We start from the raw sequence: 142,368 nt of genomic DNA on the forward strand, positions 1-142,368 counted from the left end.
AATTTGATTTAAATAATCCAATCTTTGACGTATTTATTTATAATAATCCAACCTTTTGATTATTCTATAATAATCCAAGCTTTGGGGGGTGTTCTATTTTATTAGGCCAAACAGGTCACCTAGCCTAAAACAGCAGGTCACCTGCCACATGTTGTGTTTTTATTTGTCCAAAAAAAATAAATTTAAAAAAAAAACTTAAATTAAAATAAAATAATTCCTTTTTTCCCATTCTTCTTCTTCCCTTCACCCCTCCATGAATTCAGACCTTGCTCCCATTTCCGGTGAGCTCCCCTCCCCACCCCTACTGCCCTTTCCGGCTGCCCCTTCCCTGCCAACCTCCCTTTACCACTTCCCCTTCCTCATTCCTTTCCCAAACACCTCCAAACCACTTTCCTTTCCCCTCCCCTTCTCGAATTCCGGCCACCCTTTCAAAAGGCTTATCTCAGCCACCCCATCCACGCGTATCTCACCCTCGAAACGCTGCGCACCCTCCCTTGACACCAAGAAACCTCGCCCTTTCCCTTTTCCCCCCCTTCTCGATTGTCAATTTTTAGGTTTTGTGTGATTTTTGCTCTTCTGGGTTGAGACAAGAAGTTGCAGAAATCTGAAGCCAAGATTGATTTTTATTTTTTATTTATGTTTATTATTTGTAATTGGGGTTGTTTATTTCAATTTGAAAGCCCAATTTGCTAGCTTGATTTGAAATACCAAGGAGTGACCTTGGTTCGTTGGTTTTTTGAAAAATTGAATCTTGAGAAAAATGACTTGAAGGTTGGTTATTATGGGAGAGAAGAAATTTGGGTTATATTGGGAATTTTTATAGAAGTAATCAATTAATGGCTATACTTTAAAGAAAGAAATCCATGAACACTTGCATTGGGGTGAGGGGAAGAGATGTGCGGATCGGGTGCGGGTGGTCGGAGAAGATGAAGGGGAAGGTCGGTGGCTGTGATTTGGGTTTTTTTTTTTAAATTTTTTTTTGGTTAAAAAATTGGAAGAAAAAAAAAATTACCTAAAGAACAGGTAGAAGGTCATTTTGGCCTAATAAAATAAGACACCCCCTAAAGCTTGGATTATTGTGGAATAATCAAAAGGTTGGATTATTAAAAATAAATACGTCAAAGGTTGGATTATTTAAATCAAACTAGCCTTCTGGCCCGTGCAATGCACGGTTTATTTATAGGTATAATATATAAATAATTATTTTTTAATACATTTATATTGTCAAATGAATAGTTTATAAAGGAGAAGAAGAAGTAAAAATTGAATGCAATTGTAATTGAAATTAATCTGGAGGAAAGTGAACCAAATAACATTCAATAATTTATACATGTATTGAATTAAAGTTTTTTTTTTCATATGAAAAAAGGGATTAAAAAAAGAAAGATTAAATGAAGTGACATGTGGCATTGTAGAGAAAAAAAATGAAATGTACATGTGGCATTATAGGGATGATGGTTTTTGTTTTTAAATACTAAGTATAGATTTTCCAATTGTAAAAGCAAACATTCTTATTAATTACATACCTCATCTTTGTTGACATATACAGATATACTGGTTTCAAAATTTACTCAACTATAGCACATAAATTCACTAGTCTTATACTAGTAGTATATACGAGAGATATGTAATCTGAGTTCTGACATATCTAATCAGGACCTAAAGTTCTAAACTGCAACATAGATGAATGTTTAAGAAGCATGGAATATTATATATTAGATAAAAATAGCAAAAGTCTAAGCTTAGCAAATGACCAAAACCAGACTCACATCTGACACAGTTATTATAGAATGTAGTAGTAGTATTACTTTTCTTTTCTTTTTGTTAGACTGTTAGAGCAACAGAATTAGATTGGAGCCAGAATTTGCAACAGTTAAAATTGGCAAGTAACCAATGCCCAGATGGTTGACCAATAAGAGAGCAATGGAAGCATTTATTTCAAAAGGAACTTGTGCATCTAGCAGTGTTCAAGCAAATAACGCACAGTTGTAAAAGTCAGCTGATCTTTCGAAAGGTGTCAGCTAAAAATAATTGCAGAAGTGGAAAACATGAGCCATGGTGCAACATTTGTTCTGGTGCAAAAAATGGAGCCAAATGGTGTCTGGACATTACAATGATTGGTGTTACTTGATAAAACAAGGTTTAAAGAATTCAGGACAATGAAGAGAGAAAGAGCGCTTAATGGAGCCCAAATTGCAGTCAGGAAGTCAGATAGCTCCACCATTGTAGACCCTATACGTAGAAATATACATCAATATTAAAATCTAAAGAACTACAACTACATTCGCAACTAGAGCTCCTTCATACTCATTGGTTCATTGCTAGTAATAGCCTAATAAAATTTAATTCTTCTTCCAACAGCAGGGAGTCCTCAAGCCACAGTCCTATTTCCTAGCTCCAAAAGGTCTTTCCTTAAGTTACATGATCTAGTGCCTACTTAACAATCAGCGGATGGGCTGTACTTTCAATTCTTTTCAACATTGGTGAAAAGGTTGGATTAAAAAACTGGAATATTTTTTTTTTGGTGATCACAAGGGGCAAGCCCCAAAAAGGAGGAGAAAGCTACAAACTAGAAAAGAAAAAACAAGCAAAACAGAAAAATAAAAGCAGCTACACTACAAGCTAAAGCAAGCCAGCTTAAGCTTTATTCTTAGGCACTTGTCTAGGCAATGCCATTCCCCCTAAGTCCTCCACATACAGAGAGGAATTATGATAGAGAGGAATTTGTATTTATATGGACACGTGAGACCGCTTGCAATTGAAGTATAGGGAGTTAAAAATAATTCAGCTTTGCCATGGCTACATGCTTAAGATGAATTAGTTCAATACGGTCCATATACAGAAGGTCTGTTACACATCACGCTTTGACAGGATACTTGGAACTTAAGTGACCTAACAAAGTGAACTTCATTATTTTGCTAATACGCATTGGGTAAACTAAATTACATTACTTGTTCTTGGTCAGGTCAAGTCACCTTGGCTAATACATCAGAAGAAGGCTATAAAGAGTTCACTTTCTAATCTCTGTAAGAGTATTAGGTAAAGACTTTGCAATCACATGCAACCACATACAGCAACTTCAGCAGATAAATGATGAGAACCACCAGGCTTACTTCAACGAATCACAATTATGAATAAAAAGTTCCACCAGAACTAAACAATAACACTCTTTCAAATATTAAAGACGAGAGTAATAACAAACCTCCCCATTTCTCCAAATCAAGAATCCATGCGCAATATTCTTCATTAGTTTTCCCAAGAAAAGCTTCAGAGTATTTCATTGGATCGCTAGACACAGTAGCAGCTATAACCTTCCAAAAATAACAACAGATAATTATTTTTTCTATTTAGTGAAGAGAATAAGAAAGAAAGAAAAAAACAGACTATATATACAAGAAGCCAAGAATACAACATAAACAAAATCCTATAAACAGCTAGCTAATAATTGCAATAGAAAGGCTAGATGATTAAACGAAGAAGAGCCATATAACATTATAAATTAATGGAGCCCGAATTCAGGACAAAGAAGAGAGAAAGAGCGCTAAATGGAGCCCGAATTGCAGTCACGAAGTCAGATAGCTCCACCATTTTAGACCCTATACGTAGAATTATATATTAATATTAAAATCAAAAGAACCACAGCTACATTCTCAACTAGAGCTCCTTCATAGTCATTCCTAGTAATAGCCTCATAAAATTTAGTTCTTCTTCCAGCAGCAGGGAGTCCACAAGCCAGTCCTATACTCCTATTTCCTAGCTCCAAAAGGTATTTCCTTAAGTTAGATGATCTAATGCCTACTTAACAATCAGCAGATGGGTTGTACTTTCAATTCTTTTCAAACATCGTGAAAAGGTTGGATTAAGAAACCGGAATATGATAGAGAAGAATTTGTATCTATATGGACATGTGAGACTACTTCAATTTTAGTACAGTGAGTTAAAAATGATTCAGTTTTGCCATGGCTATGTGCTTTAGATTAATTAGTTCAATAAGGCCCATATACAGCAGGTCTGTTACACATCATGCTTTGACAGGACACATTGAACTTAATTGACCTAATAAAGTGAACGTCATTATTATATTCCAGTATTGAGTAAACTAAATTACATTACTTGTTCTTGGTCAGGTCAAGCCACCATGCCTAATACATCAGAAGAAGGCTATTAAGAGTTCACTTACTAATTTCTATTAGAGTATTAAGTTAATACTTTGGAATCACATGCATGCGACCACATACAGCAACTTCAGCAGATAAAGGATGAGAACCACTTGGCTTACTTCAACGAGTCACAATTATAAATATAAAAGTTCCACCAGAACTAAAAAATATCACTCTTTCAAATTTTTAAGATGAATAAAAGGAGTTATAACAAACCTCCCCATTTCTCTGAATCAAGAATCCATGCGCAATATTCTTCATTAGTTTTCCCAAGAAAAGCTTCAGAGTATTTCACAGGATCGCTAGACACAGTAGCAGCTATAACCTTACAAAAATAACCACAGATAATTATTTTTCCTGTTTAGTTAAAGAGAATATGAAAGAAAGAAACAAACTATCTATACAAGAAGTCAAGAATTCAACAGATTTTTTTTTTATATAACATCCAAGTATCCAATAATAAATAGTTATCTCACATGTTCTGTTTGATGGGAAGTGATTTACTTTACAGAGATCAATTTCAAAACTAACAAATAGATTCTTTAGCAAGAACATATTGTCCCAAATGCAGCGATCACATTGTGCAAATAACAAAGGAGTACGTGAGGAAAAAAGCCAGATATTCCCAGAATTCGATTGTTATCATTTTAACAAAGGCAGCCAAATCTTTTATACTGTGCATAATATAATTTATTTGTTAGAAGTCCACAAACAATTTAGCCTCAACTCATATTTTCTTCCCTCATATGGATGTGACATACTACCACATAGGCACATACAACTTCAACAATCAATAGAAACAGAAAGGTTAGATGATGAAACGAAGAAGAATCATATAAAATGCAGATACACACCATTTATATATTTCATCATTCTAATCAATCTAACAACTTATAGAAATTAGCTAGACACTTAGCCCTTGAAAAATTCTACTGGTATTAAAACCGATCAAGAGTCTCACCTGTCTTAATTCAGGAGCCTTTTTACTATCATGATCCATGACATATCTGCAAAAATATGAGTAGTGTGAAATCTGTAAACACTCCGAGCAGTATGCCAAGACAATAAAGCTGTCCATGGATCGAAACTTACCCAACAGACATCTGTTATCAGACCAATGATACCTTCCATATTACAGAACCAATATTAAACAAAACACTATTTACACATCACACATCAGAGTTCATACGAATGTAAAGTAAAGGCATAGGATAAACAAGAACAAAGGATTACAAGGCAATATCGAAATCAGACGAATATACTTCAAGAGAATTGAACATGGCAGCATACTGTAATTCAATGCCAGGCATGTAAACTAAAGAAACCAATACTGTAGCAAGTTTGAAATTTGCACCGATTTGTTGGGAAACGTTTCGTATAGAAGAAAGTTATCTGGGTTTCTAAATTTAATTTAAGAAATCGCCATTTTTAAGTTGTAGGCTGTCTGATTGGATCCCACTATTCTACCATTTGAGGAAAGGTTGACGAAGGAAGAAAAGAATATTTTCTTTTACTTAAATTTTCATATCCAAATGCACAGAAATTATTTTGCAAAAAAGTTGGTGTGCCTAATCCAAGATAAATAAAAAAGAAATGGGTTCATGTGTATAATAAATTACCGAATTACGGAGTAAGAAATAAATTATTAATGTTAAATAAAATTACTTTCATGTTTTAACCTTAATTTTTTTATAAAAAAATGGTCACCAAATATATTATATCAAAAGTTTTTATAATGGATATAGGATTGCCTCCCATGTAAATGTGTAAAAAAAAAAAAAAAAAAAAGAAAAGAAAAAATAAGAAAGGAAATCAATAGTTTTTAAAAAGAATTTCGAGAAAAATGAATTTTAAAAAAAATAATCATTTTAACAAGTTTGACATAAATAAATAAATAATAAATCAACCAATGAAAATTAAGTATAGCAATAGTCATTTTAAGGATGACTACGGTTTATTGTAAAAACATCCGCAAACAAGTGATAGAATATTTATATCATACTGGTTTTAACTCATTGCAAGCTGAATGAAAGATTACAAAGGCCATAAGATTATTAAGATATATCTTGTTCTCCTCCTCTATCCCCTCGAATGGTGGATTATTGTGTTGCTTGAGCTGAAGCTGTTTGTTATATTCTGATCATGGTTGATGTTGCTTGCACTTATACGGAGTATTAGTTAGGGCCTATGACTCATTCGATGACAGATTCATAGCTTTGTAGTGGACTAATTTGAGAATAGGAATCGGTTTTCCAGACATTATCAAAATCAATCTACAATAGATACTTTGTTGTGTCGTTCCAATGCTACTACTAGATTGTTCAAAATCAGCAAATGCATAAACAGACCGCTAATTCTGGTTGCAGATACCAACCATCATATGCTGATTAGGTACCAATCCATGCTACTTTCATTGCTCAATGAACATGTTACCTCAAGCACCGGTGCGATACATACACACCAGGTTAGTGAACATGAACCCAGGACTCCAGGAGCACATAATAATCTGCCACTTACCAAGAATATACATAAAAGCCAAGGTGTAGTCTTCTAAAGGAGGCTGAATCGGTTTAACTTGTTTCAAAATCTGGTGGGGAAACCCGAAACCCCAAGGCCTAAGGAACAGATAGGTTCCAACAAATTATTGATCACAGATTTAGCCAACTTATCAACAGATTCTTTATTGAACTCCCTAAAATAAGAAATGGGATGGAAACATGAATCCAATAGCACCCTCACTGTAATATTCAATATGCTCAAGGGTCAAATTTCGACATAAAGTCTTAACAATGTCTACAGAATCATACAATGAGTAGAGAGCATAAATCATGTACATCCAGCAGCAAGTCAAAGAAAACTAAAGCAAACATACTCCGTAGTAGGAATAGGATGCTCAAAGACGAAATTGCTGCACAGCCATGATAGCTTTATTGATCTTCATAAAGAAATCAAAGTCAGACATAACCTATAGTGCAGCAATGCACTCAATCTCAATCCTGGCATCCAAAGGCAATGCTGCAACCTGGTAAGTAGATCGAGCTGGAGGTACAGATGAAAAATCTGCAAGAACAAAATAAAATTACAATCCATAAAAATTTAAAACTCCTTTTTGAATTGTATACCACGAGTAATAAAATTCTGCAATGAACAATAGGTTAAGGGATACAAATTCACTCACACTTAGCATATATCTCATTCACTTTCTTGAAGTCTTTCAAGTCTGCCAACCTAAGATTTAGATGAAACAAATCAGTAAAGCTCAGATTACATGGCTTCTTAGAATTTCAAGAAGGAAATTTGAGAAGCAAATGCACTTACATGATGGTTGTTTTGACTACAGAAGAGTAGCTTGCCCCACTAGCTTTCAAAATTTCACCCATGTTTTTGAGAACCTGAAATGTAAGATGACTTGAATTATTAACACCTCTATCACTTTAGGGCCCAAAATATGAGATTTTTTTTAAAAGAACTAAGTGAAATAAAAGTTGAAAGTCTAGATATGCCAAACTCACGAACCATATACTGCCCCTACCTCGATACTGTGCTGGAAGCAAGAACACTAGAGGTCTACAATAATTGTAGAATGCCTAAAAGTTCATTCAAAATGATAATCTAAATGCATGTTTGGCAATAATTGGCAATTTGCAAATAGCTCACTTGCATACATCAAACTACAGTTAGTAAAAGGAACATGTTTATCTTCATGGCAAATGAAAGCCGACCAACTTATTCACATCAAAAGCAGTATTTTTGAACCAGCAGTTTGCTACAGTTTTAGGCATTTCATTGAGCACAGAAAAACAAAATTTGGGTTTACAATGCAGACAAGTGACAAGCATTTGATAAATTGATACTACTCAGCCACTGAAGCCAATTTAATATGGGCACTTTGACAGTTTGACTCATTGAGCATCATATTTGTCTTAGCTAATATTGATTAATAGGAATAAGCAAATGACCCGTTCTAGAGCATTGAGATATGCCTTTACTTTGGCATATATTATCAGCACAAGATAGTTTAAAGAACTTTTCTTTGGCAAACAGTACCCCACCTCCCAGTCTCCCATCCTAACCAAAAGAATGCTGCACAAGTAGAGTAGTTAGCAGCGAAAAAGGAGATGCATTAACAAGCTCGTCAAGGCAAAACTTCTTTTATTAAATGTATATAAATATATAATTACACTCATAAATCCGTCATTCCGTCCATCTACTATCCAGTGATTGAGTCATCACTGGTCCTTCACAATTACAAGACTTTTAGATACCCAGCATACTTGTACAAAAGAATGATTTCCTGATAGTAGAGCTATAACAAATCTTTAAGTTACCGTGTCAGTTTGCAAAAAATTTCATTACCTGCTCAGTTTGTTCCTCCACATTTTCTGATACAAACTTTCCCGTCTGCATTCAAACATGTATTGTTTACATTAGTAAGCAAGAACAATTTCAAGAACACAAACTGACAAAATTAGCTTGAAATAATCAGATTTGAAACTCAAACCTCAGGCACAAGACCCAGAACACCAGATACAAAGAGCATGTTGTTTGCTTTAATGGCTTGAGAATATGGTCCCAATGCCGCAGGAGCCTTGTCTGTTTGAACAACTTCCTTTAAACCTACATACGCGGAAATGATAACACACTCATAAATTATCACTAGTTAAGAAAATGTGATCACAAATTCACAATTCATATAAACGCGTATTTAGAAAGTCTAAAGCCAACTCCTCCTTGAGCCTACTCGATAAGAGGAAGCCATCATCCACTCAATTTCTATTTCTTGTTTATTAGATAATAAAGGTCAGTTCCATTTCCCCTTATTCTCTAACCACCCAATGTAATATGAGCCTCAACTAGTCAAAAACTTGGATTAATTGCAAAGGCGTTCAATATCCATCATATTGAAAGAAATTCAATTTTCAATATTGAGTCTTTTCTATCTAATAGCATGATAGAAATTAATGGCCTAAGTGGACAAATGTTTCAAGGTTCAAATTTTTTGATACATTATGCATAGTTGAAGTTGCAAACTGCCTCAAAAATGAATTAATCAAGTAATTCGACATTTACGGCCCGAGCTCTCCACATGCTCATTGCTCAAAACTACAACCAATTTCAAACAGAAAATACTTTCCCAACATTAAAACAATGTCTTCCTCTTGAATTAAGTATTACTCACCCTTTTCCAAATACAAATTAACAAAACAATATCACCAATTCAACCCCAAAAACATCAAATTTCAATACCACATTTTAATCCAAATTCAATTCAACATTCGAACAAGCATAAAAATAACACCAAACCCAGAAACCAATAAAAATACAAGTAACTAATATAAAGGAGGAGGAGAGGGAATACTGGCATCAGTAGAAACAGCACGACAAGCAAAGGGTTTAGAGCGAGAGGTAGAAGAAGAGCGCCATAAATTGGAGCCGACGAAAGAAACGCAGCCTAATCCGGCGGCTAATTGGCCTTTAACGCGAAGTGCTCCGGCGTCAATCGCCGGCAATTGGAAGGTTCTAGCTGCGCACCACGCCATTGTTATACAAGTCTCTTTCTCTCTCCTCTAAATTTCTGGGTGAAGTTGTTAAAGTGACTGTACACTGTACAATCTTTCTTTTCTTTCATTGTTTTATTTGGTTGCTTATTTTTGGGCTGGTTGGTTTTATGATGTTGGTCCATTGATTATGTTATGTATATGGACCTACTAGGCTACTACACCTTCAACTTTTTATGCATACTTTGATATGGTGTAGGAAATTGGTCTTAGCCCAAGTACATATTCATGAGATGTGTACATTTTTTTAATGGAATTTTGTACAAATTGAATTACGGAGTGCATATATGATTTATACGTACGGAAAAATATTGTCATATATTGTAGGATGTTGTTAAATTTGTGTTTTATTTTCGAAATATTAAACATTATGAGTATAATCTTTACAGAAAGAACTAGATAATTCTTTCGTCTCTAAATAAAAGTCTCATTTGTCTTTTACTGATGTGTGTTTAAAAGATGATTAAAATAATAATAGTAATACTTTGTTAGTGAATAATTTAATTTGGGCGGGACCTAACTTGTACCTAATTAGTCAAAATGGTAGAAAATGTTGTATCATAAGATCTAGTAAATGTTGGAATAAAGGAAGAAAATGGAATGTTAACCTTAACACATCTACCCGACCGAGTGCAATAGTAAGTGAATTATGAGCTAGAAGTTATCCCGATCAGGCGAGCTCCGCCCAACCGAACGCGATTGTACCATTTCCAACAATTTTTCGTCACTCGATCGGGCGCGTATATGTGCCTGGTGACTGTTGGAGCTCTATGTCTTTCTCTTCCTCTTCTGTTTCGTAACCTCCTCTTAACTCCCAATTAATGGGATGTTTTAAGAGGTTGTAACTCACCTTAATTTCTAGTTAAGGCTTTGTTTCTTTGGATTCTTCGACTCTTGGCTTTCCCATCTTCCATTATATATTTCTTGGTTGATAAAATCAGCATACGAGTATATGATTCCAACTTCTCACCCAAAAATGCATTTGTGTGAGAATAGTGTGTGAACCTTAAAAAACGTGCCGGCGAATATATCTGAGCATGCATCACGATTATGCTAGTCAATAATTTGTATCACGTCATATCGTCTTCCTTTGATAATTCTTTGTTCAATTCTTCTTTGTAGTCTTGAAACACTTCCTATTTTACAACAATAAACATTATTATTGCAAAAAATATATACTTAGTACGTATGTGGTCTTTTACATTGTTACTACCGTACTACCCCTCCAAACTTATTGTTGTTATAGCTATTAAATGTATGAAATCAATTAAATTATAGTCACTGTCACAGTAGCTGGTAACATTATACTTGCTAAAAAGTCAAAATATATAACAAAAATGTGGAAACCATTATTATTTGTACGCCATAAATGAATGGTCCTTAGATATAGCATTAGACCCCACGACCAACAAATAAAACGAATAAGTGAAAGCGATTATATATAAAGCAATGCTTTGATCTACTAACTTATTATTATTATTTGAATGTTACGTCGATTACGCATTAAACATCTACAATATTACAATAAGTATCAATTTCATCATGTCAATTTTACTTTATTTGGATCCATTTCTTGGCCGGTGAGCAACTATAGACTTGTACAATGTACTATCCATCTCTTTGTTTGGCCGTTTTTAGTATAGTTTTTTCGATCAGTTTTTAAATTTTTTTAACTTACGTGACTTAAATTTAGCCATTTTAGTATACTTGTATTTAGTAGAGCATATGAACCGATCCTGGGTTTCCATCATAAATTTAAGTTTTTCGACGAGCTGGTCTGGTCCTCTACAATGCTTGGTCCCTGCAGGCGCCGGTACAAAGTACCGTACCTACCATTCAAAACGACATCAGTTTGTAAATAAAACGCGAAGGTATTTTGCTACTTTGATTAATAAAAAGGCGGAAAGAACATATACTATGAAACAAAAGAACATGAGTGTTTAAAGAACATAGCTCTAGTTTATAAAGAACGCGAAAAATAAAGAGGTAAAAAGTAAAAAGTAAATTATTTTTTTATAGTATAATACTTTCTCTAGAATATTGACAAAACAGTAGTTTCTCTCTCTAGAAATATTTTTCTCTCTCTAAATTTTCTCTCTTAAAAAGCTGAAAAAAAAACCCAAAAAAACTCAAAAAAAAACTTCAACTTCAAAACCCTAAGCATTTTTTGAAGAAATTTGTACTTCTAAATCCAAAATTCTTGAATATGGTGGACAAAAATTGCATGTAAGTATAATTTTCGCAATGCCTAAGTGTTTAATTAGGAATTTGATTGGGTTCTTTTTTTTGCAATTCATACGGAAATTGTTTGTTACACTTTGTTACTTTTTTTGTTGTTTGATTTTCGATTTTTTTTTGGCAATTCGTTTGATTTTTTTGTGATTTTGGGTTCATTTGTTTGTGCTACAGTGATAAACAAGTTGAAGATGGAGATATTGAAGGCAATCAACCCATTAAAATATATAAGAAGAATGAAAAAAAGAAAAAAAGTGATAAAGTTGCAAAGATTGTTGAAAAAGCTATTGTGGACCCATTAATTTCACTAGAAATTGAAAAAGAAAGCATTCTTGAAGAGGAAAACACAAAGTAAGTACGGAGTACATTATATTATATGTATATAATTTAAACCATTTTTGTTCTTTTCTTATCTTGGATCTGTTGTGAATGTCAATATTTATTTGAATAATGGTTGAAGTTAGGTGTATAATAATGGTTGAAGTATAAAGTATTGATGTTCTTTGTATATAAAACTCATGTTCATTATATATATTCGCATGATGTTCCTTTTAAATGGGTAGAATGTACTTTATTCTTATTGCTTGATTTTATGAATATAATACTTGTGTATTTGTTAAATTTATATAATGTTCTTTGCATATAATACTCATGTTCTTTGCATGTAATACTCATGTTCTTTAATGAAACATTCCTCATTTGTTATGTGAGAAAGAAAGATAGTTAGGAGGTTGCTTAGATTAAAAAGTCAACTGTCATATATTAATTATTGTCTTGCTATTTTTTGTTCTGTGTTGCTATTTTATGGCATGGTTAGCACCTTTAGTGGTGAGCTAGTGGGGAGTGGGGACCTTTTTTGTTCATTCTATGTACATTGAAATATGATGTGGACAGAAAAATGCTATTAATAAAGTCTAAACTTTGATGGGGACCTTATAGAATTTGTTTGAATGCTAAAGCAACTAAGCAAGTATTTTGTGGAAAAGAGTATTGTACCTGCTTCTAGAGTAATAGAGTATATGGGGGTTTACTAGTATTTTAAGCTAGTCAATATACTATGAGTAATTAAGTTTTTAATAGACTCCAATCTGTATTAGGGACAATTGCTAATATAAAATGTTAATGGGAATTCAATAGAGTTAAAAGGGAAAGAGGAATAGAAGGAGGATACTAGGAGTCTAGAGTTCGTTAAAATAAAGTAAAGGTAACAAACTGTTGCTACCTTAGCTAAACCAGTTACCAAGATAAAGTGGTCATGATGCATATCATGCTAAATGCTCGTGTTCGTTGCTTCAAAAGCTATTTAACACTACTATTTGAAACTTATTGCAACCTTTACACATTATACGTTATTTGACAAAGATGACAATCTGATTTTTTTTAATTTTTTTAGCCTTTTAATATTGGATATTATGATATATATATGTGTGTCTCTTCAGATTTGGAGAAGAATCACATGGACTTGAACAATCAAAAGATGAACCTCGCATAACACAGTTAATTGATCAACAAGAAGGTGAACATCCCTCGGTAGGTGAAGCTGGAAAAAATGTGACCAAGCCAGAGGAGTCGAATGCAATTACTATACTTATGAGGGAGCCGAAAATAGAAAAAAATCACAGCCAACACAAGGAGGTGACGATGCTTCCAAGAAGATAAGACCTTATGGCTTTAAGCAAATAGCATCAAAAAAAGGGTGAGAACCAAATATGTTGTAATTATTTTTATTGTTGTATCATTATTGTTATACTAATATTCATGATATATTAATAACATATTTACATATTTGCATGCACAATTAGATCAAAAAAAGGAGGAAATAAAAAAGGCAAGGCTCCTGTAGAGGTTGATGATGATGAGAAAGAAGCTGAAGAAAAATTATTTGAGACAACTCTTGTGGAAGCTCATGAATCTGAGAAAGTTCTTATGGATGCTCATGAAAAGGCTAAAGAAAAAAATAAGAAAAAAATTGTTCTAAAAAAGAGGAGGGCTCCAATGGGTGAACCGTACTTTGAGGTAAGGGAACCACCTGAAAAAGGTGTTCCTCAATCTATTTCACAAGCAATTAATGAATCATCAATAGTTGTGGTACCACCAAAGCCGGTTGCTATTGTGAAGCAATCAAAGGCGAAGAGAGCAAGAAGGGAAATAGTTGCTGCAAATGATGATGAAGTAAAACAAGATGAAGATGAGGAAGAGGAATATGAGCAAGGTGAAGATGGAGATACCAATCAAAGAAATTTGCAGACTAGGCAAACTGTACAGCCGTTGATGATATTGACCAGAAGTTTGCAAGAGCAAGAGAAGCAAGATAAATTGCAAGCCATCAAGGATATGGGTTTTGGTGGATTCCTAGATCTTGATTTTCCAAAAGGCAAGCCAAATTTCTGTGCTATGTTAGTTTAGGAGTTTGAAGAGAATGAGATGTACATTAAGTGTGATAGGAATCGATCTCTTGATATAACGCTTATGGATGTACATTTGGTATATGGGATTCCATATGGAGGAGAAGATATTGTGGAAGCTAAGCTTGATGATCCCATGTTCAAGGAGGTATTTGAAGGTTTTAAGAGGTACCATGGGGGTAGAATCCCTACATTGGGCGCAATATGCAATCAATTATCCAAAGTTGAAACTCCTCTTACTGATGATTGGAAGAGAAGTTTCCTAGTTCTGGCTGTAAATTGTTGCATCAAACACATAACCAACCCACAACCTTATTTCAGGTATTAGTTGTTACTTTATAATGGATGTTCATTTATTTTCTACTCAATGTACTTTTTTTTTCTACTGAATGTTCTTTACATTTCTCATTACAATGCTTTTAAAAAATGAATTTTCACTTATTTTATAATGAATGTTCTTTACTCATTTTAATGTTCTTTTTAGTTATTCAAAATGTTTTTTTTTACTATAAACTGTATGTTCATTAATAAATTATATTATGTTATTTCGTGAATATGATCGTCACTTCAAATAACTAATATTATATGCATTAATTGTTTAGGTTTTTGAACATTGCTATTGACACAAGTAAAATAGCCCATTTTAATTGGTGTAAATACACCATTGAAAGCTTGATTGAGGCTACAACTTACTGGAAAGGTGATGCCAAAAGATATTTATTTCCTGGCCCACTTCCTTTTTCTCATGGTAAAAATACTATTTATTATGCTTTTTTGTAAGCTAAATGTAATTTTTTTTTTAAAAAAAAAAAATTTACTATGTTGATGGAGTTGTGATTGAAAATCAGGTTTGTTACTTTGATCGATTGAAGAAAAAGTTAACCTTCGATGAGCCAAGAGATTTTCCACTCCTCAAGGTTTGGAAAGGAAAGAAGATCAGAGATAGAATTAAACTTGAGTTGAAGTCAGGTATTGGGCTTGGTATTATGTTGGATAGGATCAAGGTCCCATGGACAGTGGAAAATCAGAATTTGCTTCTTAAAGAACCTAAACAACAAGAACCCAGTCCAAAAGAGCAGCATCAGGAAGAAGGTTTCAATCAACAACATGAGACAAAAGAACAACATCAGGAACATGACAAAACAAATCTGAATTCCCCTACTAACATGCAGGTACTATGAAGGAAATAATTTGTTATTTGGATTTATTATATTTATTTATTTACGTCAAAATTACCGTACTAAAGATAATAATCATTATGGTATAATAATATGTTCTTTATTAAACATTATAATTTATGCTTTCTTGTAATGTCATATTATTATTATTGTATCTGTAGGAATATAATCAATTGTTGCGTGAGGCAACAGAAAGAATTGCATTGGGGTTTGTTAACCTCTCTAATGTACTGAAGTTGGGTGAGAAATTCTACACTGCACCATTGGTTGAGAAAAATGCAATGTACAATGTGGCAGCCATGTGGTCAAAGTGTTCTGGGTATAGAATTCCCCAAGAAATTCAACCACAAACTCAATTTCAAAGAGGAGAAGGGAGCTCAATTCTAAGTCAAGACAATGACTTCTTTGGAGCAGACTGGTTTGGGAATATGATTGATGATGTTGTGATGAATGTCCTGAAAAGTAACGAAACTATTGAAGATAGACAACCAATCAATCCCCAAGACCAGGAACCAATCAATACCCAAGACCAGGAACCAATCAATCCCCAAGACCAGGACCAATTCTTAAGCACTGGGATTCAGTCCCCAAGTTTGACCCCACTCATTTTCAGCCAAGAGTTGCCTCCCACTACTTACGAGATGCCTACACTCCCATTTGATCTGACTCTAAAACTTAGTTTAGACAGTGAGTTTGAAGCTATGGACTATGATAAAATCTTCAAGGAGGCACAATTGGAAAATAATGCAGTTGATAGTGTGTTCACAAACACAAAAAATGATGTGGAAAAGATTGGGTAACCCATTGACCTCTTGTTTGTATTTGATATGTCTTGGTCTGTAATAAATATATGTGTAGTTATTAGTGTGATAAATAATGTTATAATCTTTGATAGTTTGTATTATTTTCTTTAGTATAATATGAAATGTTCTCTAGATTAATATATGATGTTCTTTATTTGATGCTAAATGTTCTTTATATAAATCAGGTGTTCTTTTATATTTATATGGATGATCTTGTCTGAATAATGTCATGTTCTCTGATGGTTTGTAGTATGTTCTTTAGTATAATACAAACTGTTCTCTAGACTAATATGTAATGTTCTTTATTAGATGCTAAATGTTCTTTATATAAGTAAGGTGTTATATTCTGTATAATGTCATGTTCTTTCATAATAACCAGTGAAGAAAATATTGATGATGATAAAAAAGAAGGTGGTGTTGAAAGTACAACAGATGTGAAAGATTTAGAGAGGTATGATCTGTTATAGTTTTTTTTTTTAATTTGATTTATATTTATTAGTGTTTATAAAATTATTGATTTAATATATTGTTTTAAAGTGAATCAAGACAATCAGAGTCAAGGAAGGAAAAAGTTCAAGGATGTTGAAGAAAAAAATAAAACAGGAGGAAATGGAAAAAAGAGGTATAATAGTTATAAATATATAATATATTCTATGTTCTTCAATTCATTAGATTATATTCTTTTTGTAAGTAGTATGTTCATTATATATTAATCATGTTTTTTTTATAGTGATGAATCCCCAAAAAATGTCAAGAAAAAAAGAAAATTGTCAATGATCTTCAAGTCTCCATTCTTGATCAAGTATGCCCATTTGTTGGAAGGTTCAGAAGAAGAAAAACAAATGATGTAGGAATTTGCGCTTGCACCTGAACTTCCTCTTGAGTAAGTTTAATTTACATATTCTTTTTAATAAACTTTAATTTTATTCAACTTTACGATCCCAAATTTATTAAATATTTTTTTTATAGTGATATAATATATGATGATGGGCAAGTCATGTTGAATCGCAAACAGTTCAAGACACTCTTGAACGATGTATATGTGTACTATGAATTTGTTGATGCTTGGTCAAATGTTATGAACTGGAGAAATGCTGAACTTAACGAGAGCAGAATATTTTTTCCCACTGAAGCATTTGTAAGTATTGTTTCTATTGGGGTAAAATTAGATCATAATTTTATCATTCTAATATATATATATATATATATATATATATATATATATATATATATATATATATATATATATGTTGGCAGAATTTTTTGTGCATGAATGATGGATATAAGGACAGTAGTCAAGATATAACTGATGAACATAGGCTAAATCAATTCATTGACATACTCAAATTTTACATGGAAGCATTAGAGATTGAAATGACAAATCAATTTCAATTGGTAAGCTTCATTTTCTTTTACTATCTCGGACATGTTCTTTAGTATTGTAATATATGAATGTTCTGTTGATTTTAATTAAATGGTCTTTAATTCTCAACGAAATCTTTTGTATATTATTTTGCAGATTTTCATTCCAGTGTATGAATCTGACCAATTCTATATATTTTGCATCAACATGAAGGGTAAATCTTTGGAAATTATCGACAATATTCCTCTTCAAGAAGGTGTGAATATTGAAGATAAATATAAGGATTACCCACAAAAAGTAGTAAGTAGTCTGTATATTATACAAAAGACTATGTTCTTTTTCAGAAGTTAAAATGTTCTTTTCCTAAAAACTTAATGTTCATTGATGAAATACCTAACAATTTATATTTTGCATGCAGTTAAATGCTTATGCAACTTTTCTTGAGACAAAGAAGTTGAAAAGTCATGGGAGGGTCCGAAAATTTTCTGTTGATTTGTTAAAATTGTCGTGGCAGACAACTACAAACAAGATCGATTGTGCTATATACACAATGAGGCATATGGAAACTTATTACGGAAAAAAGAGGTGGACTTGTGGGTTACAAGCCAATAACGTAAGTATTATAATGTGTTAATATTTACTTTTTTGGAATTGTGAACTTTTATGTATTATTCTAATTTTTTTTGCAGGAAAATCCTATGAAGAAGTTGAGGACTCAATATGCATATGACTTGATGATGCATGAAAAAAACAAGATGAAACCAGAGATATATTTTCTTGCTAAGAAACACAGCCATGGTTGATGGATTCATATTAGGTTTTCATATGATATTTATATCAAAAGAGCATGTTCTTTTGATTCATACACTATGTTCTTTTGTTTCATACTCTATGTTCATTGGATTCATACAGTATGTTATTTTGAGTCAAACAACATTATGTTTATATGATAACAGGAGGTTTAATAGTATATTTCTTTATATTAAGTGTATGATAATATTATAATGTTTTATAGAATGTTTTTTGAAATCACATAGAATTCTCTTTGATGTATAATACTATTTTAAGGTCAATTATAAAATGAATTATATAATTATTAAAGTCAGTGATAGGTAAATTTTAAAAAATAAAGATATAACAAACAAAAATTGTATATTGAATTACGTGAAAGACTAATGTCATTTATTACAAGATTTCAAGGTAATATACTTTGAAAAATAAAGGTATTGTTTGAAGGAATCAATGAATTATGAATACAATGGTTAACGAAATGTATTCTCCAAACCTGATTACGTTGAATATAAACCCTACAAAAAAAATTAAATAAAAAAAATAAGTAATGATCCAATGAAATTTAAATTTTAATATTAAATAATTAAATTTAGTAACAAAATTGTTACCTGTTATTATGTAAATGGTGTAACATGTACTTCAAAATATTCATCAGCTTCAAAATACTCAATTGAACCACCAAACAAAGAAGAATGAGCCAATGTATTTCCTTCAGGAGCTGTAAAGAGTCCTACACATGTAAGGAAGATTATTAGAAATCAATACTTTATAAATATCATAGATTGTAAATGAAAAGAACAAAAAAAAATACAAATATAAATGTAAGGAACATACTTTTTAAAAAACAAAATAAAAAATGAGTAAAAGAACATAAATGAACATTCATCTTCAACCTTATTAAAAATATAAAGAACATGTAAGGAACCTTATTAAAAATATAAAGAACATTATGAATAAAATTAAAGAACATCATTACAAATATAACTTACCTTTATTGTATCTTGTGCTTTCTTTTTCATTATAGACACACCCTTTGCATTTTTCTTCTTCCATGACTTAATCTTCTGCCCTTTTAGCTTGTTGCATATTTTTTCTTGTTTGCTCTTAAGTCGGATGTTCTTTTGTCCTTTCTTCCTCCTTCTAATGGGGTCTTTTACCATACATTCCTTCTCATTTTCAATGGGTTTTTCAGCAGATGTTGGTGAGTCTTGAACGACATTAGCTTGAATCACATCTTGTGGCTCTAATAGATTACCACTTTCCAAGCATTGGGCAGCAGCTTGAGCATCTGTGTTATCATCATTTTCTTTCCCGTGACCCTCTTCATTTCCATCTTTTCTCAACAATATTTCAATTCTACTAGCACACTCATTAATAGCTTCTTCAATTACATTACAAGTGCTTAAATCATGTTGTCCACGATCAATTAAACGAATGAAAGTCCTTACATATTGTAGTCTCCAAACACTTGAAGGTGTCACACCATCTTTTTCAACAACATGGTCATCCACCTTAGTGCACATATCTGCCTTAGTCCACCTTTTCAAGATATATCTTTTTGGTATGTAGGTCACATTGTTGAGATGAAGAACACGAAGGGTATGCTTGCAAAGTAACCCAACTTCACCAAATTACTTACAAGTACAATCAACCGTAACCTCTGACTCATCAAAATTTACCGTGTGTGCAATCAAGTCCCTTTTGGGATGTCCAACATGATACTCGTAAAGAGGAGGCTGCATTGCAATAACCCTAGCGGTGCATGGAACACCATTTACAAAGTTATCTTCAAATTGAAGATACATTTGAATGGTGTAAATTCTTCTAGCATGCTCCAATAGACCAACATCAGCCCAAACCAGATGACGGTTTCCCGTGATACTACCGTAATCATGGTCATTTTCTTTGCTCCTCCACTCTTCAACAACCTCAATGAAAGTCTTGTAAAAATCACATAAACCATGGGTGAAGTGAAGTCTACGTGAAACAGATTTATTTGTTGTTTCACTCCTTTGAGAAGAAAGAATTCCTCCACTAAAATAGTCTTTTGAATATGCAGGACACCACATCTCCCGAATGTTATGCAAGTTGTTGAGCCAGTTGTTATCATTGCACTTGTATTTGGTAAGCATGCTGCATATTAACAACAAAGAACATAATCATGAATGCAAATGAACATAATATTGGACCATAAAGAACAGACAATTTAAATAGGAAGTACATTGGTATAATTATAATCTTATATAGAAGAAAGAACATATAATGAAAAAAAATGTTTAAATTAATATATAAAGAACAGTGCAAATTAATCAAAGAGCACACTTAACCAATGAAGAGAAAATATGTTATTTAACAAAGAACATAAAAGTAGACAATAAAGAACATAATGGTGATGATTAATGATCATGAGTCTAACTAGAAAAGAACATATATTATTTTAGAGCAATTATAAATTGTGAGATATTAAAGGTTACCTGGACCAATAATGCTCAAACTCAACCATTGTATCAGTGTACTTCAAAACAATATCAAATAAATCATTGAAACCTTCCTTTGCTCTTAGTCCCTTGATGTTATTTTTAGCATTCTCTCCAATGTGCCAAGTACATAATCGATGACGACTATTAGGAAATACAATCCTAATGGCTTTAGCCATTGATTGAGCTTGGTCGGTCATTATAGTGATTGGATGTTTGTCACCCATTGATCTCAAAAAAGTGTTGAATAGCCACTCAAAAGACTCCCACTTTTCATTGATCACAAATCCAATACCAAACATGACATTCTTGTTATGGTGATTCATGCCAACAAAAGGACCACACATCATACCGTATTTATTTGTCCGATATGTAGTATCATGTACCAAAAGATCTCCAAATGCATCATAATCAACTTTCATCCTACTATCACGAAAGAAAAAGGACTGTAGATGACCTTTTTCATCAACATCAAAATCATAGTAAAAATCATACTCCTTTGACTTCCTTTCTTTAAAGTAAGAAATCAATTGTTTTGTGTCACAACCATCAAACTTCTTTTTCTTTTCCCCACTCAAAGCAACATAAAGATCTCTTTGAAGAAAACTAAGATTGGCTTCACCGCCATCTTGATCCCTTATAACACGATATGCATCAGCAATAGGTATACCATTTTCAGACAAACTAGTAACCATGGCAAGTTGATCACTACTAACCTGTATATAGTATATTTTAACACATGTTCATTATCGTTTCACGTAATGTACATTGAAACAAATCATAATGTTCTTTGTCATATATACATGTACATTAATTCTGAATTAGAAAAATGAGCAACAGAAAATCATATTCATTATCATTTTACACATTGTACATTGAAATAAAACCATAATGTTCTTTTCCATATATATATATGTACATTAATTCTGAATTATAAAAATGAGCAGAAGAAATGAATGTACATTGCAAAATTACAAAATGTTCATTTAATATATGAATTATGTTCATTAAAATAATATATAATGTTCACTAACCTTTCTGTGAGATCTTATCAAATGTCTCTTTGAAACGGGAACCCTACTGTGATTATGCTCCATTTCATGTTTCACCACGTAATATAAACCAGACTCCTTATCAACATCAAACTGGATGTATGCTTTGCAACCAGTACGAAAATCCCTTTTTTGGTACAAAACATCACTCTTTATTTTTTTGAAACCAGCATAAGAACATGTTAAAAATCGCTGCCTTACTGTCTTATCATTCCTTGTTTTTTTGTCTCCTTTACGTGTACCGAATCCATGCTTAAAAGCATATGAATTGTATAATTCACAAGCTTCTTCATCAGACTTCACTTATCTAAAAAGTAACTCTGAACTAGTAGATTCTGTGAAGCCTAAATATAAATGAATATTGTAGTTATATTAAATGTATATTATAATAAAGATAAATATAACTTTGATGTAATGCTCATTGTATAATATTATACAGAACATAAAGTTTAAATCAAATGTACATAATGTAATACAATAAAGAACATTGTAACTATTATAAACGGACAAAAAAGAAATTCAGTAAAAGTACATAATTGCAATTTAGAATGAACATCATCTTCAACCATTGTATAATTAATGAAAAAAAAAACCAGAGCAGAATGAACATAAATGCAATTTAGAATGAACATCATCTTCAACCTTTGTATAATTCAAAAAATAACAGAGCATAAACTAATGCAATAATTATTGATTAAAATTTAACATAAATACAATAACAAGGTCAGGATTCAATTCACTTATATATATATATTTAGCAATTAATTAATAATTTGCATAAAATTCAATAAAATTTCCAATTACATTCATCAAATTCAATAAAATTACAAAATCAATGAGAAAAATATATTTACCTTTTCCTTTGACTACAATATCATGAAATTCACCACCATCATCATTCTCATGATCATCATCACCGGCAAATCGACGATCGAAATTATGTTTAAATTCATGAGCAGCCATTTCTCTCTCCAAAAACTTGAAATTCTCTCTCTATCAATGAAGTTCTCTCCCTAGAATTGCAACACTTCCAAATGCCACTTCTTCCCGTCGCAACCGTCTTCAGCCACGAAGCGAGAGCAGCTGCCAAGGAAAAGTTTAGAGGCAATTTTCAGAGACTGTGTGATGTAATGAACATGCTGCAGGGTCAGGCCTTTCAGATCAATAGACATTTGTTACGAAGACACAAAGCAAACCTAGAAAGATTTTTTTCAGCACCCCTAGGATCTGAGGATACCCGAAAACCCAGACCTCAATAAAGGCCGGGTCCACGCATGTTGAAGATAGTTGTTATAAAATTGATAGAACTTCTGCAGAAGTAGGAATAATGGCACCCGAAATAATATTGTATTCTCTCTCTAGAAATTCATATCTAAATTGAAAATGTGATTTCTAATTTATGAACATCCTAATTCAATCAACATATATATGGAAAGACCCTCTTACGTAATTCACGTAAAACAGAGGTAAAAAAAAAGAAAGAAAGAAAGTAGCTGCCGTGATTTTCAAAGAGATGTACCAAGCAGCATACCACCTGCTGTATGGTAAAATTTTCAGGTCCTCTAATATGATATCTAGAGTCAGCGTAACACAAACAAAGGTCCTACGCTTCAATTATCAGCTTAACCTTTTGATTGAGTTGGTCTTCTAACAAATTTTTTTTCTTAGGAGTCAATGTTCATTAGATTTGACCATGAATTTTCATTGATATAACAATTGTATGTTTTTGCTATGCAAGTAATAAATATACTTCTATATACCATTTGATCAAACGAGTCAAATAATCAACTAGTCTATTTGGAATATGAAGTTTACGAGCTAAATTTGAAGAAGACAAATGGAGTTGGGGTATATGATGGAATAATGACATTAGTTTTCTTTAATTATTTGGATAAGGCATATACTTGTATTATTATTTATGTTATTTAATGAAAGAGAATGTCAACTAAACAAAATAATTCCGAGTGATCACAAAAGTGATATTCTTCCCAAATGTCAAATTGCCTGTTTTTTTTTCCCTTTCTCTTTAGTACAGTAAATTGTGAAATGGGCAGATAAAAGCCTTCCAATAAACTTGAAGAACATTTGGAAAAAATGATAGATTACTCCTTCATATTCCCTTTTTAAGTTTAGGTGATCATTATACATTGTATGCATATTTTGTAGTGGTAGATCATGATGAACAACACAAAGTGGTGGCACTACCATAATTTTAAGAGGAACGAGGGAAAAGTGGTCAAAAAGTAGTGAAGGCTAGAGCTACAAGACTAACACCTAACACGTTGCAAAAACGAATTTTAAATTTGTGTACTTCGTACAATTATTTTTTGTAACAAACAAAATCATATAGATAAACTTTTTAAATTATTAAGGCTTGAGAAAGCTCCAATTACAATAAACTTTTTTAATACTATGTTTTAGAGAAACTAGAGATGATATGTGTTTGATTTGATGATTGATATCCTTCGCAATTCTCGCTTGTTAATTTAAATGCAACAAAATCTTTTTGTAACTTCTATATATATACTTTATACAGTATATATATAAATAACCTGGGTACTTGGCCTACTCTTCAATCACTCCAAATGATTCACTCTATTATCATTATTAACACTGATCCGTAAAAAAATACAGTAATCAATTTAAAATTTTTAAACAAAGTTATAAATAAATTCATTATCATTACTGTCTTTAATCGACACAAAGCTATAGACAAAACGATAGAATTGAATAATATTGATTTTGATGTGCATTGCCCATTTGCTCCCTAGTGACTATACATATGCATATGCTTATTATTATGCACATAGTTAACCTTGGAAAAAGACAGACGTACCTCCCGGCGCTGCTTAGTAAGGTTGGTGCCCTAGCTAGCTAACTACTTAAGACGGTTTAGCACTTTCGGTGCATGCCATATTATAAGCTAAGGTGTTATGTAGACTTTAACAATTACGTAACAAGTTTGTATAAAAATATTGAATGCATAAATTTTGCCAAATTATGAGGAAATTTCACATGAATTGCTACGACGTGGACATGCTTAGAGGACTTAAATAGAATCTTATCTGTCAATTAGTTACAAAATCTTTGCCTTCACTTCCATTTTAAAATAATTTTGTAATAATTTAATATAATTTAATTTAATTATTTTTTTTTTTTTTGCCGTGAAAGGTGGTTGTCGTGACCTTAATATAAATACATTATTGTTCAGTAGAGTGGTCCTTGAATATTTTTGGGTTTATTCTTAGTTTGCACTTTGTAGGATAGTAGTGCTTATCACATTTTTGCTTACATAAGTAATTGATTTTGTATTCGGTGATAGGTTGTTAGCCACCCGACAATTCACAGCATTAATAATAAATTAATAATCCATATAAATAATATTGAAAAAATCAGATGAGACATAATAATAATTCTTGTATAAAATGTATTGTAATTGTCAAAAAATAATTAATATTCAAGCTACATATATGTTACATATTTTTAATATGATTAAATATCATATCACATCACATGTAAGTTAAAAACTTTTCTCATCTAATAATTATTGAGATTAGAAAGACAACGTAATGGTATAGATGGAATTCGATTTTATTTTTTAGGAATTAATTAGTGTTCAGTCTGTATGATCAACTAAATAACTACTCTAGTTGACACCTAATTTGATTTTTCTAGTCTTTTATTCTTTTTAAGTACTTTCTTGTTGATAGATATTAAGCATTTTGTTATTGGGATTTAATCATGTCATTGAAGACTAGAAAAAATCAACGTGTTTAGATATCATGTTGAGCGTCTATTAAATAGAATTTATTTTACATACATACGAAGTATACAGTTGGGAGCTTATAATTGATCAACTTATAGCTTGATGGACGTCTTATACTACGTAGTTGATAAAATGTTTAAACGAAGTCTTAGTCAATGATTAGATGAGCTGTTTTTGGCAGGATAGAGTCAATTTTGAAGATAACTTAAACTATATATAGTAATAATGATATTGCATTATTATTGTATTAATAAATTCCATATGGATCGCTCATAGCTAGGTACGTCATTTTAGTTGGGTTTAAGACTTTTGGCTAGCTATACATAGATCAGCGTTTTAGATAGAAAAAGAAGGTAAGGGAATTCTCTACTCCAGTAGTTAAAGTAGATAATGAGGCTCAAACATCTCCATACTACGTATTTGTTTGGAATTGACATCACTAAATTAAAACATAGAAAGTTTCGATTTGTTCTCCCTTAAAATGACACTTGTATTGTTAAAATGGAAAACTAGAAAAATAAAAAAGTTTAATTAGTTGAGATATTTCTCACTAAAACTAATTAATAAGTAGTTAATAAAATATCTAACAGGAAAACATAAGCATGCATGCTTATTGTACGTGTTTTCATTAAGACATTTGCTTAGCAAATCATGTTCGGTTATTTTAATTGAAATTATAAATAAGTTAGGTATTAATCAACTAATTAAACTCTAATTTTCAACGCAGTCATTTATCAAAGTTTGGAATCTTGGTGAATGGCAGGGGTCATAAATCATAAGTATACGTACGTATAAAGCCTTTGAGATAATTTTTTATGATTTAATACATATACTTTAATTACTACGGAATATTAGCTAGAATAAGAAAAGTAATTAGTTGGTATACAAAGTTGCATAAAGAGCTGCATCTAAATTGCAATGTGTTTTGTGGTGCTTAAATTTTAATTCTCTAGTACAATTCGTTCACCTTGATTTTACTTATTTAAAACATAAATAAATTTGGTTTAGAAAAAAAGATAATTTAAATTAGTGCAAATTTGATAAACGTAATCAGGAAAATAAGTTTAAATTATTGAAATTAGGAAAAAAATAAAAAATAAAAAAATAGGGCTTTTAATTTCAAAATCAAATTACAATTGAAAGAACACTAATGAATTTTCTTCAATCTACCTCACATTATGAGAGTAACGTCTTGAGTCTTGACATACAAACGTATGTATATTATTCCTTCACATCTATTATTTAAGATGGTAAAATTGTTTCATCGAACTCATCATCAACATAAGATAACAAACAAAAGCCAGATATAATTAAGGAGAGAGAGGAAGCCAAACGGATGCAAGTAACCCATCAAGATTGTTAGTGGATGGTTCCATACTTCCATTTCCCATACGTGTAAATTACGGATTAACTATTAACTGTAGTGATTACCTACCATTTTACCAATTATGTGTTATGTTAGGTGATTATTACCTACGTATTTAGCTATCTTTCAAATCATGCTAGTTTTTTGAATGAAATCTTTAAAGAAAACTATGGTTGTAAATTTCTTTGACAATGACTAAATAATTGACTAATGACTAGTGACTTAACTCACTAAACCTCATAATTTACAATCGACATGTATATACTACCTCCGTCAAATGTTATGTGTAACTTGGGGGTATTATTCGTGAGATATAAAATATTCCAAAGTTGCACGTAACATTTAACGGAGGTAGTATTTACCATATCCATATAAATATATAATACCGTTAGTGCTTCTAATCCGTTGCATTAATATATATATATATATATTTTGAAGGAAATCTGTTGCATTAATAAAGTCAAATAGTATTGGAGAAATAATGCAAATAGAGCGATTATAAAAAAAATATATAAATAAAAAAATTACTAGTTAATAAAATACTAGTAATAAAAAAAATGCAAATAAAGCAATGAATGTGACAAGATAACCGCGTATAAACACGACCATAAGTCCATGACTGAACTGATAACTGAGAAGTCAATAAACTAATCCATTTCTCACGTTTTCAGCCGGAACTTCTACTCACGTCCCACGTGGCTACGCGTACATTTGTCTCTTTTGCAATATACGAGATTACGAGTAATAGTATAGGTTTGTTGCGACACGTAAATATCCTGGTTAAGAAATAAGGGTGTAATTGTGTTTGATTATATTAATGCGAAATAAATTAAAGAAAAATAAGAAGAAGAAAAGCAATAGCCTTTTTAGCAATAAAGAAGATAAATAAAGAACACAAGCATTAATGTATTTCGGTCAATAATTAGACCTATATTCACGGTTAGGGTATTTGCGAGCTTATTTACTATAATAATAAAAAAAATAAAAAAAAAAGAGAGGGAGAGAGAAAAAAAAAATAAATACAAGTCCTAAATCTAATGACTTAAAAAGTATAAACTAATTGATCAACTAAGAGGTTCTTTTATAACCCAGGAAACCCTAACAAAACGATGCATTGTTCCCCGAATATACTCAAATAACCATCATAAAAAAGATATAACGCTACATTGCTCCCCAAGTATACCAAAATTCTGAAATTTCCGACTAGGCACAGACATGCCTCTTTTATTTAGGCACAGACGTGCCTCGTCGAGTACTTCGGCATCAGCAAAATTCCAGCGTCGCAATTTCTTCGTAAATTGGTCATGACTTTTTCGTTTCTTATCAGAATCGGGTATATGACCTATCGTTGAAAAGATCTAATCTTGAAACAAGCTATCACCTCCAACTTGAATTATCTCAAAATAACTTATAGTTTGAGAAATATCTACATTTAAAGTTAGTCCTATTAGTTTCCGAGTCACAATTTAACACACACCAATGCCAACATTTCAATTACTCATAGTTGATTAAAATCTTGAAAGTGGTATTTCAAATATCTCGATCTCTCGATCTATTTATATAATACTCGGTATTATGGTTGTTTTTCTATGTTGTTAATATTTGTGACTCGAGATTGAATTCTTTCTACTTATATATATTTGTTACGAAGTATGTATTTAGAGTGGGGCAAATGTATACTAAAGATTATATAGTGTCAGTACCACAACAAAATGTCGTGGAATTGGTATCTTGCAAAAATAAAAGTCCAATGACAAAACGACTAAACAATCTTATCTAAATAATTGCATACTCTTTATTTTTTTTTTTCAAAGGAATAATAATAATGGGCATTAATTAAAAATATATACGTAGAAGGGACATAATTAAGCGAATTGTAACATGAAATTTGGTGACGATTTGGACAGTGCGTGGTTGATAAACAGTACAAGAACTAGTTATTGTTTGTGTAATGGACGTGAAACATGATGATTAGATGTGGAAGAAATTTATTTAAATAATAATGTTGCTTCTAAAGTTTGTTTCTCTACTTTACTACTCCTATTGTTTTGACATCACTTCCAAGTAAAGATGGGCATGGGCCGTGCCGGCACGTGGGCGGCACGGGCCCAGCACGATTCCGACACGACACGATCGTCGGCACGGCACGGCGGCCCATCTATGGACTGTGGGCCGTGTCGTGAACAAAAATCTGGGAATCGGCACGAGCACGGCACGAGGCACGGTGGCCGGCCCGTGGGTCGGCACGCCGGCACGACACGTGGCACGGTCTGGCACGGTAGTGGTAATTTAATTTTTATTATATGTATTGTTGTTTTTTGTTAAATTAATAAAATTATTTATATAAACTTAAACATAATTAGATAAATAATTTTTATAACCTTAATTAAAATAAAGTTTGTTTAAAACAAAATATATTAAGATTATTAACATTAACATAAACATAAATTAATAACATTATTTATATAAAATTAAGTTGTACTAAAAAATATTTATATATCGTTTTTTTTTACGTTCATTTAAAAAAAAAAAAAAAAGTGGCACGATTTGGCCCGCGGCCCGGCACGGCACGGCCCGCCAGGCACCGCAGGACCTCTTTCTATCAATTGAATAAGACGTGGGCCGTGCCGTGCCGTGGGTTAGGGTGTGCCAAATTTAGGCACGGCACGCCCACCACCGCGGCACGGCCAGGCACGGCCAGGCACGGCACGGCCCGTTGCCCATGTTTACTTCCAAGTGTTTTTAAAATACTGTTTGATTACTTTGATTGGGAGGAAAACATTTACACTAAATCGATTTTCGCTTTATATGTATATACAAATACGAAGTACGGAGTATATGTTTAAGTTTGTGATAGAGTAGTAACTAGGTTTTTCAATGATGAATAATTCTCTCAAGGAAAACATTTCATATACTTGTATAAGATAATTTTCTTTTTCATAAAAGGTAAAAATTAAATTAATAGTAAGAGACAGAAAAAAAAAATATTTATTTGAAGTTTTAGTTTTCCACCTAACAAAATAAAAAATTGCATTATTAATTTCATGAAAACCAATACAATGATTTACTTGTGCATTTCACAATACGTATCAAAATATTACTAGTCTAGTAAGCATACATCACACATTCACACCAAATTACATAATTCGGTCTCTAATAAACACAAGTGTCAAAAGAATACTTCCACTTACACTCATATTAGCGGTATATATATAACCGCCCAAAACCCTAATGAGACCAACCGATCACAACCCTATCAATTTATTGATCTTTTAACTCAGTTTAGACAAACTCTCATATCGACTCGTTTAATAGGTTGTAATAAATTTAGGTTAGCGAAAGAGGCAATTGGTTGAACAAAGGCGTCAAGGTAAATACACGAGACAACAAGTATAATTCCGTAGACAAAATCGAAAATCAAACTCTTTAGGAGTATAAATTATACGCCAAAAATCCAAAATCAAATCAATTACTGTTATACAATTAGCCCGATTTGCCGGCCCGAATTTTTGCCATTTTCATACAGGTTACACATACAGCAGCAGGTACTTTCTTCCTTCCCTTTTCTCTCTCCTCATCTACCATTTTGACAGTTGCCTGAAACATTCAACTCTCCATTATTTCAACACATGATTCAGCTGACTATTTCTCCTTCAATCATCTCTCCACCCTTTTCATCACTTCTATTTCAATTAACATAATAACCCTTGATCTATTATTCCTTAATCCAAAAAAAAAAAAAAAAAAAACACTTTTTTCATAATTTAGAGTTGAAATTCTTAAAACCCTGTTCAAATCACAATCTGGGTATTGTTCATTTCCACCCTAATTGCTTTATTTAGTGCTGAATTTCATAATAAACCCTGTTCAAATCACCAATTGGGGTTCTGGGTATTGTTCACTTTTCCCAGATAGTTGAATTTAGTGCTGAAATTTGATCCAAATCTTCTGATTTTTTTGTTTTTTTAATTTTATAGGAAGATTGAAGGGAATTTGAAGAAATGGGTATTTGTGCAAGCAAAAACAAAGATCCAAGACCAGAGCAAAATGGGTATAGTAGAGGAGTAAATGAGCAAAATCAATCAAAAACATCATCAGCTGGGCAGCAAAATCAGCAGTATCCTCAGCAGCCGCCACCGGAGAGACCGGTTGCGCAACCGCCTGTTCGAGTTCCAAGCCCTGCTAAATCAACTGCAAGAACTGATTCAAACACAATTGTAGGAAAACCCTTTGAAGATGTGAAGATGCACTATACAATGGGGAAAGAATTGGGTAGAGGTCAATTTGGTGTTACCTATCTTTGTGTTGATAAACAAACAGGTCAACAATTAGCTTGTAAGTCAATCTCAAAGAAAAAACTTGTGACAAGAGCTGATAAAGAGGATATGAAAAGAGAGATTCAGATCATGCAACATTTGAGTGGTCAACCTAATATTGTTGAATTTAAGGGAGCTTATGAGGATAAGACATCTGTTAATCTTGTCATGGAATTGTGTGCTGGTGGAGAATTATTTGACAGGATCATTGCTAAAGGGCATTACAGTGAGAAAGCTGCTGCTACTATTTTGAGGCAGATTGTTAATGTTGTTCATGTTTGTCATTTCATGGGTGTGATGCATAGGGATTTGAAGCCTGAGAATTTCTTGCTTTCTAGTAAGGATGAAAATGCTGCTTTGAAAGCTACTGATTTTGGGCTTTCTGTGTTTATTGAAGAAGGTATACTGATTTAAGTGTTTGTCAGCTGTTTATCTGCTTAATTTTGCTTGTTTTCTTGATTGTTTTGGTTTGGGAAATAGTGATTAGATGGTTTTAATCTGAGCATATAGATCATGTTTTTATGCTAGGTTGTTGCAGGACATCAGAATTGTTAATCTGTCCTGTTTTGCGGATCCATTGACCTATGAATTGATGGTGGATTGTTGTGGTGAATTTCTGTGATGCTTGTTATGATCTTGCTTAGGAACTTGTTGGTTAGAGATGTGGAGTTGACTTTTTTAGTTGTTGATTAGAGATGTGGGGGTTGTCTTAACAATTTGTTGATTAGGGATTGCCCATATTCAATGTACTTAGGAGGCTGATCTTGATTGCATTCTGATGTAAGATTGCCCATACATTCTTTACTGTTGACTGTTGGCAATGTGAAAACTTGATCTGATTGTTTTACTCAGAGCTGGAAATCCCTTTTTTACTTTTCTCCTCTCAGGTAAAGTCTATCGAGATATAGTAGGTAGTGCTTACTACGTTGCTCCTGAGGTATTGCGTCGTAGGTATGGTAAGGAGATCGACATTTGGAGTGCTGGAGTTATGTTGTACATTTTACTCAGTGGTGTTCCACCCTTTTGGGCTGGTAAAATTTCTTTCTTGTATTTTTTTAGTTTATTACAAATGTTGTATCATTGATGCCTTTGTTAATTACTTCATCATAATTTTGTGTTATAGAAACGGAAAAAGGGATATTTGATGCTATTCTGCAAGGACATATTGATTTTGAATGTAAGCCATGGCCAACAATCTCTAATGGCGCCAAAGACCTAGTAAAGAAGATGTTGACATCAGATCCCAAAAAACGAATCACTGCTGCTCAAGTTCTTGGTATGCAATATTGGCTTACAGTTGCTTTAATATTTAATGATTAATGCTCCGTTGTTTACAACAAACTTTGCTGATGAGTAAATTGGGTTCTATCTTCTGTGCAATATTTTTCCATTTTCGCACAACCTGATACTGAAATCCAAATCTTCTTTGTATTGATGGGGCTCAGAAATCTTTGAATTGGCATTGCTTAGGGCAGTGGCAAGGAAAAATTTCATGTGCTTGCCCCCATAAGACCTTCAGCTGTTGGGTGGGCATCCATTGATGTATTTCTAGAGGTGGCAAGCATCCCTTGAGTTTTGATCGTCTACGGACTGCTGTGCCTTTGTTAACTGTGGTATTATTTAATTTGCATCTATGTCCTGAAACTCAAAGTTTAATGTCAACAATGCAGATCATCCATGGCTCAAGGATGGTGAGGCCTCAGACAAGCCTATTGATAGTGCTGTTCTCTCTAGGTTGAAGCAATTTAGAGTCATGAACAAGCTCAAGCAACTAGCGCTGAAGGTTTGTAAACCTCGTCTCTATTTATGTTTTTCCTTTCTTCTGACACAATAAGGTGTCTAAACTTGGAACATCATATGTGCTGTATGAATGTCAGAAATAACTTCAAAGGATTTAAATGTATTGGCTCTTTTTGTTGGGCATAGGTCATCGCTGAGAATCTTCCTGCAGAAGAAATCCAAGGGCTGAAACAGATGTTTGCAAACATGGACACTGATGGCAGTGGGACAATCACCTACGAAGAATTGAAAGAGGGATTGGCCCGTCTTGGATCAAAGCTTACTGAAACTGAAGTGAAGGCACTCATGGAAGCTGTAAGACATGAATTATATTTAATATAAGAAACAATGAGACTTTTACTATGGCATGCTCTTGTTCTCTGGCTGACTTCCATTTTCTTTTTAGGCTGATCAAGATGGAAGTGGATCAATTGATTACATCGAATTTATCACAGCCACAATGCATCGGTATAGGCTTGAGAGAGATGACCAACTTTACAAAGCATTCCAGTTTTTTGACAAAGATAATAGTGGGTGAGTAGCTCCTTTTTAACCTTTATCTACCCAAGTAACCAGACCCCTTTCCTGTTCTGCTTTAAGCTAATCTGTGGAGAATTTAAACTATAATGTCTATGTTCATCAGCTCCACCTGTCTCAGAGAAAACTAGAGGAATTTTAGGCCTAGAAAAAAGTCTTAAGAGGAAAAAATAATAAATATAAAAATTCCAGATTCTTGTAAGAAATATCAGATTTACAAAAGTACTTTGTGGGTTTTATACCTCTGCATGTGAAGATCATGAACATTATGTAGACTTGCGCTACCACATCAACTTCCACGTGTATACAAAAGTACTCTGCGTGTTTACCTCCTAGATGATTCATTTTCCCGCCAATAGTCACCATCTAAAATTAGACAAGAATATGTTCCGGAAAATAACATCTGTAATTTTAATTACTCACTTTGTGGGTGACGATTGTTTATCATCTCAGTTGCTTATACTTGTCATTTTGATCAAATGTCTCAGGTTCATCACCACAGATGAGCTAGAAGCAGCAATGAGGGAGTATGGGATTGCTGATGAGAACTGCATCAAAGATATATTGATGGAAGTCGACACTGACAATGTAAGATTTGCTCCATCCCTTGAGTTACCTGGACTTCCTAATCAATAAAATGCCTTTAATCATGCATTGTGTTAATTCTGTTTGCAGGATGGAAGAATAAACTTTGATGAGTTTGTTGCAATGATGAGAAGTGGTACTCAGAATCCAGCTGCTAAACTCTTTTGATGTACTCTTACTCTGTGTGATCGTTCCACCTATCTACTGCAAGGTGATGTTCGAGGGATACTGTTGGTTAGAAAGACAGGCTGGTTCCCCTAGATCAAACGACTAAGTCGGATGAGGCCCATCGTTTGTAACATGGTTGAGTTTTTTGTAAAAAGTTTGTGCATACACAATATCCCTTGGACTTGGGAGTTATGTTATTTTAAATTTGAGTTGGAAGATTTTTGGACATGTTTGAAGATTTCTGTAATGCGCTCGGAGAAACTAATGGCTCTCATCTGTGTTAATTTCTAGATGTTGGGCGACAAAACAACCTTAAAGAGAGTTATATATGTATTTTCTACAAAGCCTCTCAGAGGATCCATTTGTAAGCTATCTATTCAAGAAACCTTTTTTACCCAGAGTTCATAGTCCAGTTGCCACTCCAACAATAGTAGCGAGTATTTTGTACTTGATAAATCCAGTTGTGAAAATGTCGTTAATGTTGCTACGCAATATATGCTTGCCTCACATCCTGCCTACCCCGGTGCCCCCTCTGGTCACACGCTCTTGATAGTTAACAGCAAAACAGGCCATTAGCTAACGTTTGCTCAAACTACTGTCCTACCCTCCGTCATGGGATTGGGTCAACCTGCATCAACTTACTTCAGGAGAGCGACGTTCAACTCTCTTTAGTGATGGACAATTGAGTTTGAAAGATATTGGACTCCATCATAGTGTAGCCTTCAGTATAACTGTCTCACAGGTGCACTCAGGGAAGAACTTCATCTTCTTCTTCCTACAGAAATACTCTTCACAAGTAAATCAATCCCCTTCTCTACTACAATATTGATTCATGATTCATTGATTTTCGCAAGGGATAAAGTATAACCACGACCCAGATACTCGAGTCTTTTTTGCAATAGAATCAAAGTAGCTTGAGTTGCATTTCTTTCATCTAAAGGACTAGTCTGAATTAATAGGGTACATCCTAATCAACAAGGAGGATTCAAAGAACCCGGTAAATTATACGGAGTATGATCACGAAGAACACACAGTTTAAACCCAAGAAAACATCCAATTTTATCACAAAGAACACGCGTTTCAAACCCAAGAAAACATCCAATTTTATTTATCAGTACCAACTTCGAAAGCTGATTACATTCCACGCTACTTCGAATCAAATCAAATCAAACTGCAATAAAGGAAATCAAATCAAACCACAAACATCAAACTGCAATAAAAAACTTCGAAAAACGGAAATTGAACTTCTAGTTCATCAGCTGAATAGAACTCAAGGCTTAAAAACCATGGATCTTGATCCGATCCTTCTTAACAAGGCCGGCCTGAACGAGGAAATTCGCGACCTTCTTACGCTGATCACCTTGCAGTTGGATAACCTTTCCTAGCTCCTTATCCTGCACAACATTCCCATTACAGCAAAACTCCTTCTTGAGGTCCTTGAGGATCTTTTCGTAGCTGAAATCTTTCTTCAGCCCTTGAACAGTCGTCAAGCTTTTCTTTCCATTCCTTTGCTGAATTCGAATATGCACATACTCCTTCGCTCCAGGAGCCTCCGACTCGGCGTCTGCAAACGGGTCAAGAGCTGCGGGGATCTGAATGTCTAGATCAACCATGTACCTTGCTTGTCGAAAACTCGAAAACGGTCCTAAGAGGGTTTGTTCTGTGAGCACGTAAACTGCAATCAAATCCAGTATACAACGATCAGTAAAAAGAAACTAACCATCCAAATATACGGACATACGGTATCAAATTCAATTTCATCGAACGCAATTTGATGGTTTTATCAGCAATTTAATCATCAATCTCATATTATCAGCAATTTAATCACCAATCTCATAGTATCAGACAATTAAATCATCAAGTTCATATTATCAGCAAATTAATCATCAAATTCATATTATCAGCAATTTAATCATCAATTACACTTCGAAAAACTTAAACAAAATCATAATCAGAAATTATATTACTATTGAAATCAGCGATCAAAAACCAATTAAATTTGTTAAAGAAAACCTAACATACCCAAATAAGCGCAGAACAAACATACAAAAAAATAAAAAATTAGTAGAACAATCTTTCTTGAAAAATTATATTATTCACTAGATTTAATTTGTAATCAGCGAACAAAACCTAACAACTTTCTTGAAAATTTCACAATTTTGGATCAATCAATATCATAATCAACGATCAGAACATACTTAAATTACCCAAGATCAATTAAACAAACAAAAAAAACTTCAAATTCATCCGAAAAAATACTCAAAACATGATCATGATCATAATTCCAACAACCAACTTCGTAAAGAATATCGAATTCCAGAAAATAATAAAAATTACAACCCAGAAATTATGAATTATGAGTATAAACAAAGCAAAACAAAAGAAACCAAAAATTTAGGAGAGAGAAAATACCTGAAGAGATTGATTTGCTTCTGCAAAAAATCAAACCAAAGATTTTATAATAAATTAGATCAAAGTGTAATGGAAGTCTATATATAGAGGGTTTTAATTTTATTTTTTTATGTCGGTTATTAGCCACAAAAATTAATTAAAAATAAAAAAGAATAATTATATCAACTATAGTTGCGTTATAAGTAATCATGGTTAAAGGGGGTGAATACTCTTTAAGAGTCGGTCAGCTAAATCGACGGTATGACGTGTACAAAATCAACGGCTGAGATTGAATTTTGAGAGTTGACGTATTTAAGTGAATATTTATTGCAGAATAAAAGGGAATAATTACGTCATAATTAGGGGGCAGGAAAATCTAAAGAAGGAAGTTTCTGGGAGAACATGAGTAGGGCCCAAGGTAGAGACAGGAAAGGGTTCAGATAAGGCGTAGACTCAACGCAATCCAAAGAATAATTTTATTTTATTTTTATTTTTTTGGCTTTTTTTTTTTTTTTTTTTGGTTAATTGATTGATTTTTTGTTTAATTTAAATTAGGTGATGTCTCAAAAAAAAAAAATTAGGTGAAGAAAGTCATGAAAGTTGGGTTTTGTGGGTCCATTAAATAAGCATGATAACAATCGTGAAGAGTTTTTAGATGTTGTGTTTGCCACTTGAGAAAGTAGAGTTGACAGTTGACACAATTACACAAGTAAGGGTATGTTCTCTTCTATTGAAGTTCAGTTCAGTTCATTTCAGTTCAGTTCAGCTCCTAATTTCCTTCTCTTATAAAATATTTATTTTAGTTCAGTTCAGCTCAATTCAGTGAATGAGAACAGACCCTAACACAAGACACAGCTGAATTCTTGGATTGGTCCCAATCGAGTGAATTAATCTTGAAATAAATAATTGAAAATGGGATTAATATCAAATATTAAAAGTGACTATATCCAAAATGAATCGTCTAATTTGAAATAACGACACAAATAAAAAGAACAAATAACCCAATTTAGTAAGTCTATTTCCAAAATGTTCTTGAATTTTTGAATGTATGGGAAAACAATTGCATTGTATCAATTTTTTAAAGGTGAAAGGAAATAATAACAAAAAATCCTTCTCGCGAGAGGAATCCATGATGTGTTTGTAAACCATAAAAATTCAAACCTACAATATATAATTAAAGAGGTAGAAAATATACGGGAACAATTATCAATTATTGATAATTTGTAGGTTACAACTCTCGTAGATCTCTTGATTACTCTCTCCAAAGGGTTAGGGTTTTTATATTTTTTTATAGTACGGGGCCTTGTCGGCTTAATCCATACTATGTACCTACAATGTTTGGTAGTAGAGAGGAGATGGGGTCTTTGTGACTTATTCCATTTGAGTCTAATTAAACCCTAGATTCGACCCTCTTTATATAGAGAGTCGTAGATTAAAAGATAATCTATGAGATTCAGAAGATAAATATCTTATAATTTTTTATATTATCTCCTTATTTACATATATCTTGACACCTAATAATTAACAAAATTTTGGTGTCAACAAATGCGAACAATTTCCCTAGAAATTGTTTAAATTAAAATTAATTCCCACTTTACATTGTTTTAAAAACTTATTCCCTAAACAGTGTCCACGTAGGATCGGGTATTAGCTTAGGATTTTTTTTTTTGGTTCTATATAGAACCGCATTTGGTGATAGCGGTTTTACAATTACAACCGCAATGTATTTGATGAACCAATGATGCTATTAAATATTGCTATTATTGAAGGTTCTTCCTGCAAGTTTATTTAACCATCCCATTAAATATCATCTCATCAATTTACATGTAATCATCTACAAGTTTTTTTTTTTTTGAAACCATCTACAAGTTTTTTTTAACAGCCCTATCACCTGTAAAAAAAATTGCAAAGAAATTAAAATAGGAAGTAAAAAAAATACATGGGAATTGAAGTTCTTGAGGTTGAATGCTGGGATATATATGTTGAGATATTCTCTTGAATTCATACTTTTATGAAAATTACCCATAACAAAATTACAATTAAACATTGGTTTTAGAGAGAGGAAGAATAGAGAAGATCTAAGAAGAAATAAGAGGTTTATAAAACCTGAAATTCTTTCTTCTACTATTTTCTCCTTTTCTTCTTCTTCTTCTTCTTCTTCTTCTTCTTTTTCCTATTTCTTCCGTACAAAATCCTTTAATTTTCTACTACTCTCATTCTCTCTCCTCCAAAAACTTTGTGATTTTCCCTCACTTTTTCCACCCCTTTTCAATTTTCTCCCAAATTCATCGATTTTTCATGCAAAATTGCAAAATCCCATTCGAAGAAATCGAGAATAAGAGGTTTTAAAAGAAAAAAACAAGAGTAAAAGTTGAGGAGAGTGAAAATGGGAAGACATGGGAGACGTAGAACAGAGAAATAGTGTTTTCTTCTTTTATTTTTGGAGGGCCCAATTTCATCATTGTAATTTATCATGTAAATGTAAAACCACTATTACCACTTACCAGTTGTGGCTCTATACCGAACCAAAAAAAAAAGCCTAAGCTAACACCCAATCCTACGTGGACACTATTAAGGGAATAAGTTTTTTAAACAACACAAAGTGGGAATTAATTTTAATTTAAACAATTTCTTGGGAAATCGTTCCAACAAATTCCCCCTCGAGACCTGTTGTAGAGATTTGATATCGGATGCAACTTGGTGTCGAAATTTGGTGCAAAGTATTTGAGTGGTTTTCTCTGTATTTTAATTCTCTCTAGTTTTCTCTCTTTCTAGGTTTTCCTCTGAATTTTTCCTCTCACTCAAATGATGTGAAGAGTGCTCTATTTATAGAGTGAGTAACTCTTAGGATCAGGGTTTGTTGTACAATGAAGTTGGGCTTTTGACTTGGTAATCTTGACTCATTTTTAATAGGTTTTAACTATTAAATAAACAATTTAATTAAAAATAACTAAAATGGGCCAATTTAATTTATTCACCCAATTTCATTAATTTTAATTAATAGTCAAATTAGCATCAAGTCAATAAATTGACTTTTGACCCATATATTATCCAACGTGGCACTTATATAAATTTTTCTTGCTTAAAGTATTAATTTAGAGTATGAAAACTAGATTTGAGCTAGTACAAATGTACAATCATTAATTAACATAGAATCTACCGCTAGATGGCCTACATATGCTATTCAATTTGCTTCTCGATTTGCTTCTCTATAGACGCGTTATTTTGATGCTCCAATTGTCAAAGTTTGTCAATTGAATATGAGAGTCTTCATTCTTCAATGATGTTTTGGACTTGTCATGGGGTGGACCACTTGCATGTAATTTAATTGCATTGCCACTGAATAAGTTGTCACCTTCGATTTGGATGCTTGGACACTCTATTGAAGCGCTAGCATTATGCCTTTATCAAGAGAAGTTGCTTCTTCAACAAACACCTTTGTATTATTCCAAGGTTGTAAGTTGGTGCCAATAATAGTGCACCTTTGCTGTCCTTGATGATGACGTATGCTGCTGGTGAATTGTTTTGAACCGACCCATCAATATTTAGTTCGAAGAAATTTAGAGGAGAGGGTTCCCAAACAACTAGAATAGAGGAAGGATGATGGTGATGTTGTTGCTTTAGGTATCTAAAGTATTTTATTTATCATAAATAAATGCTATTGTGAAAAATCTGCCATAAGAAAAGTGATAGTTTCGAAGGGATATCCACTTCCATAACCAAGGATATGTCGAAAGATTGTCATTTGGATTTAAATTAGGGGTTATTCAATTAGTGGATTTTACTTAAACATTTTTTTGAGGGGGTTGGACCCCAAATGGGCTTATCTTCAATGTTAGTTGAAGGGAGGGGGATCCCTACTACTTGTGCAACTATTTCATCAAGAGTAAGATATGTTAATTTTAAGTCTATCCCAGTGACTGTGTTAGAAGAATGAATTATATGGTTAAAATTGCAAATACGGTTATTTGTATATTTCGTATTTATTTGTATTCCACAAAAGAAACGACCTTTTTATAGAATAGTGGCAATTACTTAATCTTGACTCAAGCCTTTAATATTTTTTTCCTAGTTACGTATTTTATGAGTTAATTCTTATAGATAGTTTGATGTAAATTATAGTCCTAATGCATATGATTAATACCTAAATTTATATTGTAAATGAAGGTATAAAGTATGGAGTACAAATGCGGGATGTATCCAAGTTCATTTATAACAACAGGGTGTATCCACTATTATTAGCTCATCTTATATACTTTAGTTTGAATGTATCAAAGTTCTTTAGTTATGTATAGAATATATCAATGTCCTCTATTTATGCTTTATTTTTTCACAAAAATTTAAATCTATATATTAAGTACCATTAATCATACTTGTCACTTTCTTTCTAAAGGGACATAATGACAAAATTTAGAGAGTAAGAAATTCCATAAAACACATAATTTATTTCCAACATGTACATGGTCTTGCAAAAAAAAAAAAAGGTTCATTTTTTACAAGGCGATATGAATGATACAACTTAGGCATTGTTTGTGAATAAAGTCCAGGGAGGTATATAGCTTTTGTGGCTTGATACAAACCGAATACAATACAAGAGAGGTATAAAAATTGACTAATGGGTTATGCCTAAACATCATGTTTAAAACTTTAAATTTTGGTACAAGATTGAAGTGAAAAAAAGACAAACATTTAATTTCCACCACCTCAAATGAGTCCCCTTCTTACCTTTAAACTCGAGAAATTTATCTATTATACTTTATATAATAACCAAGAAAAACATACCCTTTTTACCTCAATAGGTTTTGCTACCCACCCATCAAAATTAAGCCCAGTAGTCCAATAGACCAATACAATGCACACCTATTTTCACAACTTTTGTGGCTAGCAGAATTGGTAAACTCAGATAAAAAAATACTGAGTTATGAGAAAAACGAAAGCCCCTTCAAAAAAAAAAAAAAAAAAAGCACAAGCGTCCAACGTCGGCGATGAACACCCCGTATATAAATTGGAAAATTTAACCAACGTCGACTAAATTTTCTCTCTCCTCTGATTCATCTTCAACATCTCGAGCTTCACTTTAATGGAGGAACACAAAGCACCGGCAACCGCCATTGCAGCTTCTCTCCAAAACCTTGCTCTTGATTCTTCCGCCACCCCCGCCGCCTCTTTCTTATTCCCAGGTCCACTCTCTCTCTCCTTCTCTCTTATTCTTGAATTGTTGATGTTTGATTGCAATAGACACTATTGGGTGTGAAAAATTGTAACTTTGGACTTTTATCGTGTAATAAAGCTTATAAATTGTTTGATGACTAAATTGCTTAAGAGGGTACTAGTATCGACAAGATTTGATCTCAGGACGGCCCTCAATTGACATTGGTATAGTTTAATTGCCGCAATACTGCAATAAACAATACTGAAAGTTGTAACTTTGGACTTCTTGTTGTCTAATAAGGCTTAGAAATTGTTTGATGAATAAATTTGTTAAAAGGGTACTAATGTGGACAGGATTTGATCCCAGGTCTCGGGCTGTATGTCCCTAGTTGAAATTGATACGGTTACTGACAATACTGGGTGTGCAAAGTTGTAACTTTGGACTTCTTGTTGTGTAATAAGGTTTATATATTGTTTGATGAATATATTGCTTTAAAGGGTACTAGTATAGACAAGAATCGATCCGAAGTCTCAGACCGTATGCCCCTAATTGACATTGGAAGTATAAGGCTAAATTTGTGACTGAATTGGGTATCTTGCACTGTTGTATAGGTAGATAGTTGAAGGCCATGATGAGTGGTTTTGAGCATAGAAGAGCAAATTGATGTTGAATGTCCTTGGTGCATCAATTTTTTTTTGCTGATTGTTTGTTCTGTCATTGGTCTTTTTGCACTGAAGTGCGAAGGGCATGCTTGTAGACATGATTACACATTTACATCCCACAGCATAGCTTTACCAGCTAATCTTGTTGGTATTGTGCGAGGTTTAATAAGTTACCAAGTTTTCAGTATCTTTCGCTGTTAATTTAGTTAGATGGTTGCAATCCTTGACTAGTGTTTAGGTTCAATAGAACACATTGATGTTGTTTTATGTTTTTCCTTTTTGCATCGACTATAATAAGATATGGTTTGATTGTAAAATGTGATATGTGGATGCTAAAGCAAAACCCTAGTGTTCTTCAACTCTATTTCTTTTTAGATTTTTTTTCTTAAAATTTAAGGGATATGATTGTGTACATCTGACCCTCACTAAGTTGCTGAAGTATATGGCAATGTGTATGATATGGCCTTATTAGTTTAGTGTGATTTTATTACAGTCCTTCCACTTAAAAGAACAAAGCCTCCGAGTTTGGTCAGCTTATGCATTGCTGTCATTGGGAAGCATTTGGAGGATCTCATTCCCGAGTTGGGCGAGATTGCTATTGGTTTTCCGGCACATATTAAGGTTCTGTTCTAATTATTCTTCATTCATTTTTTGGTTTAGAAGATGATATCGACTATCGAGTACTATGTGTTGTACCTCATGTGTAGATTCATAGAGGGAAATTAGAAATTTAGAATTAGCTGTTTATGTCCATTTGAACCTTGAGGGTTTGATTATTTTGTACCATTTGTTGTTTTAATCAGAAAAGTCATGTTTTGATCTCAAATCCAACCTGGGTTACAGGCTCAGTTTTTTATTGAACTAAAGCTGTAGGTCATGAATTCATGATCAGGCATTTGCATGCAAAATATGTCTATGAATTTAATTTGCGCTCCCATAGACCATAGTCTCATTAGTTTACTTGTACTTTTTGTTTAAAGATTTCTGCATATGCTGTTAGTAAAGATTAACTGCAAAATAAAATAGGTTTAGATACCATATTGTTGTCCTTGTGAACAGAAGCTATACGAAGGTTGCAAACTATACTGAAAGAAAAATTACCAGTTTCTTGTAGTATCCTCCGTATCTCTTCTAATAATAAGTAGGTTTCTTGTGCACTTAGCTTCAGGCTTCATTCCCTGGATCAGTAGGTCAAAATCTTTGTAGAACCCTACAGCCAAGATTTTAGATTTGTAGTCCATTGTATTGCGTCAAGTAGAGCCATTGCCTCTGCTTGGATAAAGTTTCAGCTACTTAACTTTATTAGACTTTCATCCAAACTGTAAGTGTAATCAGGCTCCCAATCCCTGCTTACAATGTCACATTTTCTTTTCATTTTTTTGTAAGCTCTGTTAATCTAGATGATGAGCTGCACCTGGAAATTGCCCTCCCTTCCAAATTCATGATGGTGTAGAAGGCTGAATTCAAAGAGAGCTGAACTATTGCTTTGCATGCGTCCATAACTTCTAAATATAAATAAGATCCCTCATCTCCCATGTTATGGATGCTTCTGCTGTGGTCTGAATTTATTGTTACTCTCTTCCATTAGTGGCCAGGGTTTATCCTTCTCCCTCTGATAAAGTAGCAAATAAATACTATGGACCAAAATATTGCGGTTATCAGCATCACTTTTCATTCACCATAACCGTCTTTCTTTTCAACACGCTTCAATGTTTGTAGTCTCACCAATTGGTTTAAGTGTTGAGTTATCTCTCCTTTGCTTCTTCTAATAATAATATCAGCAGAGAATTCTTATATGGAAACCTTAAACACTGTGGTTGGGTAGAAGAGAAGTTGTGCAGCTTCTTACCTAATATAGCTATCAGGACCTCCTTAAAGGCACATTTATTTCTTGGCCTCAGCCCACCAAATCTCGTGAGTAATTGTACTTTTTTACTCTACTAATGCATCTTTCATACCTTAAGCAGCGATCAATTTGTTTTCCGTTCTTCCTTGCCGTTAGAGCATAGAGATTCAATCATTCAAGGCTGTAAAGATACTCTCTAGGAGTCCTATTTTCCCTGATTGTGAAAATACTGGTTTCACGTAAAGAAATCTTCTTTAAGATCCAGTGGACCGTAGAGTTAAAATTTGCTGTACAATTGCCCCTTACTGAGATTGGAACCTCCAACTAAGAGTCCATTGTGTTTATACTCTATGGATATGCTCCAGCTCCTTTACTAAGGGCTGGTTTTTAAGTGTGGCTTTATATACCAAAGAATTTTCAAAATTAATCAATTCACTCAATTTGTTTCATAACCAGGTGATTGTGTTTGCAAATTTTTACATAATATTTTTGTTGCCTCTAGGAGAAACCGAGAATCATATGTCTCATCTGAGGGGAAAAAAAGATCTAATTTCAGGCCATCCATTGCCAGTTTTATCACCTTAGTAGAAGAATTCAGCTTCCTTATAGCTGAGAGCTATTGATAGTAATCTTTGAGCATGAGGAATAAGTGATACCGGGGATGGGGATGCTGTTAGACGGTTGATTTTTGGCAAAAATATTTGTTTTAAGTAAATTTACATCTAAAACTTTTCTTTTCTTTTTTTTTTTAATGTAAGATGTAAGAAGTATTTGGTTCAACCATTTGTAAAATACTCATTTGATCACTCTCCTGTAAGTCTTTAGCTTTGTGAACTACACAATTTTGATAGTTTCAGACCATTCAAAAAAGAACTCAAGTAATTTTAGAAAAACAAATAGAAGGATAGATATACTATAAATAGAGAGTTACACATGGATGAGCATTCAAGAGGCTCACTTTTGTTCCAAGCGAAGAGTTACAACTCCCTGGTTATAGAAAATACTAGGCTTAGGCCTATGCTGAGCATTTCCACTTGGAATAGCATTCGAACTCTCTATGCCCCTTTTTATTGTACTATCTGCTGTCACCAGGATTCCCTCATATTCTCTTCCAAGATGATTACTGTTACACCTCTTACAAAAGAATCGTCTTTCCCTATTGTTTTCTTTAGACTATCAACATCCTGTTTACCCTTTTCAGAAAAGTTTCCACTTCTAGGCTTCTTAGAGTTGCTTTGGTTATTAGAATCCCGAAGTCTTTCCTCCAGGATTGCTACTTTCAAATGTGTCTTTAACATGTAGATCATATAAATGCGCAGCTCTTTGATGCAACTTGCCTAAGGTGTTGAAAACCTTCCTCGCCAAATCTTTCTGCACTTGCTTAGTCAACCCTCAAATATCTGAACTTTCAATTCTTCAATAGGGACAACTTTCGGGCGGGGTCATGAATCTATTGTAGTAATCTAAAATCAAGGAACAAGTTGATGAACTCTAGAACCTTCTGCTTTTTCAGGAAAGGAGGATAAAGTTTATCTATCTACACAGTCAAGGTTTCCCACCCAAAGTTCGGTTGGGTTCTATTCCTCTCAGCCTTATCTTTTAAATATGTAGCAGCTTCATCCCCTCTTCAGCGCTACAAACAACTTATTAAACTCGCACACCCAATTCTCCAAGAAGGTCAGGTCAGCACCCCCTTTATAAACACAGGTGGCCTTACTTGGGCAGTTAGCCAGTTTCTTAAACATTTCAGTGGTGGATCAGGTTGTTCCACACGATTCTGGTTCAAATTTTGAGCTAGCATTCTTATTGCATCGACTAAAGCAGCATCGTTACGTGCCATATTGTCCCTACACCTGAAAGCAGTAACCATTCCCTCAGGCTTAAATTGAAATGGGAAAATGCTAATCAGGCATAGGCACTTAGTCACAAAATTGCTTTTATAGCACATAAATTGTTCCAAGAGGGTATTTAGCGATGCTATAAGGATGCTAGCCCAGAATTTGAACCAGAACGTTTGGAACTACCTGATCCACGCAATGAAATATTTAAGAAACTGGCCAAGTGAGACCAAAAGTGACTGCTGACCCCACCTTTTGGAGAATTGGGTACACGAGTTTAATAAGTTGTTTGCAGCCTAAATAGGGCATGAAGGTTGATCAGACTGCTATGTATTTGAAAGATGAGGCCGATATATGGTGGAAAGATACTGTGGAGAGGATTGGAGCCCAACCAAACTTTGGGTGGGAGACCTCTAATACCGTGTCGAGAAATAAATATTACCTTCTTTTCCAGAAAAGCATAAGGCTTAAGAGTTCATCAGAAGACGGGTCGTATGTCGATTTTAGATAACTACAACAATTATACGACTCTATCCAGGTTTGCCCCAAAAGTCATACGAAGAGTTGAAAGCTCAGAGTTAAGCAACTGCAGAAAGATTTGGCGGAGAAGGTTTTAAAGACCTTAGACATAGTATATGAAATAATTGCGCATTTATATAGTTTGAATGTTAAAGACGCATCTGAAAGTAGAGTAGCAATGTTGAAGAAAAGAGGAAAGACTTTGGGATGGTACCGAAAGTAACTCTAAGAAGCCTAGAAGTAGAAACTTTTCTGAGAAGGGTAACCAGGATGTTGATAGTTCGTCTAAACCAAACTTTTTTCTGTGTATATGTGTGTGTGTGTGTGTGTGTGTGTGTGTGTGTGTGTGTGTGCGCGCGCGTGATGGTGGGTGAAGAGACATACTTGACTGACATTTTCTGTTGTTAGTTTTATCAAATCATTGATGTCTACAAAATTGTGGTTATTTTGAATTCTTTCTCAGTTTTGTGTACTTACAATTTTTTTTATTGTATCATTGTTATAAACTACAGCTGTCAATTGCTGCAGTTGCTAGGAGAAAAAAGCTTCTAAATGATGAAGTAATCATCTCTCTTGCTGATGGCACCTGGGAAATCCTTGACGTTTCTTGTACAGATGTTTCAGATTTTGGTCTTGCAAAGGTGGCAGAGATGTGTCCAAATTTGCGAGCAGTGAATATAAGGTTTGAGTTTTGATTGGGATGGCTGATAATCTGAGTAAAATGAATAACAAATCGCAGCCCATCATAAATTTAGGATTTCTGCTTAATTTTTTTGGGCCTTTTGTTTGATGATTTTTTTGTCAAATAACTGTTTGAACTGACAAAAAAGTTAAAACATTTGTTTTGCTTGTTTCAATGCTCTAAGAATTTCAGCAGCTTGCTGTATACCCCCCCCCCCCCAACCCACACACACACACAAGAAAAAAAGTAAAAAAGAAAAAAGGGGTTCAACTTTACAAAGTTTTGTAGTATAATTAAAGTTATGGATACTTTAGTCGAAGATGATCCTGTCTACTGATGCATTCTATAACATGTTCATTTTAGATTACGTGGATAGAACATAGAACTTGGCTGCTCCTTTCTATTATTGTTGTATCTGTTGTATGAAATAGCTAAGTTAATTCCTTTCACAGCCAATGCAGCAGAATCACTCCTAATGGTGTCTCTCAACTGGTGAAGCATTGTCAATCTTTGGAAATATTAAGATGTGGGTATGCACTTGTTTCTTTGACTAATATCTGGCCTTTAAATTTGTAGCTGTACTGATAGTGGAAGTACTGAACCTTGTGTAAATGATAGTTATATGTTTTAAATTATAAAACATCTCATTAATTTGTCATATCGTCCACAAATCTACTTTTGACAGAGCCAAACGAATTTAATTTATTTTACTTTTTTTAATTGGGGGGGGGGGAGAGGGGGCAAATAGATTGTGGAAAAGTCTTACTTATTTTTTTGTTTATAGATTGCTTAGACTTTATTGTTCTTTATTATATTAATTGTCATCCCAAATGACGGGGTTGTCCAGGATGTGGGTTTTTTAATTGCAACTTGGAAGAGGCTATGAACCAAACTTAATCTTGCAGAGGGTGTCCTCGGAGTGATTACACTGGAAGAAGAAGCTTACACTTATTTAAACCAGATCTGAACAATTTGGAAGGAGATTCGTGGGAGGAACTCGATACCACAGAGTTTACTCATGGTGGACAATCCCTGAGATGGCTTGTGTGGGTATGATTATTATCTTGTTTTTAATTTCATCATTGCAACATACCTCATATTTCTTCTAATGGGCCATGGCAACAATTATTGATCAATCACTTATATATACCTCTCTGTGTGCTATTCACATCCTGTCTCCTACCCATGTGCTCTTCTCATAAGCACTTGGGGATTTAAATGTGACAAGGTGTTAAATGCAAGTCCACTTTTAATAAACAATTATTGATCAATCACTTACAGTTGTCCTCGCAAACTTCTTAGTGTACCTATAATGAGGTAGTTGTTTTACCGTTCTTGTGTTAGTGGCTGATTATAATTGTTATTAACTCAGACTTCCTCATGTGTAATCATGCAAAATTTAAGGACGACACCATATTACCACGGATAGAAAACAAGTTTGTGTAGTATTTACATTAATCCTTGATGTCATATCAACAAGTATTCTTCCTCCTTGAGCAAAGCTTTCTTTTTACATCAAGTTGTCTACTTTTGTTTAACCAGTACATAATTGATTTATGGTGAGTAAATGCTGTACATCAAATGTTCTTTCACTATTAAAAGTCCTGCTTTGCCAACATACCATTGCTGCCTTTCTTTCAATTTTCTGCTGAGGGTGTTAATTAGGTCAATATGACAAAGCTTAATATTTGATTTGCTATGTATAGAAAGTGACCTACTTGTATTATTTTGGCACGTTTTAAAGTAGAAATGTGACCTGTTATTCAGGGATTATGGAAATTGCAAAAAGATTAGAAATTCCGGTTACACCAGACCTTACTGTTCACATGCCTAAATCTCAATTACAGTCTTTAATACTGATGTGTACACCATTAGTGCTGTTAATCTTTTGTAAAATACCAGGATTGGAAAATTCTTGATTAATGGATTTAGCATATATGAGGTCTGCATCCTTGTCTACTTCTGTAGTTCTGTAAGACTTATTATTCACCTCTAATATTTCTTGCTATTTTCAGCCAAACATTGATCCTGATTCTTTGGAGAATTTCTCCTCCGAATGCCCTCGTGTTATAGTCAACCCAAATCCTTCACCTTTTGACTTCAAGGAAGTTGCTGTCCCCAAGGAAGCTCTGCCAAACACAGTTTTGGATGAACATGCTGTTGAGGATATAGACCCCACTATATGGGCATCATGTAGACCAACAAGAAAAATTCTACCGATCATTTCTACTCCCAGCGAGTTGTCCATGGCTGAGAAGTTTAGGTTAGCATTTGTTGAGAGAGATACAAGGTTGGCTCCTAAACGAGCCAAGAATGCAAGGCAACATCAGCGTCGTGCAGAGAGAGAGTGGATGATGACCTCAGAAGCCAAAGCTATATCTCATGCTTCACGGGCAAACAAATCACGTGGTAGAAGCTAGCGTTGCAATTATATTTGATGGCCTCTTTTCTTTCTTTTAGCCATTTAGTTTACTGTTATAATCTTTCTGATATTAATTGTTAAAATGCGGGGGAGAAAAGAACACTTGGTATCTTACTATCTTGGTCAATTGGATTACCTTTAGTGGTATACTTGAGGAAGTTATAGGCAGGGGACGCAATGTATTACGTATGTATGACAATGAAAACATAAGACGTAGCTCTTAAGTTTGTATATTGTACAAATGTACAGTTTTACATTAGTGTGTATGTTTGGATACTTTGATAAGTACTCTGTGATGATCCATGTCTCTATTGTCTGTTCAAATCGGGGCAAATAAAATGAGATTGGGCGAGTAATTTCTTGTATGATTACTTTTTAAAGGGAAGCTAATAAGAGAAAAATATTGGGATCACTATATGAGAGTTATAGTCTTGCATGGCCATTTGTGTATAAAACTATGGGGCAAAATGGAAGGAACAAATTAGAAAAGAAATTTGGGTAAATATTAGAGGGACAGATTTTATGAAATTGCTACTCTTTGAGGATGTGAAAAATTGTTTTGCAAGAACTAATATTTGTTGAAACTTAATTTGAAATATAGAACAGTTGTGATAATATCATAAGCTAAACTGAGTTGAAAAATATTTTGTGCTTTGTAAAACAAAATTTACTTATACAGTATTGAGCTATCAGAGTACAAGAAATTTGTCAGTACAAGAAATTAAGAAAGACTGATCAATTAACAAGGATGAAGAAAAGTACTCATGGTTCATGAACTCTGTTAAATCAAGATCTTGTAAACGCGTATGTGATCTGGATGGATCACTAGTACGATGTTGAATACGAGTAAGGTTTTATTGAGTTGTTCGCAGCTAAGTTATTTTCCCTCACTCATAAATAGACTATTTCCCGATAAGCTCCTATGATCCAAATGTTCAAGATGTCAAGTTAGCACAAAAGGTACTCAAGTGATGAACATACTTTAAGCTGTCATTCTGATCTTTCAGTTTTTCATGAGGTGTGACTGTTAACTGTATTTGGTAAATCAAGCAAGGGTCGAATTCTCCAACAAAATTTTGGTGTGCAATCTGTGCATCATAATTCTAGTTCATGTACAAACGTTGTTCCTTCAACAAATGAATTGAACAGCTTTTTTTACATCTTCAAAATTCTCCTCTTTATTCAATATTTTCACAATTGTGCCAATAGATGGAATTCCTCAGTTCAATCTGATCAGTTGACAGTTTATGAGCACATACAGTTCAGAGGATGGAAGACTAATTAGTACCACGTACTCGTACTTTCAACTTAAAAATTGCAAAAACTCTCTGTGGCACTCTTCATTATTAAAGTTGGAGTCGACTCTTCAAGAAAAGTAGGTCCATTGTGTCTAAAACTCAATTGCAGTAAACAATCAACAAAAGGAAGAAACTTGGATCAACAAACTAGCCATGTTTTAATCCGATGCCAATCTAATCAAATGGTACAAGAGCTTCAGCTCCAGCAACAATCTCCAACAGCTCTTCAGTAATCTTCATCTGCCTTTCTCTATTGTACGCAATAGAAAGTGTCTTCTTCAACTCCATAGCATTCTCATTGGCATTGTTCATGGCATTCATCCTCGCTGCTAGCTCACTCGCCAGTGACTCCTGCAAGGCTCTCAGTATCTGGCTGTTTAAATATAGAGGCATCATTGCATCAATAATCTGAACCGGGTCCTGCTCAAACTCCAAAAGAGGCTGCACTTCCTGCTTCCTTTTCTCAACTCTCAGTCTTTCAACTGCTAACTTCCCTTCCTTACTCGTCAGCCTGAAGAACTCATCCTCCACTGCATCAACACTATTCCCATAAGCGTCAACAGCCTTCCCCTTTGGCGAAAGAGGAAGCAAAGTCCGAATCACAGGATCAGACCTAACCAATGACACAAACTTAGTATACAACAGCTCAACCTTATCAACCTCCTCACTCACAAAAAGAGAGAAAACATCATCAGCAATCGTCTGTGCCTCTCTAGCAGTCGGAAAACCCTCCCCCTCTACGAATCGATCCACAGACACACTAGACACCCGCCTCGAAAAATAAGCATTACCCTTCTTCCCAACACTTATAATTGTACAACCTAAACCAAGTTTCTGCAATTCCTGCATCCTACTCTCAGCTTTCCTAATAACTGCACTATTAAAACCACCACAAAGCCCTCTTTCGCCGGTAATTACGACAAGGGCAACTCTTTTAACAGTCCTAACACTAGCTAAAGGAACATCTACATCTTCTAATTGAACACTTTGATTAATATTGTACAACATATCAGCTAAACCCTCAGCAAAAGGTCTGCCATTAATAACAGCTTCCTGAGCTCTCCTAACTTTAGCAGCAGCCACAAGTTTCATGGCTTCTGCAATTTTCTGGGTATTCTTCACAGTATCGATTCTATCTCTAAGCTTTCTAATGGTACATCTGATTTGAAATCGGGAACTGGGTTTTGGTGAATTGGGGAATTCATGAAATGGGTTGAATATTGTTTCAGAAAAGATTGGAGATTTGGGGTTAATTGAAGGGTTTAATGGTACCCGAAATACAGAATTTGAAGAACAAAACATGGTGTATGTAAAGTTTAATTACTCAATTCAATCAATGTTAAACTTCATGATAAAATCAAATTACAGACTAAGTGCTCACCAGCTGAGAAGATAATCAAGATATAGTTGATCTTGTTCGTGGCTGCTTGCAACAGTACTTTGGAATTCTACGACAAAATTATGTTGATTTTTGGTGGAATAATTAGGTTGGAAAATTGGATACTCCGTACTATGAACTATGAATTGAACTCAATGTAAAACTTGTACTTTGTATATTTTTCTATAAAAAAAAAATATTTAATTGAAATTTATTTTATTAAACTAAACTAAACTTATTTGAAGAAGGGAGAGAGAACATGTTTTTAAAAAAAAAAAAAAAAAGAGTGAACATGGTAAGAACCGTAAGGTCATATTTGGTTGACAAAATAAACACTAACTAGCCTTCTGGTCTGTGCAATGCACGGATTGTTTAAAGGTATATAATACGAATTTTAATTTATACCAAATGCGTAAAGGTTATTGTTTTGAATTTTATAAAAAATAATTTATTAATAGAAATTTAGAAGCTATTAGGTTTTATATAAGAAAACGAAAATATAAGCTTAGGTTAGTACCCGTATATGTCTTCAAAAAAAAAGGGAAAAAAAAAAGGTTAGTACCCGTATATGAACTCATATACATTTGTCCTTTATATTTTTGTTGCCACACTTTGACCGGCATTAAATGAAAATAAATTTAGTTGATTTATATTATTTTAGGATAATTAGTATTCCATAATCAACTTTTTTAAAATGTATTTATAGTGAGTAGTAGCGGTTTTTATTTTGATTTTAATAATCACATTGCATAACGATTAATGTTGGAGCTTGGAGGAAAAAATTGATACTCCTTAATATTATAATAATCTTGGACAATGATATATTTAATACCTTATTTTTAATCTATGTTTGTATACTTGTAACTAAAAGATTAAAGTATATAGAATATATGTTAAAAAAAATATATTAATTGGTATGATTGGATTAGATATGTTGTCAAAATAGAAATAAGTATTATTGTAGCTTATAAAATGAAAGTCATTTAAATTTGGTAAAAATAAAAAATAAAAAAAATAAAAAAGGAAAGTGCAAAAAGGAGGGAAAATTATTAATGACATTGTGACAAATGTCATCTTAGATTCGCTTTTAGTATAGTTTAATTGATTAAAGCTAGTGTTTTTTTGTTTTTTGTTTTTTTTTTTTTTAATATGAGAAAGGAAATTCAAAAAAGAAAGGTTAAATAAGGTGACATGTGAGCATGTAGCATTGGTGAAAAATACAGTTTACATGTGGCATGATGATTGGGGATGATGGTTTGTGTTTTTAAATACTAAGTATGGATAATATAGAATCTTTACATGTCATGTTAACGTTGCAGAGGCTATATATTTAATTTGTTTTTAAGCAGTTTTATATATTTATCTTTTTTATGTATTTGGGAAATGTTCATGGTTTTGAGTGAACTCTTGTATTGGGGTGAGAACTTAAATGAGTTATTTGTAAAGCTTTGAGTGAAGCTTATGAGAAAGAGATTAGTAAGGCTTTGAGTGAAGTCTTGAGTGAGAAGAGAGATCATTGAGAATATGAGTTCGTTGAGTAACTCGATAGGCTCAAGTTTCTCATAGGTTGTAATAGAGTCGTTGGCCTATTTTAGTAGAATGTTTTGAGTCAAAATCCCTTTGAATCGAGGTTTTTCATTTCCTATTTGGCCTACGAAGTTTTCCTCGTAAAACATCTCTTGCACTATTTCTCTATTTGCGTTAAGTTTCTTTTAATTCCGCAAAAAGTGACTAGCAAGCTTCATACTACAATTCACCCCCCTCAGAAAATCAATCATTTAACTACTAACAAACATGTGTTGGCGTACTTCTACATTATAAGCACATCTAAGAATAGTGATTTCAACAAGTTAACATAAAAACAACCAAATAAAATTACTGCACAAAATAATGATTATCTTCATTTTATATTAGCATAAAATTAAAGGTTATACTGATATGAAAAAATTATCAAATTGATCTAGGTAATTTTCATAGCATAATTGATTCCCTATTGAAGGTATATCAATCACCACAAAGATATTCCAGATTATAGGGCCTTTAAAACAGAAAATTTTGAAAAATACTAGATAATATAAATCGGTTTATAGTCTGCATAGCAAATCATGATCGCTTTCACACTGACAATAGTACACATTTTCATTTTGTAAATTCAATGAACCCAGAATTATGCTTTCAACCCATATATTCCCAATTTTTGTGCAAAGTAAAAGCAAATAGCTATTTTCAAAATGCAAATATGCATCCATAAACAAGGTTGTCTAAGACATCAACATCAATACATCATCAAGAAAACATAGCAGGCTAGCAGCAGTTTTAACTCTGAAAAAGGTAGTTGTTCTTCAAGCACTTCCAAAAGCTCAAAAAACTTTGGTAGAAACTAAAAGAGAGAAAATGGGAAAGAAATTAAGAAATACACATTTACTAACTTCAATTCAACATACTTAAAAAAGCATGAGTGAAAGTTACTTTTGTTAGAAGTTAATCTAGAAAAATCTAGATGTGCAATGAAAAATTTAAAGAATAGTTTAGAATATTCTAGAAAAGGTAGAAAATTTAGAGAGGTTTGTATCTAGAAATTTCTTGTAAAATATTTAAGATGAGTGATGTAGAAATATGTAATATTAAACAAGTGTAGATTAATCTAGAGAGTGGAGAACAACAACTATAACTATGTTGTATGTGCGAGGGTTAGGAGGTGAGCCAAACAAGAGAGCTCCACCAAAGTTAAATTATGGATGCAGTGACAAGAAAGTCGCACGATAATTTGAAAAATATTCTTAAACAATTTGATTTATATTTAGATATATTAAAAAGATCAAACACCTTTGCTTAAAATCCTTCTAATATCCAATAATATGGGTAGCAACTAACAAGTATTTAAAAAGTTATATAAATTGATAAGAAGTTAGAACATGATTTCATTAAATACTTTAAACAATTGAACCCATAACCTCTTACAACAAATAATAACACATTAACTAATAGATCAATTTATCTCCCTTTTATTAAATAATATTAAAAAGTGGGGGATAACTGTCCTCTTTGAAGACCAAAATTATTGTGTGAAGGTTTGAACCTACTACTTTTTGCATAAATTACATGCATTACCATGACAAAGCTATATTAATGTTATTTATTACATTAAAATTGTATTTAACCTACAAATTTATATTTTTACCTTAATTAATAAATAAAAAAATTATTTTTTTTGGGGGGGGGGGGCGGTGCAACCCAGGACCCTTAATAGGTCCGCCCCTACATCTGGCATCTCTCACAAACATGTTTATACAACGTATGATGAAATTCATGAAAACATAAAATTGTTATATAATATTTGAGTTCATTTAACATTCGCGTGAGCCCAAGAACTTTTTCTCTCTTTATTGGAAAGTGGTGCGATGGTAGAGGAGGCAAGTGGTGGGGCGGTAGAGGAGGCAGATGGTGTGGTTGTAGAGGGGTGGTGTAGTGGTAGAGGAGACAGATGAAGCAGGTTTGTAGGCGGGTGCAGGTTTCTTGGCGAGGGCCGAGATATTAGGCCCGTACATTTGTGGTATTGTTTGTAATTAAACTTCTTACCCCACAATCAAGACATTTGATGTTTCTTGTTTCTTACTACATTCTTTATCAGTAATTTTGACATAAAAAAATCCTATGAATTCTTTATACTCATTAAAATAATTTTAAATTGCACATAAAAATACTCTAACAGCGCTATTTATAATCTAACTTAAAAATGTCGCAATAATATGAGATGTCATGGAAATTTCTCATTGGAACTTAGCAAAAACGAATTTGAATTACAGTAACATTTAGTTCAACTAGAAATTAGAGGACACAATTCACTTAGATACACATAAGCTTAAATCAAATTTACAGACTGACATGAAAATTGAGAGAAATTTTAGTTCGGCCACTAATTAACAGAGGAATTGATTCACATAAATATGTAATAAAATTGAAGTTTCTCGTCGAAAATTTCAAATGAAACAAAATTTCTCATAAATTTATGAGAAATTCCTTCGACAATCAAGTTTAATTCACACCGATTTATAATCTAATTAACTTGAAACTAATTTCACAAAAATATGAGATGACAATGAAATTTCTCATCGGTAATTAGGGAAAACGTATTCGAATTTGAAAAAAAAAGAATTAACGAACCCACTACTATTTGATTATTTCTCTCTCCTACCAGAGCAATCACACTACCTTTTGTATTATTTTTCATTCATACTCGTACAAGCTAACAATTAAATATATCTCCACTGACTGTACTCTATACCTTATACGAGTATTATGAAATTTTTCATCAAATTCCCCACCCCATAATTTTCCTAAAATTTTATGCCTTTCCTATGATTGCAATTATTAGAAAACAAAGAAATATATATATTAGACCGGCTGCATTTATTGGGTCAGCAACATTATTGGGTCAGCTGCATTTATTAGGCTAACATCATTTATTAGGTTGGCCGCATTAATTGGGTTGGCAGCATTTATGAAATCGGTTTGAATAGTGCCTGAGTTGGGGCTATATATAGCCATGAAACATGAGCTATTCCATCACACCTCCTACTTCTCTTCTTACTTTCCTTCTCCTTTCTCCTTCCTCCTCCATTTTCACCTCCTTTTTAAGCTTTCATTTTGTAGTCTTGAGCTCCTCATGAGCACCTCCTCGTCGCCACCCTATTACCACCATTTGGCCACCACCTTGCCGCCACCTCCTTCCTTGCGTTGCACCGTACATAAGCCATATATTTCTCATTTTAGTACTACTACTAAGTACTGGTAATACTACTACTACTACTACTACTACTACTATTACTCTCAACTTCTTCTTCTACTACTACTACTACTACTACTACTACTACTACTACTACTACTACTACTACTACTACTACTACTACTACTACCACCACTACTACTACCACTACTACTACCACTACTACTACTACTACTAAGCACTAATAGTACTACTAAGCACTAATAGTACTACTACTACAACTACATCTACGTATTACTACTACTTCCTATATTATTATTATTATTATTATTATTATTATTATTATTATTATTATTATTATTATTATTATTATTATTATTATTATTATTATTATTACTATCACTATCATTGTTACTAATATGACTACTACTACTCACATGTACTACTACTACTTACGTAGCATTACTACTACCTTATTATTATTATTATTATTATTATTATTATTATTATTATTATTATTATTATGAATTATTAAAGATTATTTTATATATACAAGTGTTAATTTTATAAAAGGGTTATAATAATAAGTTATTCATGCACAACTAGTCAAAGTCGATAGTCTAAGTCCTTGTATCTATGGGTTGAAAAGTATTTGATTAGGATTATTGGTTTGTTGTAGGAGGTATTTCCGGTTCGTAACTAGGAACCCCGTGTTTGTTTTGCAAAGATCAAGGTACGTACACGTGGCTAGATCTTTTAAAAAGTGGCTTTTATATGCAACGTGTTTTACATGTTAAGTGATTTCGAACCATGTTTAAATAATTGTGAAATATATTTCAGTGAAGCATGTTTTAATCGTTTAATCTCAAATGTTAAAATATTTTATATGGTTGATTATAAACTTGTACTGATATTCAAGATGTTTACAAAAAAAGGGAGTTTTATTATTTATATTATCCCGAGTATGGGATATTGGAAAGTTTATTTAACAGGATTTATTCCTTGGATCTTTGGATTTTCAACTCCCACTGCGCGGAGTAAGTTGAAGACTATGAACTTTGTATGACCTAGTCTTTCCCCTTGATAGCACTATGTAAAGGAGTTACTACCTTGGGAGGTGTGCACACTTAAATGGGAAAATGATTTATGAAAATATGGATTGATCCATCCTATTCGGAATTATCTTTGGAAAGTTGGTTATTTCGGAAATTGGTTCTTTTGACAAGTTTTTTTTATACATAAATTTCTATTCAGGAATGGTTTGGATAAATTATGATTTATTAAAGTTAAATCTCTTCGAAGACATGTTTAATTAATTAAATTGATTTTACATGTCTAGCATTTGTATGTACTTAGCATTTTGGCTAATACGTATTTGTTTTGTTTTGGCTTGGCCCTACTTATCATTTTGATAAGTAGATAGGTGATGGCGATCGGACAACGTGAACTATATGCTGCATTGGGAATGATGCGCGGTGATCACCTAGTTTAATTTAGTATACATAGTATTAGTGGTGTAGCTACTTTGAAAGTGTATCAAACTATTATTATTACTATTATTATTAATGAAAGTTAAGTACTATTTTCCGCTGCAAAACTCTGTTAAGCTTTACGTAATCACGTGGCGGTAATACTCCCATGTTACTCCCTAAGTTGGATACTATTGTAAATATATATATATATATATATATATATATATATATATATGTTTCATGCACAAAGGGAGTATTACATTATAAGCTTCTATCGTATACGGAGTACTTTGTAATTATTAATAACGACTTTATAAATAATTTTGCTATTTTTAATAGGGTAATGCTATACGTAGCCCCTAAAGGCTATATATAAGCATTAAATATACTTTTGAAAATTTTATAAAATTAGGAATTTACGACAAAAGCACGCGTAAATCAGTGTAATTTTAGTGTTTATATTTTCGTGATTTATACCCTTTTATAGTGTGTTTTTAACGCTTTTATGTAACCCTAAGAGCTATCTATACCATTTTTCTTTTTAATAAGTTTCAATCAAATTTAACAACTCCAAATTAATTTCAATCAGATCTTATATTTTTTTATTTATTTTTTTTTGACGGGAAAATCAGATCTCATATTTATTTGGTCTAATATTGTGAATTATTCCATTAAAAAAAAAAAAAATAATAAAAAAAAATGATATGTGAATTACTCAACCACAACCCCGCCTCTTTCAAAACTCAAACCCCAAAATAAACCTCCTTTTTTTTCAAGTTCCCTCCAATTTTTTCCACCCAATTCCCAAAACCTCTCCCTTATAAAACCCCCTCTCATTCCTTCATACCCCTCAAACCCACCAAACACCTCTCTTTCTCTCTCTTTCCAATTCTCCTCTTCTTCTTGTTCTTCATTCATCCCTTAAACAATGAAGAGGAGAATCCGAATCAATTCGCTTCGAACTCATCGATTCAACAAATACGTTAAACCCGGTGCTTTGGCCCGTCTCCGGGACTCCAGAATCCAGTCCAATCTGCTCAATCACAAGATCATCATCCCGAAAATTCGGTCTCCGATATCGACATTGGCACCCCACCAGCAGGACTCCCCGAGTCCTCAGATCGAGTTGATTCCCGAGTTTCCGAGTCTAATTCGTGGGCCCCACTCCTATGGAAGGAAGAAACTCGTCGCCTCCAAAACTGCTTTCATTATCAGTGTTAATCCTGTTCCAGAACCTTCTGATTCTTTCATTAGTGTTCATTGAATTAAACTCAGTTTTTATTTTTACATAATTTTGTGGGAGGGGGTGGGAAATTGTTTGTTGTAGGATGTATGATACTATTAGGGTTTATCTGTATGTGAATTAAATAGTTGAATTAAATGAATACATAATTTTCTTCTGATTTATTTTCTCAATTTATTGGATTTATTTCATGTTTATATGCTTATTTCAAGTGTTAAATGCGTAATTAACATCTGGAGCTATTTTGCAATTATCGGTGATGGAATTATTTTTGTGGGTTGTGTTTAGATAAATGGATTTGTGAATATGCCGTGATAATTAAGGTCGGATTTGCTCCTAATTAACAATAATTTCAATCATTTTTTTATTCATTTAATGTGGTTTAATTCAAGTGATTTAAGTCATTTGCAGGGTGTGCCATGGCGGCACCGATCTGAATAATTAATTTGATGGTGTGATTATGGAGATATTGAATGATTGTTCTTAATTGCTAATTATATGGTTTTGGCTAATTTTACTTTTTACTTATGGAGTATTATGTTTGAAGAATTGAAGTGGTTGGGTTACTTCAAATTTTGCACTTAATGAGAATTTAGCTATTTATTGACATCAATAGAGTTAGTCCTTCTATTTGATTCTAAATGTAAGCTAGTATGGTGTTGCTATGGTGCTATTAATTGATTATAACATGCTTATCTAGTTGAGTGGGAGTGATAGGAGAGCAAGGGACACTTTGATCTCACAACGTGCTGCTCGAGTCATTAATCACACCGGTTATGCTAATGTGCATCATTAATTGTTTGATTTTATACCTATATAAGTGATAATAAGCTTGGATTTGTTTACTGCATACTATCTCTTTTATTCGGCATGGTTGGTAGGTAATGTTTGCTACTGTCCTAACTCATGTGATATGAAATTGGCTTAACATTGTTTTGAGAAACCCCTGCAGCAGACGAAGAGGCAAGCATGCCTTAATTTATGAAGGGGCCTTCAGAATTAGACTATCTTGTGTGTTTCTTGACCAATTTTAGATTTTTTTTCCTTTCTTTGTCTTCTCAAGGTATGGGACTTGGGAGGAAAGATGTTAAGGGTGTTCTAGGAATAAAAAAAATCAGTGATTTTTGACACATCTGTGTACAAAGATGCTTCAAGTCTATTTGACTTTGTGAGCATGAAGGGAGGCTTACTTACCTAGAGCCTACTTTGCGACAGCTTTCCAGATGATGTAATACTTACATCTCAAATGATTTCCTTGAGTGAATTTTGCTATTTATAAACCATTTAGTTATTATGTGACTTTTGAGGTTAATGATATTGCTTTCGATGTTAAACTCTGTTTCCAAATGTTACTGTTATGTGATTTGTATAGATTTGTACTATGGTTATATATGAATAATTGAATACTGCCTTTTGACTCTATGCACATGGGATAAAATAATAAGCTAAGTATGTTGTTGACAGTTAAACTTGTTATTTGTAAGGTTTAACTTGTAATGGGAAAGAATACTTGACATTTTGCACTAGATGTAAATATGTAATAGATGCTATTAGCTAGACTTCACACAGTTGCTAGCTTTGTTTCTCATGACTTGATTCTCCAATAACAATACACTTTGAGTCTAATTGCAAATAACTCGGTGTTGTTTGTCATGTTGCTATTTGGGATAACATCTAAATATCTAATACAAGATTGCCCTCGGTTTTTTTTTTTCTCAAACATAGTTAAGCTGGTATCTACAACTTGCTTCTTGAATCTGTTAATTGTGTTTGGTGCTGTTATTCCGTTAATTGGTATCATATAAAATGCAGGATCACCTTTAGATTTGGTAGCACGCTAATCTACTATCTATATTGCTCCATGAGTGAGTTTGAATTCGTCTATTGCATGCTTTCTCTTAGCCAATGTGGTTGGCAATGTATGTTATTGTTGTAGCTCTTGTGCCATGAAAAGAGCTTTCTATTGTTCAAAAATTCCCTGCAGTGGAAGAGGAGGCTGATGTACTTTTACTAGTTTATGATTTATGAAAGGTCTTTAGCCTGACTAGGACTCTTTTTTTTTTTTCTTTTTCCTTGTGCTTGTCTTTTTCTTTCTTTCTGTTTGCCAGCATTGGGGCTTTGGGGGATAAATGTCAGATATTTAAGAAACAGAAATTAAGTAATAAAGATCTGTATGCAGAAAGAAGATTTCGTTTCTTTTCAATGATGAGGGTATGAAGAATACCCTTCTTTCCTAGAGCTTGACTCACTATGGTGTTTTTTGTATGAAATAATAGCTGAACCTCAAATGATTCTGTGGCCATCTATATTCCATCTTTTATTCATGTAACTTGTTAAGTTTGCTGCTATTCTACCTTGTAAATGTTACTAGTTGAACCTTAATTGATTCCATTAAACAGATAGCTGCGTAGGCTGCATCACAAGAACCCGCCCAACTACTGCAGTGCATTCAATTTCTGTCTTGCAGCTTGTGGTCAGATAAGTGATTTGATGTACATGCCTTTACATTTGACTGACTACTCTTGCTTGAAACTTCTTTGCTTGGTGTCTAGTATTCTGATGACTTTTTGAGTTTTCGCCCTTGTTGGTTCATATCATGTTTGTAATCATCATTGTTTTCATAAATTTATTGCAACGAACTTTTACAAACTTACAATGTGACGTAAAAGTATAAATGAATTATTGGATGTTTGTCTCTTTGCTTATTTTCTAGGAATTGGTTTGTGACAAAGTCGATCTGTTAATTCATGAGCTTCTACAGTCAACATTTTTTTTAAAGGAAAGGGTTTATTGTACAAGTCAGATTTAAGTGCTTATGTCACTAATGGCTAACTGCTCGTTTCAGTTTTGTGCTTGTGCTGTTCTGTGGTTTCTCAACATTGACAAAGCACCTATAGAGTCATGGGGCAGGAAAAAAAAACCAACTGTTACCCAGGCAGTTCTCTCGTTAGATTCAGATTTCAGAATATGGTTAAGTTCCTTCTGTAGCAATATTTAGGGAAATTTCTTGTTAAAAATCTATATTAAGATGTTATGCACAACAGAATATCATAAATAAATGTTTCTTCTCTTTTGCAATGGCACTATAGGAGACAAGAGTACTGACTGTAAGTGTTATGGTGAGATTGCTTAAAAACTTGAATTATTATAACAGGCATGTGCTTTGATTTTGTCATGCCTATTCCCTAAATTAAATTGTGATATGTAACGAGACCGCCCTGTAGTTTTGGTGGTGAGTGCAGACCAGTTGAGATATTTTGCCTATGTTATTTCTGAATTTCAGGCCTTTTCTATCTTTCATCTGGCTCTTAACTTACTTTATAATGGCATTGTTTTCTTAGAACAAACTGCTAGTATTTCTAGAAATTGGAGGATAGAGTATAGGCTTGAACCTATAGCTGGCCTTGGGTGTACAAGGACGTCAAGGAGTATTTTTTTATCCATCACTTGTACAAGATAGAACTTTGCTCAAGATTGCCATGTCTTTTATGACAGATCACTAATACAGCTACCTACTTAAAAGATGAGAGTTTCTTTGAGATTGGTGTAGGCATTATATGTGATTATGTGGTTTATGCTACACTGTTACAGTGCCAAACTTCATTACCCTCTTCTGTATACTGGATTGTGTCTTTAGGTCTCTTTCTGTGATCAATAGCTGTAGTTTCCTCAGAAGACAGGAGTTATCAGAACTGTTGCTCTTCTGTTAATTATATACTATGTCAAGACTCAAGAGGGCACTTTTGAAAGTGATTTAGAAGCAAAAGCCTATAGTTAATCTGACATATAAGAACCTATGCAATTCAAATCGTGCTAGCATTTACAGTACTCAATTGGCAAGGCCCCTGAGGAGAATATTAGAGAAAGCTAATATATTTGAGGTGTAATTGTTAATTTGAAACAATTGACACATCTACCAGTTACAGAGACATAATGGAGCACTTCCAACTTTAAGGCATGACGTAACAACTTTCTGCAGGCAAAACCTGACATGGAAGCTGAACTTTGGAGATTTGTGAAGGATTGAACTTAGGGAGTACAGGTCAAGAAGGCAACTGAACTAGGGGAAGTACAGGTCAAGAAGGTATTCCATAGAAGATATGTGATGTTCCTTTGTCATGGCTTTTGCAAATAAAGTTGGTATGTTCATGTCTCTTTACTTTCTACCAGTATAAATCTTTTGGATGTGCTAACTGAGATATGAACTTTCATTTGTTATTGTCTCACCCTCTTTTACAACATCTTTGAAACTCAAAAGATATCATACAGTTTATTGTTATAGGCTCTAACTAACTGCATGCTTCATCTTAAATCATAATTGGGATTGGAGGGTGATGTTTCAAAGGACAGAACAATCTCTCTGCATGTATATGCCTATTGTCTTCAAATGTTTGGTCAAGCATTCTTGTATTACCTAAAAGTGGTTATTGGGGCAACTCTTTGCTAGATCACCTTGAATCATAGCCTTAATCCTAACTATGGTTCTGTAACTGTAAACTTACAGCACTCAGCCTGAGTTATAGCTGGCTGTTGCTCCATCTATGTCGATGTGTTAATGTCTGGTTGTTTCTTGTTAAGAAAATGAGTTGGACAATAACTTTATCCATCATATAAAGATATGTTCTTTAAAAAAAAAAAAAATAGCTTTAGGAAATCTGAAATCATCTGTTCTTTTGCCGGTCATCTTAGATTTAAAAATGGATAATTTGGCAGCAAACAAGTAGAATTTGGGGGATTCAAATATAGCATTCTTATGAATTAACATAATTCCTTCACCTTGTTCAGGAACGCCATCTTCATGTGTTGTTATCACGATGTTAGAGAGTTTTAGTCGTATAATGGCACATATAAGCCCAGGAATATGAAAGTATAACCGAGGACTTGTCAACAACTTTTAGTGAATAAGGGGCATAATATAGACCTATTAATTCCATTACTTATCATCTGCCTATTTTACTATCTTTTCTTTCTTAGATTTTCAATTCTCTATAACTTGTTTCTTTTAATTACAAATGCAATGCACTAACTTAAACTCCTTAATCTGAGATCACAAGCTTATATAGACAATTAACAGGGCAGTCCTGCTGAGACTGCTTGAAGGTTAAATTAAAGGCTGCATATCACATATGATGCAAGTTCTTGACAGAAGATGTTAGTAAAATAAAAATTCGGCTCTGTAAGAGTCGCACTAACGGAGATATCTGCAAGTTCTGTTCTTTCTAATAATCAGATTTTGTGACTACTTTGACTGTTGGAAGTATCAAGCACGGCATGATTAGAAGTTAAACTGCATTTGGTGAACGTACATCGTCGCATAATCTTAGCCTATATGTTATAGCTATATTGACGTACGGTATGCAAGTATTCTAAGGTGCTCTTTCAAGTGTCAAATCCAAGAGGAGAAATTTCTATTCTCTTCTATTTCAATTACTATTTGTTTCTATTCATCAACTTGAGTTTTGTTCTGTTTCTCTTTTATTGCAGAGGGATAGTAGTCATAGACTCATAGTACATGCATTTCTTGTAACAAGGCCAAAATTTTGCTAACTGAAATAGGTTCAAGTAATCTGGTCCGTTCAAATTATATTCTTCTAATGGTGGTGGGCTCTTATATAAATGTTGTAGGTGGTAGAAATTGGCCAGTCATATGGAAAATTTGACAGCTTGGAAGGGCTTGGAACTGGAAGAATTACATCAAAGTATCAAACATCATTTCAAGGTACAAGTCTTTGTTTAAGGAGTATTAGTGTATTAATTAGACTTGTTTCTTGATGGGTAGACTTTTTGTGTCTAAGCATTTTGCTGAAGTTGACATTTTGGAAGCACGAGTTTGAAATATTAATCATTTGATTCTAAATTCGTAAATAGTATAATAAGACTTTGTTACCTCCATGACAAAGATAAAAAAACATGGTTTTCATGATCCACAGGCAGGAAAAAAGTATCTTGTTTATCCTAAGTTATGCAATGTGGAATATTATTATAGAAGTGTTCAATTATAGGCATCTACTTAAGTACCTTACAGTGTTGCCATGGAGCGTTTATAGGGTCTGATCGTAGGAGATAAATTATTGGTTTGTGTAGGTGATGGAGTAAAGAGGTGAGTCCGGCCCGCTAGCCTGGCCCGACCCGGCTCGAAAATAGGGCGGGTTTGGATAAGTCTAAAAATGCATTTTTAGTTAAAACGCCCGATCTCAACCGAAAATCTACCACTTTTTTCGAGTTTGGATACAAGGTATCATGTTAAGACTTGACCCGGTCCGATTTTAAAATCACCGCTAGGTGTAATATTAGTCTTGGAATTTTGTGTTTGACATTTTGACATTGTTGCTGTAGCTAAAGTTCCCTATATATTACTAGGCACATAATTAATTTAATGATTGCTTGAAAATAAAAAGTGCTCCGTATTTATGTGTTGTTACACTTTTTTTGTCTTGACTTTGGATCATGGGTCCAGCGAAGGTCCTAGTCAGCAAACAAATCCTAGAAACCTTTGACTTTTGAGCCGCCCTTTTTTGGACATAATAATCAAGGGATATTCATTAATAAAAATTGAATCTAGTCATTCATACTGTAGGAAGATCTGGTGGATTCCTTAGCATTTTATTTGATTGATTTCCTTGTAATTTTTCTTTAAAATTTAATAAAAACTGTAAATGTGTTAAAGTAAATACAAGCTTCAGGAAATTTGATTGGTTCAGCCACTATGTTTTCTTGACTAGTTGTAATTATCTTATTACAGTACTGATCTCCATGCATTGAACTTTATTTCTTGTGTGAATACATACAACCAAAGGCGGCTTCTTACCCAATTTAGTCTTGTAAAGGATAAAATCACATGTCTTTTTGCAATTTTTTTAATCTCACTTTTCTCCACAAGTAACCAACCAATGACCTATGTACATTCACATACTAAAACATACGGAGTACTCTCTTCGTCCCATAATACCTTATTTGTCTTGGGCACATTTGTCAACAAATTTTTTTTTCATGAATTTATTAAATAATTTACTAGCAAAAATTTCAAAGAATTGATATCTTGATAATATATGTCAAGAATAACAAAACAGTTTTTTCATAATAATAGTTGTGGTTTATATGTTACTGAAAAATGTGGTCTAAGTAAGCACATTAATAGTATACGCGGAAAGGATAAGGTATTATTATGAACCAGAGCGAGTATTTAGACTAATTACTGTTAAACAAGCAAGCCATGATGCAGATTCAAAGTTTACAGGATACTTATTTTCTAAAAAAGAAAATAATCTGGTATAGTAGGAAATGACTTATAGGAAACAACTGGGAAAATATGTGGTTGGGACCAAAGATAATTATCTCATTATTTTATATAATTGCCAGCCTAATAGTAATGACAGTAAAATTATATATTAGGCCTCCAACAACTATAAAAACATAGCACTACTAATTCTGACATGTTTTAATGAAAAAGGTACACTAATCTTAATTATTTAAGTATATTATAGAGAAAGTCTATTGTTTAAAATTATCATTAAATAAGAAGAGTTTGTCTTCTTATATTTTATGCTCTTATATATATATTTGTATGTATTGTGAATGTCTTGTATGGGATCACTCAGAAGACACATTTTGACTGCTGCTTTGTAATTTTCTCAGTTAGCCATGAGGTAAATTTTGAACAGCAGTTCACTCAGAAGATCAGATCAGATACAGGTCTTTCTTAGATCTTATAGCAGAAGTTTAATGCCTGAATGTGGTTTTAATAAAAAAAAGTTGCAAATTTACTGATTTTTTATTTTGATGTAAAATTGTAAATTAGTGATTGACTTTTTGGAATCTCTTTGGTTTGTTAATTTATTCATATATTTTCTGATCCTGCAGATTCTGTCCTTGCTACCATTGTTGGAAAATTTGTTTAATGCTTCTTTTGCACTATTGGCTTCTGGGTTGTAGCTGGCAAATCCCAAAAGTGCTGCAATAATTAATGCCTTTCCTTCTGTCAAATTCCTGAAGTTTTAAAGGCAGAAGACATTAACTCTTGTAAGCAAAACAAGGTGTTGAGAAGTTTTTCTTTGGTGTAAGTGTATAACCAAAATAATGGAGAACAGATATTTGAGGCAATACAGAAGTGAAGAGTTCCAAGAAGAAGATGTGTGGGCAGTGGTCAAGGAGGAGAGCGAAACCGGCTTCAAGATTGGTGAATCCAACGGCTGTCCAAGAACTCCACACTCGTTCTCAAGACGCCTTCCAAGTGCAGCAAGAATGATTCCAGGATCTCAGAAACATCAGCACGTTGATAACAGCAAAAAGTTCGAATTGGTGCAGAGTTCAGCCCCTGTCAACGTTCCTGACTGGTCTAAAATCTATGGCAAAAGTCCAATAGAGAAGAATAATGGCAGCTGTTCTTCATTTCTTGATCGTAATCGTGATTGCAATGATTATTATACCGTACGTGATGCTGCAGGGAGTGATGAGGACGAGGATTATGAGAACGAAAATGAAGGTGATGGCGAATTGCCACCACATGAATGGTTGGCAAAGAAGCTTGCTAGGAGTCAGATTTCTTCATTTTCTGTCTGTGAAGGTGTTGGGAGAACTCTCAAAGGGAGAGATCTCAGTAGGGTGAGGAATGCTATTTTGTCAAAAACTGGATTTCTTTGATTTGTGTCAATTTATGCACATCTTATGTATGCATCAGGTATCTTGGGCTGTGTTTTTGTATAGTTGGGTAGATTGTGATACACTTCTTTCTAGTTGACATCTATAAATTAAGTTGCAAATTTTGATTCGGTTCAAGAAAAAGTGCCGGTGTAGACAGTGTTGCATAATCTAGCATTCTATAACAGGATTTGTTATTGTTAGTATATAGGTTTTAATTCAGAATATTTCTTAATAGTCGCGCATAATAGTTTGTAATGTCCAAGAATTTTTCACATTTTGTACATGGATTCTGGTTAAGTTTGCCTTGGTTTGCTGGGATAAAAAAATTCTTGACTTGTTGACTTGATATTGAAATTTTTTGAGTTGACTCGAACTCACAAAAACTTGTAGCCAGACTTAGCTCAAGCTTCATAACCTTAACATGAAAGTGTTCAACTTAATGTTTCTACAATGCTACGCATAATTAAACTCCAAGTACTATTTTATTTATTTATTTATTAATTATATATTTTTTTTACAACAAAAAGAAGATTTTATTTACTGCAGAAAGAAGATTTTATTAAGTTAGACAAATCATCAAGAACACATTGATAAAAGGCTTTGGTCTTTAAACAACATAGAATAAAAGGCTTGTAAATTTAGAGTTGGGCATCGTAGTGTGCCGGGCCGTCAAGTTACCATGTACAGTAACCAGTTTTAGACTCCAGATATCATGAACGGTAACCGATTTTGGGCTCCGGTTACCACGGTTAGGGGTGTTCATAAATCGGTCCGCACCGAAAAAATGGACCGGACCACCTCGGACTTCCGGTGTTCGGTCCGATCTGGTCCGGTCCTAAAGCCTATAAAAACTGGTATTGGACCGGATCGTTTTTTGATTAAAATTATACGTGAAACCTTAAATAATGGTTAATATTATCCTTAATAAGTTTAGAAAACTTTAATGTTATGAGCTTTTTTTTTTGTACTAAACATCATTAAAAAAAAAATTTAAATTATAGTTTTTCCTTTACTTTTTTTTCGAGTTTTCCATAATATTACTCCCTCCGTGTTTTAATAAGTGGTTCACTTACCAAATCCGGTTATGTTTTAATAATTGTTACACTAAAATATTATATCTCTCTCCTCTAATGGTCCCTACCCGAACCCAATACTACTTTTTTTTATTCAAAAACTTTTGCACGCCCCCGGTTTACAATAATTTTATTGTACATCGAACATTTTGCGAAAAGTGACCATTTTTCTTCATAAAAGTGCTCCATATTTTCACAAAAGTGACCCTTTTTTTCACAAAAGTGACCCTTTTTTTTACATAAAAATAACCCTTTTTTCACAAAAGTGATTTTGTTCTTTCACAAAAGTGGTCCTTTTTTTTCCACAAAAGTTGCCCTTTTTTTTCTTCATAAAAGTGACCTTTTTTCACAAAAGTAATTAAACTACATATGCAAAACAGAATATCAAAATTAACGATGCAAACACAAAAATTAACAATAGTCATGAAAAAACTATACAATCACTCAAACAAATCAAAAGTCACCGCCGGAACCACCGTTAGCGACGCCGATCGCGTTGAAACCATTGTTGATTTCACCATTTTCGACCATCTCACCAAGCAAAGCGACGAAAAATTTACAAAAGAATAAGTACAAATACTAACCTAGAGCAGAAACATCAACATCATCGATTATCACCAGAAACTAGAGGAGAGAGAAAAAACAAAAGAAGATGAGAAGATAAGAAGTAGAGGAGAGAGAAAAAACAAAAGAAGATGAGAACTAGAGGAGAGAGAAAAAACAGAGAAACAGAAGATTATTTTTTTTGACGGGGAGAAAAAGAAGATTGAAGAAAAAAGAGAATATGTAGAATAAAGAGGAGAGAGAAAATAAGATTTCATTTTTTCCCTTGCCAAAATTGGGCCACCAAACTCACGCTTGCTTTCGATTTTCATTAAAATAGTGAACACCCGATTTAATAAAAAGTTTGTATTTTTTATTATATATTTCCTCTCACATTTATTACTTTTCAATAAACTATTAAACCCACTATCTTTCTTTTACAAAATATTTTAATACTCCAACTACTTCACTTACCTCTTATTTTATTTATGTCAATTAAATTGCCTAAAATTATGTGCCGGTCAAACTGTAACATTTAAAAAAACAGGGAGGGAGTATTAAAAATTTAGAATTATTTTTAAAGAAATTCTTAAACCGGTCCAAAGCGGTCCGATTTGGGTTTTGGACCGATTCTTTTGGTCCGGCCCGGGTACGGTCTTAGCTTAATCGGTCTTGTTTTCGGTTCTTAAAATTATAATTTTTGGTCTACGATCCGGTCCGGGTTGGTTTGATTTGGTCCGGTCTTTGATTGATCAACAACCCTAACCACGGTTGTCTGAAATAAAAAAAAAACACCGTGTTCCCGCCGGCCAGGGAATGTGGTGGGTTGTCATAGAAGGGGGGTGTGGTCGGCCGTCGGTCAAAAGGGCTGTGGGTCGCCGGTTGGAAGGGGTTGTGGGTTGTCGGGAGGATGAAGGGATGGTGAAGTAGTAAGGGTACGATTGTCCATTCACATAGGCGGCGGTGAACAGGTGATTATTTTTGTTGGACGGTGTTTAGCGATCCACTTGTATATTTTTGAATTGTGATCTATCTAAATTCGACCCAAAATCAAATCCAAATTTGAAACCAAACCCAAATCTGACTGACCCGAACCACCAACTGAAAATTCAATGGTTTTGAACACGTAGTAATTTTTTGGGTTCTTTCAGAATTTCAGAGGGGTGATGTAGAGAAAGAGCTACCGAAATCAAAACAGTTTGAGTAAGAGTTTCCAATTAAATCATACTCCCATCATACATTTGCAAAAGGATTCCATTGTTGAATCTGAAAGAAAGAACACAGAAAGAAAGATGTCGAAATTTCTAGGAAAGATAGCAGGGTTATTCAGCAAGCGGACAATGGTGGGCATGGACAAAGCTGGGAATCGTTATTTCACTCGAAATGAATCCGTTGATGGAGTCAGTAAGTGGGTTTTTCTTTCTTTCTTTCATTCACCTTTTTACCCTTTTGCTTTTCTCTATCTTTTGGCCAATTTTTGATGAATTTAAAGAGTAGGTTGATTGTTTATCTGCTAAAAGTTGTATATTTTGGGATATTTTCATGACCAAATTGCTTGTTTTGTACATATAATTACTGGGGTGTCTTTTATCTCATAGTTTTATATGAAATGATTAATATTGGGGATAGGATTTGTTGTTGGAAGTTTTATGATTGAAACTTATTAATGAATTCTGGAGGAATTAATCAAAGAGAATTGGGTTTATGTAGAATTTGAAATTGGGTTTGAAAGCATACAGTGTGCATGATGTTGGATTGTTTTGGACATTGTAAGAACACTTTAGGAGAATTTAGAGAATGAGCATGTAGCTTTTGATGCTTGAAATGGATAGTGATGAGATGGAAGCCTCTATAATGCTATATTGTACAATAACATGGCTAAGAAATGGGGCGTACTCGATAGAAAAGAACTGGAGGGGTATGATCTTTTAAAAGAGGATGCGCATGTAGCTTTTTTGAGCTTCTAATGTTTGGGATTAGTGTGCTTACTAGAGTGCTGCTTAAAATATAGAGACTTCCCTCCTAATTGCAGAACAATCTGTTAGAATTTGAATTGTTGGTTTCCCTTTGAACTATCTGGAGAAGTAGGTAAGGAAAGCATTACACTGAACAATTGTAGGTTTCAGCCTCAGCAGGCGAATTGTTGGAGTATCACTCTGCAGAGATTAGCTGTTATTAGTCATGGGATATCAAAAAGTACCAACTTTGATGACTGATAAGTATTTTGATTCCACATGTGAACGTTGAGAAAAACCGCTTATTTTTGGGCTGGTGCCTTGTGGATTTAATTACTTTCCCTATTAGTGTACCTAGTTGCTACATCATAGATTTAAAGCAAGCAAAGCAAGTAACGCTTAGTAGTTGCTACATCTTCGTTTTTTCTATAGTCGGTCAACAGCAGAAAATTAACTTGAGGCTCAAAAAAAGGATCAGGTATTGACTATGAAGATCAATCTAAGGATCATAGATTTTTTGGGTGAGGGAAGGGAGGTTCTCTATGTTGATTGTGTAAAAGAATGATGAGGTCATTGAGATATCATATACTTCTACATATTGAACTGGACATGTGAATTATTCTTAAATCAGCTAAAGCCGTCATGAGAAAAGAAACTTAATGAAGTGCTAAGTTAGTAATTTCCACTTGAAACTGTCTCCAAGTGTACCCTGTGATTTGAAATGGTAATTCAAACTGTTAACCATAGCCTTTGAGAACCCTGCGCTTTTATGCAACCAAAAATCCAAAATCTTATTCTAACACTGGTTACAATTACATTAAAAGAAGCCTGTTGAGATTGCACAATTGCTACAAACAATAGACACTAGAACTGACATTAATTGATGCCTGCATGAGCTGCTTTTCGTTCCCAATAAATCAATTGTGGTTACCGATGAGAAGTCTTGAGAAATAGAAGGTAATCATATGGTAATGTACTTCTAGGGAAGTAGGGCCACGCAAGGTCCACATCATTTGTCTTGAATTTTGACCACCTATGATACTTGCTTATATATGATATATGTGAGGCTCAATTGGTCCGCATCAATATCTTCTCAAATCCTCAATTGTGCTCTTTGTGCCTTGCTAGCAACCTAGCAAGGATGCCTGAAACCATCTATTTTGGCCGGGGCAGTAATGTTAGAGACTCTTCAGACCTGTGGGTTTTCACAACTTCACTGGGATGATCCATTTACTATTAAGGGGTCATCTAGAGTCTACACTTCCAGTGTATAAAGTATTGGAGGCATAAAGGGGAGAAAATTTTGTGGCAGGCTGCTTCATTTGCTTGTATGTGGATGCTTTGGCAGGAGAGGAATCACTAGATTTTACGTGATTGGTAGTCTTCTTTGGTTTTCATATTAAATCATGTGGTGCATTTAGTCTCTCTTTGCTCATGCTCATAGGGTGTTTATTTTGGGCCTTTTTGGCTGGTTCATTTTCCTGTATTCATGCGAAATCAAAGTTTCTTTAATATTTACTTGATTTCTGGTGCTTTTCTGGTCCCCCTCTTTTGCAAGCTCAGCTATTAAATTCCTTTTATAATGGAATTTACTTCTAAAAGACAATATCAATGCTTGACAAAATAATTACCACGTAAATGAAATATTACTAGGAATTAGGAATACTAGGGGTAGTTGAAGAAGATAGAGACTAAGGATCTTCCTCTCCGATGTGGCTACTCTCGGTCATCAGGTGTCCATTATTGTCAATTCGGCCATAAATAATATCAGATTCAAAATAATGCCCGCAAATTGGCTTTGAATGCTATAACTCACGCTCATGAGACAATTTGATCTTTAGTAGCATATGTAGAACCAAAAACAACAATCTAGCACTAGCACAGACTAAAAGTTGTATCGTAAAGATATAGTTGGAAGATTAGATTTGGAAACTAGGAAAAAAGACTTGATTGACCTATGGAAAATCAGTTTTGGATGCTGTAACTGTAATGGACTGATTTTCTGGGTTTATAATTCTGATATAGTAATGGAAGTAAATAAAGCTTAAAGCTTGAATTTTTATTGAAAATGGCCAAAAGGTTACAAAAGGAAGGTTAATAGGTTTAGGCTATCACTCTCAAAATGGCTTTAGGCCATGACTCTCTAAGGTTTCCCTTCAATACAAATTGCTGCCTATCTTCCTTCTACCCCTCTCTACCTTTTTATACTACTTAGCTAAATAGTACAGCTTTAATTACTAACTTTACTACCATTTGTCATTATCCCAACGTGCCAACTAGTGGCTGCAGCTTTAAGTTGCTGTTGCTTGGTGTGGTTGTGCCTCACCACCTTGGTTAGCTCAGATGTCTCAGACCCTGTACTTTCCTCTGTTGGCTGTTGTTTATATAAAGCACAGGCCGCTTGCTCTGATTCGTTACAGTAACTTATGGTTTAGAGATCCTTATATAAGAGTATAAGACCTATGGAAAAATTGAGCAGGAACTTGAGTTATGCCTTGTCAAATGGTTCAAGTAGCATAGGTAATACCATAGCTGACATAAAAGTTAAGAAGCCAAGTAATACTCCATAATTTGTTGCTCATATGTGTTTCATTTTCATTTCACTCTAATTAAATGGTCAATACTTCAATGTCACAAGGAATTGAATTTATATTGAAGTGTCTTGTTTGACTGATTGTCATAGGCTTAGATGATGTTGCTTGCATTACAGTTCAAATTTTATATGTAATTGGAAGTTATAATTCTTTCCTTACCTCATTATGTACACTAATATCTTTTGTTAATTAATAGTGAAAGAAAAGAGATGGGTGATATTTAAGGGAGAAGAAGATCCTACGTCAATTCCAGGTAAATTCCAGTATACTGAACAACAAGCAATCTTAAGTTTTTATTTGTACTAGTATGAAGATGAAGCTTTCCAGGTATCAGTCAGATCTCACTATTTCATATCTTGGGACTAATTTTATCGAATTTGTAATTTGTTGCTATGCTGTTTTTCCTTTTTGGACTGTTCCCTATGATAATTCATGTTACCCGACCCCAAATCATTTTGAGACTAAGGCTTTGTTGTTGTTGTTGTTGTTGTTGTTGTTGTTGTTGTTGTTTGTCTACCCTGTAATCTCTTTCTTTCTTGGATCATGCATCTATTATTCAAACTGAGTGCCATCGAACATGATTACTGCAGTTGAATGGATATGTTGGCTTAACGGACAACGCAAAAAATCTCCAACTCCAGAGGTATAGTATAGCATCTGCCTCCACCTTTTTCTAATGGTTCTTAATTTCATTATCTGACAAACTTCTTAAAATCCTTGAAGCAGGGTAGGGATCTTTTGATGAGACAGCAGTGTATAATTTGAATTTAGCTTGCGTTCTTTATATTATTCTATGTTATTGAAAAATGATTGCTCTGTGGCTGTCTGTTCTTAAAGCACGCAACCTTTATCACTTAAAGTCTCTTCAACATTTGTATATTGTGGTTTCAGACCCCCACAGCCACACAATAATTCATGTATACCAATATATCACCAAATGGTACCGTCATTTTACTCCATTTTAAAGAAAGTTTCCTTCAGGTCTAATGATCCCTAAAACAATTTTTTGTTATTCAATTTTTTTTTAAGATGACAGCTATCTCAGATTTTTAATGTATTATAATTTCTTTGTATGACCTTCCTTTTGACACCGGACGTATTACGTATATAGTTTACTTTGATGGCAAGTAGTACTACTAATTTACAATAGTGAGGGTTTTGTGAAAGAAGACTATATTGCATGAGATATTATCACATAGTTCATGTGTTTCATGATTATCACTTCTCTACGGTCCTGGTCTCTTGGACTTCTAATTGATTGTAATTTTGTAACCCAATATATTTGAGATTTCTCTAGCCGTGCTAACAAAATATTAGGAAGCGTGAATTATCTTTCCTATTTGGAATTAAACCATCCTAATTTTTTTTATTCATATACGCGGACCATGATTAATGAGATTGTGGTGGGTTTAATATATTACATGTCTTTTATTCTTGGTGCCAAGCATAGCATAAGAGTGAGTGAGTGACACTTGGTTTTACTCGATCCCATGGATATCTTTGTTTATGACCCTCCTTGACACACAAGAGACTCTTGGTGTTATGCTATTATATTTCTACATTACAGACAGCAGGTGTTAAGACTGTTGACTCTATCTTGATTAGGCAAGAGAGTTTCAAATAGTGCATGATATCTATTTCTGATGGCTTAGTGGTTGAAAACTACCATGTAGTTCCAAACTAAGTGCTTTGGTGGTATGGCGTCAAATGTGGTGAATGCGCAACACACACTACCCCTGTGGCCCTGTCATGTGTGCATGTGTATGGCTGCTCACAGGTTTGATGCACATGCTGGCGGGAGCATTGTACTCCAGGAACAGGGCGTGTGCACTTCTAATTGCCTTGTTGTAGAGGGATACATTAGAGTTGGAGCTTCATTTATTGCTTATGAAGAACCTTAACTTTGACCAAGAATGTAATATTATTTGTTGATCAACCTTCTTTACAATTGATTTTGCATCAACCCTATTTCTCCGATCTCTTAAATGCTTATTTTATTTTGTCCCCTTTGGTGATTTCTTGATGGTTGTTTTGATTCCTTGCTGGATACTCTGCAGGAGATGGCTGAACTTGAGGCCAAGCGTGAATTTGTTAGACAAAACGTTATGCGTAAGTTATTTTTGCTTATTCCAACATTTTGCTTTTGCATATTGTTCCTACTTTTTCCTCTACTCCGCTGAGTACTTGATTCTTTGTACAAAATAAATCAAGTTTTTTAATTCCCTTACAAGTATAAAAGTTCCAGCATTAAATAGCAGATAGTACCAGAGCAAATGTCATACTTTTCTCATGTCTTCCCTCTTGCTAAATTTTGTTCAAGGATTTATGGTAGAAGTTAAGCTTTTAAGAGGTGTTGAAACTAATGTAGATAAATTACAATTGGGTTAACCTTGTCTGTCGCGATAGTTGCACTATTGCTGCTGCTGTTAGATATTTGTAATTGAAAATGTCATCAGGTAGTATGTTTCTCACCATGTAGTATGTTCTTAACTTACTAAATTTTGAGGGAAAAAAAATGTTCCATCTTTTGTAAAAATATGCTTTGCTCTCTTAATTTTCTATCTCTATTGCTTTCATCTTCAATAAGCATTCATCATTTTCATTTTTCTGGGCAAATGAACACTGGAATCTCCCTTGGAATATTTGGTTGATTTTACATAATTTGTAAGATTGCTAATTTTTAACGTTCAAATGAACCTCCATATCCTCAATTCTGCCCTAGAAAGGTAGAGATTGAACCTATTACTTCTTGTAAGAATAATCTTAGGGTTGTGTTTAGGATTAAGATCCTACGGCTTCTCTGTTATTGCAAGAATTAAGTTGTACATCTTACCTGCCCTACCCTCAGCAAGAGTTTCTAAAAGGCCGTGGGGCAACTATTTTGTTGATTACTAAATATTTTGTCTGGCACTCCAGCTTGCTTCCTCTTCCATTCGTAGCTCCTCTAAAGAACGTAGCTCTAGTCAAAGTGTTCTTTTTTCCTTTTATCTTTTTCTTTTCCTTCAGGTTTTGCTTCTCGTATTTTTGATTGCTTGATCATCATGGAAGAGTTTTTCCCATTAAGTTGCCTAAAGATTTTCTCTTTATAACCTACTTCATAATAAAGATCATTTTTTTACCCTCCTTCCCCTTTGTTTGAAGCTTTCTCTTCTTTCTGACATACACTTTGAATTTTAGTGAGTTTATTCTTGATTTTCTATGACAAGGTTGTTGTCTCTTTTGTTTTCTTAATTAATCTCTGTCTACAAAATTAAAACCAGGCTACTGGCCTGAAGCTAATGTTGATAGCCTTTCCATGCTAGAACAGATTCATCTACTATCCTAATTTTTTAGGTCATCTCCAATAGAATTTTCTGTGGTTGATAATATCAACTACTTTAACTGCACTTTTTTATATGATGGCAATGGTTGCCTTATCTCCTATAAAATTGCATAATTTTAGAAATTTTTAGATGAAATCTAATGTTATTCTTTGTAATATGGAGTCTGATAGCCATGCAATTATGCAAACATGTTGCTGATGTACTTTAAAAAATAGAATTTGTGATTGTAAACTGTAAAGGTTGCTTATTAGATTATTTATGATGCCTAAAAACATGTTAATAGGTTCATCTTAATGATGAGGCTGATTTCCTGCCTTCTTCGAAATCTTCTACTACGTAGTAGATAATATTCTTGCCTACAATTATTTTTTCTCCTGTTTGTTTAACATCGAGATTGTGTCCTGTTAGACTATTGCAATGTACATGTATTGTTCTGATTTTCCTGCAAAGGATTTCATATATCTTTTTCTTCATAAAGGTTTAAAGAAAGAAGAAGAAGAAAGAAGAGCTGTTCAGGGCAGTACCCTCCATGCCAAGATAGCTGGTAGGTAGCAAAAGCATGGAAACACCATGTTGTCAATTTCATAATGGTGGGATGTAACTGTTATATTTTATTTTATGCAGGCAATGTTGGAGGTCCAGATTTACAGAGTTACCTGCGGCAATTACAGAGTTCAGAAGGTATTATGTGGGTTCTTTAATAAATAAAAATTTTCTGTCACCCTGGTGAACCACAATTGGAAATGTTTAACTACTTTGGCTGATTATGAAGGAAGCAGCCTTATATCTTCTAAAAGTTGATAAGAAGTGGCATATTTTCTTCTAACCACAAATATGAGTCCCTTTTTTGAAATAAAATTCAGCAAACTCTCACCAAGACTAGATTGTCTCATGTCTCTTCCCGAGGAACCTTGTTCAGTGGATATAATGACAACAGATGCTATTACAAATACTACCTCTCTCTTTTTTTTTCTCTCTACTCACTTTCCTTTTATGGTTGTTTTTTTGTTCTACTCACAAACTTTATTCTTATTTTGGCATACCCTCTTTAACATCTCACTTGCTTTCCTTAAAATGTTGACACCTTTCGATACTCTTATTTTTTCTTATACCCTCCCACCTTTCTACATTCTCTCCTACTTTATCTTACACCCACCCATCTTTTTACACTCTCTCTTGTTTTTTGACTTTTTTCTTACACCACTCACCTTTTTCATTTTTTTCCCCTTAAGCTACGTATCTACATCGAGTCGGGGGGGGAAAAAAAAAAGAGTAGTGTTAGATTCATTATTGTAAAATATGAAAATCCAGGATTACCTTGTCTGCAGTAAATATTGTACTTCTATTCTTGGGTCACTGGCCTTTATCTGTATGGCCATCAATTCATCTTGATCATATGATCAACACAAGACTGCTCAGAGTGCAACTTTTTGAAAATTTCAAGACTTCTTTTTTCTCTTTGCCTGGTTCGTCTGGAAGTGTTTATATATGTGATAAACATGAAACACATTGTATTTTACTAGATATCCTTCTTTTTTGAGATTTTCACATTCAAAGATCCTGAGTTGGGATGTTTATTTTGTTAATTTGATTATTGTTACTGTGTAGCTGAACTGTGTGGATTGAGTTTTAGACCTTGTTATCATGAAATCAATAAAGGAGGAAGCAAATATAACCTTTTTAAGGCTTCCCTTGATGATTCCATTTGCATTCGTTCTGTTGTTGTCCTTGAATTCCATTTTGTGTGTCTTGTGTTAGTTCAAGCAATCGTTAAGCCTTAACTCATTGTATGCAATTTCCCTTTTAACTGTTTGCCCATAGTAAACGCGGGGAACTCCACCTGGTTTTTATGCTTGGAGTTGGTTTAAGTCTCCTTTGGTGGGTTGGGCAGAACTATTGGAGACTTGTGAGTATGACAGGTTTTTCACTTTTACCTTTTTGAATGTTGGGACTATCTGATTTAAAATTGGCATATACTAGGAGCATAAAAAATATAGATGGGTTTGACTTTAACTGAATTGAATGTGGCATACCATTTTAGACATTGCCCTTCTCAGCATAATAAAAAATAGTTTCAAATAAGGGACAACAAGTTCTGATCTAGGCTATGATTTACAGTTAAGACAAGTTCAGATATAGGTCATTAAATTAAGATAAGGATTTTGAGGTGAAATGAATATTGTCTACTCCCATTCTTCTTATAGTTCTCATGTATCATTAGTAACATATTTTATCTTGAAATCCAAGTCTTCTTCCTTTGTTAGCTCCATCCATGCCTTGAGGGCTGCATCTGATATTTCTTAACAGATCATTTTCTTTGCACATCTTACAGGATCTGTACCTCAGGAATCATCTGGCAATTTGAGGTGAGTTATTAAATTATTATATGATTTTGAAAAATAGTTCTTGCATACTTTCTCCATTTTCTAATTGTTGCAACATTTCCTTCTATTGGAAGTTGCTTAGTAAGTGCAACATCACTAATTTTGGCAATGTTTTCTCCCTATTTCTCCTTATCACATGGGACCACCAATTTATTGCTCTTTACCTCACTACTGTCTATAAAAGTGTATACCCCCTACATTTTGCACTCATAAAAAACAGAGGAAGTTTTTAAATTAAGGGGAAAGTGGAAATGTAATTCTCCAAGCTACTTCCTTCTCATTGTTTTGCGATTGTGAATTTATGATATGACTTGATGTTAATGCATGAGGTTTAGCTGGAATGAAAATTCTGATCTTCTGCTGCTTTCAGTAAAATAAACGGTTAAACAAAGATTTGTTGCATATATATATATTTTTATTAAAAAATTCACAAAGAATGATTCTAACTGCTATAGTCACCCAATTATGGCAAACTAGTTCCTTTTGCATTCACAATCTCTTCTTTACATTGTATTTTTTGAAATTGCTTCTTAGTATTTAGTTACTAGTAATACTTATGGTCTTATGTTGCGTTGTTTTCCCATTTCTAGACTCTTATTTGTTTCATCTCGCAATCTTTCTTCTTTCTTCTCTCTTCTATATGGAATCATGGAAATGAGCTTTGTAAGTAGTGTGTGTGTCTGTGTGTCTGTGTGATTTGTTACTTGAACTTTTGTCTTGGTAATGCAACTCGCAGCAGTAAAGTTTATGCTTTTAATATATATAGTACTCCATACTATTATTAAAAGTTCAAGTTGTTAGATATGCTTTTATCTTGTCAACGAGTAGCTTACTCTTGGCCGTGGGACTGTGATCTACTGGTGTCTATGAGATCCTACATGTAATTTAAACTCGCTGCTTTGGTGCATCCAAACAGTCAAACACCATGACCTTAATGAGCTCTTTTTATGTTTTGCAGCGAATCTGAGACAGAGAAAGTAAAAACAGAATCACCTCAGGAAACATTGGAACCAAGGTATTCTAACTCATTTTATTGTTTGTTGATTACTTGTTTAGTGGCTATGTTTGTCTAATGACAGTCTAAACTGGGATTTCCTTCTAACCAGAGTATAAAGGAGAGTTTATATGGGTATATAATCAATTACCTATTCATTATTGTGATATCCAAATTTTCAGGACTACGGAGCCAACAGGGTCAGGTCCTTCTTTCAAGCCTGGAACATGGCAGCCACCATCGTAGTAGCCAATTTGGTGTTTTCTTGAGCTTCATGTCAACTGCGCAGCTCGACTCTAATAGTTTGATGAAGTTGATGGTCACATGCTTCATTTATGTCATTAAATCAGTCCTCTTTTTATTTATTTTTTTTATTTTTTTATTTATATTTATTTTTTATTTTTTCTTTTCATCTTTTTCTACCTAGATAGTAGATTTCTCATACTTTTAAAAATGCAGTTTGCAGATGGAAATGTATAGCTGTGTAAGGTGGGCTTAAGGGCTGAAGGGTGGAATAAGACAATGAATTATAGGTTTTGTTTGTTTTTTAAAATCTTCTTCATTGTCATGAAATTTTGTCCTGTTCAATGTAAAACTATATAATTATGTCTAAAATGTAAAATGTTTACCTCTTCTTGCATAGAGGACACTGTTTTATGATAACAGAAATAATTTTGTTTTTCTAACCGTACTTTAATGTTCTATTCAATTGACCTTTAACTTGTTCCAAATTTGGAGAACATAAGAACTGCACTCGCCTATTACCCGTCTACCCGCCCAGTTACCCACTTACCTGCCTAGTTATTCGCCTACCTTTCTAGGTTTTTTTTTTTGACAAACGCCTACCCTTCCAGTTACCTACCAACTTATTACTACTTTGTTTTTTTTTTTAATTACAAATTGATTATTACCTTGTATAATATTCTATTAAATTATGTATTTACAGCGATTTAGATATGGCAAAATGACATTTTTATAGAAAAATTATACCACCTCTGGTTTTTTTTTTTAGTTGCAACTTTGGAGTATTATTTGAGTGATATAAAATATTCCAAAGTTGCAATTAAAAAACACCAGAGGTAGTATAATAAATGTTGTTAGGTTGGTGGATATCCACGTGGGTGGTGGATCTAAGTTTCTACCTGCTTAGGTGAGTGTGGGTGTTAAAATTATACTCGCTGTGGTTAGTGGGTAGGTGGCTGGTGTAAATTTTTTTTGGCGGGCACGGGTATGGGGGAGGGGTACTCGCACCGCCCAATTGTCATCCCTATAATCATCATTGTGCGGAAATGGTTTGGGGTGTGATGAAAACTTCAAAAGATTGTCCATCAAAAGACACCAATGATGGATTTATTAATCTTTTCTAAATTCCAGCCCAATAAGTTATTAATTAATTAATTACTTTCCCTCAAAAAAAAAAAAAAAAGTTATTAATTACAAGTGTATATTCCTTTCAAAAATAATTACAAGTATATATTACTACTCCGCATATCCCTATCTATATGTCAGAAGACTTTTGGCTGTATTTTATTTAACTAGTGTGAAAGACTTCCTAATAAATTGGTATTTTTGTTAAGTATATTATTTGCATTGATGATTAGAAGTAGAATAATATTTGATACAAAGTTGACCTAGATTTAATTAAGGATTAGATTTTATTTTTTTTGGAAAGTAGATGAGGATAAACAACATGTCTTACACAATTAATATTTGATTGCACCCGCTAGATAACTAAGGCACAAGGGATCGAGCTAAGGATGCCAATCGATTAACCATCTTGGTAATGATTAAGGCACATGAATATGTTTTATACTCTATCATTATCTTTTGTACTGTACTTCTTTCAAGTGATTAAAAATAAAAAACAAATTAAACTGTTTATATGCATTACTTTTAACGGAGTACTAGTTTTTGCATATAGCCCATGCAACCTTTTTTTGTGTGTGTGTGTGGATGTTTTATGTTGAGAATAATGGATAGAGGGTTAATAATGATGTTTTACTTCCTGGAGTAGTTTAATTATTTGTTAAGAAATCGATTGATAAAACTATATAATGTACTCTGTATGTAGTGGACTAGCTTTCTCGATCTATATAAACTTCTCTATTTATTTTTAGTAATTGCAGTATGTATAATTGTATAAGAAAGTACATCTACAAAGAGATGAGAAATGAGAACCATGTTATAATAAGATCGAAGCGAGATTAAAAAAAAAAAAGAAAAGAAAAGAAAAGAAAAATAACAGAGTAAACCAGAATCAAAGAAGTAATCAAGCTTCCATTAATGGAGAAAACCAAAAACAATTTACTCAGAATTTGGGGAAGAACACTGAGAGCTTCATTACAGAGAATGTAGAGAGAGAAAGAGAAAGTGTTATTCAATGAATCAATTAATGTATTCTAACTACCTCTAGACTATTATACAGCTAGCTAATTATTACATTTTAATTAAATGCTGACTAGGATGATTTCATAACAAACAAGGAGTTTGTTACAACAACTTTGCTAAGCTGGCTTCCACTGCAGACGTATGCTCAATACCCCCCCTCAAGCTAGGGATTGGTGCAACCATACCTAGCTTGGACAACAACTGAGTAAGCTGAGGAGAAGGAAGAACTTTAGTGAACACATCAGCTAATTGATTTGCACTAGGTAGATAGGTAAGCTGAATAAGTCCTTCAAGAACCTTGTCCCTGGTGAAATGACAGTTAACTTCTATATGTTTGGTTCGTTCATGAAATACAGGTTTCTTTGCAATGTGCAAAGCACTCTGATTGTCACAGTGTAAAGTGACAGGCCTCAGATCAACTATCCCAATTTCTTCTAACAGTCTGACCATCCAAGTTACTTCAGAGGCTACAGATGCCATTGCTCTATATTCTGCTTCAGAGGAAGATTTAGATGTGGTTGATTGTTTCTTGCTCTTCCAGCTTACAGGAGACTGTCCTAGTAACAAAATATAGCCTGAAACTGACTTCCTTGTATCAGGACAAGATCCCCAATCACTATCTGAGAATGCTTGTAGAGTTAACTTGTCAGAACCTCTTAGTATGATTCCTTGTCCTGCTGTAGATGCCACATATTTCAAAGTATGTTGAAGAGCTTGTTAGTGTGGGATCCTGGGTGTCTGCATATATTGACTCAGAGTTTGTACAGTGTAAGAGAGGTCAGGCCTTGTGTGAGTGAGAAAGTTTAGTTTTCCAATTAGTGTTCTGTATAGAACAGGATCATGAAAAAGCTCACCCTCATCTTGTCTGAGCTTAAGATGTAAAGGTAAAGGAGTAGGAACTTTCTTTGTTACCTGAACACCAACAAACTCTAAGAGCTCCTTTGTAAACTTATGTTGTGACATAGTAATACCTTCAGAAGAATGACTTATTTCAATACCAGGGAAGTAACTTAGAGAACCCAGATCTTTTATACTGAAAACTTCATCTAGATGCTGCTTCAGACTTGAGATACTTGCATTATCAGACCCAGTGATGATCATATCATCAACATAAACAGCTGCCAAAGTAATAGAATCATTGTGCTTCTTGATGAACAGAGAGTGATCATATAGAGATTGAGAAAACCCTTGATTCTTCAACTCACTCACTAATTTGGCAAACCATTGCCTTGATGCTTGTTTTAGCCCATATAAAGACTTGTTAAGCTTGCAGACTTTATTTTCAGGATTAGAATAACCTTCAGGTAACTTCATATAGACCTCTTCATGCAAATCTCCATGCAGAAATGCATTATTTATGTCAAGTTGACATAATTTCCAACCTTTAGATGCTGCAAGAGCTAGAATACTTCTGATAGTAGGCATCTTAACCACAGGAGAGAAAGTCTCTTGATAATCAATTCCTTCCTTCTAAGTATATCCCTTTGCAACTAATCTTGCTTTGTACCTTTCCAAAGTGCCATATGCTTTAAGCTTGATTCTGTATACCCACTTACATCCAATTGGCTTCTTCCCTTTTGGAAGTGAAACTATTTGCCAGGTCTTGTTTGCTTCTAAGGCTTGTATCTCTTTCTTCATAGCCTCTTGCCAATTTGGATCCAAAACAGCTTCTTTGTAGCTTACAGGTTCTGTCATAGATTCAACTATCTTAACAAGGGCCTTGTGTGGAGAGGAAACAAAATCATAATGAACCAAGTTGCACCAATGAGTGACAACAGTAGAAGCTCTCCTTTTTGTTGATAGATCATATATGCTTAAATGGGAAGGAGTTCTTGTCACCCTTGTAGATTTCCTGAGATCAACTTGAGCAGTATCTGTTACATCCAGAACCTGTGAAGATGTGTCTACAGATTCAATAGAATCTGCTACTTCTGAAGTTATAGGAAAAGCTGAAGTAGAATTTTCAGGTGTAATATGTAGGGAAGTTTGAGGAATAGGTTGAGGATTTAGAAAAGAGAAAACATCAGGAAAATCATGGATAAAAGTCTGTTGTGTGGTTGATGGTAAGTAAATCTTGAAAGTGGAAGAAGAAGGTGTAGTAGGGGATTTGGAAAAATGAAAAGGAAAGTGTTTTTCATGGAATATTACATCCCTTGAGATCTGGATTTTCTTCGTTTCAAGGTTAAGGACTTTGTATGCATTTTGATTAGGTGGGTAACCAAGAAAAATACAGGCACTAGCCTTAGGATCAAACTTAGTTCTATGTTGTTTAATAGTAGAAACATAACACAAGCAACCAAAAACTTTTAAATGATCAATGTTAGGAACAAAACCAAATAATTTTTCATATGGAGACATGTTCTGTAAAACTTGTAAAGGCATTCTGTTAACTAAATGGGCAGCACAAAGGATACATTCTCCCCAATATGGAATAGGAACTTTAGATTGAAAGAATAAAGCCCTAGCAGTTTCTAATAAGTGTCTGTGTTTTCTTTCAACAATGTCATTCTGTTGAGGAGTGTCTGTACATCTTTTTTGTACTATAATTCCTTTGGAGTTATGAAATTTTAACAATTCTTCTTCTGTTAGTTCTTTAGCATTGTCAGATCTTACACAAAGAACTAAAGAATTAAATTGAGTATATGCATAAGAAACAAAATTTTTCATAATCTGCACAACATTAGACTTATACTTATCAAATTTATCCAAGTGTGTCTAGTAAAATCATCAACTATAGTAAAAAAACATTGTATAACCATTATATGTTGGTGTTTGATATGGTCCCCAAACATCAACATGTAACAACTCAAAAGGTTTGCTAGTTTTAATACTACTATGAGGAAAAGAAAGTCTACTTTGCCTAGCAACAAGACAAACTTGGCATATACAATCATCTAAATGCTTGTCACCTAAACTAGGTTTTATTAAGTGCATCTTGGAAAAAGGCAAATGCCCAAACCTCAAATGCCATAGTTTGGCTTCTTCCTTATTTGTTGTCTTTTCACAAGGATCAGACACATTAACAGTATTAGCAGCATGCTTATAAAAAATAGTTTCAAGTTTTCCTACAAAATTTCTGTCTGGAACCACTTCTGTGCAGTACAGATTTTCCCTCATTCTACCAAGAACTAGAGGTTGGGTCAATTGAGTGCCCTGGACATAACATTTGTCAGCAGAAAAATTCACTTCACATTTTAAATCTTTACACAACTTATGTACTAAGATAAGATTAAACTGGAATTCAGGAACATGCAAAACATCTTTTAACTCTAAACCATTATCCAGTTTTACTATACCTATATTTTTAATAAGCACCCTTTTACCATTAGGAATAGTAATAGTATTATCTGCATTTTTTAACAAATTATAAGACTCAAAAAGCTTTAAATCATGGAAAATATGATCAGTAGCCCCACTATCTATCACCCATTTATTATTAAAACCATCCATAAGACAGAATTTACCTGCAATTAATGCATTTCCAGTGTAGCTTTTGTTGTCTGTCTGGTTTTCATCTGATGCATTCTTCTGACTCCCAAGCCAAGCAATAAATTGTTGATATTGTTCCATAGATCCTTGTGTGTTTTGAGAGGTTTGAACATCTTGAGCTTCTGCATTCTGATAACCATAAGCATCCTCATCATTACAACCAGAGTCTCCAACTGCCATATTGGCTGTCCTGTTCCCAGTCCATCCAAATGGATACCCATGAAGCTTATAACACCTGTCTATGCCATGACCAGACATCTTGCAATGATTACAGTACCAAGAATTCTTTTTGTTGTTGAACTATCCTCTTCCTTGAGAATTGTTTATAGGAGCACCTCTTCCTTGAGAGTAGTTCACAGGAGCACCTCTTCCTTGTCCAGTAAATTTACCATACTGACTATTATACTGTTTGTATCCTTTATCTGCTGTTTTGTCATTGAATCTTCTTCTATCAACAGCAAAAGCCATAGATTCTAAGTTGTTTGAACTAGCAGTCTGACTTACCATCTTCTGAGTTTCATCTTGCATACATAGCCTGTGAGCAACACTAATAGTTGGCAAAGGTTGCATCATAAGAATGTTAGTTCTTACTAGAGCTAACTTATCATCCAACTTCATGAGAAACATCATTAGCCTCTGGTCTTGCTGAGTTTTTAGAATTTTTTGTGTTATCATACAAACACAATTTCTGCAGTTACAAACTGGTAAAGGATTCTCACTGTCAATAGCATCCCAAACAGTTTTAATTCTGGTAAAGAATTATGTTACAGACTCATCTTTCTCTTGTTTCATATTAGCCAATTCTTGATGTAAAGAAAACAATTGTGTAGCTGATGTCTGACCAAAACGTTCCTCTAAATCCTTCCAAATCTCACTAGCAGTCTTATAAAACCAAACACTCTTTGCAATTTTCTTATCCAAAGAAAACAGAAGCCAACCAATGACCAAATCATTGCATCTTTGCCAAGAACCATAGTTAGGATCAGTTTCTAGAGGTTGTACTACAGTACCATTGATAAATCCTAACTTATTCCTTGAAGAAAAACCTAACATCATAGTTCTTTTCCAACTGTTATAACCAGTTCCATCAAACAATTCATTCACCATTTAGTATTGGCATTATCTGACGGATGAATGTAATAAACACTTCCAGGTACTACTGTAGGATCTTGATTTTCAATACCAACAACCATACTAACTCAAATTACACCAAAAATTCAAATCAAGAAGATTCAATCAAGAACAAGTCAAGAAGAGTAGCAACAATTCAAAAATCAATTGTTGCTCAATTTTGATCAATCAGACTATTAAACCTCAGAATCACAATCAATCAACACTTCCAGATCTCAATCAATATCTCCGAATTGTAAAATCCAAATCAAAAACTTCACAATCACAACAAATACTCAAGAACAGAAGTTCTTTAATCAATTTCTCCAAACGATTTCGTACAAAAAAAACGACGATCACAAACACTTAATCAAATATGTAACCACAAAATTGATTACCTCAGTTTCGATTCAAACACCGTCAGCTCTGATACCATGTAAAGGTGCGGAAAAATAACAGAGTAAACCAAAATCTAAGAAGTAATCAAGATTCCATTAATGGAGAAAACCAAAAACAATTTACTCAGAATTTGGGGATCGAAGAACACTGAGAGCTTCATTACAGAGAATGTAGAGATAGAAAGAGAAAGTGTTATTCAATGAATCAATTAATGTATTCTAACTACCTCTAGACTATTTATACAGCTAGTTAATTATTACATTTTAATTAAATGCTGACTAGGATGATTTCATAACAAACAAGGAGTTTGTTACAACAACTTTGCTGAGCTGGCTTCCACTGCAGACGTATGCTCAATAAAAATTTGGTCATCATTGTTGGACCGTATCCTTCAGGATGTTTTTACAATGGAATTCCAAAATTAGATTTTACATGGAACAATGATTGTTTAGAATAAATTTATATTACAAAACTTATGGTAGACTATTTTGGCAGTCCATTGTAAAATTTGCAACAACAACAACATGACTTATAGGCCATGGCATTGAAGTTATAATAATTTCTCTTTTTGAAAAAGTTATAATATTTCTCTAATTTAGCTTTATTTTAATAATTATAACATAATTAACCTTTAATGATTAACCATAGTTGATTACTTAACAGTTAACACCCTCACCGCCATGCCTCGCCACCACTGCCACTACATTGCCAGTGATTGCCACCCTTCCTCTCTGCCATGAACATTGACATTTATTTTTCCACATAGATACTTGTAAAAATCATTACCATTACTATAATTTATCAATAATAACCATTTGGGCTACAATCAATCTTTGAATGTATGGGAAAGTAATTTCATTAGTAATTAAAATTTTTTTTTTTTTAATGTATAACTTGGTACAGCAACTAAGTTTATTGACAACAAATTAATTACGACGTATTTAAATTATTGTCTTAACTGGATAGGACACCTGATCTAAACTAATTAACACAATAATGTTCATATGGCAAGATTAAATTAATTTCATCAATTGATAAAAATGTTTGTACCCAGTACATGATATCAAAATCTGCAAGTAACCTGTACATGATATCAAAATCATTGTCATACAAAAAAAATTTACAACTGAATGGGTGCCCAAATCTTTGCCCCATTTGGGCCTATTATGCCCAAGCCCAATATCAGGTCTATGGCTCAATAACTCCAAGTCATGTTAAATGAGTCCAAGGTTGTGTTCATGGCCATGCTAGCTAGTCTGGTTAAAAGGTCCAAAGGCCCAAAGGCCCAAAGTCCAGCTGCCAAAAGCATTTATTTACAAGGTAAAGTAAAAATGGTCCTCACACGTGTTGAAAAAAATACAAAGTAAATAAAATTTCAAGTACCCCCTCCCCTGTATTTTTTTAACTGAAACGTCTTGACTTTTTGCATTATTCATCTACTCGTAATTCACTTTGACTAGTTTTGTAATTTATGCATAAGAATAAATATATTTTTGTGAGTAGTTGCTGAATTTATCTTAATGAATAGTTTATTACTCCATAATATTTAATTGTTACAATTTTTCTTTATTAATAACTACTCCGTAAAATATTATCAGTTAAAGTTTTGTATGGATATATGTACACAAGAGAAACATTTTATTGATATAAATATGGAGGGAATAACTAACTTAGGTATTGAGCATGTAGTCAGGCACTTCTTGGATTAAGCTTATGCCATTTGTGTACACATAAAACACAATTCAAGATCAACATCTTCTTGCAATTCAAAAGAAGATATTGCATTGACACCAAACGAACTGTAAATTACCTAGTATATTAGAAGTCGGTTGGTTAAATATGTTAATAGTGTATTTATGTTAAGGGTCTGTTCACATTTACTTATTTTCAGTTCGGTTCAGTTCAGCTCCTAAATTCCCTCTCTCATAAAATATTCATTTCAGCTCTGTTCAGTTCAGTTCAGTTCAGTTCAGCTCCAATTAGTTCAGTTCATTCATTTAATGTAAACATGTCTTAAGTTTATCTTGTTAGGAGCCAGGGGGGGCTAGTGGAGGCCCGCCCCCCCGTGGCCCAAGTGGTGATATATATAATAAGTGTTCTGTCCCCCCTAAAGTAACTAATAAATAGCAAATATTTATCCTATATATCATGTTGTTAGTGATAGCCTAGTTGGTTGTTGGAGCTTTGTATGGAGAGGGAGGTCTCAAACTCCCCACTATGAGTTTTTTGTTTTTTTTTTTGTTTAACTTTATCGTTTTTTTGTCCCCTTAGATTTTTATTCCTGGTTTCGCTCCTGGTTAGGAGTTTTAGGCTTGATAGGTTTCCTTTTATATTGTATATATATATTATTGTGGTAATCGATGCAAATACTAAGCCGTTTTCTCCAATCGTTAGTTCTTGAGTTTAACATAGTGCGAGTACTTTTATTATTAATTTTATTTCAAGTTTTGAGAGAAGAATGAAAAAAGGAATATACAAGACTCCGGCAAGTGAAAGGTATAAAAAAGAAAGACGTATGTTTGTAACAATCAAGGAATAATTCTGCATGCACGTTGAGTATGAGCTGCCACCTGTGACCTGTGTGATTCCATGTGCCTCTACTAAAATCTAGGCTGCTCTGCCTCAACCTCAAGTACCTGATTCTTTTTGTCCACTCAGATTAATTAGCTTCACATGTGCATTAACACATTCTTATATACCATAATGTTTTCATTAATTCATTTTAATTAGTACATTTTAATTAAATTACTAAGTTTTGGGTTAGAATTCACATTATTGGTTTATTCTTAAGTGTTGCCTCTATAAACTTATTTTATTAACAGCTTGTTTCCTCAGCTAATTATTTGTGGTATGTAAGCTTGATGTTTGTTGCATGTATGAAAATAACAAGGTACCCGAAAGTAATTAGATTTACTATATTCAATTAACAAACGACAAATATCATAACGTTAGGTGATCAGTGCATACCAAATCTGATATGGAGCTACCAAATACCCAAATACTGTCTATACAATTGGTTAATTATTTTATTATTTGAAGGATTATTCTAATTAAACCTCTAGTATACTCTATTTTCCCTCCGTTTTTTAAATTACATAATTGCCATATTATTATTTACCCCTATTTCGAGTTTATTAGATATTACTCTGTATCCAAACAATAAATTAGAAAAAAAAATCGTTTTATCATATAATCTACTGAATATAATGTAGGGAACGAGTATAAGAAATCTCAAAACCAAGGATGGGTGTGTGAAAGCCAAAGTCGTCTTATAACCCAGCTAATTTAGCGTCTCCTTTCAACTTCTTCTCGGTTTTATCCTTACTAATCAAACGAAAAACCTTCTTCATTGAAAAGGTAAAAGAACAAGGATATATAACATACTTTGAATGAACTAATTTAAGAACATGCAACGCTATTGTGATCATATAAAATTAGGAGTCAAATATAAATTGAATTTAATAGAACTTGTGCCTATTATTTTAGCCAATAGAAACATGACAAGTTAGAATTGTATGTAGGGACCACATAAAATAATTGTATTTGTAGCCTTTACCGTAATGATATTAGACGTTTATATGATATTATTATAATTAGATTCTCCTCCTACAGAATTCATGTGTGCATTGGCAACAACACAAATTGCAATTTTTGTCATGAACAATGATAGGTCTTATATAAATCAAGGGGGACAAAAATGATTAATTTATGGAAACCATTAGAAATAAATATTGTACTTTCAATTTATCTCATTAGATGTTAATATGATGATAGTTTTTTCGTGGGGGAAATAGAAGTGAAGCACTATCTAACCAACCAATGCAAACAACCACAAATCATAAAAGCTAATCAATCAACTTATAACCTGAAAAAAATGGATTAAAAAGCTAAAAAGTAATAAAAAAAAATAAAGGAAAAAGCTAATTGAACATACAAAGGCTGAGCAAATGATAGTGGTATGATGGGGCCAATCTGCTAATTAATGGCTTTTTTGACTTGAAATTAAGAGTTGAAAGCTTAATTTGTAATTCGACGTCGGCAAGGTGGATTATATTCGTTTACTTTTGCTAAAAGGAGATATGGAATGGAATTATGGAATGGAATTAAGAAGAGGTATGTGACGCCATAAGCAATATCTTCAACCTTCTTTAACTAAATTTAATGCAATTGATGCTACCATACTTATTATTTTATGTCAGGCGCAATTAATGCAGCTTCAACTCATAAATTGTATGTATTCAGGGTGTCTTTTATTCACCTGATTCTTTCTTATTTGAAATTATTTTATTTTAACCGAATATATCTGAATTTAGTTGAACTTATTAAATCTTATTCAAAACTTATTTTAATTGTAAGTTAAATTTTGATAACCCTTATATTCAGAACTTATTTATCCTAAACTTATTTTATTTGAACTTATCTATGTCCGTATTGTGTAATTTAGGGAAGTGGGTGCCTTCTTGGTTCATAAGAAGGAAAGAAATTCAATGCTAGGAAGGTATATGGCTATATGCTAAAAAACTACTTGTATTTAAATTCTTAATGGAAAAATATATATGTACTTTTTACGTTATATTTTATTTTGATTCTTGTTTAAAATCTTTGATTATAGAGCCCAACTTTAACCTTAAACTCTCACAAATTAAAATAAATACTACCTCCGTTACATATTATTAGCAACGATTTGACATAAAGTAGAGAGGAAAAATGTCTAATCGTTGCAAATAATATGTAACGGAGGTAGTAATAATAATAAAAAAAAACTCCTTTATCAAGGTGTATTTTCTATAGATCAACAAAATATATTTATAAGCACATGATTTTACAACAGAGGGAATTGTTGCAAAAGTAGTTATTAGCTATTTAATAAAAAGTACACATTGGCATCTTACTTAATTTTATTAATAACGCAAACATAATGGTATAGGGCAATAAAACGTACGATTCAAAAAGAAGCATATTGCTTTGAAGTTTGAACATTACATTGTCATTTAGATTGGAATAGAATTGTGTACAATTTTGTAGATATAGGATCATATTATTGCGTGTAAATCACATAATTGTGATCATTTAAGATCCAAAAAATTCGGTTGTAGAAGATTTACCCAATCTAATTTTGATCCCATCAAGTAAGTAACTACCTTTACCTTTTGTACGTTTCATTCTTTTAACTTTGGTTTCTTTGATTATGTGATTATAGGTATTGTACTTTTGTGCTTTAACCTGTTCATAATGTTACAAATTGTCCAAAGTAAAGACTTAAATGTTTAGCACAAGCATTGATGGTATTAATCGACATATATGTTATTTTATCATATAAGTAATCTACTGTAATTTGAAAATTAATGACAATACTTATTTTTCATTGAATTTGTATGTGTTGCATATGCTTGGAAAAAAAATTGGCACACATATTTGACAAAATTGACCTAATCAAGCGATAATGGTTTAAACAGTTTGAGCAAACGATGCTAGTAGAGAAAGACAATTCGAACATGTAACATATCATACACTGATGTTAGATCTTTGTCATGTAGTAGGTTTAGACCTCGTTGGTATGTTTAAGGTAAAATAAGTATAAGAGTAAGTTTATTGCAAGCCTTGAGCAAAGTCTCAACATGAGTCTTACTCAAAAATCTTGCAATAAACTCATCTAAGACTCATGTGAGTCTTACATGGAGTTTGGAAAATCCAAACCCATGTCAAGACTTTGCAAGGCCAATGAAAATTAGTCACCTCACCAGGCCAACCAAAAGTTTACAATAATTTTTTAAAAAATAAAAAAAGATATTTTACAAAAAAAATAAATATATTTTGAAGAGGATTAAATGAGTTTGGAGTGAGTCTTGAAATAATGTGTAAATTTGGAAAAAGTCTTGTATGAATCTGAATAATATAAAAGTATTTTAAAGTTAATGGAAAACTGATGTGGCAGAGTCTGAATTCTGGGCCCGGGTCTGGGGATAAACTCACCCTGACACACCATCAATTAAATTACTATAGCAACTTTGCTAAGATCATCAAATCAACTTTTAACAAGCTAGAGATTAATTTACATAATTAAGTGATAACTAGTATAGTTGGCATTAAATATACAAAACTTGGAATATTGACTAAAAGTCAGTAAATATACTATTGACATTGACTAAGTTTAGTCATTATTTTTGGCTGTGTAGTCTGCACAATAGAGTTGACATCCTTCGCAAGTAATGGAAGTCAATGATTGAAGATGTCGCAACTATACCATGACATTTCCTGGAAATATTGCAGCAACTAACTTGTACTAGATCCTACTCCTACTCCATCGTACCAAGTTGTACTAATAATCTTATATCAGAAAACAAGATTAATAGCCTAATAGGCTTGGTTAATTAATTAACATCTTGATAATTGCATCATTAATTCTTATTCCTTCTATTAATCATGTCTATCCACTACATATTGTGCAACATTGGGTGGCAAAAACAAAATTCCATAATTCATGGCATGGTTCATTAATCGATCTCAACTAGATTTATTATTATTTGGTCTAATCATTGTTGTTCGTAGCTAGACAAGAAGCCTTTTTCAAAATTACTCTACTCATCTATAATAAATATTTCACATGCATTTATTCATCTTTTATTTTGTTTATTTTGTAAAATAAATGACCATTTTAAATAAACACTTCTCACAAGTTAGGGTCTGTTCTCATACGTTTATTTTTAGTTCAGTTCAGTTCAGCTCTTAATTTCCTTCTCTTATAAAATATTCAATTCAGTTCAGTTCAATTCAATTCAGCTCAGCTCAGCTCAGTTCAGTTCATTTCAGTTCAGTTCAGTTCAATAAATGAGAATAGACCCTTAGTCACCTTAATTAGCTATCTAATACTGAATAATAGGGGCATAATAACGAACCTCAGTTTATGAATTCCATCGAAAGGAGCTGAGGGGGGTGGATGAGACTACGAGAGGCCATGAATAGTTTTATATATACTCTAGCAGTTGATTATTATCTTAAATTATGTACAACCATAAAGCCTTTTCTAATTCTTTCTTATAGATCTATTGAGTTTAGTTTTATACCATTAATATACAAAATACGAAGTGAATTTTTAGTGAGAGCATTTGGGGCATTGTAGATCACCTTTTTTTACTTAATTTATGCCGTATTTGTATTAATAAAAAGCCTTAATTTTGAACCAAATTTTATAGTACCATAAAGTAGTTAGTTATGTATAAGTTAATAATGAATCTATTTTTTGCTGTGTGATGTTTATATAATAAAACAGGCACCATTCAAATTTTAAAGCCATAAGTAAAAAGAACCCCACAAAAATAGAAAAAAAAAAGGTTAATGAAGAGAATCACGTTCCATGCACGAGAGCAGCATGTGTGTGTGGCATAGCAGAACATGAGTTGTTTGGTTCATTACCAGCATTTGCCACTTGGTTTTATTATGTACATTTTGGCTCAATTCAGGAAGCAATACCTCAATTATTTACTCTACTTTTTAGATTCAACATTTTTTTTATTTAATCTTTATTATATTTTGTATTTTATATATCTGTCTCGATCATTTCTCAAGTTTGAATCACCCTTTCTAGCAAGAAAATGTAGTGTCTCTTTGAGTATTTTAGAGGAGTCTTATGAAATTTGGCAATCCTTAGGGCCTGTTCTCATTGACTGAACTCAGCTGAACTGAATTGAGCTGAAATGAAATGAATATTTTTATAAGAGAAGGAAATTAGGAGCTGAACTGAACTGAACTGAATTTCAACATAAGAGGACAAACCCTTAATTTGCTTTACAGAATAATTGTGAAATAATCCTAATACGAATCATCTTTTTAGTCAATAAAATATAATAATTAAAATTGAAACTATAAATAAATACTCAGTACTCTATATTACTTTGTCACTTAATACTAAAAAAGAACGTAAAAGAGAGTAATAGTTTTAAATTTTTTTAACGAATAGTTTAGGGCGTGTTCACATTTACTTAATTTCAGTTTAGTTCAGCTCCAATCAGTTCAGTTCAGCTCTTACTTTCCCTCTCTCATAAAATATTCATTTCAGCTCAGTTCAGTTAAGTCAAGCTCCAATCAGTTTAGTTCAGCTCTAATCAGTTCAGTTTAGCCCAGTTCAGTAAATGTGAACAGACCCTTAGTAAAAATGAAGTAACAAGCATTATGCATATATATATAATCAATAAATTTCTATTTTAAAAGTAATTTTCTTCCATTTTTTTTAATACTGGTAACACACCCTTTTTTAGCTTATGAAACTGGGCCATGAGCTTTCTATAATGGAAATCATACGATTTTTACCGACAAAAAATTCCTATTATTACATGTTGCAAGTATTGTGAAATTTTCGTTTTAGAGAGTATTATTAAGTATTAAACAATAGAGGAAATATACTTTATTTTATAGGTTTAAATGTTAAATAAGCGCGTTATAAGTATTAAAAATAGAGGAAATACACTATTTTATAGATTCAATAGGGGTGGGTCACACAGCTCGTTCTTGTGGCCTGAGTTTATTGTCCATGCTTTAATGAAATCAAGAACAACAAATCCTTCATGAGGACACACAAAAACATCTTACCTTGTTAGTTTCTCTTCAGTATAGATTTCACTTATTTACCTTTTTATAATCTTCCAATCAATACACATTATAAAAAACCTTATAAAACCAAGTAATTCAAACTCTAAGTAATGGTAGGAATCTTACAAAAAAATGAGTTTAATATTCTATAAATAGTTTTGAAAACAAAAATCAGATGAGTTATAATAACATTAATAAGATACTTAATTATTGCATAAATCGATGATTAATCATCAAATTAAAAAGGTTTTGTTACTAACAAGGTAAGAGATACATGCACCAAATAAATAAAAATTGTTAAAAGATAGGATCGGAATCATGTGACAAAAAGTTAAAAAGCTCAAATTTCAAGATCCAATATTGAGGGAGCAAAATCTAAAAATTCAGTACTTTGAAACTCAAAAATCAGAAATTAGTTAGTTGTAAGTTGTAACCTGCAAGTTGCTACCAACGTACACATACCGTAAAGGAACAGTTATAATTTAATGAGATTTCTTTTGAACCATATTTCTATCTTTCATTCATTCAACCAACAGCCTCTTTGTACTAAATTTGTAGTACTCCTTACTTATTGCACATATAAAGAGAATATGACATGTGATATGTGGTTAGGAGAATCCACAAAACAAAGTAATCCATTCAAAAAAAAAAATTAAAACAAAAATTAAAAAAAAAATCTCTAAAATAAATTCACAAAATCTTGTACAGTTAGAATTTATAATACATTTACTGTAGCGTTTAAACTCATTTACTATATTATTATTACTCCGTATTTAATTGTAATTCCTCAATATACATATTAATATCTTTATCAATCCATTTATGCATTACATAACGAAAAGTTGATACTTTAAAGTACTACGTATATATTTAGTTTATTCTAAGAACCTCTTACCGAGTACTATACATGATAATAGTTAAAATAACAAATTTGATTGGTGTACAAGCTAAAATCTTAGAAATTAAAAGAATGAAAAAAAAAAGCTGGAGGACATGGTAATTATCATAGACATGACATTTAAAGTTATATTGCCAAATTTTTTTTGTTCAGCATGAAAAGCTTAAAAGACATAATATAAGTATAATTTGATGTTAGGTATTGTAATGTGTATAATCCTCAACATTACAATACCCTTTTTTTTCTTCCCTTTTTTGGTGTTTAAAGAGCCTTATATATATATATATAGGTGATGAGAATGATCCCAGTATCTCCTAAAATCGAGAGAGAAACTCTAACTACTTGAAATATCTTATTCTTCACTCCCGAAAATGTTACAATGCAATAATGCACAAAGCACAATGTTTATTAATTGTACTTCCTTTGTCCTATAATAATAATAAACGGTTTATTTTTATTTTCCTTAAACTTATTGTAAACCCGATCCACCTCAGTCTCCATTGAAATAAAACAATTTTGTTTTCCAATTTCTGAATTAATTAATTTTGTACTCCTATTGTTGATTTAAAAATAGAGAAGAAGAAAAACAGTTCAAAAGGTTTGGTGGGTCGTCTCTCCTAAAGACGGTTCTTCCTGAGCTTCCAGTAGAAAGCGACTGCCCCAACGCATATGACCCAAGAACAAGCATTTGTCCCCATTTCTCTTTATTTATTATTCTCTCCTCTTCTCTTCCCCTCTTCTCTGCCCAAGAACACCGACATTTTCCACTAAAGATTCAATCTTTTGCTCTTCGCCTCTTCTTATTATATACTGTATATATTTTCAAGATTGGATTTTGGGATTGAAGCATTTTGTTTTTTTTGGTGGGTGTCTTGAATTTTGATGGGTATTGCTCAATTTTAGCCAATTTTGAATTTTGGGTTTGTTTTTTTTTTTGAGTGGGAGAAGAAAAATGAAACTGGAAGAAATTAAATTGGAAAAGAAAATGTCTTGGAAAAGCAGAGGATTTGATTCAGCTCCAAAAAGTTTGATTTCTCGGAAATTAACACTTCTACTTTGTATTGGTTGTTTTTGCGCTGGGATGCTATTTACCAGCAGGTAAAATTTTAAAATTATTGGTCAATTATTGAGTTTTGGGTGTTTTGTTAATCACTGAATTTCCTAGAAATTTACCAAATTGATGAATTTTTTGAAGTGGGGTTTTCTGGGAATATGTGATTAAATTGTTTAATTATGGAAGAATTTTTGTCATTTACATCTTAATTGCATTAATAGAGCTTAAATTCTCATAATTGGGTGAAATTGTTGATTGTTTGACCTCTAATTATTATTCCCACTGTCACTTTACTCCCTTACTATAAATAGAATAGTTTAATAATCATCTTGTTGTTCATATTATCTAAAATTTAGCTGAAATTGGTGTTCTTGGATTATGAAATTTGTGATGTTATGTTGTTGGGCTGGAGTAGGTAATTTTTTTCTATATCAAATTGTCAATGTGTAAGTTGTTAAGGTGTTAGCGTGGAATTTAGGCAATTGGATTTCTTTTTTTTGCTATTAAGTAACATATTTTTATTAAATGTTTTCTGTATGTTTGGTGTAATTAGGAAAAAAAAAATATGGTTTTGATGTGATTTCGTGTTCGGTGATTATAGCATTATTGTATGAAATCATGGTCTAACCTTTTTATCTTTTTGAGATAATAAGATCAATGATATGATTAACAACCAAATCGCAAAGAAAGCAATACTTAATAGTTTGTCCAAATAACCAAATCGCGAAGAAAGCAATACTTTAGTCCAAAATGGTTGTATTTTTTCGTTGTTTGGATGATTGAGTCGTTTTCGACGTTTCCTTTAGTGATCTTGGGATCAATGTTCTTTACTGTACTTTTCAAGCAATCAGTGGAATACATAACCAAATAACACTTTAGGCAATTAAGCAAATAAGCAATTACTGCAATTCATATATCATGTTTGTTGCTAGGTGTATTTTAGTCAATTAGTTTGCTCACCTTTTCTCCTATTTAGAAAGTATATCATGGAGTTTTCATGATCGAATGAGGTAATTGCGTTGGTCGTATGATTTTGGCAAAGCTGAGAATAGCTTTCTGAAGAACTTGGATCACTCATGTTTGTTTGACACTTCTGCTGCATATTGTCCTAATTAGTTTGTTCAAGCTAGTTCTCCTCCATATAAGTCATATGTTCGGTCATCCAATACCTCTGTAACTCCATTTATTATGCTATACTTGTTTCCTTATAGCAATATTTAACTTTATGGTTTCAATACACTACATGAATTAATCAAGTGGTTCCTTTTCTGTTACAGGATGTCAACAGAACCTGAAGAAAACAGGTTATTTCGACGAGCTACAATGGAAGACGGAAGACAGAATTTAGTCAAGGAGGATTGTGATCAGAAAACGGTCAGTTTATTAATAAAAAATTATTAGAAGGGGGTCCTGTGAACATTGGAATGTAGTTAACTTTAAACTTTGTAAAGCAAATGTACTAGTAATATATTACCTGATTTCAGAATTCTGGCTGCTTTTTTTTTTTTTTGTTTTTTCCTGACCTGTAAAAGCCTCTTTATTTCACAGAAGGATGGGAAAAATGGGCCTAGAAGTATACTCGGTGAAGTTTCAAAGACGCATCATGCTGTACAGTAAGCTAATTATCTTTTTTTGTGGTTGCTTATTAACAATGACTTTGGTTAGCTTACAAGTTGTTAATGCCAGAAATTTACTGTATATGTAACACAGAACCCTAGATAAGACAATTTCAAATCTAGAGATGGAGTTAGCTGCTGCAAGGGCTACACAGGAATCTATAATGGATGGAGCTCCTTCGTCTGAATCTGCTAACAAAAAGAGATATCTGATGGTAGTTGGAATCAACACTGCTTTTAGCAGTAGAAAGAGAAGAGATTCAGTTCGTGCAACATGGATGCCTCAAGGTTTGTTAAGTCATCCATGAATATGATTATAGTTTTCTTTTTTGAGCTTAGCATGAAGTTTATCAATTAATTACTTTTTGTCTTACTTTACATTTCAGGAGAAAAAAGAAAGAAGTTGGAAGAAGAGAAGGGAATCATAATGCGATTTGTCATAGGTCACAGGTACTTAGTAACCCATACATATGTTAGTCATGTTTCACTTTTTAATGAAAATCTTTGCATGTTATCAAGCCCCTGACCATTAAAAACGGCATTTGCGTTAATCATAATGCAATATGTTTACTCCCAGCAGAAAGCCCACTGCAATCTTCATATCTGGAAATAAGGCATAATCTGCTCATTTAAAATCTCGGATTCAATTACTTCTATTCTGTTATTTTTATTTATGATTACTTGAATAATTATTTGGAAGTTGTGGTAAGATGGAGAACAACAGAATATGGAACACAATGGTTTAAATTTCTTGTATTGATCTATTGTGATTGTGAAACAGAGCTCGGTACATGGTCAAACTCTTAAACCAAATAAGGCAAAATGTGCACTTCATCAAGAATCAAACCTTCCACTTACAGAATCTATTGAATATGATTGCTGTGATTTTTCTCGATCAGACTGGACATGTGGTGATGGGCTTCAGATAGATGCTGATCTATATTACTTTATGTAGAAGAATAGTCCATGTTGTCCAATTGGAGTAACTCTAACCAACTTCACATTCCTGTTGTTTGCACTCTAGCCCACCTCTCTTTCTTTGGCCTTACTCCCTGATTTGTGCCTTGCATTGGCTAGGACCAGAGTCTTTCCTTACCTTTTATAGAAAGAAAAGAACAGATACAAATTGGAGCGACAGTTCAACTATTAATGTTTGCATCAAGGCAAGACACTGCTGTAGAAATATAGCAGCCAGAAAGGCTTCTGAAATCCTTTTAACTTATTAATGTCGAGTGACTTGATCAATAACAACTTGGTGATTCTGGAAGGTTAGATGTAGGAGTGCTAACTGTCAGTGGAGTAAGAACATGTGCTTCTCCCCATTATATGCCTACTTGAATGTTAAAAGCATACCTGCAAACACTTTTAATCAGTGACATAAGAGTTATTGAAGCTTAGAGAAAACTCAGGCTAATCTTTTTTAACTGAATTTATCTGAACTTGTTAGCCTTTTATCTAAAATTATATCGAACATATTGACCTAATCCGAACTTTTTTATAGTATTTGAATTGAACTTGGGTAGCCCTTATCTGTACCTTTTGGCCTTGTTCTGGACTTGTTTTTTCTTCTAATCTGAACTTTTTTTTTTATTTGAAAAAAATTTGTCAGTGTAGTTCTTAGCTCCCTACCTTATGATTTGTTACTTGTTCCAGTGCTACAGCAGGAGGTATTCTAGATAAAGCTGTTGAGGCTGAGGATCAAAAGCACGGAGACTTCTTAAGGCTGGTAAGTTGATTGATTACAAGTAGACTCATATATATTTTTCTAAACGTAATTAAAATTTGTCCATCTTGTAATTGCTCCACTTATTAAGATCTGACTGAGTTCATATTATATCGGAGCAGGAACATGTTGAAGGGTATCTAGAATTGTCAGCGAAGACAAAAATATATTTTGCCACTGCAGCAGCTATGTGGGATGCTGACTTCTATGTTAAGGTTGATGATGATGTACATGTAAATATAGGTAAAATCAAAAACCTTTATCTTGGATTAATTTTCAAGTATTCCTGTTTAAGGGAAATAGACTAATAGAGCTTCTATGAAGTTCATATGTTATTTTCCATTTTTCTCTTTTACGAATAATTGTATTTTTGAAAGCTCAAAACATGCTTGGATGCTCCTTTTTACACACATCTTTTATTTAACATTTTAACCAATTCTCAATATACTCCGGAGAGTGCTATCACCTGTTATTTGCTATATTATTTGATACTCTTGGTCTAATATCTTGGGCTTTTCTTTCTGTGATGAATTGCAGCTACTTTAGGATCAACCTTAGTTAGGCATCGTTCAAAGCCTCGGGTTTACTTAGGGTGTATGAAATCTGGTCCTGTCCTCGCTCAAAAGTACGTTTCTTTTTACTTAGACTCTCAGCTTACTACTTGTTCAATTCTCATTATATTTACTTATGCTCTTCCATTTACGAGCAGGGGAGTGAGGTACCACGAACCAGAGCATTGGAAGTTTGGAGATGATGGAAACAGATACTTCCGTCATGCTACAGGGCAACTGTATGCCATTTCAAAAGATTTGGCAAATTATATAGCTATCAATCAGTGAGTGCTGAATCAATCTTCTCTAATGATAACAAATTTCAGCTATTTTGAATAATGAATCATCTCTTATATATCTGTTGCATTTGAAATTTCAGGCATGTGCTACACAAGTATGCCAATGAGGATGTCTCATTGGGTGCTTGGTTTATTGGCTTGGATGTAGAGCACATTGATGATCGCAGATTATGTTGTGGCACTCATCCCGGTAATTTCTTCTTTCATCATTTTGGGCCAGGATTCTAAGTTTCTAAGTTGCCCAAGAATTTTTAGTAGTGATGATTGATATATGACCTAAAATGAGAAGATAAATGGAAAAATGGTGGAATAGAGAGCATAAGTGCTAAGTAAATCGAGTTTCAATTCTGTGTTTGTGCATCATTTTGTTTTCGGCCACAGTCTTTAAGTATATCTTCTGCGAGTAGGGAAACTTAACTTTACAATCCGAGCTTCCTCTTCCTTAAAAATAAGAAGTTGAAACCATTAGCGATTGCATCATGAAAGCCATGTACTTGCACTTTTTAAGTATAAAATTCTACAAGTATAACTCTTTTGAGCTTGTTTCTTTGTTCCTGAATACTGATTTGTTAGCTGCATGCTTAAGTATTGAAAAATGACCAAAAAGGGAAAACTGTCAATACTTCTGTAAATTCTAACGTGTAAGATCACTAAACTGTCTATCAAATACTGAATATATTTTTTTTCATACCAGATTGCGAGTGGAAAGCTCAGGCAGGAAACGTCTGTGTTGCATCATTCGACTGGACATGCAGTGGAGTTTGCAGGTCAGTTGAGAGGATGAAAGAGGTCCATCGGCGTTGTGGAGAAGGAGAGAATGCCTTATGGAGTGCCACTTTTTGATTATACGACGATAAGATTCTTCCAACCTCAGGAGGATTTTGATCAAGTGTTTTTAGTAGATTGATCAATGTAGCTAATACCACTGTATGTAGATTTTGTAGATGTGTAAAGTGAGTGTGAGAGATGTTACAGAGAGAAGCAGATAGCGAGAGGGAGGGAGAGCGAGAGCGAGAGAGGATGTTATAGAGTACGATTCTGATCTGCTCTCCATTTTATAGATTAGGAGAGAAGCAGAAAGAGTTCTTATGGATGAACACAGAAAGAAGCGCGAGGGTTGCTTCTTGCAAGCCCCCAATATTCTTTAAATGCTGATAGTAACACAATAAGTATCCCTTATATCCTTAATAAAGCATTTTTTTTTTTCCTTTGCAAAAAATTAGCCTTCTTTTTAGCTGTAAATTCAAGTAATTGGTTAGCTTTCATCATTATTAGATGAGGACATTATGCCCTATATCCTAATCTTTACTCCTGTCTAAACTTTTTTCATTAAAGTTGCTAACTTTGCCAATAATGGGGATTGGTCCTTATTAGCATTCCCCAACTTTCATCTCACTCCCACCGAGGTTGGATAAACCCATCACGGCAATATGCAGGAAAACCAATCATATTTGAGACGCGTTTCTTGATATTCTTGACATACATAAACTATTTCGGTGGTTTTTTAGACAAAGTTGAAGATATTTTTTCGAATAAAATCCCGTTTATTGGATTCTTTTGCTCAACCTAAAGTTGAATTGATTCAGTCAATTGACTTTGTTGGATTTTGGAAAAACTCCTCAATCTGGAGTGTGTACCATAGATCAATATATATAGAGTTTTACAAGTCTCGTAATCCTAGTACGATAATGATACAAATATTATCCTAATCTGCGACGAACATTATCATAACTATAATACGGAGTATCTATCAGACTCAATTATATGTGCCTTATTACTTGGTATCTTATGCAAGCTTGTGTTTTCACTTTTGAGGACTCAATAACAACTTTGTCCAAAAAGCCATACTTTTGATAGGCTGAATAAGCTTATCATTTACACTTAGTAGAGCTAGTTTGGGCTTTTGTAGTTTTGGATGTTAGTTCAAGAGTTTGGCAACCTTATAAGTTGGATCTATTTCCTTATTGTCCATAAAAAGTTAAGAGCTAGGTCCGATTGTCTAGTAGACTAGAGTATGTGTTAATCAAAACTCGAAATATACAGCATCTCACTTGAAAAGTGATGGAATGATCGTCTAAGCTTAACACAACAATCTATAATACGTTCGTTTTAAGTTGAGAATATAATTCGATGAATAACGTATTAACAATACTACTCGGAATCATTTTTTAGTAGTTCTACGGAGTATAATTTATCGTCGGTTGTACATTTATCACTCATCAAACAATTAAAATGTTTTCTCTCAACTTATATAGTTATATATGAATTGAAGTATAGCAATTGTGTTAAATTCTTGTAAGTTCATATTGAATGCATATATGCAATGATCATACATGTGAGACACTACACACTAAAAACTCCTTCACCTCAACCCTAAACCAATCAGCCTTCTCAACTTTAAGAGGCAAATGTTAATCACATCACCTATTCACTACATTTGATGTTTTTTTTATATTTTTTTTATTTTTTTCAACAGGTGATTTATCTTATACACATAAACCGATATTCCATAGTTTAGAGTTTAGATTAGACAACGACTCTACGAATATACAAAAAAGGTTTCTTTAGCATTACAACATTTCACAAATTAAATATTTATTCCTTCTGTTTTAAATAATTTACTTCAATTATTTTTAACAGTCTCTATTCCCCAAGGCAAAAGAGCTTGTGTGAGTATTGTTTTTCTGACCCAAACGGTTTACTCCTCTTATTGAAAAGTAAAGGAAAGATTTATAACCCCAAACGGTCTACTCCTCTTACTGTCAATTAGTTATAGGATGGAACCTTGCTTAGGAATCAGATAGTGGATTTTTGAGAATACACATTATATTTGTTAAAAAAAAATGATCAAAATCTATTTACTATTGACTTTAATGTCAAGTAAGATTACTTTAAACTTCATCTAAATTTAAGAAAGACCTTTTTATTTTGGACCTCTCAAAACATTTTGCAAACTACAATCGTATAGGTTTAGCATGCTAATTTAAACTCCTGGGCTCTTATAAGAATGCAACACATGTCCCTGAAGTCCCATCACCAACCACCACACTAATATTCACTCCATGAACTCGTTAGGTGAACCTTTAACTTTTCCATGAGAGTTCAAACCTTATAATACATTATCTTATTAACAAAGGTTGGGACAAAAGTTACATTTATCTAACCATCTTTGTTCCATTTCTTTTTAATTTATATAACTCTTCAGATTTTCTTCATATCATAAAAATAACCAAAATGTCACAAATTTACTCTTGTATAGTCGTATATCAAGAATTATAATAATACATGAGTTAATAATATAAACGGATTAATTGAATAAACGGATTAATATAACTTTTTTTATTTCCGAGTTAAAAAGTATTTTGATAAAATTTTACCTTAAAGTTATATTGTTAAAAGAAAATGGAGAAAATATTGTTACAAATTGTTAAGGTTTCTCACTAATCCACCTTCCTAAAAAAGACAATCATTCCATCACATGACAAAATAAAGAAACTCTTTTCTTACTCCACTAAACTCCAAACTATACCTTCTTAAATTCCCACAATCCACAACTTTTAAAATCCTTTTTACATTAAAAGTTCATATTTTTCAGCCATGAATAACCAAAATCATACCCAAATTTCAAGCTCAAACAAATCAATCCCAAGATTAAAACTTTTAGATTTTTCCCTTAGAATTTCTGTTATTCCTCTTAGTATTGCTTCTTTATGTCTCACTATTAACACCAATGAAGACAATCCTGATTATGGAAGCATTAAATTCCTCAATTTCTCAGGACTCAAGTAATTTTTTTTTGCTTAATTCATCTTTATTTATGTTAATTTCATTCAACATTTTAGTTAATTTATTGTTTACTAATCTAATTTGATTTTTATTTTCTTTTGAAAGGTACATGGTTGCTGTTGCTGCCATTGCTGCAGGGTATGCACTAATTGCTGCAATTTCAACTTGGATTAGTTGTTTAGTTAACAAAGCTTGGGTTTTCTTTATCTCTGATCAGGTTTGTTTCTCATTCATAGTATATAAATTTCTGGGTTTTCTTGAATTTCGTTGAAATATTTGCCCCTTATTTTTCTGGAAATATGAACTTGCATTGGACATTATGAAATGTATAAGTGTATATAACAGTATAAATCTTGTTGCCAAATCTAAAAAAACTGTATGTATTGTAATGTATAGAATAGTTAATGCATAATCCTTTTTGGCTTGTTGTAAAATTAAATTAGCTTAACTAATTAATATGTGGGACTATGTTTAAGAAAGTAATAATAAGAGTCACAACAGTTGTAACTTTTTAAGCTTGCTAAATTATTCTTCATATATTATGCTTAGAGAGTAGTATTAGTACTAATTAGGTGCACTCGAGAGTAAATGTGTATTTAAATAACGAAAAAAATATATGAGTCAAATAAAAGTGAGCTTTATATGTCCGTTATTTGTTATATGGCGTATTGCCTAACAAGCACATACTTTCAAGTGCACCTAATAATTTACCTGATTTCCTTATTGAAAAGTGGAAATTTATGAACTTTTTCTCTTGATAATAATTTACCCAGGTGGTATAGTGCGCTTCTTGTTGATCAAGAGTGACAGTCATGAGGTTTTTGATGTTGGTTGCGGCATACGCAGGGTGGAAATTGTTAGAGGGGGAGGAGGGGGAGTTGGTGGGGGAGTGTCATCACCGGCCATGGAGGGCGAAGGAGGAGGTTGGCCGAGTGTGGATGAGGACGGCTAGAGGCCTAGGATCGTGTTTAGGGTGTGAGAGGGAGGGGAAACCCTAATTAGAATCCGATACCATGTAGAATAGTGTAATTCTCCTTGATTGGAGGCTTTCTCATTAATCAATATTTATAGGATTTACAACCTAGTCATGAGATAACTAAATTACACAAGATATATATCACAGAATATTCACAAGATAATATTAACATATTATCTAACAAAAATAGATGAACTTCATTACATGGAGTATTGCCTAACAAGCACATATTCTCCAGTGCATTTAATAATTTACATGAATTTCGTTAGTGAAAAGTGGAAATCCATAAACTTGTTCTCATGATATGAGTTTAAAAATAGGCGAAGTTCTATTGATTAGAGTTGCATTTATGTGTTCTAGAAGAGAAAATACTATGTACTCACAATCATCAACATAAAGTTTAAATTTTGCTATTCACACAAGCTTCTAAATCTCCTTCCTTGTTATGAAAAATTGGCAATTTTCACATCACAAAAAAAAGTGTAAAAATCCAAAAATGTTCACATTGATTAATTTGAATTTTGTTTGACAAATCATCAGGTGATGGCCTACTTGATGGTGACATCAGGAACAGCAGGAGCAGAGATAATGTACTTAGCATACAAAGGTGATATTGAAGTTTCATGGAGTGAAGCTTGCAGTGCATATGGGAAATTCTGCACTAATTTGAAAATTGCTGTCATTCTTCATTTTTTAGCTCTTTTTTGCTTCCTTTTTTTGGCTGTCATCTCTGCTTTTAGGGCTTTCTCTATGTTTGATCCTCCATTTATTAATACTCAGTTAGATGAAGTAGAAAGGACTTGATTTAGTTAATGCTCTCAACTAATTACTCTTTCGTTTTGTAATCTTTTGATGCCCTTTAGATTAGCGATTTAAAGGTTATCTATATATGATATTATGTTTTTAACTTTGGTTTTATATATCCTCGTGTATTGGTGTGAAATTTGACATGCTTATCGCCGCCTCAAAGACTAAATTGATCGATGCCTGGTTTTAGCATTGATCGCTGAGCTTAGACCATACTATTATAGTGTTTTGCTTTATGTAATAATATGATTTGTAGTTACATTGTATATTTATTTCGGAATCAAGTATGGTATATCAAAGGATGTGTAGATTTAAATTGGCGCATACACTGACTGATACAATGCTTTCCATATAAGGATAAGTTTTTTAAGAACAAAACATAATCAACAAAAAATGCTAAACGTTTTAAATAAACAACAGAATGTAATTGACTAATCATTATGGCTGAACATAACTCTTATAAAGTTATTAGTCAAACACTTCATCAAATTGTAACCATTCTTAAATACTTATCAATGCTTGAAGTTAGGGCTTTATTTTCAACTAATTTTATTGTAAATCATACCATTATTTAAAAACTTCTTCGTCTGAACTTATTAAAAGGCAAGGTTTGCAAATGTGCAACTACAATTGTTTCAACTACAATTTTTTGGGCTATGTAGTAATACATACTTAATGATCATGCAAAAAAACAGCCCACAAATTTTTTTTCTTTTTTTTTTTTTTTTTTTGAGAAAAAACAGCCCACAAACTAGGGCAGCATACACAAAATCCATCACAAAAAGTTGGGCCTGGTCTTGTGTGATTTGGGTGGTTCAAACTGGATGGGCCAATGCCCACTGGGAAATCCTAACTAGAAAGGAAAAAAAAAAAAAAAAAAAAAAAAAAAACTAGGAGTACAAGAAATGTTCATTAATTAGAAAAAAAAATAGGGTTATTCTATACAGTGCTCCTGAGGTATTGACTTTTCCAAGCTGTGTCCACCCATTTTTAAAATTCCACACTGTACCCCTAAGATCTCTTTAGTGACTACGATGTAACCTCTCTCTCCTCCATCACAACCACCCACCACTACACCTCCAACCGCACCATTACCCCACCTCTCTCTCCTCCATCACAACCTCCAACCGCAGTCCCCATTTCCGGCCACTCCCTCCCCCTTCGCCCTGACCGCCCTTTTCTGGCCACTCCTTCCCCTCTCTTTCAGCCGTTTTGGCCAGCCCTCCCCCCAGCCACGCCTCATCCTACAAAAATCCAAATTCCAAATCAAAGTCGAGAATTTTAAATCAAATAATCCATCTAGTACAAAACAAAACTCAGAATTCCTAATCTCATGGTATAATCGATTGAATTTGGGCGAGGGTTTTCGATGGTTTTGGGCGAAATTCGTCCCAAAAATCCAAAAATCGAGATGATTTCATGAAATTCGAGCTTAAGAAAACCGATTCCAGCATCGCCAATGCACTTCGCCGCGTTACGATCGCCGAATTTCCCACCCGTCGCCGTCGATCTCGTCGAAATCGAAGTGAATTCCTTCGTTCTTAACGACGAGTTCATTGCTCACCGACTCGGCCTCATAGGTGGTGGGTCGAGGAAAGAGGAGCGCAGCTCGGTGGTGCGGCTGGGGGGTGCGGCGGTGGTGCGGTTGGAGGTGTAGTGTAGTGGTGAGTGGTTGTGATGGAGGAGATAGAGGTGTTTGGGTTTTTTTTTTTTGTTTTTTTTAATTTTCTTTAATTTGAAGTTAACGGAAAGTTAACTTAAGTTAACGGAGGGATTAGGGTAGGTTACATCGTAGACACTAAAGAGACCTTAGGGTTACAGTGTGGAATTTTGAAAATGGGTGGGTGCAGCTTGAAAAAGTCAATACCTCAGAGGCAATGTATAGAAAAACCCAAAAAAATATTTACCTTAAAAAAAATATTCTAATCCTTATTTCAAAGTAATACATTTCCCTCAATCCAAGAACGTAGTAATGTCCATTAAAGGGTGACAATCAGATTGTTCTCGGTTTTAAATCAGGTTATTTTCAGTTAAACTTATTTGGATTGATTTCAAACTATGTCAATTTTTAATTTTATCGTCAAAGTGCTTATGTTGATAAAACTAAGTCAGGTCGGGTAAAATCATGTGTTCATGTCAATTAATTTCAATCAAACTTTTGATTTAAAATCAGATTAGTTAGATTTAAGTAATCGCATATGCATCAATTTTATCGGGTGACACAACCGTTGACCCGTTGTATAGGATTAAGCCCTATATCATTTGATTGGGCTAAAATAAATTGGCCAATGACCATTGTTAACCCAATAATAGTCTTTCGGTTCTAGTAGGACTTGGTTAAAATATTGAGTTGCCTATGAATTTTACTGGATTTATACGCAAACTTCTGGATTAGTAGGACTCCACATTCATTCTCTCTCCTAAAACCACAAGCAACTCTTCTTTCTCTCTCTTCAATTTCTCGATTTCTGAGATTTCTCTCTCTAATTTGTGCCCGATCTTCTTCATCATCTCTCGTAAGTTCTTCGATTTTACTTTTTCGCCTTCTTTAATCGGATTTTTGTTTTCTTGGGAGATAATTTTGGATTACCAGCATAATTTTGAAACCCTAATTTATCGATTTCGTTTTTGATTTTTGGCAGAATTTGTAGCGGATTGGTTTTAAGAATCTGATCATCATGTCGAAGAGTTGTTTCAAACTTCAACATCCTCTTGGTAAATTACTCGATATCTTTCACCGTTCTTTCGTTGATTAATGTGTTGCGTAATTGATGATTTCATTAATATGTTGCGTAATTGATAATTTGAGAAATTTTAATTGTGATTTTTATTTTGAAATTTGTTCTTGATTGTTTTTTATACGATCTGATGTCTGTGATGATTGAAATAGCGTTGAATTTATCCATGATATTTGTATATATAGTTGTTGCTATGTCTTCTGTTTTCGCTGAATGATTGTTAATTGTTAAAAATTATGGGATTTTATTGAATTGTTGATCAAATAGATTATATTTTATGATTATTATGATGTGGATGTGATGCTGGTTTATTGGTGTCGATCAATTTGTTTTTCACTTTTTGGTAATCAAGTGTTCAATTGTATGATCCTTTAAAATGTGAGGATGAGAAAATTGTACACCGTGTGTTTGGTTTTCCTTTTGTTCTTTGATTGTCTTCAATGTTTATGATATTCAATTTGGATAGAATACCGAATGTTACTTGGTCTTTTTTGTTCTAAAATTTACGTATGTAAGGGTTAGGGCTGTGTTTGGGATGGTGTATTGATCAATGGGGATACTATGTATACGTGATTGAAATTGTCAATAGTAGTACATGTTTTTTAATGGGTGTGATGGATGAACTTGATGTCGAAGCACGGCTTGATGTGTGAAATGTGTAGTATTCTGGTGAATAGGAACTGCTAAGAGCTAATAGCATGTGGTGTCGAATTTCTGGTCCTTCAAAGTATATGTTCAATGTTTAATTGTGTAATTACTGTTATAAATACTTGGTATGTTTGATGACCTATAATTGAAATTCAGCAGTATACATTGTAGTTGTGTTAGCTTTGTGCAACATAGTTGTCAAAGGTATTAATTTTTTAATTTCTAAAATTTCTTTTTGACAGAGCGAAGACAAGCTGAAGCTGCTCGTATCAGGGAGAAGTATCCTGACAGAATTCCTGTATGATAGTTTTTTCTAATTAACTACACACTTTAGATTGGAATGATTCTTTCAAATCATGATTGAGAGATATCCTAAATCATGCTTTATGTTTCATAGTTGCTGATCATTTTTATTTATTGCCTTGTTTTGTGTAGGTTATTGTAGAGAAGGCTGAAAAAAGTGACATTCCTGACATTGACAAGAAGAAGTTAGTCATCTCTCTCTGTATGCATGTATACGCTTAGTGGAGTACTTTCTAGATAATGTGAATGCATTTCATGCTTCATATGAATTTATTGCAGTTGAAGTGTATGCTATGTCTTAATCTTAATTTGCATGTCAAATATAGTTCAGCAGTGACCCTTGATACTGTACTTTTGTCTTCTTTTTCTTTGCATGATATTGAGCTTAATATGACTTTATTGGTGGTGTCATTTTATTCTATAATTAGATCAGGGGTTCCTTATCTGTGGCTGTGCAAGACATTATTATAGAGCTGTTCCTCTTGGCTGCTCAGTAAGTGTATTTTGTGTCGAAGGGCAGCACTTGATGCTATGTGGGCCTGTCCTTTTCTCCTTTTAAGCTAGGGAGTACACTTTCTGGATGTTCTATTGAAAATCTGGAATGGAAAGCAATTTAAATTTTACTTTTATTTAAATAGTACTTTTCTGTCCGGTCTAGCCTTTCTCACTTTCAGAGTATCAGCTAAGTTGCAATTCTTTAATTTTTGAGAGTTTACATCTTCTTGCTTACATTACCTAAGTTGTCGATGTCAAGGTAGAGCCAAAGCATTGTCTACTACTTATTCTCCCTTAAAAATGACTAGAATGTGCATGCTTTTATGTTCTTTATAACCCTTTAATGCAGTTACTTGGGGTTCTATCTTAAAAGGCTTTATATACTCTATAAATGGTACAAAATTAATTTTTACTTTACTGGTTTAGTTTTATGCCATAATATACACTTGATAAAGATGTTACAATTTTAGAGATAAAGAGTTGTTTAAATGGAGAAGTCAAGTATGTGATGTGTGTATGACTGTATGTTGAAGAAGCTGTCTGCTTCTGTTGCCATGTTTACATCATACTTGCAGATACCCTGTTCCTGCTAATATATACCGTGTTAATCTGTGATGTATGCCTCTGTTGCGGTGATTTTAGACTCTCTTTGATTCTGATGTTTAAACTTGCATCATATTGCTACTTGCAGGTATCTTGTACCAGCTGATCTAACTGTGGGGCAGTTTGTCTATGTTGTCCGCAAGAGGATAAAGCTCAGTGCTGAGAAGGCTATATTTATTTTCGTAAAGAACATTCTACCTCCCACTGGTATGAAGACTTATTTTCTTTTCATATTTCTGACACATGCCGCTTCACTTGCAGTCTGGATATTAATTTTATTTCTATCTTGCAGCTGCTATGATGTCAGCTATTTACGAGGAGCACAAAGATGAGGATGGGTTTCTCTACATGACATACAGTGGAGAGAACACATTTGGAGCTCTTTAAGTCCGCACTGCTGCTGGTTGTTTATGTAAATACGTTTCTATGATAAGACATTCCCAAGTTTGTATATATAGTTTATGCTAATTAGCAATCAAAAACTAATGGCCGAATGCCACTGTTCCTTGGACAAATTCCTTTGAAGTTGGATAATTGGATCTTTATTCCGTAATGTTTATTTGATGCATCTCCTACTGTTAGTTAACATTTCTATGCAACTGCTCTTATTTTCTTCATGTATGACTTACGATTAAGCTGGCTTGGTGCCACAGTATGAATAATCTTCGAGGTTGAGGTTTATTTTAGTTTATGTATTGCTTTCCCATGGCACGAGGACAGGAATGAGTTATGTTGAACCCATCTTCTTGTTATGACTCAAGCTCTGCTCTATGACCTTTGGTTATTTTGTATCTTATAGTCATACGCGTGCTATATCTATCCATAGGCATTACGGACAGTTGTAAACTTGTAATCCAGCGGCTTTTGGTTAAGTAAAATGTTTGAAAAATGGTGCTGCTACTTACACTAGCCGATATAATAAGCAAGTTGTGGACTAATTGGGGATTACAAAAAGTTCAATTCGTTGTTTTCTTAAGCACATTAGTTTGTACCCTTTGGTGCAGTAGTTTGAACTGTTTGGGAGATTGGAATTAGTGAGATTATGTGCTGAGAGTGTAAGCTTCTGTTAGGATCTACTTTGTACTACTTGTCTAATTTGGTTGGATTATGATTTTAGTTTCATAATGTTTCCATTCGAAGTGATTGCATAGATATATGTATGTGCTCTCTCCATCCACTTCAAATTAGGTGTAAACTTTGACTTTATATTGTTTACTTGACATGTTTAATTTAGCAATATGTACTCAATTAAGCTTTAGTATATGTTTCAAATTATCAATCGATTAAAAATTTATTTATAAATTCCTAATAAAATTTCAGTTGAATACATTTATCATTGTAATTTAATAGTACATTGATTAAATTACATTTGGAGAATTTTTTACTTTTCCGAACTCTGAATGAAATTAGTGCAATTGTGCAAATGCTTCCCATGAACTTTTAGAGGCCCGTCACATGGTTGAAATTGTCAACTTTTCCTTGTATATAAATAAATATAATTGATTACATACTCATCTATCAATCTGTCATCTCTCACCACTGATCTAATGCCACCATGAGCCTATATGTGACTGAATATTTGGCGCATCCGCGCAACAAACAACATTATATGAACTTAAAATGCATCCCTATGATCACTAGAATTTATGACATTGGGTCTTGAAATCTTCAAAAATGATTTGATTTTGTCAACTTTTTTTTTTTTTCACTTTTTGAGATTCAAAAAGAAAAAAAGGTTGATGTGCTATGTATCCTACCTAGGAGGCCATTTAGTTGGTTGGATTCATCTACTTGTATTATAACTATTAATTTAATTAGCCCATTATGTACTCGTCTCTTACACTGACTTAAGGCCACCACGACCTTTTAGGGCTTTTACATATCTGACTAATAGCGTATATGATTCCAAATGATATTATACGACCTTGGGATACGTACACCATCATTTGAGTCTTCGACATCGATCTTGAACTTTTATTGAATATGTTTTGATTTCGTGAATCATAGTCTCTACTTTTGGAGATTTATTGAAAATTTTTAATCCTAAAAGGAAGTAGCTGGGGTGCTTTGCATAGACCTGGGATGCGAGTTAGGTGGCTAGAATCATGAACTTTTCCTTGTCAACTATTAATCTTGTTGGTTATGCGAAAGCTGGCCACATAGGGCCTTATATGACTGACGAGTACATGCATAAGGTTCAAAAATACATACTTATGATATATGGCCTCAAAATGCATCCCGCACCAACTTGAGTTTTATTATTAGACTCCAGATCTTTGAAAATGGTTCTATTTTCTGTATACTTTTGCTTTGGGGGAAATTTTTGACTTTTCGAATTCTAAAAGGAAAGCCATAGAGGTAAATCCCATGGATCTTAATTAAGAGGCCACTTGGCAGGTTGGAATCATTGACTTTCTTTTTTTAACTGGTCACAAACTCGCCTCTATTAGAATCAAGGCCACCATATAGACCTTTAGATGCTTTACGTGACACACTAGAGAATGTATATGATTTCAGGACAAATAACATTATATTATCCAGTGAAGCATCTCCCACAATATAATTACTTGAGTACTTGACTTTTCGACATCTGCTCTTGAAATCTCATTGACTTTCTTTTTTTAACTGGTCACAAACTCGCCTCTATTAGACTCAAGGCCACCATATAGACCTTTAGATACTTTACGTGACACACTAGAGAATGTATATGATTTCAGGACAAATTAAATAACATTATATTATCCTGTGATGCATCTCCCACAATATAATTACTTGAGTACTTGACTTTTCGACATCTGCTCTTGAAATCTCCTTAAAACATTTCAATTGCGCTGCGTGTATCAATCTTTTACTAACGAAGAATTATCAGCTTCAAAAGAAAAGGGTTCAGCTGATTCCAATGAAATTTAGGATGATAGCTAGGTAGATGGTTAGAGTTGTCTATTTTTCCTTGTAAACCTCAATTTGTCTGAATAAAATCATATTTTGAGATTCATATAACGCTACCATAGGGTTTTATTTGACTAGTAATAGAATCGTTCGTTGTCATTGATATAAGGCCACACCACGAGCCTTAATCATGGTATAGTGGCAATTTATTTATATTCACATTGGTTAAGATGTGGATTGATCATTTATTTTCAACTTTATTTTTTGACCTAATTGAGCGGGGTTAGGGGCTATTCACATTTACTGAACTGAACTGAATTGAACTGAACTGGACTGCTGAGCTAAAATGAATATTTTATGAGAGAGGAAATTTAGAAGCTGAACTGAAGTGAACTGAAGTGAGCTGAGTTGAACTGAAATTAAGTAAATGTAAATAGGTCCTTAGGCTTAACATAATAAACTTTAAATATGACTGATTTTAAGGACAAAAAAAAAACTTTATAAATTTCTTTTATATGATAAAATGTTCATAGCTAAATAGTTTTGACCAGATTTGTCATAAATTTAAGATGCGGATATTTCTTGATACAATAGTTAACAAAAACATACGGAGTATAAAGTTTTTATCACACGTAAATTTGAATTCTGTAAAACTTAGCCAAATGACGGCAATTCCCAGAGGATCAATTATGCAATTGTTGTCATTTAATCTGTAACACTTTAATTTTAGAATAACGTACACAAATTGTAAGGTATGTAATGTGTAGAGGTATAGTTCCTCTAATAACTCTTGAACTTAGGACAGACCCTGAGACCCATACCGTTATGCTTTGCAATATGATAGAGGTGCATGCATGCATGACGAAACTTCTTATTATTATTGAAAAAATTATCCAAAAATAAAATGTGACGATAATAAAACCCAAAACTTATCATGATAAAATGTCCAAAAGAGGAGGAGACGACCCATTTGTATGATGAAAGACTTTTGCACAACTTTAACCCCGAAAATAAGCCTAAAATACGGAAATTTGTAGGAGAAACATCAATGACATTTATAATTATATAAATAAATAAATAATGATAAGTAATTTTTCAACGGAACTCAATCCATTATATGAATTAAAAATTTAAGTTTCTAAATTGATGTACGGATTACATGACGGAAGAAAGATTTATATTATATAGATATAGATATATATTTCGAAATAGTTTAATGAATGTGAAGAGAATCTCAAATGCCTATAAACATATGTTTCCAAATAAGTGAAGTAACCGCCCTCTCCTTTGTAGACCATTTGTAAGTGTTTCAGAAGAGGAGAAGAAAGATGAGTGAAGAGGCAATAAATTTCAAATTAAAGAGACCAATTCAAATTGCATGTGAAGACGTGAAGGGCATAAATGGTGGAGGCTTATATGCCATAAAGCTTGGTTGTGTGACAAAAAAAGAAAAGGAAAATAAAATTACACTAGGATCCCAACCCATAAGAATTTGCCCATGCAATTGCCCCGTAAGAGGATCCCATTCGATTTATGTGTTAATCATCCTTCAATTAGCCTTACAATAATACTGCATACAAGGGACACAACTATAGCTCGTTTCGTCTACACAATCAAAATCTGTTTTTGTAATTAGGTCACTTAGGGAGAATGCGTGGTAAATGGATTTATGTTATATTCAGAGAAGCTATATAATAATCGGGGTTCTTAATTATTAAACATCAATACTGGTTGGTAAAGGTGTATGTGTATCAGCTCTTGTAAATTAATTTGTGGCCTTGAGTTTGAGTTGTTCGAGATATGGGAAAATACCAACTTGTTTAGCTATAGGATGGATTTTGTACTTCTATTTAATTAAGATGTTCAATCAAGTAGTTGTGTGGTAGCTGTTATTTTATTGTTAGAAAAGAAGACTTAGATGGCACATGTACTAGAACCATTTTATACATTATGCAACATTGAAGCTTTGAAGGAATTATATTTGTTCCTTACATACTAATAACATACTTAACCATTTGTCATGATTGGAGGTTTGGAATTACATACCCGAATGTTAAAAAGGTGCTAATTTCATGTCCAACCAGTTTTTGAATTGCGCAATAATATTTATCAAATAAATCCTCTCTAAAAAAATGAAAAAAAAAAAAAGAAATTGAAGAAGAATTTGTGGGATTAGCCAAATCCACAAACAATAAAAATGACAACTACTTGGAGACATTAAGTTTTTAAAACTGTATTGTTATTTAAGGTTTAGTAGCAAATTGATTTTTTTTTTTTTTTTTTTTTTTTTGCATATATATATATATTGTTTTCCTTTGATTGACACATAGTATATATTTCTTTTTCTTTTTTTTTTTAAAATATAATATATATTTCTTGATTGAACCTATAATTGTTTAATTTTTAATTAAAAGTAAATGCATGAGTAAATATAATAATAATAAAAATCTATAGGAAGAGAGCGAGCCTAAATAAAGCTCTAAAAAACACAATATAGTTGCGAAATACTTGAGATTTTTTTTTTATTTTTTTTTATTTTTATTTGGCTAGGTATTACTCATTGAATGAGAAACAATTTTAGAGCAAGGAGTGCATAATATTAATGAAGACTAAAAAAATTTGTCAAAGGGCATATATGCACTCCAATTCTGAAACAAATGATCTGAGCTATGATCTAGTAAAAACCAACTACAAATTAAACAACATTTAATCTCTAATCCCTTCCTTAAACAAGTTTTCATAATTAAGTTTAAATAATTCAGCAAATAATCAAGGCCGGTCAACAAATCCTAGGCAAGTTATCCCAATTATAGGACTCAGGATTCCAATTGCCATCATCTTCTTCATAGTTTGTATTGTTTACGGCTGTAAAAGATGGAGGTTGCGGCATTTGATCATCGAATCCATTGTAATTATCATCAATGCTAACAGCAGAAGATTGAGGAGCCGAGCCTTCTGCAACGCCTTCGTTACACCACGAAGGAGCCTGGACAAGGGTTGGAATCAGCTCAAGGATGTTTGATAACTCTTGACTATTGAAGTTCATCTTTTGTTGTTGATCATCCATTTTTTCTTTCTTGATTCCTACATAAATTATCCAAGAAAAAAGTCATCATTACTACTCTTAGCATACAAACAAGTAGTTGTAGAAAATGTTATAGGCGAATCACTAATTAAAACGACTCATAATTGTGCATTACTGAAGAGAACTATTTACGTACACGTGTTATCACCAGACCAATTTTAACTTATAAATATTCATTTCTTTTATCAATATAAATAAACTGAATAGAACATGACCTTCTCATGACTTTATGATGTAACGATAAATAATAAGAAGTTTAGTAAGAAATAAATAAATAAAATAAAATACCACAATTGCATGTAAGACCAAGAAGTTGTACATAAGATATATGCTAATTTTGTATAGTAGCCCATTATTAGTTGACTAATAGGAGAAACATAAGATTTCTAATTGTGCAAGAGTTAGCAAAGTAAAGCAATCTCCTACAATTGCTATATATATAGATATCATTAGTGGAAAATTGATTTGGACTATTATAAATGTGTTATATGTTGTATTCGATTATATTCTATCTTCCATTCTAACCTTAGTGGAAGATTATTTTTGGTGGCTATTGTCTTAGAAAAGGTAAACTAATCACATTTTTTGGTCAATACTAAGAGTTTAAAAGAACCATTAATCAAAGACGATGTGCTAGAATATAATGGAGAGAAATAAATATTGCACTGAAAACTATTACCTATTCTAGCTAGATTATGTTTTCAACTCTTACATCACCATTATAATACTAGTACTCCCTCAATTTCACACTATACGTCATAACTTAAATCAAACTTTTCCTATTTTAGCAAACTTGTCACTTGATTATGTAAAACTATAATTTTAGGTTACATAGGAAGTATCATTCTAAAAAAAAATCCAAATGTAAATTATATAATGCTCCCTCTATTTGATTTTGTTAGTGTCACTAATACTATCTCTTAAAGTATGTCAATAAAATTTGTTACAAAAATATATGTCTCTAAATTCATCTTTAAAGGTGCCTTCAAATTATAAATACTCTCATTCTTTTTATTAAAACTTATTATAAGGTAATAATCAACGGTCAAAATGTAACGACAGGAAATGAAAATCACGCATACCATATAAAAGAGACGCGGATTTAACGGAGTATTAGTTGTTTTTTTATTAGAAAAAAAAATTAAATGTAACACAAAGTATTGCCTATGTTCATTGAAAAAAAAAAAAAAAAAACTCGGAGTAATTACTGAAATCTATAACTGACGGACACCAGTAAGGAATGCATGAAATTCATTGGATCAAGTTGATCCCAACTCTTACATTTGAAACTAATTAGTTGTACAAAATTCACTTTTTTTCTTTTTTAAACAACATTAATATTTAATTTTTAGTGTTTGATTTTACTCTTTTTTTTCTTTTTTTTTTCTTTTTTTTTTGTAGGATAGTAATAGCATAACAATTTTAGTAGCAAGACTAGCAACTACAAACATGAACAAAATATTTATAACTAGCACAAAGGGTAGGGGTAGTTAATAATTAAGTACTAATAATAAATGGGTTTTTTTTTGCATAGAATTCATTTCATTTTTTTGACGGGAATAGAATTCATTTCATTAATCTCAAAATTGCATTCCAAAATTATGCGTCGATTACAGAAACCGATAATAAGGTCAAGAGAAAAACTCACCATTGGAAGAATTCTCAGAGCTAGAAATATCCCAGTGAAGCCCAAAATCCTCTTCTCTTTCTCTCGTAACACTAACCTTAACATGAGATTCTTGCAAAAGATCATCCAACAACCCACTATTAGTCCGACCCACAACATTTGGATTATTATTAACCTTCACTCCATTATCATCTTCTTCCACCTTGACATAAACATTACCACCACTCTGTTCATTTTGGCTAAATCTGATTGAAGGGAGCTCGAAACCGGGTCCACCGAAGCCAAAGCCGGGATCGTATCCGAACCCGGCCGAAAGGGGATCCACTTGAGAGGGGGAGAAAATAGGATTATTATTACCCATGAATAAGGAGTTATTAGTTGAAGTGCATCTTTTGAGGGAGTGATGATGATGTTGGGAAGGGAGGAGAGGGGGAGGATGGTGGAGAGAGAAAACAGGGGAGGAGAGAGAAACAGGGTTGAAGAGAGAGAGAGTTGGAGGTGGAGTTTTTGGAAGAGAGAGAGAAAGAGGGTTTGTTGAATGATGATGAAATTGGTGGTGGTGTTGTTGAGATGGTGGTGGTGTTGGTGTTGGGAGATCATTTGGGTAAAGTGAAAGACCTTGTCTTATTCTCCTTTTTACTCTTGTGTTCCAATAATTCTTGATTTCATTGTCCGTCCTACCCGGTAACTACAATAACATAAATAAAACATCGTCATTAATTAAAACAATCAACAATTTAATTAGTACTCGTAGTCACATTTATTATCATATATATTGAATTTTAATCTCAAATTCTAATAAGTATGTAGTACAACGGGATACAAGCGTTTATGTGCATGTTGCCTGTGCATAAACCATACACGCTAACGTGCAACTTACAAAATTAGCGCGTTTCAAATTTGATTATTTCTTACCCAAAATAAATAAAAAAATTTATACTAAAAATAAATGAAAAATAAAATAAAATCAGGAAATCATGTGACAGAGTAATAACTACAGCAAAAACCTTAACCAAGCAAAAACAGTACAAGGTTGAATGTTGTTGTGTGAACCTTTGCACAAATCTACTGCCAGAAACATGTCAGAAACATGTCCCCAATTTTAATTGCAAAAACATTTTTTTCAGAAAATCTTCTAGTACATGCTTTTCAAATATTAAACCCAAAAATCAAAATCCCAAAAAAAAAAAAAAAAAATCAGAAAAACTAAAAAAAAAAAAACATACATGAGCAGAAATGCGGGCCCACTTGTTACCAAGCTTAGAGTGAAGATCAATGATAAGGCGTTCTTCATCAGGAGAGAAGGCACCTTTCTTCAAGTTGGGTCGGAGATGGTTAGCCCATCTTAGCCTACAACTCTTACCACAACGTTGTAGTCCGGTGTTTCTTTGCACCGCATTCCAATTACCTTCTCCATTTTTCTTGACATAATCCATCAACACCGTGTCTTCGGTTGCTGACCACGGCCCCTTCTTCAAAATCATCCCACCATCACCATCACCAACCCCGACACCGTCACCACCACTACCGTTTGTTCCTCCCGTTACAACTTCTAATCCTACCCCGCTTATGTTGTTGCTCATTAAAATCATCGCGGTTATAATTTATTTGTGTGTTTTGATTTAATTTAAGAGATATTTTGAAGGGGGGGTTTTGTGGTGTACTTGAGAAGTGATGAGGAGACAGAAGAGAAAATTGAAAGGGTGTTATATTTTTGGTGAAGAGAAGAGAAAAGAGAGAGAAAGGTGCAAATGAGGGAGGAGAGTATGCTAAGTGTTTATATAGGACTCTTGCCCACATGGATTTTACCTTATTTACGCGGTTTTTCTTTTTTTTTTCTTAATTATTTATACGTCCTAAAATAATTGACACAAATTAAATTTTGTACATATATGTCGATGTGCTAGTTTGACCTTAATTATATATGATTTGTAAAAATTATTTAAAAAAATGTTGATATTATGAAACTTTATATTGATACGTATCTAGCAACATATTTCACGATAGAATTTATTTAAAACTATATGGTGAAATTAGTGTATGAGTAATTAAAAAAAAAGTTTAACGTGTCATTTATTTTGAAATGAAAAGAGTATAAGATATTTTCTTTTGTCTTTGTAAAAAAAAAAAAAAAGATATTTTCTTTAATTTTGTCTATCTTTGTGTTTTTTTTAATAAGTGCAACATTAGATTATTAGTGAAAAAATAAATATATTTTATAATTTATTAGATATATTCATTATATATAGCACCAATGAATGATCAGGAAATAAATACTAGTATCATAGATTAGGATTTGTTTATATTAATTTTCAATGTGTTTAACTTAAAATTGATTATAAAATTATTATATTTTCAAAAATTCTTCTATGTGAGCAGTCACATGATGTGACGGTGCTTGTTCATCACAATAACCCTTAATCAATAATATGTGTAACTACAACTATTATTTATTAAGTAATCTCATTAATTAAAAGGAATTAATCCTATTTATTCATTTGAGGAACCCAAAGGCAACCCCATTTTCATGTCCAAGGTTACCCCATTTGATCATTGTCGTGACTCCAATTTATCAATTAGTTTTTATATGTGAATTGGCCGCACCATTCATTTATAGCGTGACTGACCCCATATATGAATTTGTGAAAAATATAAGGTGCTGAAAAATGTGTCTACAGGAGACAGCTAAGCTTTTCTAACATTCAATTATTAACGTTCACAGGACAGTTATTGTTGATTAAGGAAATTAAATATTTTATTGATCACGAAATATTTGTTATATGATATTATTTCCATACCAGAAAAAACTTTTCCCTACTTTTCGGTTATTGGATGCCTGTAAAATGAAACATTTGGCGTAAAATTAAAAGTTTCAAGTTAAATGAATTTCTCATGTGGTTTCTTTTAATTATTTTATTTTATAGAAAAAAATGAATTTCTTTTTAAATTTTTAAATCAACATATCACACTATTACATTCATTAATATTTTATAACATTCATAAGCAAGTCACACCGTATGACTGGGGTTACTTATTCAAAGATTACTTATTTAGGATTTACTCATATTTTAGGGGTTACTTAGTCGGTCAAGGGTTACATATTGTGGGGTAATTAGATTTAGGAACAGTATTACATTAATAATTTACTAGTTTGCCCCTTCCTTTATTATTTCTCTGCTCTCCATCCTTATTCTCTGCTTTGACAATTGACATAGCCACTAGACTTGATAGCTAGCGTGTTTTTTTTTTTTTTTTTTTTTTAATCAACTTGAAGGGAATTTTAAGGTTGTTAAAAATAGGTTTTAGCTTTATTGAAGGTCCATACCTTTAGAGGCAATACAATACATGATCTATTCTTCACAACTCTTTAAAGTGATTGCGTACAAATAATACCCATAAATCTCATCCCTCTCTTTTAGTTCTTGGTCATTTTATTATTGGATGACCTATTTTGCTTGACTGTTGTCGTCTTGATTCATTGTTTTCTTTTTATTTTTTTTATTGTCATAATAAATTTATTATTGATGTACGTATTGTGTTCAAAATATGTATTCATACATATACAATATGATACTCGTATATGAGTAATGTACAATTATACATGTATTAACAATAAATCCGCATGCATATATAAGCATTGAAGTGAGCAATTTAATTAAAAGTTGACATGTATAAGTCCTAAAACTAGTATGGGCACATAAGCATGAGCATTTTGCCTACCGTATAAGTACATGAATAGCATCGGTGCATCACCAATGTTGTGTTGGCGCCTTGGCAGTATATATTCATTATATATATTGGTGTTTTCCCTATATTTAATCTCATCTTTATAGACGTGATGGGGTTCGAAGTTCTGGTCCCAAAGATATAAGGCGAGTTCCCTACCATCTCTATGAAGCACATTTAATTTGCTAAACATAAAAATAGAAGAAGAAAAATGTTGGTGTCATGGTATGACCTATATAAAGCTTCACAAGGAATTAATGTATAGCCTCGAAAATACATCAAGTTTGTTAAAATTATCGTATTGTATAGTTTGAGTTTAAAAAAATATATAAAATACATAATGAAAATTAACAAACAATATATATATATATATATATATATATATATATATATATATATATATATATAAGATTATGCAAGAAATGAACCTTGTCATTAGAGCTGTCAAAAATTGACCTGAGTCGAAATACCGACTCAAACCCGATTATTAACCAACCCATCTGAATCCGAAAAAATAGTGACCCAAACCCAACCTGAAACCAACCCTAGAACCGAGTTGACCCGAGTATGTGGGAACCCGAATATGAATTGACCTGGAGATGACCCGACCCGAATGTAACCCGTAAATTATTGACCTGAACCGAACCCGACTTGAACTGAAATTGACCCAAACCCGTTTTAACCCGTCAAAACCCAAATTTAACCCGACTTGTTACTAACCTGACCCGTTCCTAACCCGACCCAAATTTAACCCAACCTGTTACAAACCCGACCCGAAATCAATCCGACTTGTTATTGACCTAACCCAAATTCAACCCGACTTGTTATTGACCCGACCCGAATTTTACCATACCTATTACTAACCCGACCCAAAAATTCAACCCGATCTGTTACTAACCCGACTTGAAATCAACACGACTTGTTATTGACCCGACCTAAATTTAACCTAAATTGTTCCTAACCTGATTTCAAATCAACTTAAATGCAATTTAGACCTTCTTATTATTGTTGATCAAAGCATTTTGTCTAGGGAGACCAAGTCGGTCCATGCCAGCAAAAGAAAGGAGCATCATCCTCAAATTTAAGAGTTAAATATATTATATATTTGTTGTATGGTCAAAGGAGATAATTATCTTCCTAAATCATAAACTATAGCTCCCTAGTATATTGCAATATATATTATAGTCAAAGGAAACAATTAGCTTGATAAAAATGATAATTATCTATTTATAGTTAGTTGAACCCGAATATGACCTGACTTGGAAATAACCCGACCTGATTGTAACTTGCAAATTATTGGCTTGAACATAACCCGACATGACTCCGAGAATGACCCGACTTAGAAATAACCAAACCTGAATATAACCCGCAAATTATTGACTTGAACCGAACCCGCCTTGAACCCGAGAATGATCCAACTTGAAAATGACTCGACCTGATTATAACCCGCAAATTATTGACTTAAATCGAACCCAACTCGAACTCGAGAATTACCCTAACCCGTTTTAACTAGTGAAAGCCCGAATTAAACCCGATATATTGTTCACCCGACCAGAATGTAACCCGACCTGTTATTAACCCAACCTAAACCTGACCCAAAGCCAATAAGAAGTATGACTCGACGTGACCCGACTCAAGCATAACCCAACCCAAACCCAAAATGTATAAGTTATGGAATTAATCCGAATTGAACCGAATTGAGTTGACCCGACCCTTTCTTACCAACCCAAACCCGACCCGTTTACCCGAATTGACAGCTCTACCCGAAACCTACAAAATTTCTCAAAAAGCGTGGATATTATTAGCCTTCAATCTTGGAATTTTTTGACTTTTTTTCACCTGGAAATAAAAATTGCCGAATGTTTACCATGGTCCCTAATACCCTCCGGGAGTCCAATTGGGTGGGTGGAACCATCCAATTTGCCTTTAAACGACCAATTTACCGGTTTACAACTTGTGTTGATTTCATTAAATCAAGCTTACCACAAATATTTATGACAACATATAATGATCATATATGGATCCAAACGAAATTATATGACCCCGAGATGTATCCCCTAAAATCTCAATGCTTTTTGTTACCGGGCCCCGAAACATTTGAAAAATCAAGCTTACCACAAATATTTTCATCCTTTTTTAATCATGTGGTGAAGATTGGTCCCTAATTGACGAAAGTTGCTAATCTTTTCCTTCTAAACGGAAGAAAGAGAAAGAAAACACAGCTTCTCCCTTAAACAATGGAGAAAGGTACCATTTTTATCACCATCTTTTCTTCAACAATGAAGTCGTTAGATCAACTGCAATAATAATCCTTTTTCATCCTTATTCTTCCTCTTTCCTCCTCCATTGAAGCTCACATCAAAGGAGACATCATTGAAGATGCTGACCTTGAAAGAAAGAAAACACAGCTTCTCCCTTAAACAATGGAGAAAGGTACCATTGTTATCACCATATTTTCTTCAACAATGAAGTCGTTAGATCAATTGCAATAATCATCCTTCTTCATCCTTGTTCTTCCTCTTTCCTCCTCCATTGAATTGAAGCTCACATCAAAGGCGACATCATTGAAGATGCTGACATTGAAAGAAAGAAAACACAGCTTCTCCCTTAAACAATGGAGAAAGGTACCATTTTTATCACCATATTTTCTTCAACAATGAAGTCATTAGATGAATTGCAATAATCATCCTTCTTCCTCCTTGTTCTTCCTCTTTCCTCCTCCATTGAAGCTCACATCGAAGGCGACACCATTGAATATGCTGACATTGAAAATGACCCCCTTCGAAGCCGATATAAACGAAAAACCCTAAAAATAAGGGTGAAATTAAGGGCATGGTCAACCCCAAAGGATAAGGGTGACCATGTCCTCAAGCTAAATCGGATTGAAGATTGAATTTCCCCATTATAATTTTTTGAACTTTTTCCATTATACATACACCAAATTGGAAGAAAACCGACTTAAAGACTCATCGGTATTTGGTTCGACTCACCGGCTTTCTCTAGCTTAGTGAAGAAGATGAATTTGATTGTAAATTTTGACTAATGACAAAGTTAATAATGTTAGTTGAATTTGCCTAACAAAAATTTTAAAAGGCAAAATTGTCCCTACTGTTCATGAGTAAATAGTCCAATATACCCTTTGATAAACAACTCATGTTTATTATATTGATAAGCTTGAATTTGCTCTTTTAATTTTTGACTTTTTTCGCTCGGAAATAAAAATTGCCAAAATGCATGTTTACCATGGTCCCTAATACCCTTTGGGAATCCAATTGGCTGGGTGGAACCATCCAAGTTGTAAAACGGTCAATTTACCGTTATACAACTTGCACCGATTTCATTTACTCAAGCCTACCACGAATATTTATGACAACATATAATGATCATATATGGTTTAAAACAGTATTATATGACACAGAGATGTATACCCTAAAATCTCAAAGCTTTTCGATGCCGGGTCCCGAAACCTAAAAAACTTCTCAAAACGCGTGGATATTAGTCTTCAATTTTAGATTTTATAACTTTTTTTCGTCCGAAAATAAAAATTTCCGAAATTTTTACCATGGTCCCCTAATACCCTCCGGTAGTCCAATAAGGTGTATGAAACCACCAAACTGCCTCTAAATGGCCAATTTACCAGTTTATAACTTGCACCGATTTTCATTTACTCAAGCCTACCACAAACATTTATGAAAAAAAATAATGATCATAAATGGTTCCAAACAACATTATATGACCCTGAGATATATTCCCTAAAATTTCAAGTCTTTTCGACACCAGGTCTCGAAACTTCCAAAATTTCTCAAAAAGCGTGGATATTAGCTTTCAATTTTGGAATTTTTGACTTTTTTTCGCCCGTAAATAAAAGTTGTCGAAATGTTTACCATACTCCCTAATACCCTCCGGGAGTCCAATTGGATGGGTGGAACTATCCAATTTGCCTTTAAACGGCCAATTTACCGGTTTACAACTTGCATCGATTTCATTAACTCAAGCGTAGCTACCACGAACATTTATGACAACATATAATGATCATATAAGGTTCCAAACGGCATTATGTGACCCCGAGATGTATCCCTTAAAATCTCACGAATTTTCGACACCGGGTCTTGAAACCTCCTAAATTTCTCAAAAAGCGTGGATATTAGCTTTAAATTTTTAAATTTTTTGACTTTTCTTTTAGCCTGTAAATAAAAATTTCCGAAATATTTACCATGGTCCCTAACCCCTTATGGGAGTCCAATTAGGTGGGTGAAACCATCCAATTTGCCTTTAAATGCTGAATTTACAGGTTTACAACTTGCACCGATTTCATTAAATCAAGCCTACCACGAACATTTATGACCACATGTAATGATCATTATTTATGGTTTAAATTAAATGATGTCCAATAATTTTGCATCATAAGGTGACTTCACCAACGAAGAAATCAAGATTAGAGGGCACATTATTTCAATAAAAGACAAGGAAAAATTGTCACATAGTTTTCGTTTTTGAAGTTGCCATATTTTTTTCTTTATAAAATGAGCAAGGCAAAGTTCAGGCCCTTTTATTTTTCTCACAGAAAACGTACTAGATGTCTGTCTTTTCTATGCGACGTAAGGTATTGCATTATTATTATTTTGCAGTGAGATTAACTGTTAAATATTGGGGAAAATACTTCTCTTTGTATTTAACCTTTGTATTATTTTCCCATTTATTCTCTTCGGCTACATTACAATATATATTGACAATAGGAATACCTAATCCTAATATTCCTAATTATCTTATCTTCCTAATATAAATATATTCACAATATCTCACGTATATCTTTCCACGATAATATCTCATATAATTTTATTCTCATAATATCATATCAATATATGTTCTATCTCAATACCATCCCTCAAGTCGGAGGTGTAGATCTCGAACGTCCGACTTGGACAATAAAATAAAATCTGCATCTTGGACAATAATACTTGATCATGCCACGTTCTTCCTCTTCATCAAAATCATCAAATTTCTCCATGATATTAGGAAAATAAAAAAATTAATTTGTGAACTCTCACAACAATTCTCACAATCTCATACACAAAATTTGTGAACTCTCATGCACAAATCTCACGCAAGTCAATTATATTGACTCACGTTTATATAAAAAATAGTATTGTGAACTCTTACAATAACTTTGTATTGGACGCAAATAATGAATAATGCGTGCTATTGATCACTTTTCTTACACGAATTCTCGTGTTTAAGATATTCTCCCTTTATGAGGACATCACTTGTTTAGGGTATTTTTACCCTAGACACGTGGACCAATGAGAGGTCGCCACGTGTCGAGCTTAGGATGGCCCATGTGGCTCAACATCCTCTTGACACTTGGCGCCCTCAGATATGTTTCCAAAATGGCGGCCTTCAAAGGCCCAGATTCCTAAGCGCGCCGTAAAACGGCGCAGCCCACTAAAATCTAGGTCAAGTGACCTAGGTAGGGGCGCATTTTCCAACGACCCTATAAATAGGGAGATATTTCTCCACTTTGGGGGACACATTGAATCATTAATTACACCCTTATTCTCTTATATCAGAGAAAGACCTGAGCTTGGAATCCGAGCAGATAACCACCTAAATTTCCGTTCTTTTATTCCGTTTCAAGTTACTGACTTGTGCGTTGGAGGCGGAGCACCACCCAACGGGTGTCTCCGTTTGTTTTGCAAGTACAGCTCACTGCGGATCAGGCTTCGTGTTGTAACTCTCCCAAGGGACAAAAACACCCAAAAATCACTCTTTTCGAACTCATCAATCAATATAACGAGAATGTCTTTCTTTTCGAACCCGTCATATTTTTTCTCCTCCTCTCACACGATCTCTCATGTTTAAGGTTTTTCTCATGAACTCTCGTGTTTTTCATCCTCTCCTCTCACACAAACTCTTTATAATTAAGGTTTTCTCACCCTCTTCTCTCACGATCTCGTGTTTATCACAGGATCTCCCTAAGCTCATGATACCATGTTAAATATTGGGGAAAAATGAAAAATACTTCTTTTTTGTATTTAACCTTGTTCGTTTTAAATGTTTTGGAGGTCTTGTGCTACTGCGATAAAAATTATTTTATATTAGAGCTGTCAAAAAGTTAAAAACTGACCCGACCCGAAAACTCGACCTGAACCGGCAATGATCTGAACCCAACCTGTACCTGAACAATGGGGTGAAACTAATGACCTGTAACCCGACCTGAACCTGACCATATGTTAACCGACAACCGATTTGGTCCAATATATTTTGACCTGAACCCGAACCTGCTTCCGACCTAAAAGTAACCGTCAACTGATTTAATCCGACCCAACAACAATCTGTACCCGAACTAGAACCCGACCCAATTACAACTTGTACCCGAGTCATGGAAGGTTTAACAAAATTTATATGCCTTTTATTAAACTTATATACTGGTACAAATCTGTAAACCCACAATCCGATTCAACTTGTACCTTTTGTTCTCTATTACTCATATATAGGTTTAATAAAATCTTGATAAAGCTGATCAAATTATGGAAGGCGTAATTATATAGTTCAACTTGGCCACATCAATATTTATTACAATTGAACTTGAACCAAAACCCGACACAACACTAACCCGAACCCGAATGCATGTACCATCTTGTTAACCCATCCAAACCCGGATCAACACAACCCGAACCTGAAATTGAACCCGATCTGATGTTAACTCGAATTGAACCCTACCTTTATCCGAAAAGGTGAACGACCTAGAATAAACTCAACTGAAATTGAACCGACCCGAACTTGAACCTGATATGAGGCTAGATTGACCCGACATAACTAGATCATAATTTAACCTGAGACATGATTTGACCCAACCCAAATCCGACTTGAATACCCGAATCGACAACTCTACTATAACACACGAAATCGGAGCGATTTAGGAGGTGTCAGGAGCTGGTGTTGGAATTTCACGGAACACTACGAGATGAATCTCGAGATCATATAATATTGTGTGGACCCATATATGATCATTATATGGCAACATAAAGGCCCCGTAAGAGCTTATAACCAATATAAGAGGCATGTACGAAAACGGGTAAAATGACCATTTAAAGGAAAATTGGATGGTTCCACCTACCTAATTAAACTTTCAAAGGATATTAGGGACCATGGTAAACATCTCGACAATTTTTATTTCCGAGCAAAAAAGGTCATTAAATTACAAAATTGAAGGCTATATAATCCACAGTTTTTGAGGAATTTTTGAGGTTTCGGGGCTCGGAGGCGAAAAGTATTCAGACCCTAAAGCTGTCAAAAAAATGACCCGGCCCGAGGACCTGACCTTAACCGACAATGATCTGAACCCAGCCTATACTCGAACAATGGGGTGGATTATAACCTTAATTTTTGCCACTTTTCGCCACAGACCCCAAAACTTCAAGTTTCCGGCGTGGATTATATTATATAGCCTTCAATTTTGTAATTTTTTTACCTTTTCTGGCTCGGAAATAAAAATTGTCGAGATGTTTACCATGGTCCCTAATACCCTCTCAGAGTCCAATTGGGTCGGTGGAATCATCCAATATGCCCTTAAACACTTATTTTACCCGTTCGCAACTTGCACCGATTTCGTAAAGTCAAGTCCACCACGGACGTTTATGAAAACATATAATGATCATATATGGTTTCAAACGTCATTATATGACCCCCGAGATGTATCCCTTAGGGTTACAAGGCTTTTCGCCACCGGTGCCCCGGAATCTCAAAATTTTATCAAAAAGTGTGTATAGCCTTTAATTTTGTAATTTTTTTACCTTTTTTCGCCTGTAAATGAAAATTGATGAGAATTTAACCATGGCCCCTAATACCCTCCAAGAGTCCAATTGGGTCGGTGGAACAACCCAATATGCCCTTAAACGGTCATTGTACCCGTTCACATTTTCAGTGATTTCGTAAACTCAAGCCTACCAAGGACGTTTATTATAACATATAATGATCATATATGGTTTCAAACGGCATTATATGACCCTAAGATGTATCTCTAAGGGTTTCGAGGCTTTTCGCCACCGTGCCGCGGAACTTCAAAATTTCCTCAAAAAGCGTGGATTATAGCCTTCAATTTTGTAATTTGTTTACCTTTTTTCAGCTGTAAATAAAAATTGATGAGAAGTTAACCATGATCCCTAATACCCTCCAAGAGTCTAATAGGGTCGGTGGAACAATCCAATATGCCCTTAAACGATAATTTTACCCGTTCACAATTTGTAGTGATTTTGTAAAATCAAGCCTACCACGGACGTTTATTATAACATATAATGGTCATATATGGTTTCAAACGGCATTATATGACCCCGAGATGTATCCCTTAGGGTTTCAAGGCTTTTCGCCATAGTGCCCCGGAACCTCAAAATTTCCTCAAAAAACGTAACTTATAGCCTTCAATTTTTTAATTTTTTCACCTTTTTTCGCCCGTAAAAAAATGACTAGATATTAACCATGGTCCCTAATACCCTCCAATAGTCCAATTGGGTCGGTGGAACCATCTAATACTTCCTTAAACGATCATTTTACCCGTTCACAACTTGAAGTGATTTCGCAAACTCAAGCCTACCACGGACGTTTATGACAACATATAATGATCATATGTGATTTCAAACGGAATTATATAACCCCGAGATGTATCCTTTAGGGTCTCAAGGCTTTTCGCCACCGGGCCCCAAAACCTCAAAATTCCTCAAAAAGCGTGGATTATAGCCTTCAATTTTGTAATTTTTTGACCTTTTTTCGTCCAGAAATAAAAATTACTGAGATGTTTACCATGGTCCCTAATATCCTCCAAAAGTCAAATTGGGTCGGTGGAACCATCCAATATGCCCTTAAACGCTTATTTTACACGTTCGCAACTTGCACCGATTTCGTAAACTCAAGCCTACCTCGGACGTTTATGACAACATATAATGATCATATATGGTTTCAAACAGCATTATATAATCCTGAGATGTATCCCTTAGGATTTCAAGGTTTTTCTTCACCAGGCCCCGAAACCTCAAATTTTCCTCAAAAAACGAGGGTTATAGCCTTCAATTTTGTAATTTTTTTTTACCTTTTTTCGCCCGGAAATCGAAATTTCCGAGTAGTTTACCATGATCCCTAATATCCTCCGAGAGTCAAATTGGGTCAGTGGAACCATCCAATATGCCCTTAAACGCTCATTTTACCCATTCGTAACTTGCACCGATTTCGTAAACTCAAGCCTACCACGGACGTTTATGACAACATATAATGATCATACATGGTTTTAAACAACATTTTATGACCCCGAGATGTATCCCTTTGGGTTTCAAGGTTTTTCGCCACCGGGTCCCAAAACCTCAAATTTTCTTCAAAAACCGTGGATTATAGCCTTCAATTTTGTAATTTTTTAACCTTTTTCGCCCGGAAATAAAAATTTCCAAAATGTTTACCATAGTCCCTAATACCCTCCCAGAGTCCAATTGGGTCGGTGGAACCATCCAATATTCCCTTAAATGCTCATTTTACTTATTGGCAACTTGCACCGATTTCGTAAACTCAAGCCCACCACGGACGTCTATGACAACATATAATGATCATATATGGTTTCAAACATCATTATTTGACCCCGAGATGTATCCCTTAAGGTTTCAAAGCTTTCCGCCACCGTGCCCCGAAACCTCAAAATTTCCTCAAAAAGCGTGGATTATAGCCTTCAATTTTGTAATTTTTTTTACCTTTTTTCGCCTATAAATAAAAATTGGTGAGAAGTTAACCATGGTCCCTAATACCCTCCAAGATTCCAATTGGATCGGTGGAACAATCCAATATGCCCTTAAACAGTCATTTTACCCGTTCACAATTTTGCAGTGATTTTGTAAACTCAAGCCTACCACGGACAATTATTATAATATATAATGATCATATATGGTTTCAAACGTACGACATTATATGACCCCGAGATGTATGCGTTAGAGTTTCAAGGTTTTTCGCCACCAGGCCCCGAAACATCAAATTTTCCTCAAAAAGCGTGGATTGCTTTCAATTTTGTAATTTTTGACCTTTTTTTGTCCATAAATAAAAATTGTCGAGATGTTTACCATTGTCCCTAATATCCTAATGGAGTCAAATTTGGGTCAGTGGAACCATCCAATATGCCCTTAAACGCTCATTTTACACGTTTGCAACTTGCACCAATTTCGTGAACTCAAGCATACCACAGACGTTTATGACTACATATAATGATCATATATGGTTTCAAACGACATTTAATAACCCCGAGATGTATCCATTAGGGTTTCAAGGTTTTTCGCCATCGAGCCCCAAAACCTTAAATTTTCCTCAAAAAGCATGAATTATAGCCTTCAATTTTGTAATTTTTTTACCGTCACTACAAGAATCAGGTCGAATTTCGACGGAAAGGTTCCGACAGACCTAAAATTCCGTCGGAAAAACAAAAAATTACGACGGAATTATATTCCGTCGTATATTTCCGACGAATTAAAAAATTCCGTCGGAATTTTCCGACGGAAAATTATTCCATCGCAAAATATGCACTTTCCGACGGATTATTTCGTCGGAAATTTAATTTTCCGACGGAATTTGTATCCGTCAGAAATTTACGACGGAATTTCCGTCGGAAGTCCTATTTAAAAAAAAAAAATTTAACATTTCAAAAATAAAACCCTAAAGCTAGAGGCGCCCCTTTTCCCCTTTTCATCTCTCCGCCTCTTTTTTCATTTTCCCGTTTTCCTTCTCATTCTCTTTCTCTCTCCTCTCCTCTTCTCATTTTTCTTTTCCCTCTGTGGCTCTGCCCCTCCCCTCTTTCAATTTCTTTCGTCTCTCCTCTTCCATTTCCTCTTCTCTCCTCTTCCCTTTCCTTTCCTCTTATCTTCCTCTTGTGTATATCCACAACATCAACCACCGACGTCGACCTAAAAATCCAAGGAATACCGACATCAACCATCTTCTCCATCAACCACCACCAAACCACCACCAACATCGACCGCAACAACATCAACAACGCTACAACGCAACAACGCAATAGCAACAACAACGACGCAACAATATTATAACAAAGCCGACTGTTTTCAAGGTTTTTGTTTTGTAGATCTAGTTTTAATTTAGGTTAGATTGTAGATCTAGTTAATTTCTTTGTAATTGTTATGTTAATTTATGAATTTTATTGGCTAATTGTATATTTTTGTAATTGTTATGTTAATTTATGAATTTTATTAGATAATTGTGTGGATTTTTTCGATTTCATTGTTAATTTAAGATTTTTGGGCTAATTTTCATTGTGGTGTTAATTTTCGAATATCTGGGGGTGGATTTTCATTTCGTTGGGGTTGGTTTTTGTTTCGTTGGGTTTAATTTTCGTTTTTTGGTGTTTAATTTTCGTTTTTTGGGTGTTTTCGGGATTTATTTTCATTTTTTGGGGTTCAATAATGGTGTGGTAGTGTCGGTGGTGGTGGGATAAGAACGATTTGGAGGTTCTGGGGTAGGGTCTGGTGGTTCTGGTTGTTCTGGGGTGGGGGCTGGTGGTTTTGGGTAGGTGCAGTTTTTTTTGTTTTTTTAATTAAATTTTCCGACGGAATTTCCGTCGTTATTTTCCGGCGGAATAATATCCGTCGGAAATTTCCGACGGACTTTCCTAGGCCCGAAAACCTCTTCAGACGGACCGGTTTCCGTCGAAAAACGCTTTTCCGACGGAATTTTCGTTGGAAAAGTGCGTTTTTCCGACAAAGTTTATCGCGACAACCAGTTACGACGGATTTCCGTCGGAAACTGGTTTTCCGACGAAAAACGAGGTGTTTCCGACAGAAAATTTCCGTCGTAATTTGGCTGTTTTCTTGTAGTGCGTTTTTTCGCCCGGAAACAAAAATTGCCAAGATGTTTACCATGGTCCCTAGTACCCTCCCGGAGTCAAAATAGGTCAGTAGAACCATCCAATATTCCCTTAAAATCTCATTTTACCAGTTTGCAACTTGCACAAATTTCGTAAACTCAATCCCATCACGGACGGTTATGACAACATATAATGATCATATATGGCTTCAAATTTCATTATAAGACCCCGAGATGTATCCCTTCGGGTTTCAAGGCTTTTCTCCACCGGGCCCCGAAACCTCAAATTTTCCTCAAAAAGTGTGGATTGCCTTCAATTTTGTAATTTTTTTGACCTTTTTTCGCCCAGAAATAAAAATTGCTGAGATGTTTACCATGGTCCCTAATATTCTCCGGGAGTCAAATTGGGTCGGTGAAACCATTCAATATGCCCTTAAACGCTCATTTTACCCGTTTGCAAATAGCAATGATTTCGTAAACTCAAGCCTACCTCGGACGTTTATGACAACATATAATGAACATATATGGTTTCAAACGACATTATATATATAACCCCGAGATGTATCCCCTAGGGTTTCGTGGTCTTTCACCACCGGGCCCCGAAACCTTAAATTTTCCTCAAAAAGCGTGGATTATAGCCTTTAATTTTGTAATTTTTTGACCTTTCTTTGCCCGGGAATAAAAATTGTCGAGATGTTTACCATGGTCCCTAATATCCTCCGGAAGTCAAATTGGGTCGGTGGAACCATCCAATATGCCCTTAAACGGTCATTTTACATGTTCAAAATTTGCAGTGATTTCGTAAACTCAAGCTTACCACGTATGTTTATGACAACATATAATGATCATATATGGTTTCAGACGTTATAATATAACCCCGAGATGTATCTCTTTGGGTTTCAAGATTTTTCGCCACCGGTCCTTGAAATCTCAAATTTTCCTTAAAAAGCGTGGATTATAGCCTTCAATTTTGTAATTTTTTTACCTTTTTTCGCTCGAAAATAAAAATTGCCGAGATGTTTACCATGGTCCCTAATATCCTCCGGAAGTCAAATTGGGTCAGTGGAACCATCCATTATGCTCTTAAACGCTCATTTTACCCGTTCGCAACTTGTACTGATTTCGTAAAATCAAGCCTACCACGGACGTTTATGACAACATATAATGATCATATATGGTTACTAACGGCCTTATATGACCCCGAGATGTATCCCTTAGGGTCTCAAGGATTTTTGCTACCTGGCCCCTAAACCTCAAAATTTCTTTAAAAAGCTTGGATTGTAGCCTTTAATTTTGTAATTTTTTAACCTTTTTTCGCTCGGAAATAAAAATTGTCGAGTTGTTTACCATGGTCCCTAATACTCTCTGAGAGTCCAATTGGGTCGATGGAATCATCAAATATGCCCTTAAACGGTCATTTTACCAGTTCACAACTTGCATTGATTTCGTTAACTCAAGCCTACCACGGACGTTTATGACAACATATAATGATTATATATGGTTTCAAACGACATTTTATGACCCCGAGATATATCCCCTAGGGTCTCAACACTTTGATTGGACTTTAATCAGAATAGCTTTAATTGCTTTTAACTTGTAAAATAATATACAGTTGAATAGTCAGGTGAAGAGAAAATGCAGGGGAAAGTAACAATAATGCAATTAAATTACTAACTTATGGTGTTGTGGCATCAAATTCAGCCAAATAGGAGCTCGATGGCTTAAAGACTCTGGACGGATAAAAACAAACTCAAAGTATCCTCATTTAGGCTGTAACAAAAATATTTATCAGGAAGCCTTTGATCATTGAAGTAGATGCAATCCCCTCGGGCGCATCCACCACCACCACCACCAACAGATGATATTAAAGAATTACAATTGGTAGTGGTTTTACTTCCCCAGCACCAGGTGCTACAATTTGGGCCTAAGAAAAAGGTGCGGCCATCTAAAGAATTCACCTTCACCCATTTCTTCCCCACCAAATCCGACTCTGAAACCTTCACCATGCTCATACAATAGTCCCAACAGCATCTATAAACACATATATAGTACACATGACAACAAGACTCAACCAAATACTCCTCCAATTTGATATAATTGGTGCCACTTTTTGGCTGATCTATCTGCAAGGGCTTGATAGAGAATGAGTTAGTAGCATCATTGGCAACCTCAATACTTAACAAAATGGGTTCTTGATCTCCAATAGGGAAATTCCCTGTTTCTCATGGTGAATGTTTCTCACATGACATTTTCGTAAATAAATCAACAACTTTATTCAATTGTGGAGCTTACAATAATGAAAAAATTGTTAATTTATTAACAAAAATGTCATGATGAGAAACAAATTTATTTCTCACCAAGAGAAACCGGGGCATCTATCCTTTCTAACTAATATGACTTCCGTGATCATATACATGAGCCCGTGCATATATAATTTTGTTCAATGTAACTACTTTGTCTACTTGAAACCTCTTGCCATCATACTCGAGGCTAAGGATGACCCAATCACTAGAAATTAAACTACAACCACTCTTTGAGGTGAGTCGATAAGAAAAAACTTGATCACAGAAAAACAATAAAACCACACTAACATTGTTACCAATACTATCTTTTTCAAGATTTTCATCATCATTTTATGTAATCAATGTCCAAGCTGAAATTGAATGAAATAAGCTTTTATGCAACGGAGGGAGTGAAAAAAGTTCCAATGTGAGCGGATTCCATAAAATGTATTGGAAGAATTTGGATACTATTTCTCCTGCTCAAATTAAAACTGGACTAATTAGAATACCAAAAACAATGTTTCTTTTTCCACCTTATCTATCATGCATCAAACTCAACAAATTAATTACATATTCCTATCTATCTATCTATATTACTCGGACTCTTCATTATTTTTAATGGGTACACAACACTCGAAAACACTTTATTTTGAACCATTATATTAAATAGAACCATTGATTGGCTATCCAGAGTCCAAGTAACATCATTCGTACGTATATTCTAAGTTTGATGAAAATTATCATACAATTGATGCATATAACAATTAAAGTGACCAGAATTACGGTATAACCTTCACCAAATCACTATAATTTGCAAAATCCATATATGTATCCTGATCAATAATCGATTAGATGCCAATAAAGGTTTCCTGATCAAAAAAGATATTGTGACAAATTTAACAAGACCTCATAAGACTATATTTTTCATTACATATAAATCACAATACGGTCAAATTAAAGGTAAGTGTGTGAATAGTGATAAAGTCAAAACGTGTCAACTAAAAATAACAGAGGTAGTACTTTGAGTCATTCAAACAACACATATGCATGCTAAACAAATGACCTTATCTTCAAAGTTGGCCAATTAATCTACCAATCAAACATGCTTATTGACTAATTGCATACAAAATGTCTTATATATAATAAAGGAGGTTGTCAAGGCCTACCCTAGCCCCAACCCCCCTAATTCTGAACCTGAGTGATGCGGTTCCAAGGCATCAAAATTCATATCAAATTGGTGTGACTGCTGTTTGACGAGGGACGAGTTTGACAATTTGTGTCAAAAAACTCAGTTTCGAATGTCATATTGATCGACTTGGTTCTCCTTCGTTTCTAAATATTTTGAGGTGATTCTTTTTTTCAATTTGGTTAATTTTTTGTCTAGTTTTCACCTGAAAAATTTGAGAACTTTTCGAGAAGAATAGCTATTAAAATGGGTTCGTTCTTTACGCCTGGTCAAAATTCAAATTAATCTTCCATTGTTGAGAAAAAAATAAACTGCGATTTCTTGGCTGGGAATTTTTTTCTGAATTTTTGGTCGAGTATTTTAGACAGATAGGGCTAGCATTATACAAAATTTCAGAATTTTTCGAGGTGTTTTCATTGGGTTTTGGTCCTCGTACTTTCGATCAATTTCTGGACTGGTTTTGTGTGTTTTCTCATCCACATAAACATGGAAAATAAAAGTTGGTTTGAAGCATTTATGATGGAAATCAAGAAAATGAATGAATTTTTGGATAAAATTGATGCTCGTTTTCAAATTCGTGACGTGAGATGTGGTGTACAAGATATGTCTTATGAGAAAGAGAAACTAGAGCAACCAATTGTTGAGGCTATATACGAGGAAAAGATTGTATCTTTACCGAGTGATAATCTTACAAATCCAATTTTAGAGCAATCTCATGAACAACTAGTAGAAGAAAAAGAAATTATGGAGCACAAAAGTGTATATTTGTCTAGTTTTGTTGACGAGGAGGTTATATTTGAACTATCTAAGTTGGTAGCAAAAAGTCAAATTTCTACAACTTCCTTTTATGGTGATAATTGGGATACAAATATTTTCACGTATTATTTCCATTATATTGATTGCATTGACAAAGGTGTGTCATCAATTAAAATTTTGGAGCATTCAATTGAAGTTTGTGGTGCATTCATTGGTGTAAAATATAAGCATGACGTGGTTGGATGGAGACATATTCTTGTAGCTCATGTTCGATTAATTTGGATGATATCTTGGTTCCATGATTTGCTAAAACTTGGGACAAGTTTTTTTCAAGAGGGGGAGTATGATGCGGTTCCAAGGCATCAATATTGTTATTATAATTATTTTTATTGTTATTTTTAGTTTATTATTAGATGACCGAATTTATTAGGATATTTTTGTTAGTTTAATTCGGTTAGTATAAGATAAGCTTAACTTTAAAGATCATATTTGCAAAATATTATCTTTACAAGTTAGAGTTAGTTTCCTAGTTAGATTAGAATTTGTTTTACCGATTTTTAGGCTAATTATTTAGCTTATAAATACGTGATGGTGTTTAACGGAAAGTATGATTGATTGATTTGAAATTTATAAAGTTTTACGTAAGCTTGTGCTTGTGTATTCTTGGCCTAGTTTAGGTTTAAAGGTCGTGTTGCTTAGCGTTTCTTGACTGAGACTCAAGATTCCAAACCTTTCAACTGCGATTGAAGGTTATATCCATCAAAATTCATATCACTGAGTCCAGCTCGAATTGATTTGAATCAAGCTTGATTCAAATGATCGATTTGCCACCTCT

At 33.6% G+C, this 142,368-nt stretch overlaps 15 protein-coding genes and 1 long non-coding RNA gene across 23 annotated transcripts; 9 read left to right on the forward strand and 7 right to left on the reverse strand.

Annotated features, from left to right (window-relative positions):
- Positions 1-739: 739 nt before the first annotated feature.
- Positions 740-5,931, reverse strand: LOC110723839. The gene is made up of 5 exons (XM_021903229.1): positions 5,253-5,931; positions 5,122-5,167; positions 4,377-4,485; positions 3,203-3,311; positions 740-2,232 (listed from the first exon to the last, which is right to left on the reverse strand). The coding sequence occupies exons 3-5, from the start codon at positions 4,419-4,421 to the stop codon at positions 2,018-2,020; spliced, it is 369 nt and encodes a 122-aa protein (XP_021758921.1). The 5' UTR covers positions 4,422-4,485; positions 5,122-5,167; positions 5,253-5,931; the 3' UTR covers positions 740-2,017.
- Positions 5,932-6,815: 884 nt separating this feature from the next.
- On the reverse strand, positions 6,816-9,787 carry LOC110723840 (reactive Intermediate Deaminase A, chloroplastic-like). Its single transcript, XM_021903230.1, has 6 exons — positions 9,520-9,787; positions 8,662-8,777; positions 8,517-8,561; positions 7,479-7,552; positions 7,339-7,388; positions 6,816-7,220 (listed from the first exon to the last, which is right to left on the reverse strand). The coding sequence occupies exons 1-6, from the start codon at positions 9,698-9,700 to the stop codon at positions 7,126-7,128; spliced, it is 561 nt and encodes a 186-aa protein (XP_021758922.1). The 5' UTR covers positions 9,701-9,787; the 3' UTR covers positions 6,816-7,125.
- A 2,137-nt stretch (positions 9,788-11,924) lies between these two features.
- Positions 11,925-14,359, forward strand: LOC110723614 (FK506-binding protein 5-like). Its single transcript, XM_021902960.1, has 5 exons — positions 11,925-11,944; positions 12,128-12,304; positions 13,393-13,483; positions 13,576-13,649; positions 13,756-14,359. The coding sequence occupies exons 1-5, from the start codon at positions 11,925-11,927 to the stop codon at positions 14,357-14,359; spliced, it is 966 nt and encodes a 321-aa protein (XP_021758652.1).
- A 4,749-nt stretch (positions 14,360-19,108) lies between these two features.
- LOC110723615 (protein FAR1-RELATED SEQUENCE 5-like) lies at positions 19,109-22,986 on the reverse strand. Its single transcript, XM_021902961.1, has 6 exons — positions 22,878-22,986; positions 22,006-22,325; positions 20,969-21,687; positions 20,147-20,627; positions 19,525-20,098; positions 19,109-19,224 (listed from the first exon to the last, which is right to left on the reverse strand). The coding sequence occupies exons 1-6, from the start codon at positions 22,984-22,986 to the stop codon at positions 19,109-19,111; spliced, it is 2,319 nt and encodes a 772-aa protein (XP_021758653.1).
- Positions 22,987-30,411: 7,425 nt separating this feature from the next.
- On the forward strand, positions 30,412-34,945 carry LOC110723841 (calcium-dependent protein kinase 9-like). 5 transcript variants are annotated; one of them, XM_021903234.1, is made up of 9 exons: positions 30,412-30,700; positions 31,133-31,871; positions 32,359-32,502; positions 32,595-32,747; positions 33,142-33,254; positions 33,398-33,565; positions 33,657-33,784; positions 34,276-34,375; positions 34,463-34,540. In XM_021903234.1, the coding sequence occupies exons 2-9, from the start codon at positions 31,157-31,159 to the stop codon at positions 34,538-34,540; spliced, it is 1,599 nt and encodes a 532-aa protein (XP_021758926.1). In that variant the 5' UTR covers positions 30,412-30,700; positions 31,133-31,156. The 5 variants fall into 5 exon arrangements, with proteins under 5 accessions (XP_021758926.1, XP_021758924.1, XP_021758925.1 ...); XM_021903232.1 differs by lacking the exon at positions 30,412-30,700 and adding an exon at positions 30,707-31,046; XM_021903233.1 differs by lacking the exon at positions 30,412-30,700 and adding an exon at positions 30,707-30,962.
- Positions 34,946-35,618: 673 nt separating this feature from the next.
- LOC110723843 (protein translation factor SUI1 homolog 2-like) lies at positions 35,619-37,108 on the reverse strand. Its single transcript, XM_021903236.1, has 2 exons — positions 36,953-37,108; positions 35,619-36,215 (listed from the first exon to the last, which is right to left on the reverse strand). Exon 2 carries the CDS (start codon positions 36,151-36,153, stop codon positions 35,818-35,820), a length of 336 nt encoding a protein of 111 aa, XP_021758928.1. The 5' UTR covers positions 36,154-36,215; positions 36,953-37,108; the 3' UTR covers positions 35,619-35,817.
- Positions 37,109-41,849: 4,741 nt separating this feature from the next.
- On the forward strand, positions 41,850-50,337 carry LOC110723844. The gene is made up of 6 exons (XM_021903237.1): positions 41,850-42,111; positions 43,239-43,366; positions 47,461-47,630; positions 48,083-48,160; positions 48,536-48,680; positions 49,646-50,337. Exons 1-6 carry the CDS (start codon positions 42,012-42,014, stop codon positions 50,048-50,050), a joined length of 1,026 nt encoding a protein of 341 aa, XP_021758929.1. The 5' UTR covers positions 41,850-42,011; the 3' UTR covers positions 50,051-50,337.
- A 722-nt stretch (positions 50,338-51,059) lies between these two features.
- On the reverse strand, positions 51,060-52,926 carry LOC110723845 (ATP synthase gamma chain 2, chloroplastic-like). Its single transcript, XM_021903239.1, has one exon. The coding sequence runs from the start codon at positions 52,650-52,652 to the stop codon at positions 51,525-51,527; it is 1,128 nt and encodes a 375-aa protein (XP_021758931.1). The 5' UTR covers positions 52,653-52,926; the 3' UTR covers positions 51,060-51,524.
- Positions 52,927-57,252: 4,326 nt separating this feature from the next.
- LOC110723846 lies at positions 57,253-59,098 on the forward strand. Its single transcript, XR_002511776.1, has 3 exons — positions 57,253-57,519; positions 58,134-58,187; positions 58,874-59,098. It is a non-coding gene; the product is annotated as an uncharacterized LOC110723846 (long non-coding RNA).
- A 4,644-nt stretch (positions 59,099-63,742) lies between these two features.
- On the forward strand, positions 63,743-69,155 carry LOC110723847. Of its 3 annotated transcripts, XM_021903240.1 has the most exons (4): positions 63,743-64,309; positions 65,795-65,888; positions 67,805-67,861; positions 68,030-69,155. In XM_021903240.1, the coding sequence occupies exon 4, from the start codon at positions 68,246-68,248 to the stop codon at positions 68,807-68,809; it is 564 nt and encodes a 187-aa protein (XP_021758932.1). In that variant the 5' UTR covers positions 63,743-64,309; positions 65,795-65,888; positions 67,805-67,861; positions 68,030-68,245; the 3' UTR covers positions 68,810-69,155. The 3 variants fall into 3 exon arrangements, with proteins under 3 accessions (XP_021758932.1, XP_021758933.1, XP_021758934.1); XM_021903241.1 differs by lacking the exons at positions 63,743-64,309; positions 65,795-65,888 and adding an exon at positions 67,520-67,619; XM_021903242.1 differs by lacking the exons at positions 63,743-64,309; positions 65,795-65,888 and having other exon boundaries at positions 67,638-67,815.
- A 2,406-nt stretch (positions 69,156-71,561) lies between these two features.
- On the forward strand, positions 71,562-82,361 carry LOC110723848. Of its 2 annotated transcripts, none has more exons than XM_021903243.1 (9): positions 71,562-71,829; positions 75,171-75,227; positions 75,565-75,617; positions 77,032-77,083; positions 78,776-78,841; positions 78,922-78,978; positions 80,630-80,663; positions 81,640-81,696; positions 81,858-82,361. In XM_021903243.1, exons 1-9 carry the CDS (start codon positions 71,718-71,720, stop codon positions 81,919-81,921), a joined length of 552 nt encoding a protein of 183 aa, XP_021758935.1. In that variant the 5' UTR covers positions 71,562-71,717; the 3' UTR covers positions 81,922-82,361. The 2 variants fall into 2 exon arrangements, with proteins under 2 accessions (XP_021758935.1, XP_021758936.1); XM_021903244.1 differs by having other exon boundaries at positions 71,707-71,833.
- Positions 82,362-87,852: 5,491 nt separating this feature from the next.
- Positions 87,853-88,659, reverse strand: LOC110723616. Its single transcript, XM_021902962.1, has 2 exons — positions 88,325-88,659; positions 87,853-88,270 (listed from the first exon to the last, which is right to left on the reverse strand). Exons 1-2 carry the CDS (start codon positions 88,657-88,659, stop codon positions 87,853-87,855), a joined length of 753 nt encoding a protein of 250 aa, XP_021758654.1.
- A 10,483-nt stretch (positions 88,660-99,142) lies between these two features.
- On the forward strand, positions 99,143-104,976 carry LOC110723849 (probable beta-1,3-galactosyltransferase 2). The gene is made up of 11 exons (XM_021903245.1): positions 99,143-99,643; positions 100,877-100,973; positions 101,148-101,212; positions 101,310-101,503; positions 101,602-101,665; positions 102,869-102,941; positions 103,061-103,181; positions 103,476-103,563; positions 103,648-103,773; positions 103,869-103,978; positions 104,483-104,976. Exons 1-11 carry the CDS (start codon positions 99,498-99,500, stop codon positions 104,629-104,631), a joined length of 1,233 nt encoding a protein of 410 aa, XP_021758937.1. The 5' UTR covers positions 99,143-99,497; the 3' UTR covers positions 104,632-104,976.
- Positions 104,977-107,216: 2,240 nt separating this feature from the next.
- LOC110723850 (CASP-like protein 2D1) lies at positions 107,217-109,470 on the forward strand. The gene is made up of 3 exons (XM_021903247.1): positions 107,217-107,573; positions 107,680-107,791; positions 109,091-109,470. Exons 1-3 carry the CDS (start codon positions 107,386-107,388, stop codon positions 109,352-109,354), a joined length of 564 nt encoding a protein of 187 aa, XP_021758939.1. The 5' UTR covers positions 107,217-107,385; the 3' UTR covers positions 109,355-109,470.
- A 2,242-nt stretch (positions 109,471-111,712) lies between these two features.
- LOC110723851 (autophagy-related protein 8C-like) lies at positions 111,713-114,752 on the forward strand. Its single transcript, XM_021903248.1, has 6 exons — positions 111,713-111,873; positions 112,000-112,072; positions 112,986-113,041; positions 113,179-113,231; positions 114,233-114,351; positions 114,437-114,752. The coding sequence occupies exons 2-6, from the start codon at positions 112,036-112,038 to the stop codon at positions 114,529-114,531; spliced, it is 360 nt and encodes a 119-aa protein (XP_021758940.1). The 5' UTR covers positions 111,713-111,873; positions 112,000-112,035; the 3' UTR covers positions 114,532-114,752.
- Positions 114,753-119,530: 4,778 nt separating this feature from the next.
- LOC110723852 (transcription factor MYB97-like) lies at positions 119,531-123,846 on the reverse strand. Its single transcript, XM_021903249.1, has 3 exons — positions 122,972-123,846; positions 121,767-122,433; positions 119,531-120,117 (listed from the first exon to the last, which is right to left on the reverse strand). Exons 1-3 carry the CDS (start codon positions 123,335-123,337, stop codon positions 119,813-119,815), a joined length of 1,338 nt encoding a protein of 445 aa, XP_021758941.1. The 5' UTR covers positions 123,338-123,846; the 3' UTR covers positions 119,531-119,812.
- Between the last annotated feature and the right edge of the window lie 18,522 nt (positions 123,847-142,368).

This window comes from Chenopodium quinoa, unplaced genomic scaffold (assembly GCF_001683475.1).
Source record: "Chenopodium quinoa cultivar QQ74 unplaced genomic scaffold, ASM168347v1, whole genome shotgun sequence".
NCBI lineage: Eukaryota > Viridiplantae > Streptophyta > Magnoliopsida > Caryophyllales > Amaranthaceae > Chenopodium > Chenopodium quinoa.

Bases quoted from the DNA above. Each gene is read 5' to 3' on its own strand.
- LOC110723839 (XM_021903229.1), bottom strand. From the start codon at position 4,421: ATGAAGAATATTGCGCATGGATTCTTGATTCAGAGAAATGGGGAG. The intron at 3,312-4,376 runs GTTTGTTATAAC...TATTTTTGGAAG, and splicing joins TGATTCAGAGAAATGGGGAG to GTTATAGCTGCTACTGTGTC. The intron at 2,233-3,202 runs GTTTGTTATTAC...TTCTACGTATAG, and splicing joins TGATTTGGAGAAATGGGGAG to GGTCTACAATGGTGGAGCTA.
- LOC110723840 (XM_021903230.1), bottom strand. From the start codon at position 9,700: ATGGCGTGGTGCGCAGCTAGAACCTTCCAATTGCCGGCGATTGACGCC. The intron at 7,553-8,516 runs GTAATGAAATTT...CTTACATTTCAG, and splicing joins TGGAGGAACAAACTGAGCAG to GTTCTCAAAAACATGGGTGA. The intron at 7,221-7,338 runs GTGAGTGAATTT...TTGTTCTTGCAG, and splicing joins GAATGAGATATATGCTAAGT to ATTTTTCATCTGTACCTCCA.
- LOC110723614 (XM_021902960.1), top strand. From the start codon at position 11,925: ATGGTGGACAAAAATTGCAT. The intron at 13,484-13,575 runs GTAGGTGAAGCT...AAAAAATCACAG, and splicing joins AAGAAGGTGAACATCCCTCG to CCAACACAAGGAGGTGACGA. The intron at 13,650-13,755 runs GTGAGAACCAAA...ATGCACAATTAG, and splicing joins CAAATAGCATCAAAAAAAGG to ATCAAAAAAAGGAGGAAATA.
- LOC110723615 (XM_021902961.1), bottom strand. From the start codon at position 22,986: ATGGCTGCTCATGAATTTAAACATAATTTCGATCGTCGATTTGCCGGT. The intron at 21,688-22,005 runs GTTAGTGAACAT...TACTATATACAG, and splicing joins TGATAAGATCTCACAGAAAG to GTTAGTAGTGATCAACTTGC. The intron at 19,225-19,524 runs GTGTGTCTATAA...TTACATGTGTAG, and splicing joins GAAGAAGAAAAATGCAAAGG to GACTCTTTACAGCTCCTGAA.
- LOC110723841 (XM_021903234.1), top strand. From the start codon at position 31,157: ATGGGTATTTGTGCAAGCAAAAACAAAGATCCAAGACCAGAGCAAAAT. The intron at 31,872-32,358 runs GTATACTGATTT...TTCTCCTCTCAG, and splicing joins TTCTGTGTTTATTGAAGAAG to GTAAAGTCTATCGAGATATA. The intron at 34,376-34,462 runs GTAAGATTTGCT...TTCTGTTTGCAG, and splicing joins TGGAAGTCGACACTGACAAT to GATGGAAGAATAAACTTTGA.
- LOC110723843 (XM_021903236.1), bottom strand. From the start codon at position 36,153: ATGGTTGATCTAGACATTCAGATCCCCGCAGCTCTTGACCCGTTTGCA.
- LOC110723844 (XM_021903237.1), top strand. From the start codon at position 42,012: ATGGAGGAACACAAAGCACCGGCAACCGCCATTGCAGCTTCTCTCCAA. The intron at 47,631-48,082 runs GTTTGAGTTTTG...TTCCTTTCACAG, and splicing joins TTGCGAGCAGTGAATATAAG to CCAATGCAGCAGAATCACTC. The intron at 48,681-49,645 runs GTATGATTATTA...TGCTATTTTCAG, and splicing joins CCCTGAGATGGCTTGTGTGG to CCAAACATTGATCCTGATTC.
- LOC110723845 (XM_021903239.1), bottom strand. From the start codon at position 52,652: ATGTTTTGTTCTTCAAATTCTGTATTTCGGGTACCATTAAACCCTTCA.
- LOC110723847 (XM_021903240.1), top strand. From the start codon at position 68,246: ATGGAGAACAGATATTTGAGGCAATACAGAAGTGAAGAGTTCCAAGAA.
- LOC110723848 (XM_021903243.1), top strand. From the start codon at position 71,718: ATGTCGAAATTTCTAGGAAAGATAGCAGGGTTATTCAGCAAGCGGACA. The intron at 75,228-75,564 runs GTAAATTCCAGT...TGATTACTGCAG, and splicing joins AGATCCTACGTCAATTCCAG to TTGAATGGATATGTTGGCTT. The intron at 80,664-81,639 runs GTGAGTTATTAA...TATGTTTTGCAG, and splicing joins GAATCATCTGGCAATTTGAG to CGAATCTGAGACAGAGAAAG.
- LOC110723616 (XM_021902962.1), bottom strand. From the start codon at position 88,659: ATGGTGAATGAATTGTTTGATGGAACTGGTTATAACAGTTGGAAAAGA. The intron at 88,271-88,324 runs GTCTGTAACATA...TGCTATTGACAG, and splicing joins ATGAAACAAGAGAAAGATGA to TGAGAATCCTTTACCAGTTT.
- LOC110723849 (XM_021903245.1), top strand. From the start codon at position 99,498: ATGAAACTGGAAGAAATTAAATTGGAAAAGAAAATGTCTTGGAAAAGC. The intron at 101,666-102,868 runs GTACTTAGTAAC...TACTTGTTCCAG, and splicing joins CGATTTGTCATAGGTCACAG to TGCTACAGCAGGAGGTATTC. The intron at 103,564-103,647 runs GTACGTTTCTTT...ATTTACGAGCAG, and splicing joins GGTCCTGTCCTCGCTCAAAA to GGGAGTGAGGTACCACGAAC.
- LOC110723850 (XM_021903247.1), top strand. From the start codon at position 107,386: ATGAATAACCAAAATCATACCCAAATTTCAAGCTCAAACAAATCAATC. The intron at 107,574-107,679 runs GTAATTTTTTTT...TTCTTTTGAAAG, and splicing joins CTCAATTTCTCAGGACTCAA to GTACATGGTTGCTGTTGCTG. The intron at 107,792-109,090 runs GTTTGTTTCTCA...ACAAATCATCAG, and splicing joins TTTTCTTTATCTCTGATCAG to GTGATGGCCTACTTGATGGT.
- LOC110723851 (XM_021903248.1), top strand. From the start codon at position 112,036: ATGTCGAAGAGTTGTTTCAAACTTCAACATCCTCTTG. The intron at 113,042-113,178 runs GTATGATAGTTT...TGTTTTGTGTAG, and splicing joins AGTATCCTGACAGAATTCCT to GTTATTGTAGAGAAGGCTGA. The intron at 114,352-114,436 runs GTATGAAGACTT...TCTATCTTGCAG, and splicing joins GAACATTCTACCTCCCACTG to CTGCTATGATGTCAGCTATT.
- LOC110723852 (XM_021903249.1), bottom strand. From the start codon at position 123,337: ATGATTTTAATGAGCAACAACATAAGCGGGGTAGGATTAGAAGTTGTA. The intron at 122,434-122,971 runs GTATGTTTTTTT...ATGTTATTGTAG, and splicing joins GGGCCCGCATTTCTGCTCAT to TTACCGGGTAGGACGGACAA. The intron at 120,118-121,766 runs GTGAGTTTTTCT...TAATTTATGTAG, and splicing joins CTCTGAGAATTCTTCCAATG to GAATCAAGAAAGAAAAAATG.